A 129,711-nucleotide genomic window follows, 5' to 3' on the forward strand; every position below is an offset into this window, starting at 1 on the left:
GCCAGATAAAGGACTATGAGGATGCACATAACACCTAGACTCTTGTGGTCAACTATTGTACCATGTGGCTTGTCTTCCAAGTCATCAAGCTCGACCAGCATGATTTATTCGAACTTACGGTGAACATTGTCACCAAGTTTATAAGACAGACAACATGAATTCTTTCATTTAACTAAAAAAGTATTTAGTATATGTAGATACAATCAAAATCATTCTCTCTAGTGATTAAGTAGTCAATACTGCTGCAGAAATTACTTTACCTATGTAAAGATGTATCAAATGTGTTTCACTTTGCCTGCCTAAGGCAACGGATTGTTCTAATAAAAAGCTGAACAGCCAATAGCTAGGCAGGAGAGGGATAGGCAGGGCTGGCCGGTAGGAGAAGGAGGGAGGAAAAGAGAGACATGCCTGTGGCCAGAAGCCAGACAGTTGACAATCAACCAGACACAAGAAGCAGGAAAGTAGGGCATAACATAGATAAAGAGAAACAGATTAAAATCAGAGATAAAACAAAGCATTCAAAACTAATAATAAGTCTCTGTGTCGTGATTTGGGAGCCAGCTGGTGGCCCAAAAGAAAGCTTGCTATAAAATACTTATTAAGTTCACATTCTATATGGCAATATACACATGTAGATGGCTGTACAAATTTGCATCGTTAGCTACATTCTTTCCGTAGATCTCTATTTCTATGACTTGAGCTTGAATGTTTAATGAACTTGTCAAAAACTGAGCTCCAGATTTTCCCTCACATTTGCACCTCCCAGGGCCATCTCATTTCACATCACCTTTGTCCTTCGAGTGTACAGAAGAAATCTGTAAATCATCCCATCTACTGTCTTTCCTTATACCCTGTGTCTAATGCATCATAAATCCTGTTGACTCCAAATGAAATACGGAAGTATGTGTGAGATTCTAGACCCTCTCGAAAAAAAACATTTTAGGGAACAAAGGAAGAAAATTAACTTTTGGATTTTGTTAATAGTAGTGTATCTGCTGGCCCTGGTTCTCTAATGCTTATGGCTAGAAGCCAAGGAAATAGATATTCTGACTTCATTTTTATGGCTTAACTGGAGGATGTGGCTACATACATCTTCCTTATCTGAGAAGGATTTGCCTTTGTCAGCAGTTCAATCACACCTACGAAAGTTGGTAACCTGAAATTGGTTCAGCACTTTGAGAAGACTTTATTGAATAATGTATCTTTTTCCTGAGGAACTACGTTTTTGGGGTCCGAGAAAAATAGCAAAGTTCTGCTTCTCAAATAAAATTCTGTTAGAATCCTTCAAATGCCTCTTATAATGGGAAACACCCAGTTTTGTCTTGACTGGAAAACATTGATCTAAATTTTAAAAGAGGGAAAAAAAGAAAAAGAAAAAGAAGCAAGGCTGCAGGAGGCTGCAGTGGCAACGGAGCACAGAGGGCATAGCAAAGGCTGGACAAGGGGTGACAACTGTCTGGGTCGTGAAGAATTAGAGAGCGGTCTATAATGTCAGTTTTAGTCTGTTGGCAATGTAACTTTTTTTATCAAGTAAATAAATCCAGGAACAGTAGACCATTCTCTTCTTTGTTCCTACCTGGATATGTGTGCCTTTGACCTTCCCCCTAAACTAGGGAGAGTTGGAGACCCTTGAAATTCAAAGGATTGAGTAAATTAGACAATGCATGCTAAATACATTCAGAAGGCATCATGCTACATCTGCATCTCTGCATAATCATCACAACAAATGTGCATGTCACTGGGGGCTCCCATACCTGGCATCCCGGTAGCTGAAATCAGGTCGGAGAGGAGTATGAGACCACCAAGCACAAATCCAGCCCTGTAATTACGAGGGCACTAAGGTGATATTTCATCCAGCGTTCTCAGTTCATCCTCTCCCTACCTGACCTTTGAAATGGAGCCATCGGCTTTGAAAGGCCTGGCATCTAAAATTAATATTCTTCCCCGTCTGACTGAGGAAGCAACAGCTGAGCAACATGAGATCAAGGAGCCTATTAGTTTAAACAGGGGCTCGCGGTGGCATTTGAGACAAGCCACTTCCTCTGGTGGTAGACACTTGCCTTTCCAGGCGACTTCTGCCCACTGAGAGTGAAGTCTCTTACCAGAGTTCTGCAGTCGATTTGAATTCTGCAGATTTCCTGTTATCTGCCAGAAAGAATATTCTACTGGCGAGGTGATTCAAACTCCAGGATGTCCTCCTACAGATGGTAATCACGTTTGTTTATTGTTACAACCTCTCCAGTCTCCTTTTTCTCTCTATGTCTCTCTAGATAACAAGTTGTTCCAAACTTCAGGCGCAGTCAATGCTTAGTAATTCTTTATGGAATGATTATGTGTTAAACCCCGACTTGTCTTAATATGTTAATTATGTCTTTCAGTAACGCCTGCAGCTCAACATTATACCTTATCAATAGTTCACCATTAAATAGACAAGCATCTATCTTCTTATTTTAGTATTTTTTTTTTCAGAGAAGTTTACAACTAGTAATAATCGTCTATAATGTATGTGTAGAGTTCTAGTTGATGTTATCTGCATTTGAATCTTCTTGAAATCTAAGTTCTTTAGGCAATATGTAGGATTTTACAGAGCATTGAATCGAAAGCACCTTGTAACTCTAGTAGATTGTTTTACTCTATGAGTTGTAGAAAGGAAAGGTGACGTTTCATTGGCAGAATTAGAAAGGGTTGTGGAGTAGAGACAATGAAGCAAATTTCAGAGCATTTCCAGCAGGGGGCCTCGGGGACTAGACAGGGAAAGCACAAATTCACATCTTCCTTCATCATTCTTTCCCTGAGTGGCCAAGTAATGTGCGAGTATACAGATGCATTTGTGTGTCTAGAATTAAATGCTGTTTTGTAGTGTGTGCATTACCTAATTTGCATGGAGAGCATTTCCGAGAGATCGTGCAAAGCTTAGCTCGGCGCTCAGCTGTCAGTAAAGGTGCAATGAAAATGATGGGCTACGTTCTTCATATGAAATGGATTTTTTTTTTTGCACAATCAATACGAAATGCCTTACGATGTAGGCAGAAGAACTTGGGGTGTGGCTCAGAGGTAGGGATGCTTGCCTAACATGTGTGGGGTATTGAGTTTAATCCCCAGTACTGAATCATTTAAAGAGAGGGGTGCAGGCAGATAATTGCTGTGGTGGAGACACCAACCCCAAAAGGAGGCCCAGTTTCAGAGGAAGAGAAAAAAGGCCCTCTTCCTGGACCAGCCTGTCCTACGGGACTGTGAGGAGCAAGACTTGCAACACCAGTCAAAAACCCCAGTTGTCAAACTGTGTTTTAACCAGCCATTTGATATGGCAGAGGAGTTTTAAGTTTGCCCCTCATCTCCCACAGCTTGGTTAATTTTAGTCTGTGAAGAAAAAACCCTGACAATGAATAGATAGATACCTAGAAGAAACACAGGCTCACAGTATGGGAGTGTGAAACTCAAAGCAGGCCAGCATAGTAGGCTGTGCTGAGAGCCTGGAGGGGCAGGAGTTTGGACTTCCGGGGTGAAAGGAAGAGAGAAGCCCCTGAGAGGTCGAAGGAGGGGTGACCAGACATCAAGGATGCAAATGCAATCTTTCAGGTGGCAGCTACCTGTGGTCAATCTCTGCAGGGCAGGTGTCAGGTCCTCTGTCTCATCTTCCTGTGGGGGATTGAATCTTTCCTGGATTCTAGAAAGGGGTGATATGTCAGAAATACCGCTATGTTCATTTGCTACTTTTTAATATAAATGGATATAAGCTTTCCTTTACAAAAGGATTTTCCCAACAATCGTGTGTGTACAAAGGTCTGTGGTTTCTTTGAATAACCCACTTGAAGCATGCCGCATAAACATAATTGGGATAAACGTCTTACTTCCTCTCCCTGTATGTCTTGTTTAATGCAGTGAGTGCTGTACATAGTCACCTGGGAAGGTGCTTCTTACTATTTGATTTTATGGGAAAATGTAAAAATAAAACAAAATTCCTTTAAAAGTTCCAGCAACGGACAAAGTTCCACCGTGAACACCAATGTTGTTCTTGATTTGGGAAGTTGGTAGTGGACAAGTGACCTGAGCTTTCCATGTTTCCTTCCTTGATAGCCAAGAGAAAAGAGTACTGAAAAGTCATGACTGTGTGCTGCTCTACAAATCGGAGACAGGCGGAGATGAAAGGCCCACTCCTGACAGCAGCCTGCTCAGACTCACCACCAGCATGCTGAAGGTGAAGAGGCTGGAGGAGATCAGCTCCTGCCACAGCAGCAACCCCCTAGAGAAAGTGGCCTTTTTCCAGTGCATGGAGGAGGTGGAGAAGGTGAAATGTTTTCTGGAAGAGAATTCTAGTGAGCTGGATCTGCAGGCTGAAGACCATGAGGTAATCATTTCTCCCTGAACTCATGGGGAGTGCTCTTCAAGTTCAGTGTTGTCATTTATGTGTAGAACTAAGGGAGGCTTGAGGGCAGATAAATCTCCATCCCACTTCCCCGAGGATTGTGTGTAAACTCTGCTCTTGAGTTGGGTTGACAGCTCAGAAGCCTTCGAGTGTTCATTTTACCGGCAGTGACTGAAGAATTTTGAAGTGAGTTTCTGGGAACTGGAACTACAGTTCCCAGAACTGGTAGAGGGTGGGCATAGCATTCCAAAGACCCTGGGTTTGCTATCATTACCCCTCTCAATCAAATATACATGTACACATGCATGCATATTTATGAATATGCTGTGGAAACACATCTTACAGAAGGATCATTTAAAATATGTGTTTGGACTGAAAACTCAGGCAAAGTACTATAGGGGATAACTGTGCAGTTTTCAATTTTCCAAAGATGCAGTGCTCTGTGAGAGGTAGAGTTATTGATAGCAAATTCCAGAGAAGGGACAGCAGTCCTTCCTGATGGCATGATGGTGGAACTCCGTGCCCATTGCACAGAACGAGTGCTCTGAGCTGCACCAAATTCATACATGGAGTTGTCTAATCTGATAAAAAAAAGATGACAGGTGTTATTAAATATAGTGGTATATTATTTGTATTTTGGTAAATATATCTTGCCTGAAGACCAGAGGCAAAGCTAAAGTCACAAGAGGTCAGGCAATGGTGACACACACCTTTAATCTCAGGATTTGGCAGGCAGAATCAGATGGATCTCTGTGAGTTCAAGGTTACCCTGGACTACACAAGATCAATGCAGAAACAAATCCAGGTGGTGGTGGCTCACATCTTTAATCTCAGTACTAGGGAGTCACATACCTTTAATCTCAGCTCTAAAGGGAATGTAAAATTAGAAGAGAGAAAGGCTTAGCTGCTTAGTTTACAGTCACCCAGCCTTGGTAGAGGTTAAGACTTCTCTAGTGGCTTGATTGCTTTGCTTTTCTGGTTTTCGGGTTGAATCCCAATTTCTGTCTCTGGGTTTTTATCATTCATGCTACAATGAGAGTAAGTTGGTTAATATAGCCGAAGCATGGTAAGCATGTGTGGTATGTGGCTGTGTGTGGGAGTAGGGGTGTCAGCAGTGGAAGGGAGAGTAGACTCGCACTGCCACCACAATACTGAGGGGACATGAGGGGACACCTCCACCCCCATGCCCCACCACACCTTGCCAGGGACCCCCACCAAAGTAAAGGCATATCATCGACTATACTGTAGAAAAGAATTTCAAGATAGAGAGACACAATAGTTGGTAAGTTTGTTAAGTAGTGAAAATCGATAGTGTGTGTGTGTGTGTGTGTGTGTGTGTGTGTGTGCATGAGGGGTTGGGAAAAACATTAAGACGTGACATGGGTGTCTAGGTGTCCGCACAATGTCATATATGATTCTGTGGATTTCTAAGTTCAAAAGATGTGGACTAGAGGTAGCTGAATGGGTAAAGGTGCTGACCACACAAGCCTGGTAGCCTGAATCAGAATCCAGGAACCCATATGAAGGCGAACGGAAGAACTGATTCCACAGAACTGTCTTCAAACCTCCACACACATGCAGTGGCTCATGCATTATACCCCATCGCTCTCACATACATAATAAATGGGAAAAAACTTTAAAATATTGATTTACAACAGGTTTAAAGGTTAAACAAAATGTAAAAATCAAGTAAAAGTTCTAGGGGCTAGAGAGATGGCGAAGAGCACGCAGCGACTGTGAGAAGGGCCCGAGGCTGGTTCTCAGCCCCCACAAGAGAGCCGTCACAACAGTCTGTGACCCCAGCCACCAGAGACCTCGGACCTCAGTACACACAGCACTCCAGCGGACACAGCCTCTCCCTCAGACACATAATAAAAATGAGCTGGTATTCTTATTTTTTCTTATCTTAAAGAATTTCCTTTTGCAAATGAAATTGTAAGGTTGTTTCGCAATGTGTATGGCATAGATTTGGGGTGAGAGGAGCGCTAATATAGTAGACCTCATGGCCCTGAACTCCCGGACTGAAGCCATCCTCAGGCCACAGCCTCACAGATAGCTGGAACTATCTAGGTGTGTGCGACCACCCAGCTACTTAGATACAGAAGAAGAAATCGTCATAGGCAGAATATGAGCTATGAAAGGCACCCTTGGAAGGACTATGAATAACACACACGAACAGAAATTATTTTCTCCTCAGGAATTTCTGAAGGAAGCAAGAAAACATCTTTCACCGCTTTGCACAACAAAAATCAACGAACAGTTTATATGGCTTTGATTATTTCTCATGTACACTCATTCTCATAATTCTGTGAAGTCATTTTGTTGCTATTGTTGTTTGGAAATTTTTTAAGAGAGAGGGCTTTGTGTAGACCAGCAAGTGCTTGAACTTGTGTATAGCTTAGGATGATCTTGAATTTCTGATCCTCCTGACTCTACCTTCTAAGTGTTAAGGTTACAGGGTGTGCCACCGTGCCAAGATTGTGTGATAAAATATTTGGAATTAATTGCCTTGAAGTGGAGGTAATGGTGAGCTGGACTATAAACTTCCTTAGGAAGAATTACTTTTGTGATTACCAACTGTTCTAGAAAGCTAGAAACCTTTTTTTTTTTTTTTTTTTTTTTTTTTTTTTTTTTTTTTTGCTTTTTCGAGACAGGGTTTCTCTGTGGCTTTGGAGCCTGTCCTGGAACTAGCTCTGTAGACCAGGCTGGTCTCGAACTCACAGAGATCTGCCTGCCTCTGCCTCCCGAGTGCTGGGATTAAAGGCGTGCGCCACCATCGCCCGGCTGAAAGCTAGAAACCTAACTTGGAGATTATATATTTTGCGGTTTTGGGGGAAAGATCGAATCTGCAGAGACCCTAAAGGAACTAAGCAAACATTTTGTAGCAGGGCCTTTCCTGCCTCCATGCTACAGTTGACACAGTAAGATAGGAACCAGTGACAAGGAGTGCCATATGTCCCATTCGGTTTTTTATTTATAAATGGAGAAGGGTTCAGGGATCTCAGCAGCCCTGCCCTCCTCTGGCCCTGTGTAGAATGGACAGATGCAGACGTCAAAGGCTCAGAGCTCTTTCTATGGTGGTTGAAGCCCAACCTGAGGGCGCAGCATAGCCAGCAGGCCTTACAGCTGGCAGGTAGAGAAACCACCTCAGATGCTGGGCTGTGTGGACACAGCTGGGCTACCGGGGCTGTCTCCATCTTCCGCAGGGCTACAGCAGATCTTCCCTACACCCCTCTCTTCTCTCCCAGGACTATTAAAAAGACTTGTCAACCTTCTCACTGTACTCTCTCTTTTCCCCTTCCCGTTCTCTTTCCGAGAAGATTAGGGCTTTTAATGGTAGAAACATTTGCTGGCTGCGCTGAAAGGCAATTTTCACTGGATTTCAGACACTCTGGGGACACGGCTTTGCTCTGGAAGCTTGGAATATACAGTTTCCAAAAGCAACTTTATCTGCTCTCAGTCCCAAGAGCGGGAAAGCTGTATATAAATTTAACAACCTGTATTTGTTAAAATAGTTCAGTGAAACTCAGGTTCTTTTTTCCTTTCCGGTTCTTAACCAGAATTTTCTGTTTCATTTATTTTTCCCTTCACTGAGTTTATTTTAAACTACCTTTCTCTTCCTCTAGTTTTTTTTTGTGAGTGAATTATTAAATACTTCATAGTCTACTACTCTGCACTTGAAACATTTAATTATTTTATAATTGTAACTTTGTTTCTTTAATTTTTCTTCATTTTCCATTTGGTTGTGTTTTTTAATGTCCTTTTCCCGCTTGTTACAATATCTTGAATATGAAAAGGTTTATGACTTAAGGGGCAATTCATGGGCTTTCTTCTACTTTCTCCCTCTTTTCCATTCCATATTTCAAAATTAAACTTTGGAGGGTAGTATAGGCCTCTCCCCAAGCAAGGAGCTGGCAATAGATCAGAAGTGACAGTCACCTACCCTAAGAATGAGGCCACAACTCAACTTCCCATCCCCCAGACGTTTTTCTTTTTCTTCCTTTATACCACACTTAAGGAGCTCTCGCATTCTTCAGCTCAGTCTCAACCTCCACTGGGCACTGAAGCTGTGCCATCACCAACACCCTGTATTCCTCACTTCTGGGGTCATCTCCAACCTGACTCCCCACCAGCATGATTGTCCTCCCTACAAGATTTCGCACAGGTCAAGACTATGCTGTCCTCTCTGAAACGCCCAGTGTGAAGCCTAGATTATACATTTGCTCCTTATCCATGCCCTTGCCCCAGCCCTCCCTTGAGGACATGCAAAGCACTCCTTTGAAGATCATGCATGTATGAAAATCAAATAAATGGATGAATAAAATATCTTTAGCAGAAAACCACATACCAAAATACACTAGATCTAAACTTGTTCAATGTATGCATTAAGATCAAATAGAACATACAAACAGTTGATCTGAGTGATGAGTTTTATAGCCACTGTGCACATACCACAAAGTTATATATGCTAAATAGTTCTCACAACTATAATTATAATTACTTTGATATAATCAAATGCTGACTTTCAATTAAATGATTATAGTCATACTTTTGGTGCCAAGGACCCAACCTAAGGTCTCAAGGATATGCTATACCCCAAGCCATATTTCTATATTTTATACTCAAGATGATTTATGCTTATCTCCCTTGGGTTTCTCCACCTTCCTGTGTGATCTCCTTTCCTGTCATTTTTCTTGAAGGTTTGGTCTCAAGTATATAAACTGGGGGGGATTAGAGTATGGATGATCCTTTTATAAAAATGTCTTTCTGGGCCACTCCTCCAGAATTTTATTTATAGCACTTATTCCAGGCATTGGATTGCTTCTGAACCGATACTAACCATGATTTGCTTGGAAACGTCTCCTTTAGTAAGCTCCGTTTTAGAGCTGGGAATGTACTATAGTCAGTGGCATGCTTTCTTAGCATGCATGAAACCTGAGTTCGAGCAGTACCACCACACAAACTGGGCATGATGACCCACTCTGTGCCTGCAACCCTAGCATTTAGGAGGTAGAGGCAGGAGGATCAGAAGTTGACGATCATTCTGAGCTGTACAGAAAGTCTGGGGCTAGCCTGGGATGCATGAGACCTTGTCTCAAACAGAAAAGACAAAAAAAACCAAAAACAAAACAAAAGCAAAAACTCAAAATACAATACTACCATCAACAAAAACAGCTTCAATTCTTCCATAGTCCCATCTAGAGGAGAGATTAGGGTGGCTCAAATAGTCACAGGCTCTCACAGTCCCCAGGATTTTACATGCCTCTCACAGCTATTCAAAGACTGAACTAAGCAAAAATATTTCTTAGCCAGCTGGGCATAAGACTAGAAGGTTGGATAAAGCATGGGTGTCTCTATTTTGATTGAGTTGGTTGTTTTAATAGCTGCTGACATTTCCTAACAGCTGATAGGAAATTTTACCACCAGCCGTTTTCATAATGACTATTCTTAGTTCGCAAAATAGCATAGTGAAGGATGAAAGTTTTTAATTTTTGAAGTTACATTCTTCCGCTCCCCACCTCCCTTTTTGCTCCTTGTCCTGAAATGGCAAGAGAAAGCTTCCTAGCTGGCGTCAGCCCAGTTGGTATCAGTTACAACGCCGCTACTAGTCCTTGACCAGGGGACAAACACGTGTGTCAGTATAAATTATTGCCAGCGATCTCCCTCAGTCCCTGCACCTGTCTCTGGTCTGTCACAAAAAGCTGTCCTGTGTTTCCTTTTAAAGAAGCAGAGTATTAGTCGGCCGTGTAACCAGAGACGTCCAGTGTGGGACTGCACACACAAAAAAATCCCACTGCCGTTCCCAATGCCCACTCCTCAGAGCAGAGCAGAAAGCACAGGGAACTTAGAAAGTGGTCCTGCTAGACCAGGGCCGGGAAGGCACCTACAAGGCCAGGGACATTCCAGCTGCTCCCCGAGAATGGACGCCGCACGTCAAAGAAACGACTTCTGGATTGTAGGTAGCGTGTGCCTTCTGTCGTCTTCAGTCTTCTGGCGCCTGTTTCGGTCAGTGGTGACATGGGGAAGCCCCAAGCAGGCACCTGCGCTCGAGGATGCACAGGTAGTGAAATTCTCTTTACTGAGGGCAGGTTCACTTTGCAATTCTCTTTGACTATTGCCAGCTCAGAAGTGGTGCTCACCAAAGGCAATTGGTCCATGCCTTGCTGGATCTTTGCCCAGGACGACTGTCTTAGGACAGGCTGGGATAATAATAGTGACATGGAGCTCCTTCCATCGTTTCTAGCAATTGGACCAACCTTCGGGGAATCTTAAAGCCACTGTACCAGGGATTAATTTAAGCTGATGATCTTCTTGGGGTATGAAAGCTGAAAAGAATGTTGGCATCACTTCATTTTTGTCCTTTTGGTATGTTCTAGTTATAAAAGAAAAAAAAAACATGTAAGATTTGTCCCGTTCACAGGAAATCTTTTGTAGGCACAGCACTGAGAGGTGTTGAGTTCTTGGAACGTTGCCTCCCATGTTCTGGGTTGCTGCTGATACATTTTTTCATGTGACGCAGAAGCTATTCCTGTGATGGAATTCGGTGGACAAAATACAATTCTAGAAGAGAAAGTTTCCAACTAAGACTGCAGTACTTTCCAAGAGAAGGAGTTCATTCCCAGGAAAATGGCTTTCTCTATGGACTTAATTGTTTTATCCATTATCATCTGCTACGTCATTTTCAAACACTTTAAGACAGTTTAGCAAGCACAGCAGAAGACCGTGTGGGGCAGCACTCCTGTTGGAAGGCAGGCTTGCAGCAGTGTTTCTCAGCACCCTTTCCTTTATCTTCCCCCTCCCCGCCTTGATCTCCCTGTGCAATTGTATTTCCTTTCTTTAAGTTTTCTTTTTCTGAAGGGCTAGAGAGGGGGGTCAGTTGGTGAAGTACTTGCGGGGTAACCATGAGGGCATGAGTTTAACCCTAGAACCCATGTAAGAACGACAGGCCTGGTGACCCATCTTATCACCTCAATGCTGGATCTCAGTGCTCGCCGGCCAGCCAGTCTAACCAAATTAATGAGTTCCAAGTCAATGAGAAACCTTGGTTCAAAATGAGGTAGGTGGTGTTCCTGATGACAATATCTGAGCCCCCCCAACACACACACACACACACACACACACACTTGTGTGCCTACAGTGTAAGGTGTCAATCTCAGACTCAAAGTCCAGCCCTTCCCATGAAATTTATTTCTACAGATACTCTGTTTGATATATATATATATATATATATATATATATATATATATATATATATCCCATTGAGTACTTTGATGCATTATATGTATATGCATACTTTGCACATACAAAGAGTAAGATTTTCTTCATCTCTTCTCCCCAAAGAGCCAATGTTCTACTGGGGTCTATCGCTGCACTGGTAATCTGTGATTTACGCGGTGGCTTGATAATTGTGCATCCATGCATTACTTACATCTTATCCTATGAGAAGCATCAGTTCTGCCTCTTGGTGGTGTTCAGATGATACAGCTCTGTGCTTCTCTGATGCCTGAGCCTTTCCTGGGGTCCGTGCTACATGGACACTTCTTTGATTATCAAGTTCCTGTTCAAAACCACAGCCAAATCTTGGAATAATTATTACATGACTTTATCTTTGTTGAGGACAAGGTAAAATCAGTGGAATAAAAACAGCAACCGAAAAACATAAAGAAATAAACAAAACCCTGAAGGGTATATAAACATGTCTCTTGGCCAGTCCTGACATCATAGTTGTCGGTCTGTTCAGACCCAGTCACTGGTACCCAGGCATCAATCATGTCCGGCTGTTTAATGTATCTTTTATGGGAGATATCAGGAGGGCTACATTTCTTCTGTGAGAAATTCTGTGAGGGCTTTCAGCTTGTGTGTGGAAAAGAACAGCATTCACTGAAGCCCTGAGATGAGGACCCTGCTGTTTCTACCTCTACTGTCTGGCAATGAAAAGGTTAACAAGCACTTAGAAGCACCACATATATGTGTGAAAGGTTCTTGTAGTTTTTTAACTGTAAAGAAAAGCTCATTAATGTCTTATTTACAGCATAACTCTCATCTTTTTCATCACTAATGATTATTTATAACATTGGCAACTGTTTATCTTTGAAGTTTGCCCGAGCACACAGTTTAGGGGTTTTCTATCACAGAGATGCCAGAGAATCCATTTGTAATGTTAACATGTTCTCTCCAGTCAAGAGGTAAAGGTTTTCCAGTGCACTGTATAGCTCACTGCTCATGTAAGGTTCTATAGGCCTTTGAATACATGTACAGATGAGTAACCTTACCGTGGATGTTGGCTTGGTATTTGTGAATAGTCAAAATTATGATAATTATATATATATATAATTTTAGTTGTTACAATATAAAGAAAATACCTCTATTTTCTCTATATCTCTACCAAAGGTAAAACAACATAATTAAATATATAACTGTTGCTAGCTATGTCTATGTTTCTAGGTAAGAGAATGCTTAACACACATCTTAATGAGATTCCTAAACATAATTTACCAAACTGTGTTCCTATCCATTTCCCCAAATCATTATGGTTGTAAAATGTACATTTATCTGTTAGCATTACTCAGTCCTTCGTTTTTCACAGACTATCTTCATGGCTTTTACCATACAATTGACCCTCTGTATCCATGAATTGCACATCTGTGGATCCAATTAGGCATGGAGGAAACATTATGTCTGTACGGAACATCTGCAGACATTTTTCCTTGTAATTATTCCCTAAATAATAACGAATAACAGCTATAAGCAATCACACTGTGTTAAGTGTTATAAGTAAGCCAGAGATGATTTAAAGCATAGGAGAAGAGGTACACAGTCATATGTAAACTTCATCCCATTTTGTAGAAAAGGCCTTTAAAAGACTTGGGAGGGATTCAGGGAACAGATCTCCCAAGCGTACATGCCAAAGGATGCTCTTTCATTTTACTTTTATTCTTAATTAATATTTTAATGTGTCAACCCATTTAAAACATGTTTTAGCAAAAGCAAAAATGCAGCAGTGTGCTAAACACAGATCTTTCAAATGGCACAGCAACACACGCACAACGTAATTTTAAAATGATTTGTTATTGCGTGACCTCAGAGAACCTAAAAATCTCTCACAACTAAGGTTGTCCCTGGAGCACTTGCAACAGAAACTCTTTCCTGATCTTTGCCCCGAGGAATTTATTTCTCATTTTTTGTCTAACATGGTGGCAAAGTCCAAGGAAGCCAAAGTAAGCAGGTAACTACAGTCTTCTTTCTAGAGAAAGGGGGAAAGTGATAACAAGAGGTGTTTACTATAGAGCACTGATATCGGGAAAGTTTGCTCAGGGGTTTTTATGTGGCCAGAACTTTATGTCTAATGTCTCCAAATTGTCACTCCTAATTTCCCACAAGAAACCAGGGCTTGAGTTTGGATCTTTAATTTGGGAATTGACTCCTAGGAATAGTTATGGAGGCTCCCTGTGTGAGATAGAGAAAGAAGGAAGCCCCAGCGTGATGCTGGTTAAATTCACCACTATGGACAGGAGGTCTCATAGCTGCACTCCCGTTGTAGGAGCGAAGTCCGTCTGGCTATTGCTTTTGCTAAGCTTAACAGGGTTGTCTCTGTGTAAACACAATTCACCTGATGTGCTCTCAGAAATGCCAGAGAACTCTAGGGAGGTAAGAAGTTGTAGAACCTCTGAGGGGGACAGGGAGAGTCCCCATTTAGTTGCTGGAGCAAAGGCAGACCAGACTGTGAAGAAGATTGAGAACAACGAACGTATAAACATGTAAGTTTCAAGGTCTTTGAAGTGCTGCAATCAAGATAGTTTTCTTTTACCCAATTGCAGATTGAATTTTTGTTGTTGATGTTGCTGCTGTTACTAGCTTATTTTTGTTTTATCAGTTTCCAGATGTAGTGTTTTTGGTATTATTGGCTTATCTCAAGGAAAATTGCTTAATTTAAGATGGAAGCCATGAGGAGGCAAGAACTAACACCAAAACAAGACTTCACTGGGGACTGGGATTGCTTCTTGCGGAGATAGAGGCATATTAGATATATGCAGCCTACTGGTGCATGCCTTTAATCCCATCACACAGGAAATTGGCAGGAAGATCTGTGAGTTGGAGGCCTATCCAAGTTACATGGTTAGACCTTGTCTCAAAATAAAAGGTCCATACAGAAAAAAGGGTGGGCTTACCAGGTACCCTGCATGCTATTGCACAGAATCCTAGTATATCTGCATACCTTGTCAGTTTTCTCTGTCTGGTTCTCCACTTGATGTAGACATAAGGCTCATGAACACTGGGTCACCAACAATGGTGGAGGTGCTTACTATTTCTCCCCACTCCTATATAGGGTACTTGTTATGTGGAGGGAGTCAGCTTCCTGAGCCTGATCATTGGTGGGAACTGCTTTCTGGAAGCAGCCAGGTTTCAGCAGGAGTCTTCTGTGGGCATCGGGGCCTCCCCTGCTCTTTCTCAGAGGCATACACTTTGACACAAGCTAGAGTACTCAGACTAAGGAGCTTCAATGAAGAAATGCCTCCATGAGATCCAGCTGTTACGCTTTTTCTCAATTAGTGATCAATGCGGGAGGTGGTGGGTGGTGTTATCCCTGGGCTGCTGATCCTAGGTTCTATAAAAATGCAGGTTGACCTGGTGGTGGTGGTGCACGCCTTTAGTCCCAACACTTGGGAGGCAGAGGCAGGTGGATCTCTGTGAGGTCGAGGCCAGCCTGGTATACAAAAGTAGTTCCAGGACAGGCTCCAAAGTTACAGAAAAACCCTGTTTTAAAAATAAAAAAGATAAAAAACAAAACAACAACAACAACAACAACAACAGAAAAGCAGGTTGAGCAAGCCAGGGAAAGCAAACCACCTCCATGGCCTCTGCATCAGCTCCTGCCTCCAGGCTCCTGCTCTGTTTGAGTTCCTGTTTTGACTTTCTTCAGTGATGTACAGGAATGTGGAAGTGTAGGCCAAATGAATCCTTTCCTCCCCAACTTGCTTTTTGGTTATCGTGTTTTGTCGCAGCAAAAGAAACCCTAACTAAGACAGTCTTCTTACACATGGAGATGGCCTTAAGCACGGAGATACTCTCTATGTATATTGCCACCTAGTATTTAAATTTCTTTCTTTCAACGTCGTCTCCTGTTTCTCAGAGAGAAAAATCACTTGATTTATGAGTTCATTTTTATGGGATTAAGATGATATATGCTTTTTAAAATATGTCCATAAATCTTAAGTATTAGTCCACTAGGCTCATGGCCTCAGCCAGTTGGAGGTTTTGCTGCTTGCAGATTATGGTGAGGCTTTTTGGTAATATTTTTTTTGTGTGTTGTTGCAGACACCCTAAAGTACTGTACTGTGGTTGTGATTCAAAGATTGGAACTTGAGCTACAGTTCTATGGTCAAACGTGCTTACTATGCATAAGGCTTTAGATTTGATTTCAGACAGACAGATAGACAGACACACACACACACAGACACACACACACACACACACACACGGCCTTAAAGCATAGATGTTGAGGGACCTTGGAGGACAGCTTGTCCAAATCTTTGAATGAAGGACTCAAAAGTCAAGGGAGGTGAAATGGACTTGCCCAAGATTCTTGACAATGAAGGAGGACTGCGTTCTGAACATCAGGATTCTCTTCCAACCAATCTTCTGTGTAGCAGAGCCAGCATTTTTTTTTCAGAGTTCTTGTCTTTATTAGGGTGCCCTCTCCACACACTCCCCACTGCTTCCCACATTGGATCTACAGATCAATATCTGGCTCAGTTCATTGAGTCCCGCAGAACCTCCTCCAGGCTGGTAACCAGTTCTGCACCAGCGTCACTGGTTCTGCACCAGATTTCCAGGGTCCCCTGCACCACACCCAGCAGCTCTCTGAATGCCTCATCTGGGAGCTGGGCACCTGCACAGCATGGGTTGAGTTCAGAGACTCAGGCTGTACCAGGTGGGGTTAATGATCTTGTCAGTAGCCCGAGCATCAGGAAATTCTAAAAAAAGGAAACAACTAGGCTAGAGGTCAACAGTGTGTGCGCCCACATTCTGACTTGCTTAACTCCCTGTTGTGTCCCGGCATTGGTATTCCTCACGCAAACAAGCTAGGCCTGTTCCTACCGTTCCTATCTAGCTTAACGCTCATATTGATGAAGTTAGGACAACAGGTAAGCATAAAAACGAAATATTTATGCAAACTTTTCATTCAGAGATGCATATAATCAACCCACACCAGAGTCTAAGAATTCATTTAAACCATTACATATAGATGCTATATTAATTTAATTAAAAACAACTACTACCAAGCTAGAAAATTACTGTGATGTTGACTAGGCTTAGATGCCAAGAAAAGTTGTCAACTGATAACTCTAGTTTGAAGGGAAAATACATGAAACACACTGGCAAAAGCAATTTCATGTGCTCATGGTCACTGGTAGTCTCAAAAAGAGGCAGAACCTGACGGAACAAGACTATTCCTTTAGGGGTTAAGCAGGATTAGACTCCGTTTGTGCATTCTTTTCCTTTTAGTCGAGATGCTTGAATGTTTGCCATTCAGATGGCTTGGCAGGCCTGAGTTATTTAGAAGCTTAAGAACCGATGGCATTAGGTCTCATTTAGTTCTGAACCTTCTAGAACAAGCACAGTACACTATGATCCCTCCCCAGGGCTGGGGAATGCAGCCCATGGTGGCTTACGTTTTGCCTCACCCCATTTCGATTTTTATGTTCTTAGAGTCATGTTTGTTGATTCCCTGTTTAGGATCGATGCCTTTGACCTGGTTGTAGTTCTTTACTTACCTGGTTATTTTACTGACAGATATGTAAGCAGTCCTCACTGGGTGTCAGCACTTGTTCTAAGAACTTCATAAACAGGGATGGCGCTCAGGGCCTCGCTGAGCCCTCTAAAGCCCTGGGCTCAGTGTCCAGTCATGCCACAGCAAAAACTCTGTGACAGCCTCAGGAGCTAGATCCGTCCCTGACTGGTCACCATGTTCCAGGCACTGTGCTAAGAACTTGCCACACAGCGTGTGGTCACCTTCACGGTAGCCCCATGAAGCTCTTTGTCTATGGGTGAGTAAGCTAAGTCGGATGGGACTTGAAACTTGACCAAGTGACACAGCTGTACGCACACTGTGGTGTTCCTTTCCGAATGGACTCGTTTGCTCCACATTTAAAACAGTACGTAGGCTTAACTGCAGACAAATTTACTAGGGTTTCTTTAAAAAAGCAATTTGTTTCTTAGAGAAGTTTTGGGTTCATAGCAAAAGCAAGAGAAAGTTACAGAGTTATATGTACACAATGTATCTCTCATAGTGACAGAGCTTTGCATACATAGTCCATCTCCCACAGCACAGACCTTTGAGCAACTCTCCTAGCAGAACAGTGCTTTTGCTCTAATAAACAAACCTTCACTGATACTCTACACTTTATACCGAGATTGGCTTACCCCTGGGGTTGTACAGTCTGTGGGTTTGAACAAATGTAAAATTTCATGTGTATACCATTATAGCAATTCAATTAAAAGACATTATTTATAAACAAACAGAATTTTCTAAGGGCAATTTGTTTTACTCTCATATGATTAGAAGTATTTTCCCAATTTAATTATTTGCTTTTCAAATACAAATACAGGGACTAGGTGGGATTTAAATGTCTACCTTGCCAAAAAGCAAACCAAGGTCTTGTCAGCAAATGTAAGGTAACAGCGCCCTCCAGTGGAGAGAATTGGGAAAGGCTAGTGTGGGTATAAGGACCTTTCAGGCTTTTGGGATTTTCCTGGTGCTGAGGCTGGAACCCAGGGCCTTTTGCATGCTTGGCAAGTGCTTTGCTTTACCACTGTGCTACACCCCAGCCCAGGAATCGTTGCGGTTGTTCAAACCAATGCTAGCACTTTCTCAGCTCTGCTTGAGAAAGGACGCAGTATCCTGATCTGATTTGTTTCAGTATACATAGTAAGGTTAGACTGTAAACTAATACCAAGAACTCTTAAATACTCATCTGTTTTGTAAATAGCTCCTATGAATTCAGTAGTTCGCCAACCCAATATAAGTCTTGACTATCAGATGCAACTGACACTTCTCCAAAGCTCGCTTTAGGAAGGCAGGTAGTCCCCAAATACCTTACTTCTCTTTTTAGAGCATGACTTCACTTTACCATAGCTGCGCTGTGAGACAGTTTCACATTGCAATACAGATTGTCGTATGTGTGACCATGGATTTGAATTTCATTTGGCCTCTTGCTACCTCTGTGACTCTAAGCCTTTCTGTAGACCCTTTCAGAGCACTCACTACCTGAGATTAGGAATACTGACCTCACAGGCTATTGTCTAATCAGTGTACACAGTGCTTGGCACAGAGAAGACAATAAGCTCAGGAAAGGGAACAATACCCTTCACTTGTGGGTACACCGGACATAGGACCTCACACAAGCCTTCTCCACCGCTTAGGTCTGCCCCGGGCCCAGCATCCATTATCAGGAGCCACCGGGCCCCAACTGTGAGCTTCTTCTCTGATCCTGATCTCTTTCCTGCTCAGAGTCCCATATTTTCTTTCCTGGAAGACATTTCTCCATTCGTGTATTTTCACATCTCACTGTTTTCTACTGGTGGAAGTTTCCACGTTCCTGAAGCACCTAGGCTATGGTCTTTTTTTTTTTTTTTTTTAGGCTATGATCTTTAGACATCTTGATACCACACTGCCATGCTCGGCTTCTCTCATCCCCACCATTACACCCTATCAGACTTCCGTATGGGATGTGATTTATTGAAATATGTCTTACATTTTTTTTCACCCATACTGGAGTGATGGCAAAATAAGTTAGGTTTCTCCACCATTATGTAAAGATGGATACAGAATGGTCACCATAAGATACCATGAAGAGGGAAGAAGGAGTTCCAATACGAATGAATGAACTGTCTTTCTGCAGGGCCAAGAACATAGACATGAATACTGAATAAGCAAATACCGTGTGGTGGGATCCTGTTTCTGATTACATAAGAATCGAGCAGCATGGGCTTCTCAGACCTGAAGCAAGACAGAGACCATTGTGTTACTGGCTGCACACTGCTAAATATCCCTTAGGAGCAGGTACTGCACACTCAGGTCAAACCTAATACCGATTGTTTATAGAAATCATCACTTCTGAAATAATGACACTATTGTCAGCCTAACAAAAGGAGCAGAAGAGATTATTTTGCTGTCTAGAATCTTATCTTTGCAAAGGATGCAGGGCTGTACCTGACTTAGCTAGTTGGCAGATACAAAAAAAAAAAGCCCCATTATTCACATTCTGCCCTCTTTGTTCCCTGAGAACTGTCATGAGTCCTGAGTTCAGGAGGCCGGTTACTGACATGGCATTGTGTTCTAATGAAATTTGCTGGGAATGAATGGAAGACTGGAGGTCAATGGCCACAGCTCTTCATCTGGCCAAGCATGCCCAATAAAATAGCAACTCTAGTCTTGTCTTGTGTTCTGTGACGCCTGCACTGCCGGGTTCTTAAAGACTAAATGATAGGATGATAGGACCCTACCACACAGCATTCGCTTCCTGGTTTTGGTTTTATAAAGATATATTCACAGGAATGAAATCAGTTACAGCTTCCCATTCGTGCTGACTCATAGTCGAGTCCATAAAATAAGGATTTATAGATGAAACTCATTAAAGTTCGTTTTCAAGTGTCCTCCTTCAGTATTGTTTCCGTATAATTAATAGCTGGATGTGGGAGCTAATGTCTTGATCTGGCACCCTGGGGAACCACTCAATAGCTGTATGACTTTAGTCATTCGGTTCTTCTTTGTCTCAGTTCTTGTGCCATCGCGTTGGCATAATAACGCAACTTTGTCAAATTATTTAGGGGAAAGATGGCACGAGTTGATGCGCCTAGGAGCAAGTGGCTTGGTGCCGGGCACAGAGATGCAAATTCCACACTGACTTCTGTTCCCACTTCTTGGTTGATTTCCACACCTTTGACCATTTTCTCCCCTTGAGATGGCTTTTGAAATCTTCGAAGACCAGATTCAGATCTCACGGCAGTTAGTTCTAATCAACTGGGAGTCCATCACCTTTCATATGCACTGCTTAAGTACCCTGTGCCAGTATGTGGCCACTTTTGGGTGTCCTTTATGATCATTGTTGTGTTGCAGGTGAACTCTTCCATGTCTAGAAAGGTAGAGCGCTCTCTCTCTCTCTCTCTCTCTCTCTCTCTCTCTCTCTCTCTCTCTCTCTGTCTCTCTCTCTCTCTCCATGGGGATTATTCCCTGTTTATTTATTTTATATCATATCCTTCAGTGAGTTAAGTTCATTTACATCTGTGTACTGTTTGTCTATAGCTTTTAGGTATAATTTCTTATTTCAAGTTTTCGACATGAAGGTGGTTAATATACTTATTCAAATATTTACACAACGTAATGAATATGACTAGTCAGGATATTCGTATAATTTTGGGTTTGCCTATTTTTTCCTGAGCTCTTTTAAGAAGATACACTGGAGTGAATTTTAAATGTGGTCAGTGTGGCTTGATACACTCTGACAGTCTTCACTCAATATTAGCAACAGGAAAGGCATCTGTTGTTTCGGGGGCCTTCTGTCCCCTCTGAAAAAGAGGCAATCTGCTTATCCTCAGTCATAATCTGCCAGTCTCTACTCTGCAGTGGTGCTAGCGCCTTGGAAATTGTTTTCAATGACAGCAGTGAGGCATTGCCCAGGTTCTTGGGTCCCTTTTTAGGCTCAATCTAGAAAGACTGAGCCTATTTCAATTGTTTTACTCTGTTATAACTAACAGAGTATTTTATGATAATGCAAAAATAGCTGTTCACAGTACACTGGGATCTCATTCCTCAGACAAGCAGCCCATGCCTGCCAGGCAGCATTGGTGTGACCAGAGCACTTGCTCCAGATAAGAAGCTCTCAGGCCCACCCCATGTGTTCCTCCGTAGGTGAATGTTAGCGTTTGAAAAGCACCAGAATATTAATTGCCTCCTGCAGCTGAAAAATGGGGGCTTAAACTTTTGTTCCCATGAAAGCTGCTGAGATGCAATACTGGTAAAGTTGTGCTTGTCTAGGTAATAGATGCTTGCATGGTCACATTTATATATTCACATACATATATACTGAGTATATGTATGTTTATAGTGGTGAGTGTGTGTGTGCGTGTGTGTGTGTTGCACTCCCAAGCCTCTCTCAGGCTAGTCCTTGAGAACTAGGCGATATCCTTTCTTGAACATTTTAAGAGCATATTTTCCTTGATAAAATAAATATGTCTATTAATAGTTGTTTCCATTATATTTCCCAGGCAGACAAAACACAGAACTTGTCCCTCAGCCAGTCAGATAAGCTGGGGTGAGGGGACATGTGAACGGCAGCACACCCTGCCTTCCCTAGAAGGGTCACATTCATCCCCAGGGAGGTGGTCTGGACATCAAGTCCTTTCCCCATTTGAAAGGAGGCAATTGTGTGACAGGACACCAAGGGACCGTGCATCATGGAAATTCCTTGGTCTGCCCTTGTCAACAAGGCAGCAGGTGGTTTAATTGAAAGCCATGCATGTGCTGAGTAAAAGAACAGGCTGTGAGATTCTCTGCTGTCACCGAGTTACTCCTGCCAGGTGCTGGCTGGCAGGGTTTGTAAGCCTAAGTGCCCGTGGCAGGGAGCCGCTGGCTCTCACTGCATTCTGTCAGTGCTAAAGTTAGGGTCACAGTTCCCAGGGTCACATGGAAAGGTCAGAAGGGTCTGGAGCTGAAGGCTACTTTGTTAGCTCAGCAAGCCTGACTCCTAGTGCATTATGAGACTCTGTGATGTTTGTTATGTGTTAGCGAGAGAATGTGCAGACTCCCCGGCCCGACAAGAATCCTTTAGCAGAACCTGCTAGAATGGGGCTCAGGAATTTATGTCTTTAATACCCCCAAGGTTCTCCCTGGGCAGATCCTGGAACAATACCCAGATTTTATACTTTTTCCCTTTATGCTTATGACTGGTGTATGAAAAGATTATTATGTAACTTCTGGTTACTCTTTAGACTATAAAAATTATTGATTTTAAAATATTTACCTTTTTCTGCACTACTCATTAACCCTGTCTCTTTTTATTGTTAATCTACTTGGGTATCTTTGTACGTGAAGCTGAGGACAAACACACAGCTTAGATTGCCTGAGTAAATGCAATAGGTCTATGAGCTGATTGAGCTTCCTTTTTCCTTCTCTTGCTTGCTTGGCTTCTGTGGTCTTGGTTTGCAGGGCTGTGACCTGGGCAACTGCAGGGGCTGTAGTTTTCATGCATGCTTTTCTATTACCTCTGTAACCTTGCCTTTTTCTGATTTGGTGCTGGGCATGGAATTCAGGACCTCACCAAACCATGCTGCAGCCCCATGTCTCCTACCCGTGTGTGAATTACATCAACATTGGGATAAGAGGTGTACACGGGAGTAAGAATTTGGTTAACTCATTGCCCATTGAATGAGAAAGCTTTCTTTAACAGAAAACTAATTTCTTTTGAGGTTGGTATAAGGGAATTAAGAGGTAGTTGAGGAAGCAAAAGCCCTAAGTGCAATAAGTTAAAAATAATTCTGAAGAAGAATGTAGGTTGTGGTGGACTTGAAGGAAGACTAGAGAACCCCTTTGTTCTGAGCGAAAGCAGGTAGGGGCATCTTCCTGGGCAGTGCTAAAGCAGCACATCTCTCTGACATCTACCGAGGACTGGTTCAAATCCAACTAACTCCCCAGCATTAGCTTAAATTACATCTGAAAATAGATTCAGAGAGCAGACAGGGACAGAGGTCAAGGAAGGCTGGGAAGGCTTCATGTCTGGGAGGAAGAGCCAAGACTGGGTGGAGGGAAGCCCACATTTTATGCAACATGGGTCACTCCCAGGAGAACTGAGGCACCAGCCCAGTCCCTTTGGCCTTTCATGCAAGACACTCTAGACTTTCAGTTTTAGCTTTAGAAGAAGATTGCAGTCTCCTGAGATGTCGATCCGACACATTCCTGGACCCATCAGCTCTGCAGGCCTCAAGTCTCGCTTAGCTCACGTAGCCTAGCATTGAATTCCCAGTGTCATTTCAGAGTTGGCTGGTGAATTCTATGAAGATCAGGCTTTTCTGAGGCAGACCCCATGTCTGTATGTGGGGCACAGATTTCAGCTTCTGTAAGCTAAACACAAAGATGTGTTGTGTTGTACTCTGCACGAGGTGATGCAGAAGGCTTCATCAAGTCCTTCCTGTATATCCAGATATCCACAATGATCTTACAAGAGGCCAAAATAACAGGGTTTCTGTGCCTACCATGACTCGCTATGGAACCTATATATACTTCTCCAGCTTTCTGTGTAGATACTGAACCACAAGTTAATGTTTTTACTCTCATCTAGACTTCTGTGGAAGATAAACAAAAACTATATATAGAATTGTTAGCCCTGTGTCTCATATGAAGTTAGCACTCAGCAAATGCCAGCTAAACTAATTACTAATACTCTTGTTAATTTTACTCTAGAAAGTTGTTATTTTGTTGAGGTCGAAATGACTGATTTTATAAATCAGGACAAAAACAAGACAGAAAATTCGAGCATGGGTTTTAGATCCTATAACCCTCTGGATGTGTCTGGTAACCCTCCAGGTGTGTCTCCGGTACCCCTCTGGGAGAGTTCTATAACCTTCCAGATGTGTCCCATAGATACAGTCAAGCTGGCTGGGCCAGGCTGACTCTGAGACTGTTATGGAATTTTTTGTGTTCACTTACGTTTCTGTAAAGCGAAATACCCTCACATCCCTTCAGCCTGACTGCCTGCTATATAGTGGGACAACATTGTGACTATCTGTGTTTTATTGATTACCTTCCTCTTGCCACTTCATTTTCTTTACCAGTATTCTCAAAATGCAAACTTCAAAACCAACTCTCAGGTCCTTTTGGAATAAAAGATAAATGAAGCATATACTTTAGTTGGAATGTCCCCAACATACACATACACACACACACACACACACACACACACACATACACACACACATACACACACACACATACACACACACATACACACATACACATATACACACACATACACACACACACATACACACACACACATACACACACACATACACACACACACATACACACACACACACATACACACACACACACACATACACACACACACATACACACACACATACACACACACACATACACACACATACACACATACACATACACACACACATACACACACACACATACACACACACATACACACACACATACACACACACACATACACACACATACACACACACACACATACACACACACACATACACACACATACACACACACACATACACACACACACATACACACACACACATACACACACACACATACACACACACATACACACACACATACACACACATACACACACACACACACATACACACACACATACACACACACACATACACACACACATACACACACACATACACACACACACATACACACACACATACACACACACACATACACACACACATACACACACATACACACACACACATACACACACATACACACACACACACACACATACACACACACATACACACACATACACATACACACACACATACACACACACACATACACACACACATACACACACACATACACACACACACATACACACACACACACACAAGCTGATGTGCTGGCCAGGCATGGTGGCACTATGGTAGGGGGTGGATCTTTAGGAAAGGGGACATTTAGATGGCATTCAGGACATTGGGAGTATGTACTCTTAGGGGATAGAGTGGCCCCAGTTTCTTCCTATTTCTATTTTTCACTTTGATGGCCGTTTTGCTCGCCCACACATTTCTACCATGGTGTACTATCTCACCACAGACCCCAAGATAACAGGACCAATCCAATCAATCAGGACATGGAACCTTAAAAGCCGTGAGTTCAACTCAAATGTTTCTCCTTACACAAGCTGATTGTCTCATGTGTGTATAGCAATGAAGAGTTAACACAGCACAGAAAGCTGGAGTCATAGGGAAGAAAGAACGTTTGCTTCATGCGGATTTACTGTGAATGTTGGGTGGGTAAGTGAGAGGAAGTTGGACTCAGTGGTCAAACCAAGAACCAGTCTAACCAACCACACCACACGCTGGTCAGGTGATGGAGACGGTCACTAAGGGTTAAGGCAAGAACAGGCGCAGGAGAAATCTATAGCAGGGGGATTTAACCTAACCTATAGTATTAGAATGGCTTCTTGAGCAAGTGTAGTTTCAACTGGCTCTGAAGGATGGCCAGGTTAACCCAGGGTGGTTAGAGGAGGTACGCCATGAAGGCTTAGTAAAGATTGCAGAAGGTGGGTCAGAGAGTAGAGTGGCTGGGGACAGTCACAGCTCAGCCAGTGGTTGGGAGCCTTTTCAAACCTACCTTACTGGAGTCTCCAGAGAGGGGGACACCAAGGTGACACAGTTTCCATTCTTCAGGCAGGGCCTGTAGCCTGTAATATTCTCCCCATATTTTGGTTACCGTTAAAAGTTAATTCTGGCAATCCCATAGCTCATTCCTGGGACCTCTTTGAAATAAAATAATACGTGGTGCCATTTCCCTTCCTTCTGAAATTCCTATTGCTGTATTTTTAGTACATTTGGGGGGAGTAAAAAGCATCACTTACTCCTAGTTTTCCATACAACTTCTCCTGATGACTACCTCCTTTTAAAGAGGTTTTCAAAGGCTATGCAGCCTGAATTAACTTCTCTGTGAGAAAAGGTCTTTTGTGGTTTATAAATTTTAATGCAGGATACTAACTGCCAGGATATTCTTGGACCACAACCAGGGCTTTAAGCAGCCTTCTGTAGCAGCTGAAACGAGGCCAGCCTGACCCACACCTGGACATAGGGTCCTTTCATCCTTCACGTTCAAAGTCAGGAGACCTCCTGGTCTCGACCTTAGGACATCAAGACTTTCCCTTTTAAAATCCAGTTCCTGGAAATAGGTCTTTGCTGTGCTGATGGATAATTTTTCACTTCATATTTTCTTAAGGCACATAAATTCTTCTTTTTCTTCTTGCAAATAAGGGAAAATAAGGTCTGGGGTCTACGGTCTTCTCTGTATGAAGCAGCACAAACCATTGCTGTCCTGATTTTTAAATTCTTCATTAGCAACGGGATTCCTACACTGCCCTATTCATTCCCTGTTCCTCTTCAGACACTGAGGTTACTATTTTGATTAAAAGTGCTGAGTAAGAGAAAGTTGCTGAAAATTACCCTCTTAAGTGAATGCCTGAGCCTCTAACCACACAGGGACCCGCTCTGCTCTTATGACTATTTGGAGGCCCTTAATCAATGTGGCAATGAAGAAAAACTGGGGTTTTTTTTTGAGACTTGGTGTTTTGCCTTGTGCTTTCTGCATCGTTTTTTCTTCCCCAATACCAGGAAATTCTCTTGGAATAGAGAGGCACTCCAAGCCAGCCAAGTGCAGTTTTGCAAAATTTAAAAAGACGCTCCCTCTGGGACTGTAGATTGACAAGGACATCCTTCTACGTGCACAGCAGACTCACATCTTGGTCAGCTGGCCTTCTCTTCTTTGGGCTTAGCCAAGGGAGCTCAAGCTGGCTCCCAGCAAATCTGCCTCTCTGAAGAGCAGCTGTGTGCTGTGTGGGAACCATGCATGATGGGTGGGCCTCTCTCTAGACACATCCCCCTTGCTTGGCCTTAGCCAGCTGCCCATTGATTGTGGCTGAGCTGCTGCCACCAGTCAGCAGGACGGAGAGTGGGGTTTGGGTCAGGCCCTGCTTTAGGGAGAAAACCCAGCATTTAAAGAGCTGCAGCTGCTTTCCGGGTGTAGGTGTGATGATCTCTTGAGCTCAGTGGTTCTTCTGTTGGGGGAAAAAACAGGCTAAGTGACCTTTTGTGGTTATGTAAATGAAAAAGGTCACAGAAGCCATTGCTTCTGGGATATTTCTTAACAGTGTCCTTTGTGTTTGTCAAAAACTCCCCTCCCAATGATCTCAGTACGCAAATGCTAAGGAAAGCCCCTGAGAAGGAGCCTCCTAGAAAGAAATAAAATGTGACCACTACCTCCTCCAAAATGAGGGTCAGGCTTCCATACGCACATTTGAAGAACAGATGGTAGACATTAACAGGAAGTGGGGGCATCCTGGGGACCATTGCATCGCAAGTAGGAATAGCAGCCACCAGAGACTTCATTTTGATACTGCGTACTGGGAATGCAAATACAACGCAAATACCCAACCCCCAATACTGATGGGCACGGTTAATATTCGCCAATTTTTTTCCTCCAGCTTCTTGGGGCTGGACCTGGGTAGATTCAATCCAAGTAAGACTATGGTCCCAGGGAGTCTTCTCAATGGGAGTAGAGTTAACGAGGGCTTAGAAAACCAAGAGAAAGCACATGTGAAGTTGTGTGATTTCCATGTCAGGGAGAAGCCTACCAGGTGCCAAGGAATTTTTGGTTGCTGTGGCAACCAGAACAGAAGTTCATTCTGTGGGCCCCCAGCTGGTTCTTAGCCTGGGCCTCCCCTGGAGTGCTCATGCCCAGGACCGCCAGTGGAGCAAGCAGGAAGAGAGGGGGCTCAGATGGGAAAGAATGCAGAGTCCGCATGCAGATGGCCTAAAACAGGACTTTGCTGAAGGCCAGCGTGAGAAGGCAGATGGGCTTGGGCCACAGGGAACTGATTCCGGAACTTTCAACTTTACCAGGCATTATCAACGTGTTTTATTTTGTTTCTAAGCTCTTCCTTTGGATAATACATAAAGGACGAGTTAAATAAAAGATGCAAAGTTGGCTCTCTGGAGGGGAACTAACTCCTCCCATTCTGCAAAAAATAACCAGGTTTCATTGCACTGCTATGTCTGCCATGAAAAATACTCAAAAGCGAAGTGTACTGCAGAAAGGGATTTGCGCCCAACTGTTCACATTTCTTTCCTGCTAGAGAAGGAACGCAGGGCTTCTAAGTGTTAGGCAAATGTTTTACCATTGAGCTACACTCCCCAGTTCTTGGAACTGTTGTTAAAAAATAGATATCAGCTCTGCTACTTAGCACTGTATGGCCTCGGATACATCATTCAGCCTTTCGAGTGTATAATAGGGGAAGGGGTGCTTAGTACCTATGAGGTAGAGGCAGACCTTTAATAAGGCCTGTTAGGACCAGAGTAAGCCCATTAAAAATGATAACTATTAATAGTGATCATGATGAGATAAGAACTAACTGTGCCCTTTTAAAAATACCTCAAGCATTCCTGACCTAGGCAATAAAAGTCTGTGATCTTCCTGTTCAGATACAACAACTCTGAGCTAGTTGTTCTGAAAGTTTAAATCACTGATGTGAGAGCAGAATGTTTTATTTATTCCTTCAGAATTTCATGCCATATATTTTTTTAAATCATATTCATTTTCCTTCCTCATTCTTCCTGGATTTACTCCTACCTTTCCACCCACCGAACTTCAGATCCTCTCTCTCTCTCTCTCTCTCTTTCTCTCTCTAAAATATGGCATGCTTCAGAAATTTGGGTGTCATCCTTGCACGTGGGCCATGTTAATCTTTTCTGTATGGTTTCAGTTTTTGTTTATGTGCTGCTGAAGGGAGCAGAGTATCACTAGCTTCTTTTCTGGGAAAGAACTCTGTCACTGGGAATCAGCTTCCAGCTCTCCCACCTGGAGTACAGGGCCTTTGGAAGTGAGGTTCCCTGCTGTCTCCTGGTCTGCAGCTGGCATCAGCCCTTCCTGCCCACCATCTTTCTACTCTTCTCAACTTCCATTTAATTTTAGAAACTTGTGAGACTTCCCAGGGTCTCGTGCTTCTCTGGAAGGTAGGATCTTAGAGCGGTGGCTATTTCTCACACTTGAAGCCCAGTCGTAGCTTGCTTCTGTTTTGGAGGGCAACTGCCTTTGAGTTTTACTTAAGGGAGCCTGTTCTTTAAGACTCAGGAAGACCGACGAAGAGCAGAAAGCAAGTCCCAGGTGCATTTGGGGTTCCATTCTTGCTGCCAACACCTCCACTGTTTGTATGCACAGAGGCCTCTGCAAGGACCACCCTTTAGATCACACTCTGAGATGTCCACAGCGTGAGTGCATTAGCTACCACCAAATGGGTCTTTGCTGCTGTGAAGTAGTAATACCACGTGGAGGTATTTACTTGGTAATTTATTGAACCAGAGTTGTCTTCGGTTAGGTTTAGACAGAGCTGACTACTGCTACTTTGGTTTGCAGTTCCTTTGAGTCATTTCAAGTTTTCTCTGTGCATCCTCATCTTTGGTAAAAACCCAACAACTCTGGGCATGGCTTTTGTCTCCTCTGCATTTGAGTGGTTTTCTCATGGGAAGAAACGAGAGCACACCTCGGCTAAGCAAACACCTAACCCTGGGGATCCGGTTTCATGCTAACTGCTTGCCTGCCTTCTAAAAACTCTTAAAACCATATCTTGGAGAAATGGATACGGCTTTGTGTGCCTGGGTCCCTTCTCTATTCTCACCCACTCCATCTTTTCTGGTTTTTATTACATCTGTTTAACCCGAAATGTTTTACTTTTACAAACTCTGTCAGCAGAGACTCTCAGTTCTATTACTGGACTTTCCTATGCAGTGTGTTAGTTCCTAAACATATCCAATGTGTACAAGCATTTTTACAAGGGTTCTGATGATCCTGCCCATATGAGGTGTTTGGCAGCATGAGCAGCTGATGAAGCACTAAGGAAGCCAAGAGAAAGAGGTGCACCCTGGGATATCCGGATATCCTGCCTCTTGGAAGACCCCTCATATCAGTATTTTATAGATAAGAGACCAGAAATATATATATATATATATATATATATATATATATATATATATACAGACCTTCCAAATACTGAGATAATTCTATTCCAGAATAGGTGTCTGAAGTGAGAAGTTTGTGGCTAGATAACCACCTGCTAGGTCCATCATAAAAGATCAAATGCTCTATGTACACACGGAACTTCTGAACTATAGAATTATTCTAAACAGCAAATCCAGACAAACTTTGATTTCTAGTGATATGGTCTGCCAAACATAAATTCATTTAAAAAATGCTCTACCTATCAAGATTTAACTTAAAAGAGAAGCTCAACATCTTACTTGCCTACAATGTACTTTCTAACTAGAGTTTCTATACATTTGAACTTTGTGTTTCCTGGGTTTTTAGAATATGAGGCTCTCCCCATTCCATGTCCTTCATTGCCAGTGAGACATCTGATAATTTTCTCTTCATGTGGTGTGAGATTTGTATCCTGTTAAAATGTTAGACTCCGTAGGTTGCCACTATTAAACCCATGGTTACAGAACAGATTCCTCCAGATACCCAATAAATGATAAACTTTGGAGTAGGTTCAAGTGTCTTGGGCTTTCTGGCAACAGATTAAAAAAATAACAAGAAAGAATGCCAAAGGATGCATTTCTTAAAGTGTACCGGGGAGAGTATATATCATGGGAGGAGTGTACAGCAACCAGACCGCTCACTCTGTGGTCAATAAATAAAAGAAAGTGAGAGGGGTTGAGAGTCCCACAGTTTCCTTCGAGGACACACCTTCCCACTCACTGCCACCTGTCCACCTGTGTCTTCCTACTAGCCCTTCCGCTTAAAGGCTCTACTGCCTCCCAGTAGTACCACCTGGAAGCCAAGCCTTGAACATGTCACATCCCCTCCACAGCACATTTTATGTTCTAAACAATGTCCCCCGGCTTTCATTTATCCTTCATAGATCATATCTTAAACATGGGCTGACGAAAGATTTATAACTACTTTTCTATATGAGCTAGGTCTTGATTTCTCCTTAGGGAGGTCAAAACCAGAGGTGCTGTTTTATAGCTCCTGCATATTGGACCCTCTGGGATTCCTGTCCCTGACCAGATCAAGCTGCTATTGCTCCTTAGATTGGGGCTGGTTGAGCAGTTACTGGAATGTCCAGGATGTAGATTGTTCATCTGAGGTAGACACTGGACAAAGAGAAATATCACTTTAAATTACAGAAAGAGGACAACGTCATCTTTGAAGTGCTGAGTCAGCAATGTGAAGGGTGGCAGCAACTGATCACAGGTGTGGAAGCCTAATGAAGGGCATCCCTCTGAGCTCTCAGTGAGTGGAAAAAGCCCAATTCTGAGTTTCTGAGGATCTCTAACTAGCACACGAATGAAGAAGAAACACAGAAAGACAAATACAGACCCAGGACTGCCATTGAGGGTAGGCGAACCTTATGTGACTCAAGGCAAAAGGAGGTCACCTAGCGATTGTAAGAAACCTCTGCGTCTTCTATATTTCCACATATTTGATTACTGGATTTCTTGAGCAGATTTGTTTCAAATTAGAGCTGTAAAGTGGACTTTCCTCCATGTTCTGGGAAGATGGGAAATCAAAGAAATATGTTTCAAATCTTAACTTAACCACTTTAATAATTGTTGGTATTCACTTTTTAAAAATTAAGGAAAGGCCCTGGAGAGATGGCTCAGTGGTTAGGAGCATTTGTTGTTGCTCTTACAGAGGACCCAGGTTCAGTTCCCAGAACCCAAATGGTGGCTCACAAACACTTGCAACTCTAGTTCCAAGAGGACCAATATTCTCTTCTGACCTCTGTGGACACCAGGCATGCACGTGGTATGCATTTATATAGGCAGACAGGACACTCACATATATAAAGTCTAAAATAAAATGAAATTAAAGAAGTATAAAAATGAGTTGCTTCTATTTTATTGAAGAAATGCTAATTATTGAGATGATGTAGCAGTGAATGTCGTGCTAAATTTAGGAAAATCCATTTATAACTATCTTAAGTGTTTAATATTGTTATACATACATATCTTTGATAGTTATATACTTATGTGATATGAAAACTCATAAGGTTCTAAAAAGTTTTCATGAAAACAGCAATCCATACTCCTCTTCCCATTTTTCACTTTATTTACCAATTGAATGTATCAATTCTTTTGGTACTTGCTTTGCATACTTAAACAGTATGTGCGTGTTCTTTTTGATTTTTCATACTTAAGCTTTTTTTAAAAATGACTTCTTTTAAAAAGGAGATATGAATTAGATCTCTTCCACCTTCCACCTACAAAACACTCCTCCTACACACAGCTTCTATCTCCAACACAGGTACACACACACACACACACACACACACACACACATTCATGCTGTCCTTCTTGGTCCTCTTCTTCCAAGATGGTATTGTTACAATTTTTTGTTAAATAGGAGTTAATCTGGAAAATCCCACTCATGGATGATGGCAAAGTGGAACATTATCATAACTTTAATCCTTCCTAACCTGTTCCCCCTACCCTGGAGTTATTGATTGAAATTTTTTTGATTAGTAAAAACATATCATTAGCTCAAAACTGATCATGCAAATAATTTCTACACACATTCAGATGTATTACACATTCTACAAACTTTATGTTCTTGGAGAAAAGTCTCCAAATAAGTCCTAGTCAGTCTTGACTTTATCCCACAGTACCCAAAACAGTTGATACAGGTTGGTCCCAGATGGTAGGAAGTCGTCGTCTGCAATGGATAGCCTCCGTTTTAATTTTTTTTCCTAGACAGGGTTTCTCTCTCAGGACAGCCCTGGCTGTCCTGAACTCACTTTGTAGACCAGGCTGGCCTCAAACTCAGAGACCCACCTGCCTCTATCTCCTTAGTGCTGGGATTAAAGGTGTGTGCCACCACACCCAGCTGTAATTTCTTTTCAATGTCTCATTCAAGTGGACTATAACCTTCAGTTGCTTCCTAAGACATGATGGAGAATTATAAACTATTTTGAGACCTTATGTTTTAGAGTGTCTTTGTTTTGCTATTTACTTGGGTAACAGATTTATGAAGGTTCAATATAGAACACAAACTGCTTCTCCACCTTTTCTGTTCTACTTAAGATTTAGATTTCTTGGCAATGTTTAGTTCCACAACTCTACTAGTGTTCCCTCCTCTCCCGTCTTTTGATTGAGTGGTTGTTTGCTGTTATGCCCAAGTCTGCAAAGTCCCCCACCCCAAATCCACAAAGTCCCCCAAAAGCCAACAAGGAGACCGAGTTCTGTATGTGAAAGCAAAGAGCCTTTATTTTAAGCAAGTTTGCAAACTCTGTCTCTCCGCATGTCCAACGTGTTGGAATAAACGAAGAGCCCCAAGCTCAGTTAGATTTGGGTTTTTATAGTAGAAAAGGTGGGGATGAGGGGTTTCTGAAGTTCAGGACCCTTGATTGGCTGACATTTGTCTAGGGTGTCCTGGTGAGTGTGTGCTGGCAGGTGATCCTATCTACAACGGTTGGAACCAACCTTTGGATGGTCTGTTCTTGGGTGGTGCTCAGGTTATCTAGTTTATGGTCCTTCCTGCAACCAGGTATTGCTTCAGGGTAGACTCGGGCCTGTATTAAACTTATCAAGGGCTGAGTCTTACACTGGCAGGTGATAATGGTTGGAAGTAAAGAACTTCCTTTGGGTGATCTGTTCATATTTAGCTTATCATGGCTGGCTCCTACATTTGCCATTCCCAAATCTCTGGACTATTGCAGCAGAGCATAGTCTTCTCTTCCCTGGACTCCACCTCTACATCCCTTCTCTCCCTCCCTTCTTTCTCCCTGGTCCCTGATATGCATTGTGTGAACTGGCTGGAGTAGCTTCCCCATGCATGAGTGGACATAACTCAAGAGTGCTTGATAGGAAAGGCGAACAGGTGTGTTTCAAATGGGAGTTCTGATATGCCTGTAACATGGGAGTTCTCCTGATACGCCTGTAGCCATGCCAGCAGCATTGAGACCCTACTATCATTGAAAGGGAGCAAATACCTTTTAAACAGCCCACATTTCTACTGAGAGGACGTGGCATCATTGCTGGATATCCAGGACAACTTCCTACAGACACTGCTCGTTTACAGCTAGAGATAAGGAACTCGGTGAAAGTTTAGCTTTGTCTTATTTGACAAGAAGAAACTTCAATTTTAAAAGAGCCTTATAGGTGGAGGTGTGGGTGTAGGCGTGGCTCAGTGATTAGACGTGTTGTCTAATACACAAGAAACCTTGGCTTCTATCCCCAGCATCGAAACAAATCAGTTGCCAACACAGGTGAGGAAAAAAAACCTAGTAGTTATTACTGGAACCTGTGTAGGTAGAAAAAACAAGTTCCTCACACTCCAAATGCTGCCTGATGGTGTGAACCTGATGTTCCACACGCTTGACCCATGGTTTGGGAATTTTCTAACAGACTTCTCATCTGCTTGAACTTGGAATTGTTTTGGCTCATCCTTATGAAAATGGTAGCAAGAGCAACTGTGAAAGGCCGGGTATCAGTTATAACTAATGAACTACTAAGCATAGGCAGGCAGTACAAGGCTAGATGCCTCTGCGCCTTCTTGCAGCCAGTTAATGCTGATCTATTAGCACTTCCCATTCGGTATTTGGACAGAATGTCATTGTATATTTTATTGCTTTAAACTGACCATTTTCCTGGGGTGTTGTCACCCTCTCTTGAGTTCTTCAGGACTGTCAGGGAACATGGAAGCAAACTGTGTCTCTGCCTTCCAGGTCAAGGTGTTGGCATTTGGTTTCCCCACATGCTGCCCATGGCTCTTCCTCCCTCCCTTTCGTTCCACTCCCCTTCTCTCCCTCCTTTCTCCTCTATTCCAGATTTTAAAAAAAAAAAAATCAGTGTGCTTTTTGTACGTGTGAAGCTGGCAAGAAAGTTTTTCCCCATGTGTGGGTGGATGTAACTCCAGGATGGAGCCTGAGATTTAGCTGCACATCCTGCTCTTTGAAGAGTCGTTTTATGAAGAATGCTGGGAATGTTTCCTGGGAAGCCAGGCAACTCAAAAGCCAGGCCCCATTTCCATTCAGTCTACCACAGAAGGGAGAGGGTGTCAGTAGGATGAAAGAGCACCCCATTGTGATTCTGGAGACTGCCCCAGAGACCAGAGGAGACTGGCTTTTCAGCTCATCAAAAGTTAAAATGACCAGCCATCTCCCCTCTTCTTAATGTAAGACAGAGAGACATTCACAGACTCCTCTTAATAGCATCGGTGCTTCTGCTATTTGCTGTTGAAGAAAACAAAAACAAGACAAATAGCTATTTTTATCCATTATTCTTTCAAGTAAATGCAACTCTTACTAACCACAAGGGTATAAAGACAATGGTATGATCCAGTAACCAGACAGTCCGTGTATTAGCTGGGGATTTCATGCATCTTCTAGCAGAGCCCTACCTAACTATGGCAGACTAGATATGTAAAAATCAAAGCCCTGGAACACAGGATTCTAGAGGCAAGTTAGAATGTTTAGAGCCCAAATCTTTGACCCCTACCCCACCCTCATGGGTTCAAAGTAGCTGCTGAGCTCCTGTTATGGTTACCACACTGCTCTTCCTGCAGCTCAAGAAAGGAAAGGCCATAGAAGAGCAGACAGTTCTTTATGGAAGACTTTTATTCTGTTATGCTTATTTTATTGGCCACCCTGTCTGCAACAGAACCTGAAGGACATAGCTTCACAGATACCTATGAGGACAGAAGATGGCAGGGAGGGAATTTGAATAGATTAGCAGCCTTTGGCTGTTTGACAGGCTATGCTGGATGCCTCTAGGCTTATGTGCAGAGCCATCTTGGTGTGTGGGACAGAGGCCACAAGACTCCTCACGTCTGCAATGCTCCATGGCTCCAGGAGAAATCTTAAGGCACTGGATTCAAGGTACTTCTCAAAGCAGGCAGTCAAAGATAGCAGTGAGGAGCACTCAGTGTGAAGTCAGATGTGGATCGGAGTCCCAGCTGTTCATCAAGCAAGTTGCTTGACTCCTCAGTAGCTATTTCCCCAGGAGAAGGGAAATACTCATTGAGTGTTCCTTATCTGAAAAGCCTGGCATTAGACGTGTTTTGCATTTGGAAATACCTGCATTTAATAGTGACATATCTTGGAGATGGGGCTGAGGTCTAATGAGATACATGTATGTTATAGATACACCTTGTACACATACACTGACTGTCATCTTCCACAGTGGTTTTAATATGTCATATGAGGTTGCATGTGGTGTTTTGACTTGTAGTATTCTATGACATTCCAGGAATTTCAAGTTTTGGATAACTTTGGATTTCAGATGTAGGCTTATAGTAATAAGGTCTGCCTAATGTTTTGTTTGTTTTTTTTAAATGGGAGTGTCTCAAATGTATCCATCCAATAAGACTGCCAAGTTGAGTAGCCCAAGCTTGCATTCTAACTTTCAATTTATGTGTGAGGGACATAGGACCTGCAAGATCCATACCTCTGAATCCCACTTAGTAGCTACTTGGGGTGGTTCAGGGTCACAGCCTCTCTGTCAGCCACAAGAAACCACAGCAGGTGTCAATTAGATTTCAGCAGTGAGAGGCAATCTGTGCCCCGGAGGTCTGCTTGGGGATTGGCCTTATAGTTGAGGGGTTTCACTTTTTATACTAGCTCATTTACAGATGTTTGATCAGGTGTGAATTTCTACCAAGAAGACGGTACAGAAGAAATTTAACATGTGAGCCTGAAATGCCTTACGAAGGGTCAGACTTTATGGGAATTACCGCTGGACTTTTAAAATATTGAACAAAGTTGTTTTTCATTTCCTTGTGCCGCTCTTGGAAGGAAGGTTCAGAAGTTCACAGTGGCCACACTGGCTCCTGTCACAGAGCTGCCTTTGTTCCCGTCTCTCCTCCTTCCTCACCTTGCAATCGCCCAATGGTTTTGACCATCTATCTGACGCCTCTTTCAGTTCCCATTCTCAGAAGTTAAGGACCCTGAAGAAGAGATTCCCTGCTCTTCTGGAGTGACACCAGTCTCTTTCCATTGTTCACGTCAGAGGTTATTAGAGTTTATCATGTGCTGACTCAGGTCTGAGTGCTTCCCATTAAGCAACTGTGAAACCACCAGGCATAGAAAGTTGAGGCAAAACGGGGGGTAGGGGTGCTTAATAGCCGAAGATTGTGTGCTAAGAAATTATCAGGCTAGGATTTGAACCTAGGTTCTTACCCAATTATAGAGCACACATGGCAACCATTTTAATAAATGTGTCAGTTTCCCCCACAAAAGGTTCCACTCTGTAGCCCAGGCTGACCTTGAGCTCATAGTAATCCTGCTACCTCAGCCCTTCAAATGCTGGAATTACAGGTGTGACCTACCACATACACCTGTTTTTAGCGTCTTTCAGGACACAGCTCAGGCTTTCAGTGAATTTGTATGGTTTCTCTCACTGACCTCAGCCATTTCTTGATACCCACTGACCTCAGCTATCTCTAATACCCACTGACATCAGCATCCCCGAACTCTTTATCTTCACAGATGAAGAGTATACCCATTAAACACCTGTTACCTTCCTTGTTGTGTTCTTGCTATATTTTCCACCTTATGAATATGTCTATCCCAAGTTCTCCTGTAAGTGCAATCATATACTATTTATTCTTTCTTGGTTGACGGATTTCACTGAGAATAATGTTCTTCCAGTTTGTCTGTGTAGAAGCATGTTAGAATGTCCTTCCTCCTCCTCCTCCTATTCCTCCTGCTCCTCCTGCTCCTCCTCCTGTTCTTCTTCTTCTTCTTCCTCCTCCTCTTCCTCTCCTTCTTCTTTATTTGGTTTTTTTTTTTTTTGAGGCCGGGTTTCCCTATAGCTTTGGAGCCTGTCCTGGAACTAGCTCTTATAGACCAGGCTGGTCTGGAACTCATATCTGCCTGCCTCTGCCTCCCGAGCGCTGGGATTAAAGGCGTGTACCACCACCACCTGTCCTGTGCTTCCTTCTTAATGCTGCTAAATATTACATTATAAGCACCCATCACATGGAGTTTACTAGTTCTTCTGTCACTAGATTGGGTTCCACCTTTTGGCTGTTGTGAGTAGTATTGCCGTGGACACCAGTGTGCACCTAGCCCTAGGTGATGACGAGTTTTATGTCAACTTCACTTGAGCTAGAGTCATTTTAGAAGAGAGAACCTCAGTTGAGAAATGCACCCACCAGACTGGTGTCTGGGAAAGTGTGTGGTATATATTGTGATTGATAATTGATGTGGGAGGCGACAACTGGCTGTGGGCAATGCCACCGTGCCACCCCTGGGTTGGTGCTATAAGAAGTCAGGCAGAGAAAGCCATAAGGAAGAAACCAGCAAGCAGAATTCCTCATGGCTCCTTCAGTCCCTGCCTCCAGGTTCCTGCCCTGACTTCCTTTGATGAAGGACTGTGATGCACAAGTGTAAGCAGAATAAGCCTTTTCCTTCCCAGTTTGCTTCCGGTCATGGTGTTTTATCACCACAATAGAAACTCTGAGACACCCTGCTTTCCTTCTTGTGTGTAAAGACCTGGAAGTGCGATTGCTAGATCACAGAGAGGTGTCATGTTTCCTCTTTTGAGGGACTTCCACACGCCTTATCATAGCATGGTACCTAATTTTACATTTCTGTCAATACCACACAAAACTTTCAGTTTTTCTACTTCCTTACCAATGCCCCATTTTTGACAATAGCCATTGTTGTAGAGTGCACCTCATTATGGTTGGGTATATATTATTTTTCACACAAGGAAAAAGTTGTTCTTCACCCTGACTTTGAATGGGAGTGACCACAACTTATTATTTGAAGAGGAAAAATTAAAAAGCCAGATCCCTCCACCAAAGGCAACCCAGGACACATTTGACAGCCTATGCTTAGGCTAAAAGAGAGACGTGACCTTTAACAGGAACTGGCTGCGCCACCAGCCTTTGCTGTTCCTTACTGACCTCCCGGGAGAGTCTGGGCTGTGAAACCCTGTCCTGACTCCGTGGGTGGGGAATGTGCTGCCTCACACATTACTAGGGGCAGCTTTCTGTGGCCGTTATGTAAAAAGGAAAGTGTCTTTCCTCGTGTAAGGGTCAAGCATAGACGCCACTCCAATTTCTGCAGAGGTGACAAAGACTCAAGGCTGAGATCCACACATGGAGAACCTTCTGTTTTAGCAGTAGACAGAGCATCAGTGCACTGCTGTTTGTGAAGACCTTGAACATGCTAGTCAGGGGGAAGACTAAATTGAAATAAAACACTTCCTTATTTCTCTTTTTCTAAACTTTCACTTATTCCACTGTGCATTGGTCTCACAGTTTTATGTTATATATGTGATGGACAGAGGTAGATGTTGTTTGTGCCTTCCTCCAGGACACATGGTTGGTCAGAAGACACGGGATCACAGCCTGTGTGTTATTCAGCCTTCGAATACTGTCACGAAGTACTTGAGATATTAGTGTATTAGGAGGAAAAGTTTATTTTGGTGACTTAAGAAGTTTCAGTCCATGGTTGCTTGACTCCATTGCTTTTAGGCCTATGGCAAGGCAGACCATCATGGTGGGAAGGAAGTGGTAAAGACGTTTGTTCATCTAATGGTGACCAGAAAGGAAAAAGAGAAAGGATGCCGAGGTCCTATTATCTGTTTCAAGGGCACAGTCACAATGATCTAACTTCCTCCCCCTAGGCTCTACCTGGTAAAGGTTTTCCCATCTCCCAGCAGCATCCGCTGATGCCCAAACTTCTTATACACAGATCTTTGGATAATGTTTTTTCAGACCACAGTTTTTGGCATCCAGCTCTAAGTCAGTAATTCGTTTTGACAGAGATGATCCCATAGATTGAACACTGTGATGGCTTCGGGTAGCTTCCCTTCTTCAGGACTTTTCTGGGCTTGAAGCAAGTTACTCTGTTGAGTGGTTCAGAGAGTGTTCACCTTTACCTTAGTATTTTGAAGTCCAGTGCAGTGCAGTTTGGTGAGGACAGGCATATCTCAAGGGGTTTTCTTAGCTACCAAATCCCCCTGCAAATTATTAATGTTTAAATTGGTCAGGTCTCTTCTGTTTATCTTAAATTTATTATTTTGATATGTGTGTGTATGTGTGTGTGAATTTGTATGTGCTAATGTGTGTAAACATGTATGAAGATGACAGAGATCAATCCTGAGTACTGTTTCTCAGAAGCCATCCCTCATGCTTTCTGAGACAGTATCTCTCATTGACTGGGGCCTGCTGATGAAGCTAGGCTGGCTGACCAGTAGGCCCCAAGGACCTTCTTCTTTCTCTGCTTCTCCAGCACTGAGATTTCAATTGTACACCACTATACTCAACTTTCTAAAAGAATTTTAATTATTTATTTTAATGAAGGGGAAATTTCATGTCAAGAGTGTAGAGGTCAGAGAACAGCTTGTAGGAGTTTGTTTGTAGTGGTATTTTATTTGTATTTTGATAAATAAATCTTGCCTGAAACCTAGAAAAGCAAAGCAGCAGAGCCACTAGAGAAACTTTACCTCTACCAAGGCTGGGCAACCTCAGACTAAGCAGAGAGCCTCTCCCCTCTCATTTCATATTCCCTCTAGTGCTGGGATTAAAGATGAGGCACCACTATCTCAATTTGTTTCTGCATTGATCTCATATAGCCCAGGGTGGCCTTGAACTCACAGAGATCCATCTGTCTCCCAAATCCTGAGATTAAAGGTATATGTCACCATTGCCTGACCTCTAGTGACTTCAGCTTTGCCTCTGGTCTTCAGGCTAGATTTATTTGTCAAAATACAAATAATATATCACTACATTTGTTCTCTCCTTTTCTGTGAGGATTTCAGACATCAAACTCAGGTTGTCAGGCTCTGCAGTGAACATTTTTACCTGCTGAGCAAGTTTTTCACCAGCACTCCCACCCTGTCTCTCAATGCTAGGTCCAAAAGATGTAACTCAGGGTCTCATTGTCTAACAAGCTTTTTATCAAATGAGCTCTCTTTAAGATCCCTGTCTTAAGTTTAGAAACCATTGCACACATCTGTGATGATATACAAATCACTTTCTTGAACCACGATGGCATAGACTAATGAATTCGCCATTACTGTTGTCGTCAGAGAACATACTGACCACGCACTGATTGTATGACTGACAATGTCCTTTGAATTACTATTGTCTTTCAGCTTGGATTGGAGTGGTCTGAGGTTGGCACACAGGCCTGGGCGGGATTTTCCATAGACAATCTAGCTTCTAGAATCTGCTAACTAGCTGTTTATCACAGAGGATACACAGATGTCTGTGCATGCAGTTTGTGAAGCTGTTGAAAGACTACAGGGAACTGACTTAGATTTCCAGCTACTCTCCATAGAGTTCACCCATCAACTTGGGTGGCCTCTGCTGAACATGAGCCCCAAAGCATGATGAAGCTGCTGTTATGGGGCACCAAAGAGCAGGGCTTGAAGGTGTTGGCTTACTAGAACACGGGTGGAGACATGATGATGGTTTCTTTAAATAAATCAGCTAACAATAGTCTCTTTCTTCTACATTTAAAAGATAAGATAAAGCTTCTTCACGTGACCCACTCTAGTTTGTCTTCTGATATATATCTGCTTGCACAAAGCATAACTTGTGTTTCATGTTACAGATCTTAGCCTAAGTGCTACAGTGCCATACTAGACACCATGACTGGAAGAAAGAGTTTTAGTTATTCTGGAAACATCCATCGTTGTATGTTGCTGTTGGAATGAAATTCTCAGAACTTACTTTAAAGGTTGTTTATGTGCAGCTATTCCACAGGGCTAGCTCTCTACAGTAAAGCTCAGGTCAGCTACCCAGACAACTGTTCTTCTGTGTCAAAGTAACGTACAGGTACTTTGGAAAATTAAAATACTCTTGTCCCCCATTTCATTTCATCCTTACTGAGCCAAAAGCAAGAGAATTGAATAAGACATTGTACTAGGAAATGACAGCAGGGAATGGAAGCAACTGGTCATTAAGTTTGGGGTTAATGACACATCCAAAACATTAATACAAAGAAAGGAAGATGGGAAAGGGGAGAGTTTTAAGGTCTTGGACATAATAAAATATTGTTTATGATAAGATAGTATTTTTTAATTATTACTTTTATTGTATGTATGCTTGGCCTGCATATATGTCTATGCACCAAATGTGGGCCTGGTGCCCTTGGAAGAGGGCATCAGATCTCCTGAAACTTGAGTACAGATATTTGCGAACTGCCGTGTGGTTGCTGGGAATCAAACCTGGCCCTTTGCAGGAACAGCAAGTGCTCTTAACCATTGAACCAGCACTCCAGACCCTTATGATACACTAACATCAGTCTGCTTCCTTAACCCTTGCCAACCTTTTCAACACCAGGTTTAAAGAGTGTTAGAGCAAGACTTCTAATCTAAGGAGCCACAGAACATGAGAGCTCCCGACAGCAGAGTCGCAAGCGCCTGCTAGACTGGTGTCTCACTTCAAACTGAAAGTGTGCCCAGTGCCTGAAAAGTTGTAGACGAGGAAAGTGTGGTGTAGATAAAGTGTAGCTGAGTAAATGTGTGCTTGAAAAGTTTGTCAATTTTAAAGACTCTACTTTTAATGTATCCAGCCAATGAGACTTCATCTTGGTTATCAGAAATGGGAGTACCTTAGGGCAGATTTAGCTAAATATTTTAGTGAAATTATCTCCTGCTTTACATTTATTTGTTTATTCATTTATTGTGTATATGTGTTGGGGGCAGGAGGGATTGTGCTACCATATGCCTGTGGAAGTCAAATGATATCTTACAGGAGTTGGTTCTCATCTTCAATCATTTAGGTCTCTAGGAATAAACCCAGGTTATCAGGCTTATTGACAAAAGCCTTTACTAGCTGAGCCAACTTGCCAGCACTTATTTCTTCTTGAAATTATATATATACATATATATTCATATATGTATATATTCATATATGGAAGATTTTATTTTGGCTTTGCACTATAGTTGCCAGAGAATGAGGACAGTACTTTGTTCCTTAGTTGGCCAATGCTAGTGTCTCTCAACATACACTGTTATTATTTGGTGAATCAGTTCCTCATTACCCAAATTCAGAGAGGCCTCTAGGGCTACAAAAGTCACTGTCTACTGAAGACAAGACAAGGTTGCGAATTAAAAGTGATGGCATTTATCCAGGCAACCCTAGGACAATTGTTCTCAACCTTGACTCGACATTGAAAACACATCACTTGCTGAAGACAAATGGACAATACCTAAAGTGGGTGTTGGGAGCAGTTTTACCAGATTGTTAGCTGTGTGCTCTGCTTGTTTCTTGCATGCCTGATGCCATTTTTGTTGTCTCTGTTCCCACCAGCGCTGATGTCACAGATATATGTTACTATGTTGAGCGTTGACATGGATACTGGAAATCTGATCTCAGATCCTAATGTTTGCATATCAGGCATTTTACAAGCTGACATTTCTGCAGTCCTGATCTTGGAATCTTAGGTGAAACTTCTTCACAGATCAGTTTCTGTCTAGCTCCAAACTCCATAGTTCCCCAAATAAGTCACAGATGAAAGAGGATTGATTTCAGCTCATAGTTTTAGGTTTTTTAATCTATGGTCAGGAAGCTCCATTGCTAACTGTACGTGTAGAGGGAGAATGTGCAATATATCATAGGAAGAGGCCTGTGTTAGAATGAAATTCATCTTATGCAGTCTGGAAACAGAGAGATAGAGGAAAAGGCTGACGTCCACAGTCCCTTGAGGATGTACTCCCCCCAGTGTTAAGATTTAGTAATTATTGTTGTTTGTTTGTTTGTTTTTTCTAGACAGGGTTTCTCTGTAGCTTTGGTGCCCATCCCGGAACTAGCTCTTGTAGACCAGGCTGGCCTCGAACTCCCAGAGATCCGCCTGCCTCTGCCTCCCGAGTGCTGGGATTAAAGGTGTGAGCCACCACCGCCCTGCTTATTGCTGTTTTATAGGAATAAAGATGCATTTTGAAGTGATCAGTGTAGAGTTGAAGGCTGCATGAGCTTACCAAAAGGAGTGAGAATAAGTGTGCTCCATGTTCATAGATGCCAAGAAGACTAGCAGACAACTCTCAGGGTGTTATGATGGCCAGTATAGAGAAGTGTCACAAAAGACAGTGATGGGCATCTCAAGCAAGAGACAAGCCACAACAGTCATGGTGAACAAGTTCAAGCCTCTCCTAAGAGAACGGATACAACCTCAACTTCAATAGCTGCACAGCTTGTAAATGGAGGCTAAACTTTCTAGATTTTATTTTAAAAGGTTTCATGTCCGAGTTGCTCATTCAAAAAAAGAAACCCTGTGATTTCCAAGGATTCAAGCCATGCAGGGTAATGTATATGTCCCATATACACAAAATAAGGACATAGAATCAGAATAGCTGGGGGATGTTGCTTATATGGTTTAAAGAAGGTTCTCATTTCACAATTTAGATTTCCTTTCTGCAATCTGCCAAACTATCTCAGGCAGTGATTGTGATGCATAAAAGACCTTAGTAATTGGAAGAGAGCACACGTATGCAGTCCCGTGTTGTCTTATGCAGGACATGTGCTGCTTTAGGTGGCTGTGTTTGCATGCTTCTGTAGGGCAGTGTTCACAGGGAAGGGAAGTTCACCGAGCAGTTGGGAAGGCACAGCTGCCTGTAGTAAACCCAGATGGAGCAGGGCTTTATACGAGATTTCTAACTGGAAGCAGACTTCACTTCTGCTCTTGGAATACCCGTAATTGAACTTTCCATCTGTGATTGTGGCGTGCTGCAGAGGCCGGCTGTCACCTCGTTGTAAGCTTTTATTTACTGCCGTGAAGGGGAAGAAGGAGCAAATCTGCATCCATTTGCTGCCTCTGAGCACATACCCTGCCCGGTACATCCTTTCGGCTCTGGAGAACTCCGTGTGGAGACTTCCACTGCCAAGGAGGGAAGGTAGCCCTCAGAGTTTTCAAGCGTTGCCCAGGCTAAGGCTGAGTCCAAGAATTTTCTTAGACACCACAGGAGTCGCTAAATTAGATCTCAAGTACACCCCTCCGCCCGTGTGTAAACACTAGGATTTACAACAAACAGAACGTTGAGTTCGTGGACTCCATTCACCCTTAGAGCCTCAGGTAGAGACACCTGGGGAACTGTGTTGGCTGAGTCCAGCAGAATTCTGGTTGAGTCCCGGATGCAGTGAAAGCCTGATCTTAGGAGAGACATTCCTGACTGGGAGCCCCACCACTGGGAAGCCATCTTCACAATGGAGGGCAGGTTCCAGGAGTCAGGATACTTGGCAAAGGCCCTGAGAAGTGGTTTCTTGCCTCAGAAGCTTCACGGGGTGGCCATTGATGGCATCAGGCTTTCCTCTAGTTTCCCTGCCATTCTGTAGTTTGTATAAAGCTGAGGGACAGTAGAAATACTACCTACTTAACTGACATCAAAAATATTGCAACGACCACCCCCCTAGGTAGATCTTATTATGTTGTCTAGGCTAGGCTAGTCCTGAACTGCTAGGCAGAAGTAGCCCTGCCTCATCCTCATATACAGCTGGGACAATAGGCTTAGTGCTCCCTTGCCAGGATGTGAAGGACTTGAACAGTAACATAATAAAGAAAGACATTTATTTCACACCCGATTTAGTGTTAGGCATTGACGTTTTATCAAATATGTCAAAGGAAATAGCTTCTGCCTGCTCTTGCCTTCTGGAAAAATTAGATCCCATAATTGTTACCAAGTGAACAGTGGCAGGGATGGTGCCTAACTCAAACCTCTTTTCCTTTCTCATCAGAAGTATTCACGAAGCGTCCCGCTGTGCTAATGTGTTAAAGAAGTTACATGCGGAATAAGTTACAGCCAGTGCAGAAATGTGGAGAACAGATCTTAACCGTGCACATTAAACAAAAGAACATTTGTAGTGCACGTTCTGATTCTCATTAGGAATAAGGCATTTGTTGAGAAGGTGATCAAATAGTATATTACTTTACAAAACCACACTAGAAATAGAGTTCCAGATGTTAGTGGTGACACAAACATTTGCAGTCCTATAAAGGTCCAATATGACTCTAGTCTTTAATAGAGGTACAGATGGGCAACTTTCCCTACATGAAAGTACTTTTGAGCACTAGAGGATTCTGGGAGCTGGATATCAGGGTCTGCTGCTGAAAGAGAATAGTAACGTGCATCCTATTGCATGGTCTCAAGGAACATTTTATACAGGTATTCAATATGCTCAGCCACTGCCTGGGGTTCGCCTCCTAGCTTAGTAATGAATGAAGCAGTCTGTTAGTGCTTGTCTGTCACCTGCTGGACAGGAAGTTAGATGTTAGAGATCCTGAGATGCCCAGGCAGGGTCAAACATGTAACCAAATACTTCCAACATGGTCTGATGTTACCCATGTGTGAGATTCAGGGCCAACCAAGGTAGAGAACCAGGATGTAAGACAAGCATTTCTGAGAAAGAATCCATAAAGGAACACTTTGCCAAGTCAGGTCTTGAACAATGTATAGGAATTCTGCGTGCTTTTTTCAAAGTATGGTTTCTGCACCGTTTGCATCACAATCACTGGCAAACTTATGAGAGATGTCCTTGGGCTCTAAGCCAGATGAAGAATATCAGAAGGAAGGGGAGTTTTAAATTTTAGGACCATTGCCCCAAGCTCTAAGATTGTAAAATGCATTGGTGGTACCCTCTGTTTCACTTACCATCCTTTACGCTTTGGATGTTCACCCTTCCACTTTCCCCTTGCCAGTCAGCTTACAGAAATAGCACAGAGGTAGTATGAATTACCTGCTTTTCATTGAAAAATCACATGGCCAGCAGCCTACTTTTATGACCAGGTTATTTCAACTTCTATTTCTCTGTCCTGGTCAGAACTCGCCTGTCAGAACACATCACATTACAGCACAGTTCTGGAGCCCTGGTCATAACTGACACTGACCCTCTGGCTATTGGTAATATGATGGTCCTCACAGGAAGAGAGTCTTAGGAAATCCCCTATCTAGCAATTATGGTAGAGGTATTTCTATGCTTAGAACCAGTAAAATACCAGGGCACCAGCTGAATATTTCTCTGATGTCCACAACAAAAGTCAATGAGATGAAAAGATGAAGCATGCAGTAAGCTATTTATGCTCATCAAGAACTGAGGATTTAAACATACTCAGGACAGCTAGGCATGGTGGTGTGTAATTTCAGCACTTGGGAAGCAGAGTTAGGATAATCCTGAGTTTAAGGTCAAACTGGGTTATACAAGAAGACTTTGTCTCAAAACTAAAACAAATGTAACAACTGAAAAATAAATAAAAAGCTTACAAATAAAAATAGAGAAGTATAGAATAAAGAGGTATATGTTTTATATAATTTGAAATTTTTATTGATTTTGATAAAGTCAATTGACATAATAATAATGTATTTTCATGAGACACAAATTGATATTTGATCTTTGCATCTATACCATAGGAAGATTCAATTAAATCTAATTAGCATATCCATTAGTGTTTCACCAACTTACCTTTTCGTGTGTGTGTGTGTGTGTGTGTGTGTGTGTGTGTGTGTAGGGGATATTACAAACCTATTCTTTTCAGTTTTGAAATATGCAATACAAAGTTAATTCTTGTCACCATCCAATGAAATGGTTCATCAACACCAACTTGTCTGGCAGAATTGAAATAAACCTTTGATCGTTGTCTCCCCATAGGCATTGGGTGAATAAAATTACTTTTTATTCCTTTATGTTAATAGACACCCCTTAAAAGAGAAACCAAGTTAAAGCACTTGTCTTCTTCATAGCTGTATTCTTTGCACTGGGTGTGCCAAGCAGGATACACAGACTTGATTTCTACATACAACAGTTCCTGCACTTGTAATTTCAACCCACTGAATATTTTGAAAAACCAGTCAGCTTTGAACATGTACAGACATCAGTATTTTCTGAGTGGTGGAGTCTAGCAACCATTCACATAGTATTACACTGCACGAAGTAAGCATCATTAGGAAGCTATGGAGAATTGGAAGCCTATGTAACATGTGCCATTTCCATGTAAGTGCTACAGCATGTTATTGGAAGCATGTGGAATATGTACCAGTTCTATGTAAGTGCTACAGCATGTTATTGGAAGCATGTGGAATATGTACCAGTTCTATGTAAGTGCTACAGCATGTTATTGGAAGCATGTGGAATATGTACCAGTTCTATGTAAGTGCTACAGCATGTTATTGGAAGCATGTGGAATATGTACCAGTTCTATGTAAGTGCTACAGCATGTTATTGGAAGCATGTGGAATATGTACCAGCTCTATGTAAGTGCTACAGCATGTTATTGGAAGCATGTGGAATATGTACCAGTTCTATGTAAGTGCTACAGCATGTTATTGGAAGCATGTGGAATATGTACCAGCTCTATGTAAGTGCTACAGCATGTTATTGGAAGCATGTGGAATATGTACCAGTTCTATGTAAGTGCTACAGCATGTTATTGGAAACATGTGGAATATGTACCAGCTCTATATAAGTGCTATACTCTTCTAGGCAAGAAGCTTGAGCATCTGTGGGTTTTAATGTCAGCAGAGATCCTGGGGTCAGTCTCCTTCAGATTCCCTGCTGCTGTATTTCTAGTTCTTTGGAACTTACTCTTACATGGTCTGGCCATTCTGGAGACCCCAGAAATTAGTAGAAAGTTCTAGGCATGATACATCCATCATGCATTGTCTTTCCCCAGCTCCTTCTGGAAGTCCTGGTCGTTGTCAGTGTCTGGACACTCTGAGAACCGTATTGAATTTATTCCCAGTGTTGGGTTCTCAAAAGTGACTCCCTTTGAGGCCAGTAAACAGGAAGACCAGCTCAGTGTCGTCCCTGTCCCTTCCCCAGTCTTTGTTCACATAGGTAAGAGATTAGCTGGTGAGGGAGCTAATGGATGCAGCCTTAAATATATCTATGAAGTGATCACAAATATTTGTGCAATTTTCAAACCAGTCCATTGTGTGGATTTTCTGGTTCTATATTTTCAAATTTTAGTATGCATAGAAATTGTCTGATTACTGGTTTAAATGCAGATTCTAGATAGAGAGGGAGGGGCTGAGATTCTGCCTTCCTTCCTTCCTTCCTTCCTTCCTTCCTTCCTTCCTTCCTTCCTTCCCTCCCTCCCTCCTTCCTTCCTTCCTGGGGCAGGAGACAGGAGAGGAAGGAATAAAAATAAGTCTAAAATAAAATGCATACCAAGGAACACTAAGTGAAATGAATACTCTTAAAACTGTCCACAGTAGAAGAAATCAAAAGGTTTATTGGGTGATGAAAAAACACCGTAAACTTCATGTATAGATCTTCCAAGATTTAATCATGTGTAGTATAAGAAGAATTTTACATGTAAGAATCAATTTAACCAGATGACTGTACAGGAACAATGATTCCATGTGAATTTGGTTTATCATTTGCTGACTCGTGTTCACAAGTCTTTAGAAGTGACACTGCTGTTTATAGCACGCTCAAGTATTATCCTACCACAGAATCCTGAGGATTCCACGGCTTATGGCTTTCAGATTTGCTTCTATATAAAGATCTACAATTCTATGCCTTGTCAAATGCTGTTCCTCCTCCACATCTTGTCTTTCCCTGGCTTTAAAACGTTGTGACCAAGAAGCAAGCAGAGGAACTTCAGGCAAAGGACCAGAGGTGTGGTTAGGGGTATTGACTTTTTTATTTTACAGTTCTCCTTGGGTACTCCATAGGTCACTTTCGCAAGGGGATTTGGGATTCTCTACACCTAATATTGTGCACCTAGTCAAGGTTGAGAAAGAGGCAGAACTGGTGTGGGATTGTTTTGTGACTTACGTCATGAGTGGTTTGTAGGTACTCTGCCCTGAATGAGACCAAAGAGGCATGCAGCTTTTGTGGGATCGAGGAATCAGCACTTGGCAAGTGAAAATGGAAAACAAGGACCAGACTGGCCCAAATCAGCACAGGTGGCGGCTTGCAAGGGTTGCAGTATGCTGCAGTCGCACAGCTGTGAGCAGGGCTAGGAGGACCTCATGGTCCAGGACCCACCTACTTTACTACGGCTTTTATCCACAGCATCAGGAGCTGGGGACCTGACATTTAGAGTCAAGAATATTTGGAGAAAAAAAAGGCAGATGTGGAGGTGGGGTGGGTCAACAGGTTTGGAAAAGCCATCCTCTGAGGAAAAGAGCAAAGTTAAAGGGTTCAGCATTCAATCTGGGGGAGGGGGAAGTAGAGAGAAATGTGAGGGGCTGAGAAATGGCTCAGTGGTTAAGAGCAGTGACTGCTCTTCCAGAGGACCTGGGTTTGACTTCCAGGACACACATGAGACTTAAAACATAACTCCATTTCCAAAGGATCCAATACTCTCTTCTGGCTTTCTCAGGTTCTAGGCACACATGTAGTACACACACACACACACACACACACACAGGCAAAACACTCATGCAATTAAGTAAAAATACGTAAAATTTTAAAAAGGAGTATAAATCTTTTACAAGGTATCTTAGCCTAGCTCAGGTCAGTCATCTGGTGTAAGATGAAGCAAAGCCAAGATAATGCATAACAGGATTCACGGTAGGACTAAACATTAGGAAATATGTATAATTTGCTATTTTAATTGTTTTTTTCCCCACTAAAATGGACAGAGATAGGCTGTATAACAGCATGGAAGGGAGCATTCACAGCTGTGACCCATAGCCTGCACTCTAATAATGGTGGATAGACCCTGGGGGTCCACACTCTGTCTTCTTTGGCCAGCATGTGTGAGGTCCTAGGTTCAACACTCAATTAAAAAAGGAAAGAACAAATTAAAGGAAGGAAAGAAGAAAGGAGGGAAGGAAGGGAAGAAGGAAGGGAGGAAGGAAGGAAGGAAGGAAGGAAGGAAGGAAGGAAGGAAGGAAGGGAAGAAGGAAGGAAGGAAGGAAGGAAGGAAGGGAAGAAGGAAGGAAGGAAGGAAGGAAGGAAGGAAGGAAGGAAGGAAGGAAGGAAGGAAGGAAGGAAAAGGCCTTTGTCATGTGGGGATAGCCAAAGAGGATGATTGGAACAACATTGTTCTTTACTGGCTTTTTTTGTTGGAGAGGGCTGAGAAACACAACAGTTTGCTTTTAAAAATTAGAAGAAGCCAGCAGTTCACCTTCTACGTTCATGTATTTCCGTTTGACAGATGGTCTAGTTAGACTTCCCTGAACTCTCAGCTTTCACATCAGACCCTGAAGTCCGGTTTTCATGGGTCTGAATGAAGCACTGTTCCCAGGGTTGTGAACATATCCGAAGGCTTTCATTTGCTGGGCTGGGTTGTTTACTCAGGTGACTGATTCTGCTTGACGTCACCCACAGCTCAGGGAGGAGTTGCTCCTGCTCCCACCATTCCGAGGTCAAGGCCAACCCTTTCCTTCCTGGATTCTGTCGGTGGGACCCTGCCCTACCTTACCCCACGCCAGTGCCCACAGCCCACAGTACAGGCTGTGCTGTGTGAGAATTACTCCTGTCTGACCAGTGACACGGGGTGTTTTCTCTGTGCTTAGAGCACAGGGAATTCGAGAGCATCTGCAGTTGAAGAGAAATAGATCTATTTGCAAACGATCTCTAAAATTGATCCTTCATCAGGCTGGTGAGATGGCACAGCAGATAAAGGTACTTGCTTACCAAGACTTACCAGTCTGGTGATCTGTACTCAGTTTTCAGCACCCACATGGTGGAAGGAAAGAATCAGCTCCACACTCTGCTGTTCCACACGCACACTAAACAAACAAATAGACATAAGATGTTATAAATAATCTTTTACGCTCAAATAGGGAGATGTAAATACTTTTACTGTTTCTTCTAAAAATCTTTCTCTTTGTATCCTGTCAGGAATTTTTATTCTCATCTCTCCCATTAAGAACCTAGTTAAAATTTAACAAACTCATTTTAAATTATTATAATTTTGTTTTTATACTATTAGACATTAGGTTAAAGCGACCAGAAAGTCACTTTGGCATTGCCATAGCAACGAGATACAAAGCCACTATTCAGTGTGCAGTTTTGGTTATGTTCCCTGTGTGATGTTATGAATTTACTGTTCTGAAGCAGCCATAAGCCCCAAATGCAGGGATGTGATTATAGTGTAACATTTTGTTCTAATGTGAAGCAAAGGATTGCGACTTTGTAACAGGGATGCATCAGAGATGGTCCTCAGGGAAACCTTGCTTCCCTGCAATGAAGTCGAATGGCAGAACACTCCCACAGTGGCAGAATCACAGAATCATTTCTTCTGGCACTTTTTTCCTTAAGTGCACATTGCTTTCCTGAGGGCTTTTTTTTTTTTTTTGAGCCCTAAATTCTTCTGTTCTCGAGCTAGAGAACCAAAAATAGAGGGAAGGCGCCACATACCAGTTGGAGGACAGAAGTGTCAGTCGGTGGCCAATGACACAAACACTGACTACAGTATTGTTGAAGTCAAGGGAGGTGTCACTTTTACTGTCACTGTTAAGGTTAAATCCATTTCTTAATTGATTTTTGAAGGATAGTTTTTATTGAATGGGTACGAAGGAGGGAGAAGGCAAAATTGTACTTATGGATTAATTTCCCATTCTGTCATCTCACTGCTTCCAGGAGAGTTGGAATCCCAGGAGAGTTGGGATGTGGCCCTGAAGTGGGTTTGAAATACAGGACAGAAAGGAACTCATGCCCCGGCAGTGGGTGCTCACCAAAATGCATGGTTGGATCCTTTGGCAAGTCAAACTCTAGAGGAGACAAGAGTATGAAGTATATGATGAGCAATGAAAACAGGCATCCAAGCAATGAATCTTGACCTCATGTAGAGAGTAGACTGTAGAAAGAGAAACACACTTGGTAAGAAATGAGCCGAGAGTTCTCAATATGTACTTGTCCTTGAACCAGCTAATTAGAATGGTTTTTCCCTCCAAAAATGAAAATTAAGAAAAATCAGAACAGTGCTGAAATAGTGTTGCCTGGTGTCCTAGCTTGCTTTCTGTTACTGTAGCAAACAACACAACCAAAATGTGAGTTGGGGAAGAAAGGGTTTTTGTTTGTTTGTTTTTGCCTTACTCTTCCTGATTGCACTGGCTCCTCAAGGGAAGCCAGGGCAGGAACTGTGAAAGAACACTGCATAATGTCTTGCTCTCAATGGCTCGCTCTGCCTCCTTTCTTATACAACCCAGGACCATCTGCCTAGGGGTGGTATTGCCCACAGTAGGCTGGACACTCCCACATCAATCATTAATCAAGAAAATGCCCTCAGCACATTTGTGGGAGGCAGTTCCTCAGTAGAGGTTCCTTCTTCCAGGTGATTAGTTTGAGTCAGCTGAAAAACTCTAACCAGCAGGCCTAGAAAACTAGGTCTCTGAGAACTATTTGACTTTACATGGTTAACAGCAAAAGGTTAGCCCACTCTAAAATACTATCAATTATATACATTGATGATGTGTGTGCATATTTATTTTTAGAAATGACATTTATTATAGTTACAGATAAATTATGCTTGCTCAATTTTGTTAATATATATTTTTAAATATATAAAATACAAATTTATAAAGAATTGTTATAAAAGGAACAGGTAGGCACTGGCAAATATATGCATATTTTTAAATGAATGACTAGACAGTTCTGAATGAAATGAATTCTTTTGTTCATCTCAGTCAGAACTGTGAATGCGGCAGAGGAGTATAAAATCCTGATTCATCCCTTTGCAGGATGATGGGAATGGTTTGAAGAATTCCTTCTTTAGCAGCTTTGAACCTGACTTCTGTATTCACAGGAAACAAATGTCATTTTTAGACGACAGGTAAAATGCATCCATAGACCAGTGTCCTGTTTTAGGAACTCCTCCAGAGGACCTAAAAGACAAAGTGAAAAGGCTTCTGAATAAAGGCCCACAAGGTTGCTAGGCAGGGAGAGGAAAGGAGAAACACTACTTCTGTGTATCAGAGACACTTCAGCTCCTCTAGGTGTCAGTATTGCACAGGGAAAAGAAACTATAAGTAGCCTGTGGTGAGGAATGGAGGCCTTGCATTATTTAAGCGGTGAAACAGGAGTGGCATAATTTCAGGAAGGAAGAGCAGCCCTGCGTAGTGACTGGCTCCTGTATCTTTAGCACTGACAGTTTCTGCGCTCGGCCAGGCCAGACTCTGCCTGAAGAGTGTGGGCATCTCACGCTCACACTTGCCACCGGATACTCGTGGCCTGACTGGTTCCACAGAGTTTTATAGCTAAACCTTTACATATGTTGATGGGTTGAAATAAATGTACACACACCAGGTCTCATCATTCTCAGGTCACTTTCAGTCTACTGTATTGTCTATGCCACACAGGACAAATCCCAAAGCCTGGTGCCTACCAACACACCAGACTTTCTCATTTCAGAAGAGAAATTACCAAGAGACATATAAAATGCCATCAACACAATTTGCTCAACTGTCTTATTTGACTAGCTTGATATAGACTTCTCAGAATTAAAATGAAATGATCTCCTTCTCCCCTCTTCATTGTTAATTCCAGTCTTTTAGCTAACGGACCCATATCTCCCTTGCCGTGTTAATGTTTTTATTGTATGCTCCCTGCTCTTGCTCTTTTTATTTTATGGTGCCTACTCTGCAGTAGATCCCAGTCAGAGTTACTCTCCAGGTTGGCTAAAATCCTTTTCTACACCAGGAAAACAGTACAGATTATGCTCCTGCTTAGAGAGCAAACCAAATAGAGAAATGAATTAGAATCCCGACTTCATTATAAAAATGAGGTTGGTAGTCAGCCCCTCTCTTTACAAGGGAGTTGACCATGCAAAGTGCACTGAAGAGTTTCTAGTAGACTTGGCTGTGCTCAGTACATGTTAGCCATCATTGTCTTTCTCGCATCTCCATCATCATGACCACACTATCATCATCATCTTCTTCATTGTTATCACCATCATCATTATCACCATGTGATGTCTCTAGTCTAAGCACCATGACCATCATAAATCCAACACCTAGAAGAAACAAACTGGCAATAAGAGTTCAGTAAAGTGTTATAAGGGACACTGGTATTGACATAAGTGCCAAGTTCTGGGCCCACAGACAGAAGTAGCAACTGTGTAGCATGAATAATAAAAACCCATAGATAGAAGTTAGGGTTCAACCCAAAAACCAAACAAAGCAGCCAAGCAACTAGAGAAATCTTACCTCTATCAAGGCTGGGTAACCACAAAACTAAGCAGTTTAAGCCTCTCATTTTTTTTTTCTTTTAAACACTGCTTGGCCCATTTCTATCTAGCCTCTTCTAGGCTAATTCTCACATATTAATTTAGCCCATTTCTAATCATCTGTGTAGCATCATTCTTACCAGGAAAGATTCAGCATGTCTGACCTGGCAGCTTGCTTCATTGCTTGCGTCTGCCTGGGAGGGGGAGCATGGTGTCTCTGAGCTCACTTCCTCTTCCTCCCAGCATTCTGTTCTGTTTACTCCTCCCACCTATGTTTTAACCTATGAGGCCAAGCAGTTTCTTTATTACTTAACCAATGAAATCAACAGATTGATATATGACACTCCCACATCACTTCCCCCTTTTCTGTTTAAACAAAAAAGAAAGGCTTTAACTTTAACATAGCAAAATTACATATAACAAAACAGTTATCAAGTAAAAATAAGCCTCTCATTTTATATTCCCTCTAGTTCTGGGATTAAAGGTGTGAGCCACCACCACCTGGATTTGTTTCTGCTTTAATCTTGTGTAGTCCAGGGTGGCCTCGAACTCACAAAGATCCATCTGCCTCTGTCTCCCAAATTCTTGGATTAAAGATGTGTGCCACTACTGCCTGACCTCTAGTGGCTTAGCTTTGCCTCTGGTCTTCAGGCAAGATTTATTTATCAAAATATGAATAATATACCACTACACAACTGGACTTGCATAAGGAAATTAAAGGGCATTTTTTTAAATTACCATCTCTGTACTTGTGTGAAAAAGTGAGAGGCTTTCTATAGCTTCCATCTCCATCCTTGGCTTTCTCCAGATGTACTAAATGTGCCTCTGTGTGGTGAGGCGTCCACCTGGGAAAAGGAAGAATTCTGAATTATAAGTGTATTTGCAATGTATCTTCATCCCTACAGTCTGCACTATGGGTTATTTCATATTTACAAATCCCCTTGGGCAAACTGTGTTTTGCTCCAAAGAGTGGAGGGACTCATTTTCTGTGACTTCCTATGAGTCTATAGATTTACAATGTATAACTCACAATTTGTGTGGATTAGATTAATCTTCACCTTTTGCAGTGTGTGGAAGGGTTTGTTATGCTAGTCTGGGGAAGCTAGGACTGAGAGAAAGGCATCTTCTATGGAAAGAAAAAGCCAGTTGTTAAGAAGCTCATTGCCTTCGTCTCCAGGTAGTTTAGGAAACTCATTCACACGTGTTCTCAATTTGAGTTCAATTGATAGGTGAGCCAAATCCGAACAGCTGAAATGGAGATCAAGGGCAGCTTACACATCACCATAGCCTTTAATGAGATCATGAAGATGGGCTACCTTCTACACAGGACAGAATTTGTTTGAAAATAGGGAGCTCGTTTTCTTTGATACTGCTTTGTATAAAGAGTTTCATTGATTCAGACTGTTTTTCACTTTACATGACTACCAATTTTTGTGTATTTCCCTATGTTTGAATTGTATAATATAGTAGTGTCAACTTGGAACAATGTTTCCCCTTACTTCTGAGAAAATTTAGTAATTGTTGGAGACATTTTGCTTTAATATTATTTTTAATTAGTAACATTTTTTAATTAGTAACATTCCAGATAGACAAGAATGGGGTTGAGATTTTTATTTTGCATAGCAGGGTAAATATAGTCAGTAGTAATGTCTTATGCACTGTAAAACTAATTAAGAAATTAAAATTTGAATGTCTGGAGTCATTGTTGTGGTCGTCACAGCTGGAAGACAGGGTCCTCCTGGGAGAGGCCAGGTGTGTGACACGAGACATCCTATCATTCAGTGATGCACTTTACATGAAGAACTGCACAGCCTGCATCACTAGTGCCGAGGCTAAGCAGTGTGTGCACTGTAGGGAATCGTAATGGCTTGATTTTACACCCACAGGCGGAGGAAAATGTGTGGTCCAACCCTACATTGAATGAAAGGACAATTGTTGCCGGTGGAAAGTCATCAGCCCTCACAGGTAACAGGCATCCTTAGGAGACTCAGTGGTTATGGAGAGAGTTCTGCTGTTACTCTTACTCGGAGGAAATCACACATTCCTAAATCCTATGGGGAGGAATGCTGTTTTTATTAACTTTTTTTTTTATCTGATTGGCTTTGGATTTACCAGTGACAAATAAGAAAAATGCTTGACACACAATTTTCAGTCAGCGGGGCGTATTTCATTCTGCTTTGTTTTTGAAAACTTAAATCTGCTGTTGAAAAGAAGCCAGACTAGAGATGCCATTAAGTGAAACCAAAATTAAAATGATCCTGTGAATTTTTCATTAACGTGTTTTATGTTCTGTGGCTTCTTAGAGAAACCTGACCAGAAAAACCTAGTCTCCTCCGAGAAGGAAAAGGTTACCAAACTCAACAAGAAAAATGCTGAGAAGAACAACTCCTCTGAGGTTCAGAGGAGCTATGTCATATGTCATCAGGAAAGACAAGACAAGGTAGATTTTGTTCCAAGGGATCCCCTGGAACTAAGAGAGAATGCAGATGGAAAAGATGGTCCTTGCATAGAAAGTCTGGAGAGACAAGAAAGCAACACCTTGGGGGATAACCAAGACACTGAGGATAAAAATGGATGTCCGTTTCTCAAAGGAGGGAAACGTGGGCTTCCTTCTAAGGAAGAGAGCAGAGGAACAGAAGCCGAGAACGCAGTTTCAACAGCGGCAAGTGAAACGGTGCTGGACGAACGTTCACCTGGAAATCAGCACGTGGACGGGATGAATGGTGACCCATCCAATGAAAGGTACTGTCACAGTATCACACATCCACAGCTGGGCTCTCTCATAGGCCTTTGTGCTGTGGTATTTGATGCCATTTTGAAGGAAAAATGAAGGTGGTTTTAAAGGCAATGTTTAGGATGAGCTCCTCTCTTATATTGATTTTTCATGGCTATATTTTCCTATTATTCTGTTATTCCTCTTTCTTTGTACCATTATTTTTAGTTATTTCCACTCTTTCTCCCTCCCTCCCTATTTCCACTCTCTCTCTGCCCCTCCCTCCTGCTCTTAATTCCTTCTTCCCCCTTCCTCCTTTCCTTGCTTCCCTCCACTGGGAATGGAACTCAGGACCTTTTTCATGCTAAGCCTGTGCTTCCTCCCTGAGCCCCATTTGATCATTTCTAAGTCTTACACTAACACTAAGATCACAAATTTTGATATCATCAGTAATCAATACTCTATAAAGAACAAGTAAAAAGTTTTGCTGCTTAGCAGTAAAAAGTATATCCTTTCTAAGGCTAAGAATTAAATAATGATTATGTTAAGTTGTAAATTAAAAACCTAAATCTGAAAGAGTTGACCTAACCCATTATAGAAACATTATAGAAACAATCCATTGGTTGTTTCTTCCCTAGCATTGTAAGAAGTAGATAATTGATTAAGCTTCTTCCTTAAAATTAAGAAGCGTCTTATACAAATTCAGGAATTTTTGTATCCAATTAAAATTAGCTGCTCTGAGTATTGTATTTGTTTAAGGCATAATTGTTACTTAGCTTTAATATAATCTTGAATAAATATAATTTCTATATATTAAACACTGGTCATTATTGAAGTCCATCATGACGGGATTTGCTCAGGAAGACCAGCAGCTGCCAGAACATGCCAATTAAGCCACCAATAATGGTTCTTCTGTGGCTGTCAATCTTTAGAGAGATCACAGCTCCTTTTCTATAATTTCTCTCTTCTGTTGTTAGGTTTCATAAATGACCACTTTTGGACTCACAGTGAGGTCCCTGGAAGACTCTCTGTGTCTGGTAATCTATTTAGATTTGACGTCCTCAACTGCTGAACTGGTCACCTCTGTCTGTGTGGCAAGGCACATCGTCTTCCCCAAATACCATCCTAATTAAGTTTCGGTTCTAAGAGTTTTGACAATCTGGGAATTTTTTTTTCCTTGAAACATTGAGAGCTGCAAATGAGTTTTATTTTCCAGGTGCATCAGTAATATAAAGGCCATTTCTACACCAGGAATCCTGGGAAATTCGGCATCAGGATCCACTTTCCAGAACGCTGAACAGACAGAGTCTGCTGGCAGCAGTAAGCGCAGAGTGGCAGAGGAGTGTTTCCTAAGCGAGGACAACAAAAAGAGCAGAATAGACGACGTGAGGGCGGGGGAAGAGCCCACGGTCAGGACAGAGGAAGCCGGACAAACCTGGAGCCCGGATGACAGACCCCAGGAGGGAATGAGCGTCCATCCAAGAGAGCAAGCCCCAGCGGTCCCACTAGGTAGGAAATGCTTTTTGTTCTGGACTTTTAAAGTTTCCTAACTGTCCACAGCAAGCATTCCAACTGAATTTCCCTTATCGTAACAGTTCTAAAGAAACATATGCTCTGTGATTATGTATTAGTGTGGTTAACTTGAACACTCTTTGTGCAGGCAAAAGAAACAGTCCTGTCTGCTGTCTGTTTGTCCGTATCTATCTGTCTGTCTGTCTGTCTGTCTGTCTGTCTGTCTGTCTGTCTATGGTGTGTGTGAATGCATATTTATATATATGTGATGCCTATAAACATGTGTGTTCAGGGTGTGCACCTGTACATTTACGGAGGCCAGAGGAGGACACCAAGTGTCCTGCTCTATCATTTCCATCATATTCCTTTGAGACTGGAGCTAGGCTGGTGACCATCAACTTAGGGTTACAGGCACAATGGCAGGCTTTTTACATGCCGCTTCGGGATCCTAACACATGTCTTTAGGCTTTGAGACATGTACACAAAGCACATTTACCCATAGAGCTGTCTTCCCAGCCTGAACAGAATCTGAAGCAGTGAATGACTCCTGAGGAATTCTCTCCTGATTTTATTTCGGAGTATATTCATGGCATGAGAAGTGAATGTTTACATCAAATTAGATTCCAAGAGAGTTGTGCTATCTGAATATAAAAATGTTAAATTAATCAGACAAAATTAATATTACTATTTGATAGTATACCTAGAACAAGCCAAGTGATTAGGAAATATATATTGGATAAATACCAAGTTTAAAGAATACAGCTGTTTAGGAACAGGGTAGTGGTGATTCACATCTTTAATCCCAACACTCAGGAGGCAGAGGCAGGCAGATTTGAGTTTGAGCCAGCCTGGTCTACAGAGTAAGTTCCAGGGTAGCCAAAGTTACACTGTCTCAAAAAACCAATAAATGAATAAATATACAGAATAAAGAATGTAATTGCCCCCCCCTTTGTACCCTTGCTGTATGTGTGCAGTAGCTGTTTTTAATAAGGAAATGGAGAAGAGCAAAGTCATGGACAGCAACAGTCATGGGAATAGGAAGACCATCAGAAATGTTACTAAGTAGCTATGCATGCTAGTCTTCATGCTGATGTGGACGATCACTTAAATACATCAGATGGAAGGTGGAAAGTGGGAAAAGCGGGATAGATAGCTGTAGTATATAGCTTATGTGGTTTCATTGGGGGTTTTATTTCCATTCAGCAAGGAAAAATTCATCTCTGTGCTTTAAATGCCTCTGAAATAAAGCCCAAAACATTTTAAAAAGTAACGTACAATATCAAATAGTTCAATGACACAAGGAAATAATTCATCTTTCTCCATTTCTCCTTCTCTGCTTTAATTAAAATATGAATTATACAGGAGCATTTTCCAAAAAGATGAATCCATTAATTTCTCATGATCAAATGAAAAATGGTTTCAGGCTTGAAAGCATTAAAAAAAAAAAAGTCATGCTGGAGATCAAACCAATGATCTCGTCCATGCTAGGAAAGGGCTTTTCTGCTGAGCTTCAGCTCCAGTCCCAGAAGTGTTTGTCTGTCCTGGGATTGCAGATTTGTTTACCGCCCTGCATTTTCTAAAAAATCACTCCAAAGAGTTTGTGAATGACTTTATTTCCCAAAGATACTTTATAAGATACTCATGAGTTACAGACCACTCATATGTGAAATGGAAATGTGTCTTCCAGGGTCATTAGGGATAAGACAGGTGGCTGATTTCATTTTAGTTTTACACGAGCCGATTTTCACTAGGAGACATGCTGCTCGCTGCTTAAAGGCCAGACTCCTTGACGGACAGCCCTTTCCTTCTCCCCTTACAGATGATGTCCCCGCTCCTGCAGCCCCATTTGATCACCGGATCGTAATGGCCAAACACGCTGCTGTAGACAATCTGTACGCCGTGAACAAGTCTGAGATCTTAGGAGGGTGAGTGAGGCCCAGTTTGAACAATGCCTCAGTAAAAGCAGACAGTCTCCACAAGGCAGAGCCCAAGATGGCGGAAATGTTGCTAGTCTAGACTTGAGAACTGCAAACACTAAAAGCAAACAGTTTAAGAGATTTTAACCATTTTTGAAAATTGTCACTTGTCCTGGACAGTTGACGTGGTAGCTATACTTCCTATTTAGCAACTGTTTTAGTTGCCCTGTCATGATGTCTGAGAGTAGGAAAAAACCCAACATGAGTCACCAGAAGAAGGTCCAGGAACTGTCCAAATCCAGGTTTAGCCCTTAAGAGAAGAAATAGGAATGTATCCAACCTATGTATTTCCGGTGGCCTGGAGTTCATCTTTCTCTCAATCTAGCCGGTTTTCCTTTTCTGTGGTTATAGCTTCCATGCTATTACCATGTTAGTTGATTGCTTTCCTCACAGAAGAACTCAACTGAGTGTCATTGAAGTGCACACTGTCTCTTAAAGAAGGAACAGTAGAGGTCATCGGGGTCAGGGTTACACTGGGGGACCTTTTTCCCTCCTACTTCGTCCACAGTCTCCCAAAGACTTCCTGTAACTTAAAGCCTACACAAAAAAATTTACTACCATCGCACGTTTTTGTAAAATAGAAGGAAAGCAGCAAATTGCACCCTATACACAATTAGCACATGGAGGGTATGCATGATATCTCAGTGTGGTTTCCTCGGGATGTTAAGGGGTGACCAGCTAATTCTGTAAGGTTGTGTCTTCTCCTTACCATTCCACAGTCCTTTGCCCTCTGTCATATAGAAACACCTGAACTTTGAAACAATTCCAAGGGTTTGTGCTGCTTTGGGTTTGTCAGTGGCTCCTTTTAAAGTTCTCATCTGCCTCTTTGGGCACAGTAGGATTTGAGGTCCGTCGTTGGTTGCTGTGGGCTCACCTCAACATTGGTGGCCATGCTGTAATGGAAAAAAAAATAGGTTAGCAGAGCAAATGAGGTGTGCACCACGTCCATGCTGCCTGCTAGTGGTAAGAGTTTATTACACAGTAGCTTATCTTTTACTTGGAAGAGATATTGAAACAGGTCAATACCACAGGATTCTTGGCAATTTTAACCACTGTCCTTAATTCAAAATTCAAGTGAAATTTTGTATACTGACCAAATTTCTCTGCCCCAAACAGGAATAAGGATCAGCATACTGCTGAGGCAAATTAACTTCTAAGATTTAGGTCAAGATGACAGACACAAATATAATTCAAGACATAAGATTTTTCAGGGCTTGCCCATTCCCTTTATGTAGCAGAGATTGGTGACAGGCAACGCTTCTGACGTGGAAGACTAACTAAAGACAAGCGCAACTTCCTGGTGGGGGGTATAGGTGACCCCTAGATCTCACCTTGGCCAGTGCTGCTCCAGATACCGAGACATATTTGCAAGTGTGCTCACTCAAGAGACAAATGACTGGGAAGGCATACTGTCCACCTGGTAGGGACCGATATGGGGCCCTGTAGACTACACTGCCTCACTGAACCATCTGTTGTTTGGCAGGGGGCGCTTTGGCCAGGTTCACAAGTGTGAAGAGAAAGCAACGGGCCTGAAGCTGGCTGCTAAAATCATTAAGATCAGAAGTGCAAAGGAGAAGGTAAAGGCGCCAGGAGGTGTGTCTCCTCTCCCTCTGGGCCAGTCTCCACCACACTAATCCACTCTTTCCTTCTCCTCAGGAGGATGTGAAGAATGAGATTAGCATCATGAACCAGCTGGACCACGTGAACCTCATTCAGCTCTATGATGCCTTTGAGTCCAAGCAGGACATCATCCTCATCATGGAGTAGTAGGTGTCCTCTCCCCTCCACCTGCTGCCACACACCTTCTGCCCAGCGCTCATGACTCAGACGGAGTCATGGGCAGTGCACTGTTGGATCTGAGATGCAGGAGACACGAGATCTTGCCAGAGTCAGAAGGGAAACTGTTTCCAAGTGCAGTCTCCCAGTGTGACTCACTGATCAGATGCAACAGGACAAAATAGATGCAGCCTGTATCTAGGCTCTGTTGTCCCAAACCAAGGTTGGGTGTCTTGTGCTATACTGATCACAAGTGACCATGAGTTGCTAAAACCTAACAGAATGAAGCTGGGGAGAGGGGGTGGTTAAGCATTCAAGAACACAAAGTACACGCCAAGCCCCTGATACTAAACAGCTCCATTTCAGAATCCCCTCTGCAAAGACTTGATCGGCTCAGGTGATAGAGTGTCTGCCGAGCATGTGTGATGCCCTGCTTTATATCCAAAGGCCTACAAAGTGCTACACCAGCACACCCACCACCAAATTCAAGTAGTTTTAATACTGAACAGACACTGAAAGTTGGTTTGTTTTGTTTGCCATGGTATATAAGGCTTTTGGAAAACAACTGTATCCAGTATCAGCCACATAGAAATACTTTGCTATTACTCTTAATCAAAGAACTCAAAAAGTGAAGACCTTGACTCACTTCCTGTTAACACTGGAATCCCATCTCAGTGTGTCCTTGAGTTCTCTTCATCCCCAGTATCTGTTATGTGGCATACATGAATTCAGCTATAGTGCAGCCACCGATGACAGGGACTTTGAGATTTTAGCTGTGTGACATTGAAGGTATAGACATAAGGTATACTGAAGGTATCCACATAAGTATCATGTAACCCATACAGTAAAGAAGGCAAGGAAATAACTGCGCACACACATACAGGCACTTGGGCAGTGACTTCGCACAAGATACACATGCGGTGTTCATGGAGTCAGGACTCAAAGTTCCACCTCTTCCCTCTGCAGTGTGGAGGGTGGGGAGCTGTTTGATCGCATCATTGATGAAAACTGCAACTTGACAGAGCTGGACACCATCCTGTTCATGAAGCAGATCTGTGAGGGGATAAGGTACATGCACCAGATGTACATCCTCCACTTGGATCTCAAGGTACGGCATATTTCTCATCCTGTGAAATGTAAGGCCTCCTTAGCTCTTCCCCCATTATGTACCAGCCTTGGGAAGGTGTGTTGTCTCTGGTCATGTTTTTAGGAATTAACAAAAATCCGAATTTTTTTCCTTTCTCTTTTTGTTTGTGTGTTTTTTGAGCAGTGTCTTGCTTCTTCACCCAGCCTAGGCATGAACTTCTGAGTTCAAGCTATCCTGTCAAATCCAGCCTCCCTAGCTGGTGGAACAAACTCACATCACACCACCTAGCAAAATCAGGATTTTTATCTTATGTATAACTGTCACCACTTTTGGGGGCTAATGTTCGCATGCCCATCTTTATAGTCCCTTGTTGAGATTATTATAAATTAACTTTATTAAATCAACACAGATCATTTCCCTAAAAGTGTAGAATTAAAACAAGTGTCACAATATTTCTGCCATCTTCTTACTATCAGGGCTTACGGTGGGAGTATTTTAGTCTTCAGTTCCCAAGTTGTAGCTACTGTTTCAGATTTGAAAATCCCCAGTAGCCTCCTGAATTCTTCTAGGAAACTCTGGTTTGGGATTTACTGTCCTATGGGTTTGCTAAAACACCGAGTAGAGGCTGTGGAGAACAGAATGCAGGGCAGCTAGAGGGTGGGGCTGCACTGCCAAAGAGACGCAAGGGCAGTTGTTGACAAATCAGAAACCAAGAGGGAAGCCAGTCCATTTCCTTCCTCCTCTTTATCTCTCTCTCTCATTATGAAGTCTCCAGAACTGGATTGCACATCACTTTAGATAAAACCAGCAAAAGGCTGAGCCCTAACAAGCCTGGTCCAGTCTACGTTAGAGTTAGTATCACAGAGTGCATCTTCTTGTGTGGTTTGATGATTTTCTCATTTCTCTGTTTTCACAGCATGACAGTGAGATAAATTGTGTATTCTATGTAACATACCATATATTGTAAGTCTCCAGGGAAGGTACAGCTGAATAAATCTGGCCTCCTTAAATAGGTTTCCGTGGGCCTCTCTTCCTACAACTTGGCTTCCCTCACGGTCTTGATTTATGCGCCTTGCCTTTCCCACTCACAGTTGTGCAGGAGGAGGAAGGAGGGGAAGTGGTACATAAAACGACAAAGTCAGAGGTTAAAAATCATTAGCAAAGTCCTTGGCCACAAGCTGAGTATGATAATGTGCGCGTCCAAGGAGTACTTTTGTTCACTGTGGATATTCCACAAACAACCCTAAAGGGATTTGATTGGCAACTGGAGCCAGGAGCTGACCTATCGTAAGTCAAATGACTCCATCTGCGGCTTTGGAACATTGATTGAAGACTTACAATGGGCAGTTTTAGTTATGGCTTATATAGAAAGATAACAACAAAGGTGACGACGGGGTGAGTCACGAAGGAGCAGGTTTCCTTAGAGAGTTCCTTGGAAGGAAAAGGCTGAGGGTATTGAGCGTGTATCACTTCAGGGAGTCAAGGGATGACTTACAATGACTCTCCTTTATAATTTTATTTCCTGAAAATTTTATCTGAGATGATGGATGTTGTAAGTTTTAGTATCGTAGAAATTATTATTTTTTGAAGTGCCCTCATTCATATTCTGCAAAAGAATATTCAGGATACCGTGGTATTCTTTGATAATAGGACAGCTTTTACTTGTTCAAGCCATAATTTAAGCATGACTCCAAACTACCCTAGTGAGCACCCACCTCTGTGTAAAATGGCTTTTACTCTCAGACATCTGTTTTAGAGACATTTTAGGGAAGAGCTTCCAAAGATATTACACACAGTGAACTGGGCGGTTAGACGTTGATATGGAGACACTACATCATTTCATAAGGTGTGTCTGGGTTTCTGCCTCACTTGGACCTCCTTTCCCCCAGACAGGATGTGGAAGGGGGTGTGGCCCACGTAAAGGATAAAGATGGAATCCTGGGTACCTGGCAATTTTGCTATGCCCAGCTCTTAGCGGAGTTGAAATGAGAATTTAAGAGTTCTTGGCTTTTCCTTGAAAATAGTATTTTTTTTTAATGGACGACCTTGGCTTTAAATGAGATTACTTATTTTTCCCAGACTTAAGGTTTTCTATCCCAATAAATATAGCTACATCAGCAGGACATTCCAGGGACACCGGGTAGTAGTGCTGTAGCTTGATTTCGTCCCCTCCTCCAAGCCTGTCAGATTAGCAGGGCCAAGTTTTACTAGCATCTAACTCCAAGGGAACACTTAGTCAAGGACTTTAAGCACTGAGACCGAGCTCAGCAAAACCTTGGAATTTTCGAGATGAAGAATGAGCAGGAGACAAAAGCCTTCCTTTAGCATGCGACTTTCCCATAGACAAAGCACAAGGGAAAAATCTAGAGGTCAAAAATGTTCGCATTATATTGCATATTCAGCGTGGTTCTTTAAGTGAATCAGGCCATTTCTCTTGGAACTCGTAAATCTTGGGGAAAATATTCCTCCAAGAAGGAAATATACTTAATACTTTAACAGGAGAAGGGCTCTGTCAGTTCTGAACTGGCCTCCACCAGCCCACTTGGAAAATGCTGGAACAGCCTCTCCTCTCTTTCTCTCCTCTAGAAGGCCCCTGCCTGAACTCATGCATTATGGCAATCTGTAAAACCATGAAGAGGGACAGGCAGGGTAATGCAAGGTTGGCAGGCTACCCACAACCTCAGCCACCACATAATTAAAGGAGAAAATACCCACACAGACAAACCAGCCCCCGAGTAAAAGGCTTGATATGTTTTTCCTGAGCATCTTGTATTTTTAGTTGTGGTTCAAGGACAATTTGAGTGAAAGATGGTTGTTTTCATTGCTAATGTGTCTCTTTCTCCTGGCAGCCTGAGAACATCCTGTGTGTGAATCGGGATGCTAAGCAAATAAAAATTATTGATTTTGGATTGGCCAGAAGGTATGTCTGTTTGGATGTAAGTTCAGGGATAGAGGTAGGGGGTGGGAGGCAAATTCATTCTTTGCAAAGACTATCTGCTATGGCCCGGATCTCATGCCTTAGTTTAGAATTAACTTAATAAAAATTAGTTTTACCCTAACCCTGTTAGATTTGAGATCTAAGCACTGAGAAGTTTCTGTAAGGCATATAATAAAAATGAGAAGTGAAAACCTAGTCCATTAAAGCTTGTTAACTTATAATGCATTAATTTGGAATCTATGTTTATCCTGATTTTGTATTTGTTTCATTTATAAAGGGGGAATTTACTTTAAAAATGTTAGTAGTTTAAACAAGACATAGCGGGTTCTGATGTCTTAGGGAAGCAAATGATTTACATGGGCGTATGAATAGCTCGGCATACTAATGCACAGACAATGGAAGCCGTGGATTGCTCCAGCATTCCGCAGTTTGGAAGGGTTTGTGCTGGCCATGTGCGTGGGAAGAACCGTATCAGGTCCTGTCACAACCTTGTTCAAATGTTCCAGTTATCTAGAATGGCTTTCTTACAACTGTTTCAGAATATTAAGGTTGTATAGGATTTGTTTTTACTTTTGAACCCCTGGAATGTTAATCAGCTTTTGACACTAGCATGGCTGTTCGATTTCTGGCAAAAGTGTATTTATTTTTTTTGTCTGCTGCATAATTGAAGTTAGTTTTGCCTTAGAGATGGTGCCTATTTTCGATGTTCAGTAGTTTTGATTGTCGATTGACCTGTCCAACCCTCCCACCTTGTTTCCTCAATTTCAGATACAAACCCAGAGAGAAACTGAAGGTGAACTTTGGAACCCCAGAATTCCTTGCCCCTGAAGTTGTGAACTATGACTTCGTTTCCTTTCCTACGGATATGTGGAGTGTGGGTGTTATCACGTACATGCTGTAAGCAGCTCTCCCGTTGTTCATACACTCATCCTTAGCCTGTGAACATTCGAGGAGATTCCACTGGGATGAAAAAGCCTTGACTTCTAGAATAACAATAATAATGTTCTTCTAGACTAACCCAGTGCCATTTCCCATTGCTTAGGTTATGATAGTCTTCTAAATGGAAGGAGTCAATCCTTTCCCTACTATATCTTAAAAAAGGATATGCATGTCTTCACCACAGGTCACTTTGAGTCCCAGGATAGCAGCTAAGAGTCCTAAACATAGTTTTTGTTTTGTTTTGTCTTGTTTTAGATCTTAGATATTGATCTCTTTGGATCAGTGGGCACTGATCTGCTTGGATCGCACCTCAGCAATGACCTCTGGGGTTTGCTCTCTGAGTATGTGGCAGTACCTTGTCTTGCCAGCTGTAAAATACTTGAAAGGAAAATTTATTTTATTATTTGAGCTTTATTCAGGTACAGCTACAACCTTCAGTGCTGCAATTGCTTAATTGGGAGTTGAGATGGGAGACACGGGCATGTTCCTGGCTGCAATGATGTATTATATACTTATGGTTTATCAATATTTTCCTGTTTTCATTTTTAAATGGCCAAACTAAAAAGTATTTTGTCTATAAAACATACCAAACTGTTTAAACCATCCTGACCCTCAATTCTGTGTCTTGTAGACTCAGTGGCTTGTCCCCGTTTTTGGGAGATAATGATGCAGAGACGTTGACCAACATCCTGGCATGCAGGTGGGATTTAGAGGATGAAGAATTTCAGGACATCTCAGAGGAGGCCAAGGAGTTCATCTCTAAGCTCCTCATTAAGGAGAAGAGGTAAACCAAGTTAATCTCGGGTTATAGGAGGACTAGGGATGACTAGGTGCAGCGTGCACCTTGGAGTTAGTAGATCCCATCCCCTCCGTAATATCCGTGACGCCTGTGCAGGCTCTGAATGCAATGAGGTTTGAATCCTTGACCCAATCTGCTAGTGCCTACGACTATTTCAGTCATGAGGTTGGATGGGACTGAAAAACTTGTTTGTTTGTTTGTTTTTTTGTGTGACTTTTGTAATGAAGTTCCAGCAGTCTGGTTGACCTCAGGTGACCTGCCCTCAATCCCTTTTACATCGATTAACATTTATGGGCCAGGCAGTGTCATCTGTTTTTTGAACATCATTTCTTTTCATCAAAGCTCTTAATTCCCAGAGGGAGAAGTTTCTATTATGACCACTTTATGATGCGACTGCATATTGTTAGCCTATTGCTAACAACATTGCTAGGAAGAGACCGAAATGACACTAGACAGAAGTTGGTCTTCCTCCAAGCTTACACTCTAGACTCTCAGATAGCCTTATATTTTCCTCTCATGCTAAAAACACATTAATTTAAATTTTAGTGGATGAACATGCATGATATTAAAATATAGGGGCTTGATTTTAGATTCATGGAGTAAGAAGGGCACTGTGAGCAGCCTCTTTAGATGGCTTTATATCCGAACTGTGTGATGGTATGTCACATTTAAGATCTTCAGAGCCGATAACAGCCGCTTTATTGTCCCACTAATAAACAAGACTGTGAAGGAATAGGAAAGAAGATGTTATGGGGAGCAGAAGAAATACCGTAGGTAACGGGTAATGGTGGTAGGTGGGGGAGTCTTTCACTTTCACCGACCATCTATCCCTAGGAAACAGGTCACAACTTGCCTGGAGCTCAGTTTGTGCACAAGGCTGGCCTCAAACCCATGAAGATCTATCTGTCTGTATCTATCTCTCAGGTGCTGAGATCTAAAGGTGATACACCACCATGTCTGGCAAGATAGGTCTTTTTAGAAAGAAATGATACAAACCAGTTCCTAAGACAATGGGGCCAGATCCGAGTCTCTAAAGCAGTTGTTCTCAACCTTCCTCATGCTGTGACCCTTTAATACAGTTGCAGTGACCCTCAATCATAAAATTATTTTCATTGCTACTTCATAACTGTAATGTTGCTACTGTTACAAATTGTAATGTGAATAATTTTGGAGATATGATTTGTTGAAGGGGTTGCATTTGAGAGCTGCTGCTTTGAAGGGTGAGGAGACCGGGCCAAATAACAGCATCAGTCTGAGAGGAAGGACAATCTATGGAGTTAATTTGTTTGTACTTGACTTCTAGGCACAACAGCCAATATTGTTATTATTTTACATTTATGGATCCTCGACAATGTAGAGATGGAAAAATGACAACATTTTCAAACTTTGGAGGATGAACAACTCTGTGTTTACTTTGAACTGTGTGCATGTGTTGCATGTGTTTTTAACTCCTGGATACTCCTGTGATAAACTCACCAAACTCCTTCATTCGAAAGTTAGCAGACATAGTCAAAAGACTTCCCATGCATACTGCTTCTCTATTCATTGAGAATTGCTGGAGCATTTTATTCCTATAATTAAGAAATGTGCATTTATTTCTCTGTTGAGAGTTCAACTTATGAAGCTCAGATGTCATATCACAGAATAATTATTTATATTTGAAGAAACATTCAATAATTCATAAGAATTTGATTATTGTCCTGTTTGTGTTACCAATGTTGTTACCGTGGTTAGAGCTGATAGTCCCCCCGGACATTTCTATCACGCAATTCCAGAAGGCAGGCTTGAACGTGAGTTAGCCACTCTATCAAAAGCTGTGAAACTGCAGACGGCCAAAGAGAAACTGCGGATGCAGGCGTCATTTAGTGGGCTCCTCTAACATGCTTCTGAATTTCCTTCCAGCTGGAGAATAAGTGCCAGCGAAGCTCTCAAGCATCCTTGGCTGTCCGACCACAGACTCCACTCCAGACTGGCCCAGGTGACCATGCTTCCTGTTTTCTCTTGGCTTTCCATTTGCCTATCTCATCGGTTTCTGTAGTCAGCTCAGCCTTAAGTGAGATTTCCCATGTGTTTGCTCACAATTTCAAATCTGTGCTAGAAATAAGTTGCTTAGGGTGTTTTAATTGAGATAATAATATCATCTTTTATATATGTTTCTTAGACTGCTTCTAGCACTAGGGAATCATTGTATCTGTTGTAAAGTGTGTTGACCACAAACTCTCCTACCTACACTGATACATGGCCTGGGATATAAAAACAGTTTGGAGGAGATATGCTAATGTATATTTAGGAAAATTCTTTCCCTAAAACAAAAGTCACAATTCTAAATTCTCTGTTTACCTTGTGCACTTTTTTCTCCTCTGGGCACCAACTCATCTAATGCTCAACCTGGTATAAGCCTATCCGTCTTCTATTTCCTTCTTCTCAAAGTTCTGTACCTTGTGTATTTTAATTGCAAGAGGAATCTCTCCAGCTATCTTCATCCCACATTGCCCTGGCCCGGGAGACCTGCTCCTGGAATTGCTACAGTAAACTCCTAACTGCTTCTCCGCTATTTGCTTTTTCCTGCCAAATAACAATGAATTTTTGAGATAACACAAAGGCAGACGCACCACATCAAGTAGCCTTATGTAGTAATAGGGGCGGCAGGGCTGCGTCCCCAACACCCCAGCCGCCTGCCCGGCTAGCTTTACCCGAAATAATTACACGGACACTGTATTCTTTTAAACACTGCTTGGCTCATTTTTACCTAGCATCTTCTAGGCTAACTCTCGCACCTGGACTAGCCCATTTCTTATCATCTGTATAGCACCGGTCTTACCGGGAAGATTCTAGCCTAAGTCCATCCTGGGACGGAGCTTCATAGCGTGCGTCTTCCCTGGAGCAGGTAGCATGGCGTCTCTCCTGCGTCTGCTCCGGAGAGGAGAGCTGTCGAGTCTGACCTCACTTCCTCTTCCTCCCAGCGTTTTGTTCTGTTTACTCCTCCCACCTATCTTCTAACCAATGAGAGCCAAGCAGTTTCTTTTAATTTAACCAATGACCTTCCTCCATCAGCCTTACTTAACATTTAGGCTTAACTGGGATAGGTGAGCATGGAGATGATAAGCAGCCTACCTCCCGGCCCCTAGCTTGTAAGGATGTCTCTAATGGGTACACTGGCTGGGTGGCTGATTCCCGGCCTGGGACTGTAATCCTCTCCACACTCCCATTTGCTCCTGCTCTTCTCTTCACCGTCCGCACTCCTGGGGTTTGGAAAAGGACTCCTCTCTGACCAGCAAACCTTGGAATGACTGCTTCAGATTCTCACTTTTTCCACAGCCAGTTTTTATTGAAATTAAATCTACATCTAAATTCAGCATCAGTACTGAGTTTTATTTGTGTCTGAATATACCTTTCCTTGATAATTGGTACTGATGGCAAATAAAAATAGACTTATTACCTAGCCAGTACCTCACCCAGACTGCATAAACTGCTTATTAGGGTGACCAACCTATTCTGAGCCCATTTTCCACCAATGTATTTTTAACCAGGAGTCTAAATACACTTTGACATGTCAGGACAATATAGAAGCGACAGCAAGGAATTAATGACATTATACAGGCTAGAAAGTGTTTAAAAATATTTTAAATCATGTGACCACAACTACAAAAAAATCACCTTTTTGTTATCCCACCCAACTGGTGACACCTGAAGCAAATAGATATCACAAGAAAATAGTTTTTAAACTCGCTGTGCATACAGCTAGTTATTATTAAAGTCATACATGGAGCTGACTCTAACTGCATTACAAGGGTTAACACATGGAACCCTCATGCTGACCTCATTAACCTGGCATTATTTATTACTATTGCCACTGTGTAGATGAGAACACTGTGGTGGGGTCAGGAAGTGCTGGAGCATGGACAAAGCTTTACCACGCTCCTGATGGATGGGAAGAGACTTGGAGCTTGTTTCCAGACCCACTACAGTACTATATGTGTTTGGTGTTCCTGGGTGCCTAAATGCAATCAGTACTTTTTTATTTTTCAATAAAATACAGGTTGATCATCCCTTATCCACAATGCTTGGGACCTTAAGTATGTCGGATGTTAGATCTCTTCAGAGTTTGAAATATTTGCATGTGTACGATGAGATACCTTAAGCATGGGACCCAGTCTTGGTATGGAATCTCCTTGTTTCATGTACACCCCATGTGTACCATCTTCAGAAGGTTGTGTGCAGTGTGTTTAGTGCACCTGCATTTGGACTATTAGCACATGAAGTCAGCTGTGCACTTTTCTACTTTAGAATCATGTCATTGGAACTCAAACGGTTTTAGATTTTGAAGCCTTTCAAATGTCAGATATTTGGATTAGGGATATTAAACCTGTTGAGACTTAAATTTTTGTATATTTGCTTTGGAAACAATCTGGTTCCTGTATGTTCTCTAAAATAAGAATTTACATTGTGTCTAAATGTTAATTCTCACTGAAAACTGCCAGTTGGCCTAACATTTATTTCAAAGTACTTTGCATTTTCTTATTTATCTCTTTTGATTGTTTTATGCTTGAAAGCTATTAATTAGCTTCTGATCGGTTGAACTGCCCATTTTCTTTTAAGAAGCATGTTTTTCCTCTCCTAGAAGTTAAGGCCTGGAAGTTCTCCGTCTTCTGTGTAGGCTTAAAGTGCCACACAGTGATTCTATTCTGTCTTCCGTCCCCAACCACACACAACACATCCGCATCAGAAGCAGCCCCCCCCCCACACTAGCAGAACTCAGTAGGTACTCTTCTGAAATTCCTCAGTGCTCTGCAGCCAGAGGAAAGAAATGTGAGCAAGGATGGTGTGGCTTCTCTCCTGGAACAAAACTTCCTTCTCCCCTTCTTCCTTTTCTCAGATCTACTCACTGTGTGCCTGTTCTTCCCCCAGTGAACAAAAACAGACCACAGGCCAACACCCACTGCTGTTCATACTAGCAAAGGATTTCCTTATTCCCAACATCTCTAATAGTCATCTTTCCATCCACGATAACAAAACATACAACATGATGAAGTTCTTGGTGCTAAGTTTTCTTATTTTACATCACAATTATAATCTCATTAGTATTGCTCCTGTGGAGATGTAGTCCAATAGGTTCACTTTGTGGCCAGGAAAAGACACAAAGAGCAGGCTAGGGTCCTATCACTTCCGTCAAAGTCATGACCCCAGTGACCTTTAAGATATATTAACACTCCCAAGTAGCACCACGGGCTGGAGACTAAGCTTTTATTTAGCACATGAGCCTGGGGGAAGGGCAGTTAAAATCCAAGCTATGTCATGAGCATCCCCAATCACAAAGTCTTCATACTCCTCCCGCTGTTCACACCAAAGCAACACACCAGCAGACACAGCTATTCTAATACACCCTAAACTCCAGTCTTGTCTCTGTCACTATTTGTCACATAGAATCCTGTTAACTAAGGCTGATGCCCAATGCCACCTCCTTTACAATGGCTGGAGAACCCGATCCGAGACCTTGGCTGTCTTCTTAAACCTTCCCACGCCCCTTAACATCCCTTCCTCTACTCCACTGATCTTACACAGAAGCAGCCGTCCCTTTAGTTGTTCTAGCCCCAATGTCATGAGTACTAGCTCTTTTGCTTTGCCAAAGTGGGCTTTGAACAAACATACATTTGTAAATTAAATACAATGAGGGAGTGAGTAGATTGACCCTGGCTTCAGTGGAAGAAAGAGAACCGATCACAGGATGTCATTGTAGAGTGAGGAACAGGTGTGTCTATCAGAAAGTTGCTGACAATTTTAGCCTCTTGGATGTCTCTGGAAGATCACCACGAAGCCAATAGCAAATTATCAGTTCCTCACATGCTCTGCTATTGTAAGTCAGAAACTGATAAAAAGCTGTTCTAATCCTTCCTCCAACGTTTCTGTTTCCCTAGAAGAACTCTAACTCTGGTGCACAGAACCTCACGACCAAATAACTTGAGGAGTGAGCCTATTCTGAAGGTTGGTCTCAAGTTTCCCCCACCTCCTATTATGGGAACAAATAAAATTACATTTGTTTGGGGATAATTGGGATTGTACCCCAGGAAAACTAGATTCCAGTCATCGTGAAAATGTACTCCTCTGGTCTTGGGACTGTTTGCTGAGTGGTGTCTGTGTATTGCTTATGTGAATGGCGTAGGAGAGAGAAGCTGGGCGTTTCTTGCACAGATATTGAGAGACACAGGCAGTGTTTGGGTTGGTGGGTAGGGGAAGGCTCCAATCAGATTACTGTGTTTTCTTCTTTCCAGCTTTACCAGGTCCTGGGAGAGGAAGTGGATTGTAGGTATTGTGTGGATTGTAGGTAGTCCACTGCCCCAGCTTGCTGAGTAGCCCTACTGAGATAAATACAGGCAGAGACCTGAGACGTCTTTGCACAGTGGGCTCCAGAACTTGTACAGAAATTGTCTCAGGTTATCCTTATAATTGTGATACCTGGGAGAATGAAGTAGTACACCCAAGACTATTCAGACTTTACCTAAAAAACAGTGGGGTGAGATACTCTGCTATTCTAGAAGCTAAAGTCTACATTCCCCCACACAGCAGCTACCTCTGACCAGGGTTGTGCTTTCTGACCTCAAGAAACACAAAGTCAGGTCTGGCTTCTTTGCCCCATGCTTAGTTTTGTTGGATTATTAAGGGACAGTTTGGGGGCATGCCTTCTTTTATATCAATAATAAAGAGTAGGCATATTCTAGAGAAGACAGAACAGCAGGGCAACAACCAAGAGATACTTAGAAATTGCAATATATAACCTTTAAGAAGGGCTACCTCCCTAAACTTACAAAGTCCACAGTCATTCTTGCAGCGAAAATTTAACAACTGCACAAGGCTTACATTTTTGCGATGGGCAACTGGTCTTTCTCCCCACCCCATCCCCAGCCCCCTTTTCATCTTGTGGTGCCTGGGATGAATCCAGAGCCTTATGCATGCTAAGCAAGCGCTCTAACCTTGAGCTGTAAACTCCAGCTCTAACTGGTTTTAATCTTTCATTCTGATCTATATTTTTCTGGGCCAGGGTTTCTGCTTGTCTGTCTGCCAGGATATAGTCTTTTAAGTGGCCTTGAGTCTTTTAGAGAATAAGATGGAGAGGGACTAAGTCAGTATATCACAGTCAAAGGCTCAAGCTAGGGTTTAGAAAGCACGTAGCCTTTGTCGGGGTCGTTTAAAAGTCTGTCATTTATTTAGAAACCTATGAACAGTCAAGGAGAAGATTTGGACTTTGTGTTTACAAGATCATCCTTGTTTGTCAAGGGCAATAAAGTGAGAGGAGTTGGAGGAAGGTATTGCTTTAAGACCCACAAGAGCCCCAGGCCTAAGTGAAGCACTCAGTCATAGCCTGCCCTTGGAGCTGTGAACACCCAGGGCCCCAAAGCAAGCAGGCAATGCCAATCCCCACCTCTCCTCTCCCCCACCCTTTCCTTCAGAAGCAGCTTTGTCCCCAGCCACCACAAACCCCTAGGGTTTGCCACAAACCACCTTCCCACAGAGAGCACTGGAGTCACTTTGGAGGCCTGGTGGGAATGAGTGCACTGGGTGACAGGAGGTTGCATTCCAAGGAGGGCCTGTCGCCAGGGTCTGTGGGGAAAGAATGAAGAGGAAATGGTGGTGGGAGGAGGTAACGTCCTTCCATGCCAAAGCTGTCACTTTGAACCCAGTGTGATGGAAGACAGTGCAGCCCCATGTAGGAACAGAAACGGAAGCACTGAGCTGGTCACACCATACAGCTGGGCACACTCTGCTGGAATTACTGAGCTCAGACAGGTTTGTTTCCTGATGGTCTAGGGCTGCCTGCCTGCCTTCCTTCCCTGGGCTCCCCTAGCCCCTTTGGCCTTAGAGGCTCCTTGCAGGTCAGGAAGAATGTTTTCAGATCTACATAATCTGCCTGCTTCCTTAGTTGCTCCCTTTCTCCTTAGTCTCAATTGTAGGGATGGAACCCAGCCTCATGCTTAATGCTCATGGAGCCTACTATGGTGCCACGATTTAAATTAAAAATTAAATTTCAAGTATTAACTCAGGATGGCAAACTCCAGACCTGCCTGGCCTACGAATGAGTTCAAGATCAGACCAGATAACTTACTAAAGGCTGTCTCAGATTTTAAAATTACAAAAGAGAGCTGGGGCTACAGCTTGTTGGTATAGTGCTCACCCAGTGTGTGCAAAGCCTAGGTTCAGTTCTCTTCAACACACAAAAAGGAAACGGAATGTGGTGTGTGTGTATGTGTGTGTATGCAGTCATGTGTGTGTGTGCACTCATGTGTGTGTATGTATGCAAGTATCAACACTGAGCAAAACCACTTGAGAAGATGAGTGAGGCTTGTGGTAAGATCTTATAAGTGAAACTAAGTTTGAGATGAATATTTTAAGAGATCTGGTGGTTAAAGATTATTCTTATGGAAAAGAAAGAGATGTAAGTTCTAATAAAACACAAAAGTAGCCTGGTGGCTCTCTGTCAATCATTCCCAACCTGAGTCTTCTCCCACCTATAAGGCATAAAAATTCTAAGATGTTGCTTAGAAATGAGTCTGAGCAGCAACCATGTGCAAACCTCTATCAGAGGTGGGAATGTGATCTGCTCTTATCTTTGTGTGGCTTTTATCTTTGGATCCATTCAACTGTAGGTAGAAAATATTTGGAGAAAGACATTGTAGGGAAAAAGTGGGAACTTGTCACTGTTTCCTAAACAATGGGACACAATTGTTCACCAAACCCTCCATCACTAGCGTTATTAGTCACCTAGACATGATTTTGGACATACAAGAAGCTGTATGTGGGTTTTGCCAAATTTTATGCTACTTCATATAAGGGATTTTGCAATCTGTGGATCCTGGCATTTGTGGGAGGGTCGGTGGAACCACCCTCCAACCGATACTGGGTGACCATATGGCCCTTCCTAACCCAAATTCTCACTTTGACGCTGAAATCAGGTTGACCGAGGACTGATGACAACAGCATAGGAGTGGCTGTGCTTCAGAGGAAACAAAGAGGGCCTTGTCCTTCAGTACTGCAAATAGTGCTAAAATACTCACAGGGGCTTTTTAAAAAAACCAAGCAGCCCTGGTGAGCAGTGGAATCTGTCAGGCGTTTTCTTTCTGTCTCACACACATACACACATACATTATGAAAAATCATCTGTGGTTTTCCTAAGGGGCACAACCAGCTAATTACAATTTTAAAGTCCTGCTGAATTAACAAGATTGGTATTTTGTTTGCTTTGCAGGAAAACTGCTGCGGTTGCTGCTGCTTTGAGAAGGCTTCTGGAAAAATCAGCAGTTCTGGTGCCTTGACCCCTGTGATGACTGGCAGCCATAGCACGGGCAGCCTTGAACTTGAACTTGGAGAGGCTTTGCTATGCTCAGTGGGTGACCCAGGTGTCTCCCTAGGGGCTCAGGCAGATGCCCACACCCCACTTAGTGCGCAGAGGGGAAGATGTTGCTCTGCCTCCTTGACTTTTTGTGTTTCGATGTTTGTTTGTAGTTTTGGATGCTAGTGCGGCAGCAGGTACGCTATGCTGTTTCTCGGGCTACCAGAGCAGAGCCTAAAATGCGTATCTGTAGGATACATTTGGAGAGAGAAAATGGCTTCCGGTTGTTGCACTGTGCTTCTCAAGGGGGCAGTATCACCAGAAAACATCTAAGGTTTGGGCACTTTGGTTTGCATTTCTTTGTGATCTGAAATGGGATGAATTCAATGGAGAATTTACTTGCTGGAACATAAGGCCTCTTAAGGCAAGAGACTTCACACAGGGCACCTTCTGTGTATTTTGAACTCTCTCCCAAGTGCAACAGTTTCTACCCAGTGGCTGGTTCCATATTCAGATTCATACTATACTTTTCCACAGAGTGCCCTTTGCTCTGGTCTAACGGGCAAGTTCATTCCCATTAAACATGGTGGTTTGGGGACATGATGCAAAGGGTCTATTTGTGGTTAGTCCTTAAAATGATGACCTTCAAAAGACAGTCACAAGAACTTCCTTCAAGCCCTAGATGTCACCAGTAGGAGATGGATCTGTGCACCCTGGGGAAGGACAATGCTCAGATTGCAGTGTTGGTGGCTAGAAAGTGGCTCTCCAGCTTCTGGGTAAACTGAATTTAGAAGACCAATAATCATAGTTATGCAAATTCACAGCTTTGAAATTCTCACAAGAGTCAACAGTTGTAGGGTGATAAATAAGGAAAACTGATTTCTGGTTGCAAACTGTTGTTGTTGCTCTTTATTTTGAAACAGGGTCTCATTGTGTAGCCTTGGCTCATTTGCAACTTGCTATGTGGACCAGGCTGGCTTCAAACTCATAGACACCTACTTGTACCTGCTGCAGAGTTGTGGGATACAAACATCTTATTTCCTAGCACATGGGCTATTTTCTGTCAGATGTTTAATAAGGAACATGAGCACTACTGTAGGTGACATTTAAGGGACAGAAAGCTTTGGGGCTACAGAAAGCAAAATGGGCAACATTTCTGTACGAAGACAGAACTTTACAAAGCTATCTGAAAATCCACTGCAAAGTTAGACAAATAGCTGTTGTGTTTAGCTCAGCAAAATAATGCCCCCATTTTTAGTTATAAAGCGATGTCACAATCACTATTGGCAAGAATATCCTAGTGGCCCTGTCATTGAGGGCCAACTTAAAGCCCATGGCTAATCATCAAACCCTTGCAGTCATAAGCATGCACACCAATAACTAATGCTTCCTCGTAGTAATTTCTTTCCCAACTCTGAAGGGGAAGAAGGTGTCAATTAGTGAAGTCCAGTACCCATTTTGTTGTTGTGGCAGTTGTAAAAATTTCCTTCTTTCGGCCAGTGTTCTCATGCTGTGACACAGGTCTTTCTTCCTTTGACCCATGCATTCATGGTTTCTCATATCCCCATTAAACATAAAATCAATCAATCTTTCTTTCTTTCTTTTTCCTTCCCTTCCTTCCTTCCTTCCCTTCTCCCTTCCTTCCCTCCTCCTCCTCCTCCTCCTCCTCCTCCTCCTCCTCCTCCTCCTCTTCCTCCTCCTCCTCCTCCTCCTCCTCCTCCTCCTCCTCCTCCTCCTCCTCCTCCTCCTCCTCCTCCTCCTCCTCTTCTTCTTCTTCTTCTTCTTCTTCTTCTTCTTCTTCTTCTTCTTCTTCTTCTTCTTCTTCTTCTTCTTCTTCTTTTTCCTCTTCCTCCTCCTCCTCTTTCTCTTCTTCTTCAAAAAGAACACACACCCCCACCACCCCCACCACACAAACACAGGAGCAGGGACAAATAAATAGAGTTCTGACTTCAATATTCTATTACTGTGCTATGCTTAGCTGATACTATTCACTGAGTATGGAAAAGAACACAAGCCAGTGCATGTATTAATGTTCCTTGACCACAGCAGGTTGGCATTCACTTAAATGCTAAATGGGGCGCAAGGGTCTAGTTGGAAACCCTGCATGGAAGGGCATTTTCAGCTGTAAGCATGGACTCTCCCTCAGCTCGGGGCATAGATCTTCTGAGAGACATCAGCTTTTGTTCTAACACATGTTGGCAGACACTTGGGCCTGCCACACGCGGAAGGGACAGCTTAGGTCACCTACAGGCATGATTTGTTGGCCACCTGAATCTACATGATGACCCCACAATTAGTGGGTATGATTTCTTTAGTTTTTGTTTTCCAAGGCTTAGAAAGGAGGCTGCTGGGAGTGGCTCTTCCAACTTGCAGTTAAGCTTGCGCATTTCGGTAAGAAGGTGGGTAGCCCCATGCCAGGGGCAGCATTTTATAGCCCAGACTGAGTTACAGAGGTGCAGGAGCTGACCAGTCTGTCTTCGCCTGTCCCCTCCATCCACACCCACACGGCTGCTTCAGCATAACTTGCTAGATGTCAGCCGTGGTGGGAAAGGGGCTTCGCAAAGCCAGGGAATCAAGCCAGACACCAGTGTGGACTTGGAAGTGGAGCCTGTCTGTTCTGGGGCTCTTGTCATCAACTTTTCCAAGGGGTCATAGGATTTTAAGGGACTGCCTGCACTCCACCCTCTTCACGAACAGGAGGGCTCTGCTCACCTCCCTTTGATGTCTGCAGAAGTTGTTTTCTTGAGCATCACAAGGCAGCAATGGGCACTTCCTGCTGCTCAGAGAGAAATAGCCTGCAAATGTCCATGTTCAGATTTCGGGAGACACTAACCCTTACCCAGATATTTAAGAACAAGAAAGAAGGGGCATATGTTTTCATTCGCTTCACAAAAATACTTTGGAAGAAATTTCTCTGACATAGCTTAGGGCAAAGCTTTATAGGTTAAATTAGGTAACATGTATGTATTAAGACCCATTAGCTTACTTTTGCTGTCTTTTTGTCCAACTGATATTAATTTATTTTGTTTCTTTGAGAATGTAAATAGGCATGTCTAGTTTGATGTTTTGAAGAACATGTGTGTGCTTATGGAAATTAACATAGTCAATTTTCTTCTTGTTTTGGAACAGAAATATGGATTTTATACTAAGGAAATGAAAACTACACTCTTAATTCATTCCTTCTCCTCCCCCTGCATCCCTACTGCTCCCCTTTACTCCCTTGCCTGGGCAGTGGGGTGCCAATGTACATACATGTGCTTGTTTAGCTTGGGCTGTGGGCCAGCTCATTTGGAAAATTTATTTATGAAAGTATAAGCAAGAGGGGGCGGCGGGGGCCTGTGGGCTGCAGTGGTTAGGCTCGGCTCTGCCATCCCTGTGGGCCTCACTGGCTGGAGCTCATTGCCCAGTGTCTCCAGAACTCAGACACTGTGCTTGCTTTTTAAATTTTTTCTTCGCTTGTTTCTTTTTCTTGAGTTAGAACGAAGTCTGTCTCCTTCATTATGATATTCCTCTAAGAGCCAGCCAGGCTATCTGCAGGCCTGACTCCTCCCTCCTTCTTTCCTTCCCTCCCTCCCATCCTTCTGCCCTTCCTTCTTCCTTCTTTCTTTCATGATAGAAATGGACCCCAGGACCTTGTGCATGCTACACACATGCTGTACCACTAAACTGCACTTCAACTCCCCCGTGACTTTTTGAGATGAAAATTTATTTTCCAAATGGCAGAGTGCCTTTGGTGCCACAGGAAAGTAGATAGTGACACATTCGATGTTGGCTTTCGGGTTCAGAGTGTGTCCTTGTGCGGCTTCTCTCCAATCAGAAGTCCCCCACATGTCATCTCACCCCATTTTGGTGAGGTTTTTATAAGTGATCTTTCTATATGGATAGTCTCACCTTCCATGAAGACATATAAAGAATGTGACCACCCATTCAAAAGAGCAGCAGACACCTAACCCTGAGTGGAGAAGCTGGACATATGTGCATTTTGCTGTCGCCTTAGCTCGCAGATGTCCGTGTGTCCTGAAGAGGTTCATTCATGCAGATCAGAACTGGAGTGGATAGTGTGATGACTTCGTATGTCATGTATATTTTTTAATTCTGAATGTAGTATGAGCATTTGGCTGTATTTCTTTGCCTTATGACGGTGTATTGTTAGTCATGTATATGTATTATTTTGAAGAACAACATGGATCTTATTTATCTTTGTTAACGCTCTAAATTATTCAATAAAGAAGCTTTGGTAAATGCAACACAAATCCCTTCCTTTTTGATGGTGACAACATCCTCAGTGAATGGCTGAACAAAGGGGCAATGGAACTAGAAAGCCTGAGAGCCACTCTTAATAGCATAGTCTTTCAAGTTCTTTATTACTTAGTCTGAGATGGCACAGGCCTGTGGTCCCAGCTACGTATGAGGCTGAGGAAGATGATCGATCACATGAACCTAGGAGATGACGAGTAAGACCATGATATCCTATTATATTAAAGTCTCATTCCTAATGTAAACGTGCAAATATATGGGAAGCATTTGTCACCAGCCCACATATTGGTTAGATCTTACTTATTTCACCAATTAAAAATAATTGCAATGCCTATTATGCTAATTAAAAAGCTTCTGTTATTGAACAAATAAATATAGGAAACGAAGACAGGAATTCTAATTTTAAACGTTCCCTCCCAGCCTCTGGGGTACAGTCTTGATTAAGTCAATATATTCTGGATCTTACCTCACTTCCATAAGAGTGTTTTATAGGAAATCACAGACAAATTCACCCTGCTTGGCCACAAAATCTCACATAATCCTTTCTAGAAAAAAAAATTTTATTTTCGCTTCTTCCCTTAGTTTCTCGTTGAGTTGCCTGAGGGATACACAAGTCCCCAGGAGTGGACTCCTCCTCCCTGTGTTCCCCTGATGGCAGTCTCTGCTCCAAAATGCACAGTTCCCAAAGTGCCCCCCCACCACCCCAGCACAGCATATCATCCCAGAACCCTTGCTGGGGACTGGGCAGTTAAACTAGAGCGTTTGTCCTCTTAGGTCCTATGAGGAATGTTCCAGCAAAGACAGGAAGCAGCAAAGACAGCTCCCAAGGACACTGGGGCTACTCCACACTCCTGGCAGAATAGCTCTTCTGAGCCTCACTCCCTTTTAAAGGAAATCTTACAATTTCTGTGGTGAGTGGAAAGCTACCTTTGTAAGTCTCCATCTGCCTACCTCCACTGCATCAGTTTCTCATCTTTCCACCCCAATTTTGGGGAGCACTTGATGGAGCACCCTGTAGAGATCTCAGGTTGCATTGTTGGTCTCCTGGGCTTCTCTCTTTTTCTCCTTGAATCCTCCACATTGAGGATCATTTTATTTTATTTTATTTTTTTGCAGTGTTGGGGATCCAGTCCAATGTCTTGAATGTGCTAAGCATATGTTCTACCCTGATCCAAACCTCCATCCCTTGTTTATATTTTTAAGTCTAATCAGGTCATGTTAAAAGTTAGAAGCGTTACATGTATTAGTGTCATTTTAAGATCTTCATGTGTCCATGCGATAGCTCTCCCATCCCATCTGTAGCACGTCCTTCACTCCCTCAACCTTAAGCTGTACTACAGCTTCTAGGCCTCTGAGGGGCCACACTAAGGCAACTTTTCATGGTTGGCCTTCAAGGGTGGAATGTTTTAGACATTATGTAGATTTATCTGCCTTTAGAACACAGAGCACTGAAGGGTTAGGTCAATGGTGGTGGTGTTTTTCTTTATTATAACCATGGCTAGAAAAGCCATGACTGGGACTGAAAGATCCATTTCTCAGTGTTTCAGTGCAGAACTGACAAACCAATGCCAACCATGGCAGAAGCCTTCGTCTCTTGCCATGCAGACTTTCCCACAGGTCTGATTCTGTGACCACATGCCTCTCAGAGCAATAAGCTAAGGGGGAGAGAGTTATAAAAGGATCCTAGCAGCAACACTCCAGAATTCCCACAATGCTTTTTGTGTGGAAGGAGACACAATAAGAAATGAAAATCATAGGAAGCATTGTGAGGCTGGTCATCATTGTCCACTGTAAATGGTGGTTTGTCTGTCCTTCCCTGTCCTGCAATTGTTTCTAAATAACCACTCAGAGGCTTAATACTAACTACAGACTGACCTATAGTTCAGGCTTATTATTAATTAGCTTTTACATTTAAATTAACCCATTTTTATTCGTCTATGTATTGCCACATGGCTGTGGCTTTTACTGGTCTGCTGGTATATTATTTTTCTTTTGTTCTGCCCTTTCTTATTCAAGTCCTCAGTTTGATTGTTCCACCTAACCCTATCCTGCCTGGCTACTGGTCAAACAATTTTTATTATTAACCAATGGGAACAATATATGTTCACATTATGCAGAAGCATCCCATAGCAGTCCACCCTTTAGATCTCCAATGAGACGTGATTCTATCACTCAATACAGTCTCTCACTTCAGAGCCTTCTCAAAGTCAAGTTCCTCATGGTATCAGCTCAAAGTCAAGAATATCATCTGCCATCTAGTCTCACTGATGATACATCTTCTTGAGGGGAGTTCTTTAGATTTAATTCTCAGAGTACTGTTCCTCTGAGTTCAAAGACAAGAAAACTAAAGAGGGGAGCTATTCTTCCCCTCCACAGACCCCTGATAGACAGTGATGGACAGGTTAAGGCAGTAAGAGGAGGAGAGGAATCAGAGCAGCTGTGCAGTTGAGCATATATATTGGGAGGCTCTTGTTTTGGATTCCAGTTTACTCCAGTCCCAGGCCTGAGTCCATAGAACTTGACTCCACCTTCCTGGCTTTGGCTTCATTCTCCAAGTCATTCTCACCTGCTTCTAGGAAGGTGAGTATGTGTGTGCAATCATGCATGTCTCTCAGCCTAGTTCTGTTCTGCAGAAATTTGAGAATGCAGAGGCCATGTTGTTCTTGAGTTCTATCCCACTACTTCAGTCTAAGCTGATGATACTTCCGATGATAAGAATTTCCTAAAAGTCTATAATTTCCTAAGAATCTTGAGACTGACTCTATTAGATAAAGACTGTACTTGCAAGTCCTTTCAGATAGGCCCCTCTTTATTTTGATTTTTGGTAAACCTCTTTGCTTGTACATGTTTCTTATATTACTGCATTGGTATTTACATATCTGCTATTACTTCTTTGCTTGGTTCATTTTTAAAATCATCCATATTCTTTCTATTGAAGTATTTGCAATGTTCAAGTGGGACTTGGATGTGGTAGCATTTATTATCGTTTAGAAAACTGTTGCTCAGATTAGGAGACCAGGGTGCCTGGTGTAAGCTGTATTCCCTGAGTAGGATATTAATTGGGAGCTCATCCACAGCTGCTTGATGTTACCACCATGTAATTTAGTCAATTGACAGCAATGGACCATTTGACTTCAGTAACCATTGCAGTGTAAACAACCAAGGGTGTTTGGGGTATATTTTGGTCTTAGTTAATATCATTAGGACTGATAAGGATTAGTTATTTGATTGGCTTTTAAAAAAGAAAAGTACTTCCATGGCAGATAATGTAGCTAGGAGGGGAAGGGTGACATACTGTTAGGATCTACAGATTTTAGAAAATGTTAAAGCCATGGAAGGTTGTAACTAAGATGTAAAAGGAGGGGGCAGAGCAGGAGAAGAGAGCAAGAGAAAAATGGAAATCGGGATAAAAGGGGAGAAGATGTGTGTCTGAAGTGTAGTAAAAACACCTTATGGTAAAGCAGGCAGAGATGCAAACAACAGTCCTAAAGCCTACATGAGCAATGTTCAAAAAGAAGCAAAATCACAAGACATATATGCAAGAATAGAATCAAACAGTAGAAAAAGTTAGAAATATAGAACACTTATAGAAGGAATTGCTGGCACAGCTGCACTGAATCAGAAGGGGAAGTTCTTTGATCGCTCCGCTTCTAGTAGCTTCTTCAGGGTGCAGTGGGAACCACTGTTCTCTGCCACTTGATGTTCTCAGGGCTCCAGTGTTTGCAGGGAGGGAGGTTCCAGTTCCTTTTCTGGCAGTTCAGTGTTCCTAGTCCTGCGGATCTGGTGTCGATGAAAAGCAACACTCCACCTGTAGCTTCTTCCTCTCTTTCCTGGGAAGCTTTACTCTGCATGCCAGAGAGGGCAGATGTGGAGAGGACACCCGCCTGGGCTCCAGTCTCAGCATTACGACTCGCTTCCGGGCAGAGAGACCCCTCAGGCTTAATAAATTGGTTCACAGATCCTGTCTCTTGTATAAAACTCTAAGATTGACCTTACCGTCTTCTCGTTCACTGAGTTTCAGTGATGAGGATTCTAGTCTGCTATCTTGCCCTGAAGTCCTCTGTGTCAGTATTTTAAATATCAAGGAGGTCCCTCTTCCTAGGTGTTAGCATCATTTGATATTTGCAGTTAGAATTTCTGAAATTTTCTCTCTTGTGTTGTTTATTGTAAGAGGCAAGAAGAAACCGGGAGTACTGTCTGTGCTCCCTGGAAATCGCAGCTAGTCCAGAAGTCCCCCATTATTGCAGAGACAGTTTGTTCCTGAACTTCAACCAGCACGCAGCAGATCGTCTGTCTCTAGTTTCGAAGGGAATTTCCTTCATTGTCCTTAACATGCTCACGGCCTTCTCAAACATTGTTAGGATTTCATGAAATACTCTTTTAGGTTCTCCCAGCTCTGAATATCCTCCTCAAAGTCTTTCCAGCTTTGTCACATGGCTCTAGTACCAAGGCCTCTTTGGGGTTTGTCATGATGTACTCAGCTTCCACAGTACTCACCTGAGCACAGTACTGACTACCGGGCTCATCGCTCCACTGAGCACAATTCCATGGGTGCGGTACTCTGCCTCCTGCTGTCAACACTAGCACAGTAGGCTTCAGTGTAATTCTAAAGTTTATGCATCTTCTCTTTCTTCAAATAATTATTTATGAACTTTAAAAAAGAAAACAAAGCTAGTCTTGTCTACTTGATGAACATCTAAATCACCGCTTTCCCACTCTTGGCACAGTCCTACTATCACCATGACAACTTCTCTGTGCAGTGGGTACCATTTTGTTTTTTAACTGGTTTCATTTTTTTTTTTCTTCTACCTCTCCTCAACACTTGCGATCTTTGCATACAGGAATCGAGGTCTTACTTTTGGCATACTGATTCTTTCCTCCAGTTTTAAGCAGAGATAATTCCTGAGCACATATGTCCTTATTTGGGTGGATTTTGATGAAGAACAGTTCAACACTACTGTAAGACTTGCTGAACAAAGTTTCAAAAATATTTAAAATCACATTTTTTTGTGCTTTAGAATCCTACTTTGTTTCATCCAGTGACTGATGGCAAAAATAGAAACCATTATATAGTTAACTTTTCTGAAGTAAGAATTATGGTCTGTATCCATAATTTTAAATATTTTCTTTATACATATGCTTAAATATATCAATTTGAGAGAAAATAACCCAACAAGGATATTCATAATTCTTGCTAATTAATGTCTGAACTTTTCCCCTTCAATTATTTCCCACACCTGTTCACTGTAAATTTCCTCACCCATTTTAATATTATATTAGAGTTGCTCAGAACTTGGATGCACACCTGAAGTTTTTCTGAGTTTTAATTATTTTCAAATTAATTTTACTATTCTGGATAATTTCAAAATTACCCATATGTTTAATAAAATTGAACTTTATATTTCAAAATTAATATTTCTCGAAGTTTTCAAAAGATAGCATATGGTCTGCTTTTATGAATGTGTTCCAAAAACTTGTTTAAGACGCCTTTCACTCAGAGCCGCCTTATTTGTCCCGAATCTTATCATCCAGTAATTAACTCAGCAGCCAGTCTCTCGTGCAATAGCTCATAGATTTCCATGGTGAAATGCATATTCATATTCACGCCAACCCTACCTCTGCCAAGTTTACACCAGCGGGTTCCAGCATGGGTCGCTGCTTTCTTGTGCTGGTTTTCAGTTTCCTTCTGCCTCACTCACTGGTCTCTGGCTACAGTGAATGCTGTTTTGCAGACTTGACTAACATCCACTTGGATCTCAGAGCATTGCCTGCTGCTTGGTTGAAGCCCTTGACACCACTGAGACTTTGGTCATGTCATGAGGAGGAGCAGAATAGATAATAACCAGATTCCTCCCTCCCCAGGCTTTGCTCCTGTTGGTCCAATTAAGAGGGCACCGGGGTCATATTGGCAGACCGAGGTTTCCACCCACTCACAGTAAACAGTGTTTATTCTGTATGTAGTAATTTGTAAGACATAATAACCAGCTATTTTCCTCTGTTACTGGTACTTATTCAGTATGATAGTATAGTCAGCTAGGAGGATATAAGTTAAACAGGTGCATGTGGCGTATAACCTGCTTCACTTGAAAAGTAATCACTTCAGTTGACATATTCACCTACACACAAGTACACACATTCCCCGAGTTTGACTAGATTGTCCATTGTAACAGCCCATGGTAGGAAAATGACGTTAGCATAAAATGGGACTTCACTTGACCCATATAAACCTGACCTAAAGAACCAAACTCCTAAGCCAGTTCTCCACCATTCTAACTTCCTTTTACTGTGAAGCAGATTGAATAATTACATTGGATACCATGGGCCGTATGAAGTAGTTGGGGAGTTACTGAAGACGACACACTCAGTTTGAAACGTGCCTCAAGCGTATACATTTGAGGGACTGTGGTCCTCCAATACCATCCTCTGTATCCAAGGTACTTTCAGAACTGTTTTCTTTGCCTAGATTATGTTCGAAATGGCTCCAGGAATTTCCCTCCATCTCACATTGTCAGGGGATGTGAAATCAGGTGGGCCTTGCATGCTTTAAAGCCAAGTGTGGGCCACGTCCTGCTGGGAGTCTTCATAAAATTTGATGACTTTCAGCCACTCCTTAGGTGCTATTTTTGCTCCTCTCTCTCATCCATCTGAAGATCCCACGGGACAAGTTGATGCCATCCTTTTTCTCCTCTCTGTCGTCCATCTGAAGATCCCATTGGGCAGGTTTATACCCTGCTATCCCATGTTTAAGTGAAGCCTCAATGTATCCACTCAGAGTAGCAGGCTGGCCCAATGAGAAACGAGTCAAGGAACATGTTTACTTGTGTGGAAAGTCTTCTGGTATCCAAAATTCATAGTTGTCACAACTACCTGAGCTTATACCTTGTGCCTGGCACTGCACCGAGATCATTTCCTCATTCAGTCTTCACAGTGATTATATTACAGACACTGTTAGGTTTCTGCTATAAACCTGTGAATTGTGACCCCTTTGACAAAGTTTTATCTCCAAAAATATTTACATTGCAATTCATGACAGTAGCAAAATTACAGTTATGAAGTAGCAACAAAAATAATTTTATGGCTGGGAGTCGCCAAACCATGAGGAACTGTATTAAAGGGTTGCAGCACTAGGAAGGTTGAGAATTGCTAAAAACTGCTTTTGTTTTTTTTAGTTAGTGGAGCTAAGTCTTTTATAGCTAGGAAACATGAAAGTCATTTGGTAGGAAGTGGTCAAATTGAAGTTCACCTTCCGGACTTTCCAAACTACGTTCCACCACACAGTCGCCAGAGCCTATCCACAGGCATATGATAAACCTTAGCATGTGGGTGCTGACCTGGAGAGGAGAGACTCAGGAAAGCATCCATCTGATCGAGTTTGAACAACTTTCTAGGGGCTCCTGAGACCATGGTCCTCTGACATGTGATGCAGCAGCCAGCCACCGTGGCCATCAAAGCAGCCAGCACCAGTGTGGTTCTTCCTGATGTGCTACCTGGTAGCAGGCTTCTGTTCCCTGCAGAAGCATATGCACCCGTCCCACACAGTGTGTCACCCCTGGAAGGTGAGGTTCACAGGCATTCATGTATGAAACATCACAGACCAGCAATTCAGGATAAGAATAGATATTGCTCTCTCTCTCTCTCTCTCTCTCTCTCTCTCTCTCTCTCTCTCTCTCTCACACACACACACACACACACACATACACACATACACAAGGTTTCCTGCATTCTGTAGGCTTGCCATTGTTATAAGGCCATGATTCTAACTAGAAAGACAAGGATATATATTTGGAAGAGTAAATCAACACCTTTCTCAGGTCCGGCCCATATTTACTTGGTGGTTACTGGTTGGGAACACTTTTGTGAGCTTACTGTGGAAGATGCTTTGTGTCCATTTGTCTGGTGTAAAGTCTATCTGTCCCATTACTTCTATTCTTTGACTCCTAGTCCCAGTTTCTGTTTGTCAGTCAGTCTGGAGCTATGTAGATTAGTGCAGGCTTTTTGTTGAATATCAGGTCCTCCTGAGAGCAGGCTGGCCTGGCACTTAGCCACAGTGCTCGGTCAAGTTCTGAGAGCTTTGAGACAGATAAACACCACCACTGAGAAAGGGTTTTGTCATGAAGAGCCTGTTTGTTATCTCCCGCTTCTCACCAATTGACCCTCCAGAACCTGCCTGGGGTTTTGAGTCTCGTCTGCTGGGAGAAGTTGGCAAGAGTGTGCTCTCAGCTGGAAGCTTCTTAAAGAATGAGACCTTGACTCCCAACTCCAGCTGGAGTGACCTCCCCTGAACAGGCAGGGCACATTCAACTGATATTTTGAAACATGGCAGAAATAGGATGGGCCCTGCCAAAAATTGAGAGAACATGGACTCCCCCTCTGGCCTTTTGGCAAGTGTCTGGTCACCTTGGAAGCTCTGGTTGCACTCCAGTGTCTTATGAACAACTCCAGGATAAGACCGGAGTGTCAGACTGTTCCAAATGCAGCTCGCCTTCCATGGAGCTTTCACTATAGGCACAAGGCACAGGGACAGGAAGTGTGCTCTGGAGGAGCTGGCCCAGGTTAAAGTTATGCCTCAGGACGGTCTACACATGCTCGTTTGGGACATGGCTTGGTCTAAGCCTCAGGCTAAGAGGCACATGGCTATGATCTGTAGATGCACACTGGATCAGCGTCATAAAGCTCAAGGGCCATTGGCAGCCCGCAGAAGTCTTCATGCTCACCATACTTCCTCCCAGCAGCACTCACGGGGCTTGAAAAGCAAATCAGAACAAACCGTCCTGCCCTGCAGTTTCTCTAGGGCTGATTTCTTAGTCAGAAAGCTTGCTGCTGATGGCTTTCTTCCCCTGGGCCCTGATGCCGAGGAGTGACCCACCCTCCCACCCACCTGGTTTCTGTGTGACTGAAGTGAGATCTAAACATGCGTGGGTGGTTGCCCTAGCTATCTCCCTTCAGTCCCAGGATCTTTCAGAAATCCCAGGCGGCACCTTCGCTCATGTGCACACAGACCGGCAGAAGAGACCCTCTACCTATGGGAGTTAGAAGCCAGTGGGAAATGCCAAGTGTTACCATAGTTTGGATCTGGAATGACTCCCAAAGACCTGTGTTAGAGGCTGGACTCCCAATTCAGTGTCATTGTGAGGGGTTGGAAGCTTAAAGAATGGGTCTAGTGGGATCATTGAAAGTGTGCCCTTGAAGGGACTACTGAGCCCAACCCCTTCTCTTTTTCATTTTTCTTCCCGTCTTCCATGAGGTGAGAACCATTGTTCTGCCATGGGCTCCCTCTGAGATATGCCAATTCCCCACAGCCCAAGAGCAACCGGGTCAACTGGCCAAAGACTGGCATCCCAAAACTGTGAGCCACTGTTTTCTTCACAAGGTCGTTATTTCAGGCATCCATCCCACGATTGGGCAGCGTTTCTGATGCATGTTCTTCACCACTCCTCAGCAGATTACTTGTGGGCCAGCCCAGCTGCCCACTGCAGCCCAGCCACAGTCCCTGCTGACTTTTCTTACCATTGTCTCGGGTCCTCGCCTTGCTTTCTGGAATTGCTTTCCCAGCAAATCACCTGCATCGGATGCACATTCCAGACTCTACTCTTAAAAGAGCCCAAACTCAAACCGACACGGATTTGATGCCCTTGATGCCCGGCTACCATACAAACTGCCAGCTCGCCCTCTACCCTGCACACAGAAGAAAAGATACACGGTTCTTTGGACATCAATTAACCCAGTTATTTAGTTTTACTGTGATCGTAAGTTGAATGCTGCGTCTCCATTGTTCCCTGACATGGAAGTCCTAGGATCTCAGACCTCCTCGGGAATGTCTGTATGCAGGATTCATTCTCTCTTATGCAAGGTTGCAGTCAACCAAACTGATGGCTAGGGCTCCCTGAGAAAAGTGTTTATAAACTTGTCATCGGGCTGTGTCCCGAAGAGTGACTTCCCTGCTGCAGTTTGGTTCTGGCTCACTGTTACTCCTCTAACCTGGGAAACTTTCTCTAAAGGCCCCACTGAGCCCCACTGGTAACCGCCATCACGTGCCACAGGAGTGAGTGACACTGGCCACAAGTAACTGAGGAGCAACAAGCGTTGGCTGCCCCAGGACGAATGCCACAGTGATAGTATTAAAAAGAGGTTGGATGGGGAGGAATGATTTGTTCTAGCTTTACCGAGTCATTATCTTCAAGTACAGCTATTTGAAGCACACACAACCTACACTGGTCACATGCCATGGGGACAGTGTGATGAGGATATGGGATGTTTCCGTGACTCTAGAATTTCCCAGCATCCCTTTGAAGGCGGTCCTCCCTCCTGATCACCAGTCACCAGCCCCTGGAAACCACTGACTACCTTGAGCCACTAGTTTTGCCTTTCCTATATTTTCCACAAAGGCATCAAGCAAGGTGTGTTCATTTACCTGTCTTCCTTCACTTCGTCAGCATGGTGCTAGGCTCTCCACGCCCCGTGCCTTCCCATTGCACAGCAGCGCTCAGTGCTCAGGCTGCTCAGACTGCTCAGACTGCTCGTTTATCAGTCAATGAGTCAACTGACCCACTTCCAGTTGAATCTGTCTGATAGGGCCAGGAACAGTGGCATTTGAGTCTGTGTGAAGCTGTGATTCATTTCTTCTAAGAAATCACCTACGTGTGGACTACTATGTTAGCATGAATATTAAAAACTCAGAGACAAATATTGGGGTTTAACCTGAAGATCAGAGGGGCAAAGCAGCCAAGCCACTAGAGAGCGCTTCCCTCTAAGAAATCTTCAGACTGAAAGAGAGCGAGTTCCTGTCTCATCCCGCCTTATATTCCTCTCTAGTGCTGGGATTAAAGGTGTACGCCACCACTGCCTGGCCTGTACAGCTGACTAGTGTGGCTGCTTTGCACTGACCTTATACAGGCAAGCTTTATTTATTAGAATGCAAATGAAATATTACCACACTACTGGGTCGTATTTCAGTGTATTTGCCCTATTACCATGAGGTTTTCCAAAGTGTTAGAACCATTTCACTTTCCTGTCAGTAGACTGTAGAAGTTCCCATCACCCCTCTCGTGACAAGAGGCTGTCTTCGTGTGCTTTACAGTTATTTTTCTCTGATGAACATTGAACAACTTTTCAGGTGATTATTGTTCCACTTAAACGACTGCTAAGCAATATCCTAAAATACTTTTAAGGGATGCATCTACCCCTAGGGTGGATCTAATTATCCCTAACTCGTAGATAAAGATCTGAGCTCCTTTGGAGTGGTTAAATGACTGAACCGCATTGCGTTTTGCAGAACCAGGATTAAGACAGTACATTGTCCCCTCGTCCCTAAAGGGTATCTCAGATAGGGAATACCAGTGACCCCAGACAGGCTAGTGGCAGAGTCTGACTTGTCTATTTTGTCATCATTTGACGTTAACTGTCTGACATTGCCCCTCTAATCAGCTATGTCCTTGGCGTTGCTACCAGCTGTAACAGATGGTGTTGTCGCATGCTTTGCTGGGAAGCATTCCCCTCCACCGATGTGGTCCACTTGGGGTTTGTAGGAAGGAAGCCTCTCATTTGTGGCCTGAACCTGGGAGCACATGCAAAGGGCCCCATGTAGCTATGCTTTCTGTCTCCAATCTGTTGATGCCACAGATGCTTTCTGCCCAATTGAGACATTCTTTAACTAAAGGACCAGTGGGTGTAAATGTCTGCTCGAACTGTTAGCAGAGATGGAAGAGGGGACCTTAGGGGAACCAGAATCCTGTGGGACATAGTGAGAAGGTAGGAAGGCACATGAGAGGCAAATGAGGTGATATGAAATCAAATACAGACGCTATTGGGCTTCCCAGGAAACAGTTCTCAGGAGGCAGAGGGCAGTGCAATCCCTTGTTGGGGAACTAGAGTAGAGAAGGGAAGATCTGTGGACTGGCTAGTCTTTCAAATAGCAAAGGGAAACCTCACCTTCTGGGACCTTAATGGAGACGGAGACTCAGAAACAACGGTCTGATAGAAGAGAGAGGCTGCTACCCTAGTTGTGTGTGTATGACTATGGGTGCACACGTATGAATGAGAACATCCATGTGTGTACATACGCAGGGTATACCTGCATATGTACATGCATGTGTATATACTCACGTCATGAGCATGTAGAACACGCTGTGTGCAAAGGCACCGTGTGTGTGTGTGTGTGTGTGTGTGTTGAGATGTGAGTGTATGGTGGATATAGAAATGATGTTTGGGGCTCATGTGTTGAGTGTAAGGAGGCGATATCAGTGGGAAGATTCCCACAAAGGCATCTCTCTTGTTCTTATTGGTCCTTTACTCTTTGGGACAAGTTAACTGTCTTCAAGCCCGGAGTGTTTTGAATGAGGACAGCAAAAGGGCAGGCTAAGGCACCATGTCTGAGAAATAAGCCTTTGTGTGATGAAGGGTGCACAGGGCTCCCCTCTGTTTGGGACTTCACACCTAGATTAATGGGTTTTGTGCTTCTCTGTAGGACTCCCATCTCACTCAGAGACCAGCACCCACTGCCACAGCCACACACATTGGCTCTTCCTCCTCCTTTTGAAAGGTTTTCATTTTTAAAATGGTTCGTTGGCCTTTTATTTTTATATGTATATGGCTATGTGAGCTTATGTGCTCCATAAGCTTGCAGGATCCCATGGGGTATAGGAGGGCATTGGATCTCCTGGAATTGGAGTTAGACAGTTGTAAGTTGTTATGTGGGTTCTGGGATTTGAACCTCAGTCCTCTGGAAGAACAGCCAGTGGTCTTAAGCCCCAAGTCATCTCTCCAGTCTCTCCATCATCTTTGAAGTACCTGTTGCTGTACAAAATGGTCAGAGTCTGAGGTGCCCAGATTGCCATCAGCTCAATATGATCCTGACACCTTGTATGCTATTTGGACATGCACTGAGACATCACATTGGCTGGACCCAGTGGTTCAGACTTGAAATCACAGCTACATGGGAGACTGATGAGGTAGGAGGATGACAGGTTCAAGGTCTGCCTGAGCTTTATATGAATTCAGGAAACTGAATGAGATCCTGTCTAGCAACAACAAAAATACAAAAAGGGTCTGGGGATATAAGCTCAGAGGGAGGGCAGAAGTTTTGAGACAAACTGAGTACTGGAAAAAAGGAAAGAACTAGAAAGACCGCATCATATCCAACACTGTATTAGTGTAGCTATGTGCCAGTTAAACATAAAATTAACTAAAACTAAGATGAGCTTTTGCTCACAGTATGCCTGATTAGAGCGGCCCCGAGTCCTGGGTGCCACTACCTGTAGAGCAGCCCTCTCCACAACCCACGGCACGACCCACGGCTGGGCCAGCCAGTTTTAGCACAGCACCCTCGCTGCGTGGAACTGAGCCATGTAGGGTGCAACCTGGTATGCAGTTTTGAGAATCTGTCTGGGCCATTTTCCCATGTAGCCAAGGCTGAAGACAATTGGTAGAGGCAGAAGTTCCTGGCCCACAGAATCTGGGGAAATGCCACCAACCATAAGACAACAAGGCGGGCTTCTGCCAGGAACTCTCACTCTTCCTCAGGTGTTTGGATAGCTTCATTGTCCCAAGTAAAATGGTAAGCATGGCTGGGCCTCCCCGGTCCCCCAGCCTGTGAAACGCTCACACACATCTTTGATACTTACAACCCTTTGGGTAAGTGGAGAGTGGACGTGAAGGTTTTCATTAGGGAATGGGAAGGAAAATGAATATTAGGATGTGAAGAAGAAGTAGTCACTTCAGACCTGTTTTAAACATTCCAGCGCCCAACCAGGCAGGGATGGCACGTTTCCATGGGAAAGTCTGCCGGTCTTCCAGCCGCAGCAGTAGTCTGGGGTTTGCGTTCTCTGGTACATACAATAAAAGCACTTGAGATGCAAGGAGAATCCGGGGATACAGTGCTGGTTTGGTCATTTAGTGGTGTCGTAGTCACCCCCTCGCACACACACAGTGCCTGGGAGAGCCCATGAGAGCCCATCACCAGCCGTAAACAGGCTATATTTAGACGACTTCCCCTCCTGTCTCCTTCCCAGACCTGGCCAGGGCTATGGTGGCTTCCCACTCAGTCATTTTTGTCCTTTGGGTCTTGTTCCCTCATAATCCAGGGTTTCTCACTTTTCCCAGGCTCCGTGGAAACCACTGTGTGGTTGGACATCAGCATAGCGTCCCACCCAATCAGTACGGTACCCAGACAATGGGCAGTTCTGGCCACAAGGAGGCTGAATTTATGATGTTGGGGCTGTGTGGTCCAGCCTGGCTGCAGCTCACCCTCCAGATGCCACCCAGACACTAGGTCACAAGGACTCTGAGGTTCCCCAAAGTCTGAGTGTCCTGCTTCCAACTCCCAGCCTACTTTTAGGTGGTGGTGTCTGGGGTGCCGCAGTAGACAGGAACAGGGGCAATGAGGACTTCAGGAGGAGGCTGAGACTCATACCGAGCTGGCTTTCAGTAGGTCGTGGCTAACTATACTCACCTGCTTTCTGTTCTGAGGCACCACAATGAGAATTTGCCTTTTTTGTAAAGCTCCCAGGTGTGTGTGACTGTCTCATCAGTCAGGAGCAGGCAGCTAAACCACATCAAGACAGCTGTGATCAGAAAACCAGAAAATCCCATTCGGTCAAGGGCAGGAGTCAGCTATGAGAAACAGTATGACAATTCTACTTTGGGGAAATAGATACAGAATCAAATGTAGGGCCTTGAACAGAAGTCTGCGTTGATTTCCATGACAGCGTTATTTGCGGTAGCTCAAAGGAGAAAACAATCAATGTCCACCGACAGGCAGATTTCCACAACAGTGTTATTTACGGGTAGCTCAAAGGGAGAAAGCAACCAATGCCCCCTGACGGGCGGATGGAGGAGCAAATGCGAGGCATCTGTGAAGCGGGCACCACTCAGCCTCCAATAGGAAAGAAACTGTGACACGTGCTATTTACATGGGGTTGATCACTTCATGCTACACAGAAGCACACCAGTTGAGAAAGGCAAGCACCATGATTCCACTTCAGTGGGGAAACTTAGGGTGTTAAATTCATGAGGACCAAACAGAGAATGCTGGATGCCGAGGGCTGGGAGTTAGTGTTTAGCAGCTGCGGTTTTGGTCTGAGAAGATAAAAGAACCCAGGGGCTAGATGGTGGTGTTGGCTGCACACGTGCGGATGTTCTTTTGGGCAGTGACTGCCTCTATAAGTGGTTAGATGGGCAACTTTATATTTGATACATTTTTCCTACATTACAAAAAGATGATGTCTTAAAACCAGTGGATGCTAGCTTCCATGGTAGCGGAACCACCCTTCCCCCGCCATTTCACCTTGCCAGGCCAACAGAGGGGAAGGGCTGAGGTTTCTGAGCCTGGTGCGGCATGCACACACATTCCCCATTTTGTTCATTTAGGTGTTCCTTTCCTGGATTGTGTCATTTATTGCTTCATCCCAAAACATCTCTGTCTGGAGAGATCTCAGAGGTTGAGAGCACTTGCTGCTCTTTCAGAGGACCCTTGTTCAGCCCCCAGTAGCCACACTGTAGCTCAACTGTTTGTAACTCCAGCTCCAGGGGATCTGATAATTTCTTCTGGCCCCCCTAAGTGACAGGCACACACGTGGTATACAGCCATGCATGTAGACAAAACCCATGTACACACAAAACACAAATAAATAAGTCTTAAAAAAATTAATCAGCAACGAAACATCACTTGTTTTCAAGACTAACACTTCTATTTATCTGGCAATTATATCCCCCCCCCACACACACACAAAAAATGCACAGCTCTAATGAAGCTTTTCTTTCTTTGTTTTGTTTTGAGCCAGGCTTCCTGCAGCCCACCCAGACTGGCTCAAACTCTCCGTGTAGCAGTGACCTTGAACTCTGGGTCCTCAGGATTCCCTCTCAGGTTGCTGGTGTGACTGGCCTTTGCCGCTGCCCCAGCTTTGGAGTTCTGTCACGTCTATACAGTGTTTTTTTACTTCATATGAGTTGGCCTTCACAAAGCATTTCCTTCGGATGGAACTGCAAGGGCTCTTTAAAGAACCCACCTTTTTTCCCACACAAGAGTGTGGCAGGATGGCAATCAGAAACCTTTTAGTTCCCGAAAGAACAGAGAGCTAAGTATCCAAGATTGTACTGCTTGGAGTGAAAAACGACAAAAGGAATTTGCTGTTCTGGACTCTAGTCCTCCACCCAATTCCCAAGCATGCTGCAGGTTTCTTCCCACCCTAGGCTGGAGGAGTTTATGCTGAGCCATTGGAACTTTAAAGGGACAGCCTGGGAAAGAGGCTTCACCACACGGACACATTCGGCTACCAATGACTGTTCTTACTGGACCTGAGGGAAGTACTGAAGCCAGGGTTTTGGTTCATGGAGAACCTAGATTATAAGTTTATAGAGTACACAATGTGAAAACTAAACATAAAGACGTACAATAATGGAATGTGGTATTTTTGCCCAATGCAAAAAAAAAAAACAAACGGTTACACTCTAAAACAGTGTAATCTTTACGTGGGTTTTTCTCCTTTATGTCTTCGTGACCTCAGAGCTTCATGGGAGAATTCTTCACATTATTTAATTATGATTTCTTTGGGATTAGGGGGGAAATTTAGTAGAGATCCCGAGGTGCAGCCGGCACGCTATGGGCATCTTCCTCAAATGAACCACCAGAGGGCAGTGTTGTCATTCACTAGCACTCTGCCCCAGCCCCCATGGGGGCTTGCAAACTCTTTCCAGCTTCTAGCGCTTACAGTATTTTGTGTTATTATTTTTTGATTTGTAAAGCACTGTTCCTCAGCAGATACATCCTCCTTTCCCTGTGCCCACTTTCAGATTGCAGAAGCAATCAGGAATAAAAAGTACAAGCCCCTCAAAGCACAAGGGTAGTGGACAGATAGGAGTGTTTAAGTGGAGCAAAGTGTTCAAGTATGCAAAACAAACAGGTATATAGGATAATAAAAGTGAACAACCTGATCAAAACTGCACAGTGGTAAGAGTCCAGAGATAACAGGAGACGGTGGAGTTGGCAGGTTGCTGTGCCCAGCCAGGAAGATCAGGGCCCCTCGAAAGCTGTTTGCCCCAAGCCTCCTAGCTCCACAACCAGGAGCAACAATTCATTTTCAGCAGTTCTCACAACCCTCTACCAAAGTGGGTGTTTGTTAGCATCATTGTTTTCCAGATGAAAAAAACAAAACTGTAGGTCAGATGTTCAAGGCTACACAGCTAAACAAGACAAACGCAGGAGCCGGGACGCACACTCCCACTGTCTCCAAAACACCACTTTCTGGCAAGTGTTTTGGTGACTTCCTGAGCAAGACTGGGTGACTAAGCACCCAAGGGTGAGCCACATGAAGGATGTCCACCTTTCTCTTGTGACAGTTCTTGCCCGCTGGGAGAAGGAGGGAGGTCTTGTGTCTAATGCTGGCCTTGTCTGTACTTCTTGCTGTCTCAGCCCACGGGGGACAGGAGACCTGGTTGGCACTGGTCTAAAGTGGTCCGAGTCCCATCATGCTCTTGTTCTTCCTTCTCTGACAAGATGCAGGGGGAGGTGAGAGAAGTCACAGCCCCGAGGGGCAAGGAGAAGACCTCATCTGAGAACACAGCCACAGACCAGTCAGAACAGGCCTCAGAAGATGACATAGGCCATTGTCAGGCAGGACTAGCAGGTGGCATCTAAACTGGGCTAGCAAAAGGGGCAAATTCATGCTGTGGGAGAGGAAACCCTCCATGTGAGCCATGTAAAATAGCTTCTTTTATTATTTAAATAAAACCAGTGTTTTGCAGTGGGTTGAGAAATCTCTATTACGAAATCCTAAGACTTGGTGGGAAAAGTCACCAGGAAAGGTTGATGGCACAGTAAGACTTGACTGGGTCCCTGTGGTGGGATGATACAAAGGACAGCTGAGGAAATTGGGTGTCAGTGTACCCCTCCACTCCACTGGGGGCTCCCAAGTCCTCTCGGGAATTTAATCTAAAGACAGGAAAGCTCGCCGAGGGGATTTGTCACCAGCTCACCTGTCAGCTTTCGAAAAATTGGATCCCAAAGAATGGAAGGTGGGGGCGTGGCCGGGAAAATAAAGAACAAAGGAAGGCACCGTGGGTAGAGAGCTCAGCCTTGTGTGTGGCTGAGCTGGCGTTTCCATGGTGGGCCCAGGTTTCGGTTGTGTAACCACCAAACCACCAGCCAACTGTCTTCCCTCAACAATGAGGGCTCGCTAGCCTATTTTTGTCCAACACATTTGTGGACTCCATTCAAAAGCTCTCCGGTGCCAAGTTAGAACGAAGACAGGTTTGAGTCACAGCCACCTGGCTCTGCCCTTGGTGGGTGGCATGGGCAGGGCAAGCAAGGTAGCCTGGCGTGGCATGTGGGGGTATGTGCCTGTGACTTGGGCTGGCTTCCATACTAAAAGCTGGATGTGTGGGAAGAACATTCTCTGTCAGTGCCCCTAGGCCCGCTGCCGCCCTTGCAACCCATGTTAGAGCGTTAGGAGGTGGCACCAAACTCGTCAGCTTCGATTCTCCTTGGGTTGTCTACCCCGAGAGAAGCACTTCTGAGCCTCTCTGAACACTTGGAGGGCTTAAAACAATTTGTTTAAAGCCTTCACCACTTTCCTTTCTGAGTCTGCTTCTAGATGTCTGGCATAAAAATTACTGACTTTCTGTTTCAGATAACCCAAGGAGATAAAAGCTATTATATCCATTCTGCAGATGTAGAAACTGAGGTCCTTGGTAGCTGAATGGTTCATGCAGGTCATGGTTATGGGGGTTAGGTTTGGAATCTGAAGTTAAATTTCTGATTCAGAACCCTTTGTTCCTTCCCTCTTTCCTATGCTTTCTTCTCATTAAAAACACTTCGTCGGTTTGGTAAAATAAAGTGAAAATTCAATCCAAATGCCACCCTCTGTGGATAATCAGGAATGAAGAATGAGTTCATACATGCGGGTAATCCCAGGAAAGCTGAGGCAGAAGACTGTGAGCTCAAAGACAGTGTTGGCCTCAAAATCAACAAAGAGATGATAGATAGATATAGATAGATAGATAGATAGATAGATAGATAGATAGATAGATAGATTAGATAGATAGATGAGAAAGAAAAACATAAGAGAAGAAAAGAAAGATTAGGGCAAGGCTTCATCACTTATAGCTAACAAGGGCACACTGCCCTGCTGAAATGTCCCTTCCTCTTTCTGAAGTGTCAGTCAACAAACAAACCCGCAGGCATCTGAGGGCAGAGTCAGTGGCTTTACAATACTTGGCATCCAGAGCCTCAGTGAAAGTGACTTTGTTTTTATTATTGAACAAAAATGTGTTGTGCTATGTTTCTGAGTCAGAGGAGAGACATAAACTTGTACTTGGCTCCGGAGTATTTGTGAGGTCCCTTGGAGGAGGCTAGGATTGGATGTTAATACACATTGACTAACGTCTTCATAATCAAGGAGAACCGACAGAGCCCTGATAATAGAAGAAGAATTTGGGTTGCAAGATCTGAAAATTCTGATGTCCAGGGAGGTCAGTAGATTAAGATAAGGTTGTTGCTTCCAGGCTTTGCATGTGTCAGGAAAGAGGGTTTGCTGCAGAGCAAACACACCCCAGCATCTCAGTTACACAACAACAGGGTCCTGGCTGTGTGTGATGATACACAGCTACACTTCCTGCAGCTGGGAAGGTGAGGGAGATAGAAGAAGGATTAGGAGTTCAGCTTCAACTGGGTAGCAAGTTCAAGGCCAGTCTAGGCTGCACCAGACTCTGTCTCCAAAAGCCAAAATAAATAAATAAAAACGTAAAAGAATACTTCTTGCTCAATAAAGGCAAGGTCAGGCTGCTCTCTGGGACAGCTCTATCTACCCGTAGCCTTGACATTTAGAACGCACAGCTCCCAAGCTCACCAAGGCTGTAGAGACTCGGGTGGTACCTTTTGCAATCACAGTCTAAGGGTAAGATTGAGTCTGTGAATTGCCCTAGAAGGACAGGGGTCAGCGGGGGTTGCTGAGCTGACCAGGCTTCAGCATGTACTTTAAGGGGGGTCTTCATTTTCTCGTGAGTATATTGGTATGACTTGTGGGTAACGGTTCTGGAATTTTAGAATCAGAACTGAATTCAGTGCTGGAAAAGCTCATGAGTGAACTTGGGGTGCAGCTGAGACAGACTGATGTCACAGAGAGATCCCTACATCTTCTTTCCTCAAACAATGCCGCACTCACAGGTTAAGGTGGATGCATGTTTTGGGTGGAGAAAGGCATTATTCAACCCAACACAAACACCATTTGGGCAGGATAAATGTTACCGTCATATAGCATTGCATATACAGCCCAGGCCCTTTACACAGCAGAACTAAGCTTTTCGGATAAAACTGGAACCTTCTTTGGGTCCCTTTTTAGCCCCACTTAGTTATATGTTTTCTAGTGATCACAACCCCTGCTTAGTTAGATATGCATCTTTCCAGTTTACATTTTTTTTGTATTTTCTTCTCAACTTATTCTTTCCATAAATGAAGATTAGGAATGTTTTGCCTTTTTAAAAAATTGCACGATTTGCATCTTGTTAAAGTATCATTTAAGACTATTTTGCATAGTCAGCATTTCATTGGCAAGAACTGTTCAAATGGAAAGTCACAAAATTAATTTATTCATTCTGACGAATATTCTGTATTATATCATATCAGTATGCTAAGTGTTATTTATCAAATCTGTTGATGTTAGCATTTTAGATTGTCTGCATTTGTTTTCTTTACAGACTCTATTAGGGCTCTTCAGAGAAACAGAAACAATGGGCTATAGAGAGAGCTTAAGCTATTTGTGTCTTCTCTGTCAAACACGGACAGAAATAGAGGGAAGAAGAAAGAACCAAAGAGGAGGGGGAGGGAAGAAAAGAGGAAGGAGAGGAACTGAGGGAGGAAAAATAAGAGACAAATGAGACCTATTGTCACACGCTGCAGTTTTGATCTCAATCTCCCATGGACCCTATGCTGAAGGCTTGGTACTGACCCATAGTGCCCCCAAGGGGTGGTGGAGCCCTTAAAAGTCAACCTAGGTTATTGGGAGTGCGCCCTTGAAGGGGATAGCAGGATCTGCTACCTCCCGCTCTGTCTTTTGATTCTTTAGCCACCACCACCCTGGTGTTCTGTCTCCCTTAGTTCCAAAAGCAGCAGGAGCAGCATCAATAGGCCTTACCCTGCAGCTTCTTTCAAAGCTGTGAGCCAAAGCAGGACGTTCCTTCAAAGATCTACAACTATCTCATTGTGCATGGAGCTCTCGGCTGCACTGTTAGGGTGGAAGAAGCTGCTGACACCTTTAGAGCAGACACAACATACCCCCAAGTGTTCCAGCCAGCTCACCATCGCAGCCACACTTATTACAGGCTCACTCATATTTTGTAGGCTCAAGCTCAAATAAACAGGAGCGCTCTGGTCCCCCAATCCATTTTCAGGAAGTCTTGCCACCCATGGACTTTTCACTCAGAGATCGATGCCTCACTTTCTTCCCAGTGCCCGTCTGTGCTTCCATTTCTCCTTCCCAAGGCTCTCTGCAGTCCCAGCACTGGAGTTTCTCAGCCTTGATATTCTTGGCAACTGGGGACAGGGAAGCTTTGTGGAAGGGTTCACTGCAGGATGATTGGAGTGCCCGTGGCTCTACCCACTGGATGCAGGGGTACTCAGCCCTTTTTTTTTGTGACAACCAAAAATGTCTACAGACATTGTCAAATATATCTAGGCTGGCCAAGTCACCCACAGTGAGAACCAGAGACAATGGAAGCTCCGAAATACAGTAATGGTGGCAGACATTCCCAGGAAATCTACCTCTGTCTGGAGCATGGGGGGGGGGGGGGAGGGTTCCCACCGCCTGGTGTCTTCTCCAGCAGTGCCGGCATTCCGGTTGATCTAAAGCTTAGGTTCTGACCAGAGTTCTCTGCCTGATACGTAGAGGGAAACAATAACTTCATGAGGAAGACAAATCAAGGGTAAATACAGAAAGAATCTGTCTTTTATTTTGATGGCAGGAAATGTTAGTAACCTAACGGGGAGTTTTGCTTGAATTCTCTGTCTCCTTAATTGAATTTTCTCCTTTGCTTTCACAGTGGGGACTAAGCCAGCAGATGTTATTATTGCACTCTGCCTTTTGATGTTAAGGGAAGTTTAAGGCAACCAAGATAAATAGGAATAGGAGTCACCCTGTATTTATAGGTCAGGTGTCTGTCAGTCACTGCAGTGTAAGGCAAAGATTGCAGCAAAGATGTTTTCCAGTTACCAAGAGCCACACCATGGGGCGCATTCTCCGAGAATCAGTGACTGCTCACAGAGGGCTTTAGTCAGACGTGGCGCTCAGCTATTGGCTGTCTGGGTAGCAATTCAGGAAATAGTGGATGCCACGCAAGTAGAGGAAGATTACCGCTTACACCCTGCTGAGAGAGGTGAGCAACAGCAACAAAACAAGAGCAGGAAGACAACATATCTTACAAGACTTAGAAACTGAGGTTCCTTAGCACACGGGATGAGGAGCCATAGGCTCTCCACTCCTCCCTTGAAAACTATTACAGTAGAACAGAGCACTGGACACATGTAACGAGGGTTCCGAGTTCTCAAGACAGAGTTCATTTACACTAAAGTTAATTCGCTCTTATAGCAAGGCAGTGTTAAGGCACCTTAACTACAGTTGACTCAAGAACAGTGTACTGGTTGGACAACAGTGCAAATACACTTCATGAGGCTAGGGAGATGGCTCTATGGGGAATGTGTTTGCTACATAAGCATGAAGACTGGAGTTTGGATTCCCAGGAGCCATGTGAAAGGGCAGGTTTAGTGGTATGCAATTATAATTCCAGTCTTGGAAGGATCACAGGGTCACAGGGGACTGCTGGGCAGTCAGTCTGACCAAGTCATTACGCTTCAGTTCAGTGAGAGACTGGTTTTCAAAAAGCAAGGTGGAGGGAGCTAGAGAGAGACATACAACATTGACCCCTAGTCTTTCAACACATATATGCACAGGTATTCACACATTCAAACACACACACACTCACACACACTCTTCATTCCACTGGTCTCCCTACACATATGTACACAGGTATACACTCACTCACACACACACACACACACACACACACACACATACACACACACACACACTTCATGCTACTGGTCTGTAGAATTAAAACTGAGCAGGAATTTTCTTTTTTCATTACTAGGAATCGACTCCAGGGCCCTGAGTGATAGGCAAGAACTCTACCACTGAGCTCCATTTTCCAGCTTGTTTTAATTTTTATTTTGAGGCAGAGTTTCACTAAGTTGCCTTAAACTTCCTGTGTATCTGAGTACCATAGCCTGACTCCTGAGTTTCTTTCTTACTTCTTTGCAATTTATGATTTTATAATTCTTTAAAAACATTTTAATTAATCCTTTGACAATTTCATAAATATATTTTACTCATAGTCACCCCATTACCATCTCCTCCCAGATCCACACCAACCCAATTTTGTGTTCTTTTATTTTTTTTTTAAGCACATGGAGTCCAATTTGGGCTGCCCAAATCTCTTGGGTGCGATATCCACCCTGGAGCTTGGTTGACCCACGAGGAGTCACTCCCTTAAAGAAAACTGACTCACCTTCTCTCAACAGATACCAACTGCTGATAGCTCCTGAGATAGGGGTGTGACTTCGGGTTAACCTCTCCTCCATGCTGAGATTTTGCCTGACTTGAACTTGTGTAGGCTTTGAACACGCTGTCAAAACTGCTCTGAGTTCACGTGGGCAACTGCAGATGGGGTCCAGAAAACACTGTCTTGTAGTCAACTGCTGCCCCCGTCTCTTTCAGTTTTCCCACCCCCTCATGGGTGATGATCTCTGAGCCTTTGGGAAAGGGGTTTGATACAGATGTTCCACTTAGGGCTGAGCACTCTGCAGTCTCTTATTTTCTATCTGCTAGTTAAGTAGATATCTCTATATTAAGTGCCACCTAACCTACTATAGGAAGAAGCTTTCCTAACAAAGGCTGTGAGATATACTACTCTATGGATTTAGCAATAAGGCATTAGCAGTCAGTTTATGTAACCATTTAGCAGAATAACAGTGGTTAATTCTCCCTTATTACTGGCTAGCCATAGGTTCTCGACCCCAGTGACAGTGCCAGGTATGAGCTCCATCTTGTGAAGCCAGCCTTCAACCCAATCAGAGAGTGTTCAGTTGCTCTAACAACATTTGTGCCACTGTTGCCCCGGTGGGTATATCTTGCCAGGCCAATCACTATTGTAGTTCACAATGTTTGTAGCTGGGTCAGACTGATGATCCCTTTTCTCCTCTGATAATGTTGACAGTACTTTCCAGAACTATGACAGCTAGCCAGTAGAAACGAAACTTCTATGGCCTGGAATTACTTTATCTCCCTGCTTTAGCCTCCCAAAGGTCCGGGATTTATAATTCTGCCCAGCTGTTTTCAATTTATCATCGTTTTAAAACTTTAGTTTCTAAGACAGTTGAGGGTTTCATAATGTATTTCAGGGAGAAAATATAACCCAAATGGTTAAAGTGAAAATCAATGTAGGGTGTAGGTCAATGGTAGAGCATAAGATTGAGTTTAACCCCCAGCACCAAAAACAAATAAATAATCTATGCCCTCATGTAAATGGATGAAACTAGAAAAAAAAGCATCCTGACTGAGGTATCTCAGACCCAGAAAGACAAATATGGTATGCAGTCACTTATATGGATATTAGCTGTTAAGTCAATGATAACCAAGCTACAATCCATAGAACCACAGAAGATAGGTATAGAGTAAGGGACTAGAAGGTACAGATAGATCTTATTTAGAAAGGGAGATAGAATATATAGCTATGGATAGATGGAGGGGGCCTGGTATGGGAAGATCAAGGGTAGGGGGTGAGAGCGGAAATATGGGGAGAGACAGCTAAAATTAAGGGCTATCTGAAGCATGGAAACCTAATACAATAGAAGTTTCCTAAACTATACACATATATGAAGGGAATCTAGATGAAACTGTCAAATAGAGAGATTTCCAAATGCCCATTTCTTGCCATCAAATGAAGCAGCCAGTACCAGAAATGGACTACATCTTGTTGGTCAAAGGAGTTCCATGAGAATTCCCAAACAATACAAGCTGTTGCCAAGGCTATAGGTTGTCCTCCACAAATGGACAGCTAAGCCCTATGGCTGAAAACACCTGTACAACTCATTGAATATGAAGAAGTTGAGCTGGAGCCTTCACCCATACATTTTAGTGTCTTTGGTATAGGAAGGTACTCTGCATGTTACCAAAAGAAAAACATAAACACCAACCTAGCCACAACCCTTTTAATGACAATGGTGTCCTGCTTGCAGGATATACAGGGCAATGGTGTCATAAAGCTTGTGGGAGTAAGCAAACGATATTTGATTTGATGTAAGGCCCACTCCACAAGATGGAACCCACACCCAACACTGCTTGAGACTTGATAGACTTAGGGTAAAGCCAAATACTACTTTTCTGAAAACACAAAAAGGTAGCCATTTTATTAAAAAGTGATTCCTAATGACACTCTGGTATACTCACAGATCTGTGCCTTGCTCAGCTATCATCAGAGAAGCTTCCTCCTGCAGCAGATGGCAACAAATACAGAGACCCATACTGGACAATGTGCACAGTGAGAGACCTTGGGACACTCCATCCTAAATGGGACGTCTCCATCAACTCCCTTCCCCCAGGGTGCAGGGAACCCTGCAGAAGAGGCACGAAGTGTGTAAGAGCCAGAGGGGATGGAGGACACCAAGAAAAAAAGGCCTTCTAAATCAACAGAACAAAGCTCATATGAACTCAGAGACTGAGGCAGCATGCGCAGGTCTGCACGGGTCTGCGCCAGGACTTCTGGGTATATATATTTTGGCTCCCAGTTTAGTGTTTTTATGGGACTCCCGAGTGTACAAACAATCTGATTCTTGTGTCTTCTCTTGTGTTCTTTTCCTTTTCTTTGTTTGTCTTGTTCAACCCCAATGTGTGGCTCTTGTTTTATCTTATTGTATTTTATTATTATCCTCAGAAGCCTGTTTTTTTTCTAATGAGAGACAGAAAGGGAGTGGATCTGGATGGGAGGGTAGGTGGGGTGGAACTGGGAGGAGTAGAGAGAAGGGAAACTGTAATTAGAATATATGATGTCAGAAAAAAACTATTTTCAATAAAAAGCAAAAAAAATTAAAACACCATGACTAAGGTAAAAATAAGTAAAAAAAAAAAGGGCAGCTGAAAGGGTTAAAAAGTTTTGCCTTGATGGCTCGCTCATTAAGTATTTATTTAAAAAAAAAAACCCAGTAAGTGAAATGCCACTGGAATTTATTCAAAAATAGTAAATAATTATATTCTAATGAAAAGAATGAGATGTCGTGATTTTGGGTGGCTGGGTTTTATTTTTAACTCTGACAATGAAATATGACTACAAATCCAGTGGTTTGATAATGGAACTTTCCCATACTCCAGGGCTGGCTCCTCTGATGAGTGTTGGCTAAGGGTTTCCACATGAGCAGTGAGAGCTGATGGATGAATGCACCCACTGTCTCAGCTGATAACAATGAACAGATTCCTGGTGGCACGAACTGGGCAGAGCATCCACCGCGAGTCTCTGGATCAGAGGCATGGCCGGGGAGACTCACTAGCAGTCGGAATGGCCAGGCTCACATAAACCCACACTACCGTCACGTTCCCAAGACCACACTGTCGTGTGCAGGTCTGTCTATCTCACTGTCACGTCAAGGGAGAAAGTTGCTTGTGCCCTGGGTGAGCCCTGACAGTGTACGTCCCTCAACAGTTCTGTGGTCTCCAGTGAAAGCTGGAAGAAAGCCGCAGAAGGGGCAGAGATCATTGCTCAAGACATACACTGTGTTTAGAAATGGACTTGATTTGTACTGGCGGCCTGAGTGCTAACTTTTTATATTATTGTTGTTCATTTTGTTTTTGTTTTTTTTAAGACAGAAAGGCTTGTATTAGAATTCTTACTTTTTCCCCCCTTAAATATTCAAGACCCTAATGTTCTTTTAATGATTTTAAAATGCGTTTGAGATGATTGAAGACAAGTAGATTCAGTCAAAAGCTTTCATTTCCATCACACACAAATCCCAAAGCACATTTCTCAGCGAGGACAAGGGAGCTGTGAGAATAAGCAGATGTCCCCCACTCAGTGGACACACGGTCTTTGGGGCAGAGTTTGAACATATCAACTGTCAGACCACTGGGGAGCTCTGGGCAGCCAACTGGGGTGCCATTCTCTGAAGAAAGGAAGTTTCTTCTAAATTGTTTCCATAGGAGAGAACTAACCACACCAATCTTTGCTTTGGATTTTCTAGGCTATTTCTCAAAGTCTGTAAGTGGCTTTTAAAACCAGTTCCAAATATTTTTGTCAAGTTGAAATGGCTTGGACTCTCACGTCCAAGGGCAGAGACACATTTGAATGAATAGGGTATGAGGTAGTTTTCTGAGACTTGTTTGGATTTCAGGAAGCGAGCAAGATAAGCTGAATGGCCCTTTCCTGCTCTGACTCTAAAGAGAAAGAGAAAAAAAAAAGTCTTGTCCGTGCCCAATGATGCTTGAGACAAACCACTGACATTTCCTAAGTTCAAAAGAACAGAAAATCTAAGGAAAAGGGAAAATTGCAACTAGAGGCTTGGGATGCAGCAGAGACATAGCAAAAGGGCCACACAGACTGTGACAAATGGGGACAGACACGCAGCTCCTGAGGGTCTGTGTTTGGTGCTGTTTGTTTTTGTGTGGAGCCTGTGCATAAGCGGAAACGGAGGACACCTGCCGGTCTGCCCTGCTTCCCTTCCCTTCCCTTGTCGTTCAGTCAGGAAGCGAAGCCATTTGGTGATACTGATATGCCGTTCCATGGATGGTTTCAGGAACGTTCTCAGCGGTAAAATAGAGGGTGTAGAACAGCATGTGTGTTTGCTTTCATATACTTATTTAAAACAAGCAAAGAGGCAGTCTGCTGTCACCTCCACTGTAGAGACCAACATGAATAGGGGGCTTTCTAGACAAATCTCTTTGGATGCCCTAGCTCCAGTCCAAGCTGTTGGGCAAGAAGAGGGGGCTGCACTCTGATCTCTCAGGAGTTAGGCTTTGCATACAAAAACTCAGGAATCCCAAGTTCCAGCAAGTACCCACCCCTTAACCTCCAGAGGAACACTGTGGCCTGCAGCAATATCTGGGGTAGGATCATGCTGTCAGGAAACCTGGTTTGAAGTTTGGGTATAGGAGCGGGGAGTGGGGTTCCCGATGACTACCACAAACAGCATTTCCATGTGCTTCAAAGGAGATACAGTTTCAGTTTCACGCCTCATGACCTTGGGCACACGCAGGACATAGCCACGGAACACCATGGGGTATGAAATGGCATTGTTTCTCACTGTCCTTGAAGGAGGGGCTAACTAGAGTTGGACTCCAAGAGTTTTCTAATAACCATTTATAGAAAAAAAATCAAACCCCAGCTTTTCCTTTTCATTGTATCGCACACATGCTGCAAAATCCATAATGGAAAACATGCCAAAGCTGAAAATATTGCTCAGTTGTAGAGTACTTAATGTTTATGAGGCCATGGGTAGGAACGACCAACCAGTCAACCAACCCAAAGTGTCCCGTTTCTAACAAGGAAATGACCAAACACTGATGCTTGTGCTGTGGGACTGGACTTGATTCACGAAGCACATAGGGTCTGGGAAGCCCACCTGGTCTGTTCTGGGAAATCCACCATTTCTGGGTCAGCCAGTGAAGGGCATTGACTAGGGCAAGCGCCCCGTTATACATACAGCTCTCTCTCTAGCTGCGACTGTTGACTATACAGGGAACTCAGATCACTGAACCTAGTTTTCTCATCAGTAAACTCAAATCCAATCTCCACAGCAGACATGAAACCAATGTAGAGAGTCCAGGGAAATGTCAGAGCACTGAGTTTCCTTCCAACCAGACATTCCATATACAATCTTTTCCTCCCTTTTCTGCAGAGAGGTGGCTCTGCAGAATGGCTGGCAAGTGCAGTTACACTGCCCTCTCTTGCTATAGGTTCATAGACAATTGGGGGTGACACGATTGTCAGCCATTACCTTGCTAAGACCCCTACAGAGCAGTCCCTGCTCTATTAGCTGAGCAGTTTCCAGGCGATAATGAAGATCAACACAGTTCTCTTTTAACCTGGCCCATCCAGGATGGGCATGGGAGGACCAACACCGTAGTTGAACAAACACAGGAGTGTTTGCCTCTTACCAGTGTTCATGGGTCGATGCTCTGTCTATTTGGGGACATTTCATTCTCTCCCCCAAAGAATGGAATCATGCTTTCTTATCTCTTACGATCCAAGAGCTTGTGGTGGCAACTGAACACACTGCTGGGCCACATCCAAATGCCTGCTACTTTGGTGCCTACAAGTGACTTTCAAGTTCCTCTGTCCTTTCTCTGGTCCTGCCCCATCTCTACTCCTTAGCTTTCTATCTATCTCCCCACAGCAACTTCTGTGAGACCTGAAACATTTCTCCCTTCAAATCCCAAGAGAGCAACCTGATTACTGTCTGATGTTAGCAAAGCCTGCAGAGAACATCTTCCACACAAGAGAGATTTGAGCGACATTTGCTGAGGTCTCTCCTTGCATCGGTTTCTAACGTCTCTGTCTTCCCATGGACCGGTTACTTTGAGATGTGAGACCCCCGGCTGCCCACCTAGCACCCAGAGGAGAGGCTCTCTGGCTGCCTTCCAAGAGGGGTCACCTATCTGAGTCCTTCCTTGTTATGGGAGGGAGTAAGCACCTGCCAGTGCCTGCAGCCACTTGATCCCAGCCTCACAGCACCCTGTGGGTGGGGAGAAGGCCAGAAAGAAGAGCCAGCTGGTGAAGGCGCCAGGCCTTGCCTTTTTCCCTAGTCACTAAGCAGTTCTCTCCTCCCTGCAGGCGCTTTACCGCTGAGATTCAGGGCGAAGGTATTTGAAGTCATGCCAGTAAAAGCTCTGGAAACAGGGATGGGAGCTTGTGCTGGAAGCCAGGACAGAGCCCCATGCTGATTCCCTATTCCTCTTATTTATTTGCATGATCTGAACTAATTTCTCAGCTGTAATCGACACCACCCACCACCTAGGAACTTCCCAGAAGTGTCCAGCAGGGGAGGGGTGGGAATGAGAAAGAATGTACCCCCACTCTTAGGCAGTGTCCATGGAGCCTAAAGACTATTCCCAGACTGTCACAGCTGATTTAAAGTAAGGAAATTATGTTGGCAACAAATAATCAATGGAGGATGCCCAGTTTTATAAGAGGACAGAGACATGACTTTATCAGAGAGTGAGTGGCCACACACAGTGACTCACATTCTGGTCGTCTTCCTTTGGATTTGTTTGCATTCATTCTGATCCTTAAAAGTTATTGGAGCTGGAGGTGTCGCTTGATGGTAGGCTACTTGCCCTGCTGGAGCAATGCTCTGTGCTCCATTTCCAATTCTGAAAACAAAACAAAACAAAGAAGTCTGCATGAGAAAATTTAAATGCATGTTGCTAAGTGAAAAAAGCCAGTCTGACATGACCATACCATGTAATTCCAACAAAATGCCACCCTGGGAAGGACAAAATGAAGGAAATAGTAAAAAAAAAAAAAAAAAAAAAAAAAAAAAAAAAAAAAAGTAAAAAGAGGGAGAGAGGGAGAGAGAGAAGCTTAAGCAATTCCTCAGTGAAATTCCTCAGTGTGATACTATTGTGATCGACATATGCCACTATGCACTTGCTCAAATCTGAGCACCTATAACACCCAGAATGAACTCTTAGGGAAACTTTGGTGAGCTTGGTGATGATGATAAATCTATGTAGACTCATCAGTTTTAACAGATGCACCCTAGGGTGGGTGCTGATGAGGTGATGACTGTAAGCGTGGGGGATAGGAACGTATGATAAATCTTCATACCTTCTGTGCAATAATGCTTTGATCCAAAGATTGCTCTAAAAATAAAGTCTGACTACAATGAAATAGAACTATTGTCTGTATTGGGTATGGTGCTGTATCACTGTAATTCCGGCACCCTTGATGCCAAAGAGGTGGGCCCATGCTAGCTTGGGGCTAGCCTGAGCTATGGAACAAGTTCAGCATAAACTCCATGGAGAACCCCTCTCTAAAAACAATCAGATCAACAAATAAATGCTGATTATCGAGGGAGGTAGTGCTTCGTGGACACGGAGCTGGAGATGTTGGGAGTGTTGTCCACACAGCACTGCAGACATACTTTCTACCACTGCACTGCACACTTGGCCTATTTTATAGTGTGCGTTTCCCTGTAACTAACGATTATCATTTATTTTGGCGACTGACTTTTGGATGTTCCTTTCAACTCTATGAATGCCTCGCCAGCCTCTCTGCCCTGGCCCTCCTCTCCCGTCTCAGAAGAGAAGCTGCTGGGTGCTATGGTGGAGAGTTACTGACATCTCTGAGAGTCGCTATCTGTATGGCATGCAGACACCAAATTGTTTGGCTATTAAAGACTTGATCACCAAAAGCTTGTTAAGTAAATGTTGTTTTACCTTTAAACATGCAAAGGATTCTCTTTTTTTTTTTAGACTTAGAGAAATAAAATTATTCTTACATGTCTCATTACTTTTCATCATATGCACATCAAAGGTAGAGAGAATCAGAATAAGTGAGAGACAGGGAGAAAGACAAACACAACACAACAGCCCGTGCGCTCCATGGGGCACCGGTTCCAGGATCCTAAAAGGACACCAAAGTCCACACATGCCCAAGTCCCATATGTGAAATAAATAAATGTTTGCATAGAACGCACCCAAAGCTTCCTCTGTGCTTTAAATCATGTCTTGCTGACTTAAAATACGTAATACCAGAACATCAATCTTGTTATACTGGATTATTTAAGGACTAATGAAGATAACTTTTCACATGTTCAGTAAAAGCTAAATATTTATTTTCAAATATTTTGCATCACTGGTTGGTCTAAGTGGAGGATTTAGAACCAGAAGGTTAGGAGGGCTAACAGTACCATGACAACAGGGCTAATGGGCACTTTCTGCGGAGTGATGGATGGCTCAGCCTTCCTAGCTCAAAGCAACATTCGTGCAGGACTGGGTTTCTGCAGCTCCCAGGGTCCACAGCATGGCAGGGCTGGGCTTTTGTTCTCAGTGAAAGCTAATGTCAAGGGCTGAGCAGAGTCTTCCTTTCTATCTCCTTTACAGCAGGGACAGAACCCGGTGCCTGTCATTGTGGAACTGAAGCCCCCTTTTCCTGACTAGATGTTGTGTTGCTCCTCCGTGACTCGCGTTAGTTCCTTTGTGGCACCGTGGTGAGTTCCTGATACCTTCCAAGAGAGAAAGCTTACCTGGGCTCAGGTTCGGTCCATCATGTTGGGAAGGCATGTTCATGGCTGTGGGAGCACACAGCAGAGGCCCCACACATCAAGCTAGGCTAGGAAGCAGGGAGTGGCCGTGACTAGGGGCTGGATACTATCTTCAGAGGATCACTCCTATGACTTACTAGTACCTTCCAGGCCCCTCCTCCTAAAGGTTTCCCAGTCTGCTCAAATAGCATGACCAGCTGGGAACAAGCATCCAAAACTTCAACCTCTGGAAAATATTGCAGATTCAAACCATGGCTTCTCTCTCTCCCTTACTCCCTTTCCCCCTCCCCCTGTGTGTGTGTGTGTGTGTGATGTGATGTGAATGAATTTGTGTGTTTGTATTGTGTAATTGCACAATGTGATTTGCGTGCACACACAAGTGTGGGGACCCGAGGCTGATGCCACATCCTTTCCATATCACTCTCTGCCTTAAGTGATGAGGCAGGGTCTCTCTCTGAACCTGGAACCCACCCTACTTTGGCTGCCCAGCTGGGTTTGACCACTATCCCATCCAGCTTTTTACGTGTGCTCTGGGCACTTGAACTCTAGTCCTCATGTCTTTCTGACAACTGCTTAGCCCTCTAAGACATCTCCCTCCATCTTCTAAGGATGAGTTGGGTTTTCCTCTGCTTCTTTAGTCTTTGAGCCCTTCCAGCTAGGGTCTCTCACCTAGATTCAGAAGATGCAGGTAATCCAGTCAGCTCCACAGGAAACTTTTCTGTTTTAAGGTGGTTTGGGGCCAGAGCGGCATCTGTAAAAACCCTTCAAGTGTTACTTCGTGTTGGAGCTGAGGGAAGGGAGGCGGATGTAGAGCATGGCCAGACGCGTGCCTGCCCTAGTGGCCTTTGGAATGCGCGAGGCTATTGGGTCAGCAGCTTTGGGGGTTCTTCCAGTCTATGCTTGCTCTTCCTACATGGATGGCAGGCTTGACCTCCATGCTTTGCTACTGCAGACAGCCCTGAAGCTACCCCTCCAGGGCCTAGACAGAGAGCTGTGGAGGCCTGTCTCTCTTCCCAGGCAGTGTGAACTTGGGCCAAGACCACCAGCGCAGGTGGTAATTGTGACAATTTTCTTTGAGATCAGATTACAGGCTGACCCCATCCCCTCCTGTCACACTCAACCCCCACCCCTCCTCAGATGGAAATGATTTGTGGACCTTAAGTAAGTGCGCTCCAGAGGCAGAGCCCTTCCTATTTGGCTCAGTGCAACCCCCGTCCCCCATTCTCCAGACGTGTAGCACACTTTGGCGATGCTGGTGATGATTGCTCTGAGATAATAGTTCAGAGGTGTGCATCTTTCTAATGGACGGTACAAAGAGAAAGGGAAGTGTGTCAATTACCAGAATTGTGATTTGGGTGAGAGGCATTAACTAAAGTTTGCTTTTGTTCTCTGAGGAGAAAGACTATGCTAATTGTAAAAACATGGCAGATTATTCTGCCTGAAATGCTGTAAAGGGTTAAAAATCATTTCTAGGTGATCTATGTACTAAGTATCAAGGTTTTACGTACTGGATGAAACACTTTCTGCTTGCTCCTCATCACTCCCACACCAAGAGGGTTGTTTTTTTTTCCCCCCGCTTGACTCCAAAGTAGCTTTTGTAAATGAAAATTCACAAAAATCAGTGTACTCTCCAGAAATGGGGCCCATGGTGGGATCCATGTCCTTCCTCTTCTCCCCACTTCAGCAGTGAGCATCTGCACCAAGTCTGTTGTTTGGGGTGGGGTACAAATCTTACCATTAGAGATCTGCAAAGCCCTTGTAAAACTGCCATTTGAGAGACTGGCATAGCATAAAGTGGGCAAGGCATGGGCTCCTGCCCTGTTGCCCTGGGAATCCAGGACCTCTGGAAATGAACCCTTGTGTCAAAGCCACTGTATCATGCCACATACTTGCTAGAATCCCTCTAAGCATCATCCATATAGCCTGTCTGAGCAATTCACCAGTCCTCTGGGTATGTAGTGTCGCTATGGTTATAGTTAGAGTTTTTGAAGTGTTCCTTTAGACTTCTTATGAAGTATCTTGGGAAATCTTCCTTCTTTAGACATAAGAATAACAGTTCTCTCTCTCTTCTTTCTCTCTCTCTCTCTCTCTCTCTCTCTCTCTCTCCCTCCCTCCTCCTCCTCCTCCTCCTCCTCTTCCTCCTCCTCCTCCTCCTTCTCTCTCTCTCTCTCTCTCTCTCTCTCTCTCCCTCCCTCCCTCCCTCCCTCCCTCCCTCCCTCCCTCTCTCTCTCTCTCTCTCTCTCTCTCTCTCTCTCTCTCTCTCTCTCTTTCTCTCTCTTTAGTTCTAAGGACTCAACTCAAGGCTTTCCATGTGCTAGGCAAATCTTTACTTCATGCCTGCGTTTTTGCTCTTTTTAGTCATTTTGACAGTTTTCCCTGCCAATAGGCTGCAGACCCCACTGCCCTTTACCCCACAAAGAGCAATCTATTTGCTCCTCTGTAGAATCTGAGATCCTATAATATGCTACCTTTAGAGCAATTTTAAGACTGACAGAAGGGTTGACCGAGAAGTCCTAGGAGTTCTCACACACCAGTTTTCTCCACTATTACACTTCCGTTAGTGTATTCTGTTTGTTACAGTTGAGAAGTCCTATGGTTTGAATTTTAAGGGCTCCCCAAAGGCCCATGTGTTAGAGGCTTGGTCCCCAGCTTGGCAGTACTGGCTGCTATGGAACCATAAAGGGATGAAGTCTACTGGGAGCTTTTAAGTAATGGAAGTTTGAGGCCTTAAATGGATTCCGGTGCCCTGGTCTCTTCCTTCTCTCTTTTCTTCTCAGCTGCTGTGAGGGAAGCAGGCCGCTCTGCTGTATATTCCCAACCATGGTATTCTGCCCTGGCAAAGTCACAGAGACAATGAGATGTGGCCTAGAACCTTGAAAACTATGAGCCCCCAACAAGCCCTTTCTGGTATTAGTTGGCACAGCAATGCAAAGTCGACCAATGCAAGGATCAGGTCTTGACGCATCATTGCTACCTGAGCTCTGGAGTTCGTGCTTTGGTCCATTCTCTATGTTGTAACTGCTTAGGGTTTGTTGCCTAAACAAACAAATTTAACAAAACTTGTTAACTGTGTGGTGTTTTGTAGGTTTCCTGCCCTGGAAATCTATCCTGTTCACAGACTCATCCCTCCCTCTCTTGTAACCCTTGGCATCACTGACAATTTTACCGCTTTTATACTTTTGTATTTTCCAGAATGTTTCACAGTTGGGGTAACTTCCTATGCAGCGTTTTCAGATTTGCACCTTTCACCTAAAAACATACAGCAAATGCTTGACATAAGAAAACTGTCATTGTCCTTGGCGTCTCATCAGCCCTCATTGTTCGCCATGTTCTGAGAGTCCAGTTTTATCCCATGCTTTTTTGGTAACAGTCCAGCTGGCCCTGGTGAGCTCCCAGTAGATCAGCTCCACTGTCTCAGTGGGAGCCTAGCCAGTCTGGATGTTCACCTTCCTAGATATGGACGGAGGGGGGAGGACCTAGGACTTACCACAGGGCAGGGAACCCTGACTGCTCTTTGGACTGGAGAGGGAGGGGGAGAGGAATGGGGGGAGGGGGGAAGAATGGGAGGAGGGGGAGGGAAATGGGAGGCTGGGAGGAGGTGGAAATTTGTTTTTTTTCTTTTCTTTATTCTCCTTTTATAAATAAAAAAATTAAAAAAAATAAAAAAAAAGAAAACTGTCGTCTGTCACCTATGTAACTGTATTAGTCTCCATTCTGCTGCTGTGATAAAATGCATGATGAAAGCAACTGAAGGAAGGATCTGTTCTTGCTCACAGGTCCCCAACAGCCACCGTCCATCATGATGGGGAAGATATGGCAGCAGGGATGTTAGGCAGGATGAGCTGTCAGGATGCTGTCTGCGACTCACATTTCATCTGTACACAAGAAGCAGAGAAAGAATCAGAAGTGGGGACAGGGCATCTAATCTCAAAACCTGCCTCCAATAATGTACTTTCTCCACCAAAGCTCCGAAAGGTTCCATAACTGTCCTAAATGGCCTCACCAGGTAGGGACCAAGTATTCAAACATACGAGCCTATCGGGGATGTTTTCTATTCAAGGCACAACAGCGACCAAGTGGATTCTACACGTGTGTTTTCATTAATGGAGACAAACACCACCATTTGTAAAAAAAGGGTGATTTTCTTCATGCTTCAGTAATTTGGGTTATACGTGTATCACAAGCACGCTGCATTTGTCTACGACTGGTCAAACCAGCGACTTTCTCAGAACGAGGAAACGTCAGCTTGATGACCATCCCGAGAGCACTTTCACCAGCTGTCAGCATTTTGGATCTTTCTGTATGGCAGGCAGAGCATTTAACAACTCACAGGTGCGCTCCCCTTCTCCCACAGAGGGGAAGAACTGGAGGCTTACCATTGTCACCTATCAGCAGGTGGCAGTGTTGGGCTTGGGACCCAAGTGAGTCTTTGATCAGTCTCTAGATGGGCCAGTCTTCAGCTCACTCTGGGATTACAGCAAACTCCGCTATGGGTATCATGCATAGACTCCCTACACCTCGACGGATCGTTTTCTCCCAGCCTCTATGTCTGGCATACTTTTTCTGCGTGAAGTATACAGTGATATTAAATAACCAGAAAGATCAAAGCATAGAAAGTCCCCAGGCTCACCTCCTCTGGATTTCAACTCCAGCTAAGATGCCTGAGGGTGACAGTGCCCTTGGTTACCTTTAGACTCCCCAAATGCCCACATTCTCCAGGGCCACACAGATCACAATACTCTTAAAATGTCAAGTGTCCTCAAACTGAACTTTGTCCTGTACAAGTGCTACTTGTTTAATGGAGCCCCTCTTCCCCAACCCATGGCTTCTGCTCCAAGCTAAAGCGAGAGACCTTTATGCAGTCATTCTTCATCAGATATGCCTCAAACTCAACCTTATATCAGAGAGGGAATGGTGAACATTAGTAATCAAATAACTGTAATCAAAGACTCCAAGTGCTATAGTGGAAGTCACCATGGTACAACAAGGAAACACAGCAGGAATTAATAAATTCTGTCTGTGCGTCATGGCAGGATGCACCTGGATGATGCTTGGACTGATATTTAACAAGTGTTATTGAGATGCATCAATGAGGAGTGGTGGAGAATGGCTGGTTCTTCATATCACTGGGTCTGCACAAATGAGGAAGAGAAAATATTGCCCAGCCAGACATTGCCTCTCTGATGATCATGTACAAACCTTTCCTGGCCATAATTCCCTACACACTGCAGCAGAATAAATTACATAGTGTTCACAATGTATTAGTTATTACAAGTCATGCAGAGATGATTTTAAAGATATGGGAATATATGATGGGTTATATAAAACACAATTGCATTTATGTAGGGGATAGGCATATCTTGATATTCTGAGTCCTGAAGCAATTCTGATCCTCTGAGGATCCAAAGGAAAGGCTGTTTGTGTGATGTGTGTATTGGGGCAGGGGGTAATGGCACATTTGTGCGTATGACACTGTTGGCACGCCTGAAGCCTATGATTTGAAAGGGGAATGGGGGTGAGGGATTGGAGACTAAGGCGTGGGACAAGGATGGAGAGGGTGTAGCTATGAGGCATGTAAGACATGAACTTGAGAAAGCACAGAATTTGTAGAAAACATTAACTTCCATCTGGGATGTTTTCTGCATCTTAAAAATACCCCTTCTCAATTCCTCTCATTGTCCTGATGCCATCATCAAATTCTTCAGTGATGTGATGTTTAGACCAACACATTTTCTTGTTGTTGTTTTGACCGCATTCTCTAAAAAGTGTTATTTTCCCTAGTAGGTGCAGGAAGTTCAGTTTTGAAAGAAAAAAAAAATAGCTTTAAAAACAAAGCATTTCCTCTGCTGAATTCAGAGCCCAGGAAAGTCTGACTTGAGTCATCGGTCCCAGGCACATCCTGGCTCTGCCACTAACTACAGTACAGCCCCAGGCCGTCACCTGAGCCTTCGGGAACCCAGATATTCCCATCGGAAAACTGCAAGGTGGGACAGATCGCCATGCAGATCTCTTTCAGATTCTTCACGGAAGGGCGGCTTTACCACACTGGCTGAGCGCCTTTACCACACACAAACCTAAACACTAACGACCGTTGAGGACAGACTGCTGTTTGGACTGTGGGTAGGGTCTCTGTTGTGTACCAATCTTCTACCTAACTCAGCTGGAGTCCATTAGTGTAGAGCTAACTCCCAGAGGCCAGGCATCATAGCTACCAAAGAGAAACCACTGGTTGTGGTTAAATCCCAGTGGCTTCCAATGGCAAGTCTGGTGGAGGGCAGGCAGCACAAAGGTGATGTGATCCCATTTTTATCTTAAGTAAAAATGCTCAATTTGGTGTGCCTGTCAAAATAGGGCCTCAACAGATACACAGATACATGAAGTGTACTCAAGTAGCCTTGGTACCTCTAGATTTTCTGCTGTTTAAAAACAGCAGAGGGGTTGTCTCAGACTTAGAAGCTGACAAGTGCTCTCTCTCCCTCCCTCCCTCCCCCCTCTCTCTTTCTCTCTCTGGAACATATTCATTTTTCTCAGTTCCTTTAGTTTCTAATGTCAGCAATAAGCCTTCTATGAAATAGTTTCTTATACTTACCCCGAAATCTCGAGAGTCTGGTGTCCAAGTTCATTTGCCACCCAGACTGAATGGAGCCAAGCTTCAGCCACAGGGAAGAGCTTTCCATAGTTCTGAGGAACACAGATACTCAGAGATGGCATGGATGGAATAGGGATGCTTCGCCTATTAAAACATTGTGTGTGTGTGTGTGTGTGTGTGTGTGTAGTCACACTTGTTTGCTCACACATGTGTCGGAGTCAAGGGATGTTTTGGAGTCAATTGTCTCCTTCCACCACATGGACTCTGGGGACGGAACTCAGGTCATCAGGCTTGGCAGAAGCGTTCTCAGTCTGCTAAACCACCTGACTACCTACTCCTTACCCCTGTTCTATAAAGGCAAAACCAAGGGATCCACATAGATTTTGCCTATTCTCAAGCAGAATATTTATCTTGTCAGAAAAGGAAAACTTGATATTTCTGTGGATGTTGAATACTATTGGCCCCCATAGCCTTATGTATTTCAATACCTGGTTCCCAGCTGGTAGATTATTTAGGAAGGGTTAGGAGGTGTGGTCTTGATGCAGGAAGTGTGTCACAGGGGGTGAGTTCAGCCCACTCCAGACTCAGTCTCTATCTCCCTATACCATGTGCTTATGGATCAGATGTAAACTCTCAGAAACTGCTCCAGTGCCTGCCTACATCTGTGTCCCCCGCCATGATAGCCATGCGCTCACCTTCTGCAACTGTAAAGAAGCCCTCAATTAGATGATTTCTTTTATAAGCTCTCTCAGTCATGGTGTCTCTTCACAGCAGTAGAAACGTCACAAAGACAATTTCTGCATTAAAGTATCCTATAAAAGAACCTCAAAGTGTCTTTTCAGATGAAGAATTTTAGTACCTTTCCAAAATATTTCTGAAACACTGTCTCCAGAGATAACGTATGTGAACCCCATTAATACAAAGTAGAGGGATGGACATGGAGCTCAGTGGTGGATCATTTCTTAACACACACGGTTCTGAGCTCTAGCTTCATCACTAAAAACAAAACAAAGCACAATGAAAGCATCAGCCAGAACACCCTCAAACCTTTTGGCCTGAGAAAAGTTTTACATATTCCCAGACATAGATAAAATAGGTGTATAAACAGAACTTTAACTAATAGCAAAACATAAAAATATTAAAACAATTCTTTGGTGCTGTCAAGACAATTCAATGCCTAAAAGAATTTGTCAAATGGGCCTAATGACTTGAGTTCAACTCCAAGAACTCACTCTACAACGTTGGCCTCTTACCTCCACATGCCTGTCATGGCATGTGTACCTTTAATACCACTACTATATGACCACCACTACTACTAATACATTTTTTATAGTTTGGGACACACACACACATATAAAACTTTGTATATTTTTTAAAGATAAAGTCAATTTGTACACTAATGAGGTAGAGTTTTGTTTATGGACACATAAACAATTAAATTTTGGTTTATACGTGATACTACAGGATACAGGACATCTTCAACCTTTTAAGTTGATCAATATTTTGATCTTATGACTCAAGGCTGAGAAAACCTTTTGCATAAATGCATAGTATGAAATGGCAGAAGCAAATTTAGCACCATTTTAAAAATTGTTGAAAATTTGGTCTTAATCCCATGCCAAACTCAATTTTTTTATATGGAAAGTTTGCAATTCAAACAGGAGCTTTCAAAACAATCCTAACAGAATAATACTATTATAAAAGATAATAAACAACCAAGAAAGCAAACCCTTGCCAACTAAATGTAGATCCCACCCACGCCATCTCTGCCACAGCCCAGTGTTATCTTCCACAGCATTGTGGGAAGCTCTTTACATGGGAGAGTTCTCCTTCCTACACGTGTGGTGTGAAGGAGCTTGTATATCTGAGCCTCAACACTGCAGAGTATAAGAAACAATATTTCAGGGGCTGGGGTGAGATCTCAGTGTGGTTAGTGCTTGCCAAAAGACATGAAGACCTGAATTCAAACCCTAACACCAACATGAACAAGGCTGAACACAGTGCTGCACACCTGTGATCCTAGGGCTGGGGAGGGGAACCACATTGATGGGGTTCACTGGCCAACTTCCCTAGCTTAATCAGTGAGTTTCAGGTACTAACAGGAACCCTGACTCAAAAACTCCAAGTGGATAGTTTCTGAAGAACAATATCCAAAGTTGACTTCCAGTCTACATGCTTATACCCAGTCACATCTACACATATATACACACACTCACATATGCACATTCACACACGTGAATGTATATGAACATGTACACATATCAGCACCTAGGTACATACAAATGCAAAAGAAATAATATTCTTATAGTAACACAACACAATAGTGAGTCTTTTTCTGGAACTTTAAAAAAATTATTTTATGTGCATTTGTGTTTTGCCATGGATGTTGGGTCCCCTGGAACATGAGTTACAGACAGTTTCGAGCTGCCATGTGGGTGCTGGGAATTGAATCCAGGTCCTCTAGAATAGCAGTCAGTGCTCTTAGCCACTGGGTCATCTCTCCAGTCCCCACAGGTTTGAGGTTTTCACATCTTGAAACATTGCAAAATGACCCAATCCAAGGTCACATTAATTTGATACTTCCAAGCTGAAGAATGGTGTTGGAACCTATTCAGTATCTGTTCTACCTAATTAAAACACCGTGTTTCTATAAGAGTAGAACTCTGCATGTGTAGTAAGAGCATCACAATTCATAATCTACAGAAGTCTTGAAGCTGAGCCAAAGTATTGCAAAAAGCTTTACTGGCAATGTTGGTGTGCTGGCTTGAGCAGTGCCGCATGCGCACGCTGCGTGTCAGGATCAAGCTGCAGAGAAGCGCATGATGCAGCACATGCAAATGGCACAGAAATAGTTTGGATTCGTTATGCTTTTGATTTTTGAATTAACTTTTGGTCCTGGGTTCAGCAACATTTTACTGTTGCTAAGCTTTTGTCCCCCAAATCCAGTTATGTGACCCCCACAGGGGATTGTGACCCACAGTTTAAGAAGCATGGAACTACACTCACATTAGATGCCATTGGGGGTTGGAACAGTTTGAACCTACAGGCTCAGGCTTTGAATATTTGGTTCCTTAAGGTATTGTTTTGAAGGCTGTGGAGCCTTTAGGAGATGGCCCTGGTGGGCATAAGCTCACTATGGATAGGTCCTTCCTGGTTAGCCAAGCTTCTGGTTCTGCCCTGGACTCTCTGCCTCTTGTTCATGCCATTCCTTCCCTGATACAGTGGATGGAAATGAAAGTGCCGAATCACAGACCAGAGTAAACTCTCCCCTCCTCAGGTTGCTGTTGTTGCGCATTTTGTCGCAGAGATGGGAAACACAAAGGAGAAACAGTGGTGTCTGGCTTTTTCTGAACTTTCATTCTTTTGAGTCTATGTTACTGTATTTTTTTAATAGAAAAACCTTAAGTGTCTTGATAAAATGTTCATTTCCTCAAATCTTAAATCAATAGTTATGACATTGTTAAACATCATAGCCCTCCCTGTGGCCTCTAGGGCCATTTCATCTTTTGTTTCTAACCTTTCGTAGTTGGAAAGGGGATCACAGATATATCTTATTAAATCAGAAACTGTCTGGTTTACCGTGTGATGAAGGCAGCATAAAAGACCCGGAGATGTCCATGTATTTCTCAGTCCCTGAGGACTTTGAAGCTGTAAAGTTAGGATACTAGGGCTGTGGTGCTGAACCTGGGTTCTGCATTCCAGGATCCTCACGGGGGTCTCAGGAGAGAGGAACAGAACAGGACATGATATAGGGAGTAGAGGAGGAATTAGGAGACGCAAGAACTCAGGCTGCTGATTTTGGCTTTGCATTTTGATGAAGTAAATCATAAGCAAAAGACACTTGTATATTTAGGAAATGTTGAAAGGGTGAAGTGAACTATTTCCAAAACAACACAATTCTACACACACCTTTGTTGTGGCCCAATGACACTTGCTGGCGACTACTGACCTCCAAAATGGTACCACAGAAGTCTTGCACTCTGTAAGTCATCGTGCTAGTGAGAGTTTGTTACAATAATAAGAAAACCTACACGCCACTGCTCTCTCACTGCAGGTCCAGCACTAATCATAAAGTATGGCTTCCTGTCAGTATCTGAGGCATGGAGTCCAGGACCCTTTACAGGTACCCAAATCCATGGATCCTTGATTCTCTTCTGAAACCGTGTTTGCACATGACCTACACACATCTTCCTGTATATTATTTCTGTGCCATTTGGTTTATAGGAAAAGGGATATATATATATCGTTCCTTTGCATGGGAGCCTAACATTCCTTTTTAAGCAAACTGTGACTTATGCTTCTCCACATGAATCATCTCTAGCATCTACCTCTACTGTCTGTCTGTGCTGGGTGTCATCCTTTGTATGGGCTACATCTCTAGCCATCCATCTTGCCATATGCTCTTCCTCAATTTTTATTTTTCTTATTGATGTTGCTGTTGTTACTATATGTGCATTGGTTGTGTGTGTGTGTGTGTGTGTGTGTGTGTGTGTGTGTGTGTGTGTATGTGTACTGGAAAGCCACACATGTCGTAGAACTTTTGTAGAGTTAGACAACAACTTTGTAAAGTCAGTAGGTCAGTTCTCTCCTTCCATCTTGTTTTTGATTCTTGGAATCAAACTCAGATCACGAGGCTTGGGTAGCAGATGCCTTTATCAGTTGAGCCATCTTGTTGGCCCCTCCTTCATTTTATGTATTATTTGTCTATTCCATCTTCAAAAATATGACAAAGATAAACCTATATTTGACTTGGCTCTATCTCCCTAAATTTTCTCATATTCTAGTTCCATGTTAGTTCAAGCAAAACTTTTCTAAGATAGTTCATTCCTGTGCTATCTCAAGGAAATTGTTTTTAATGTTGCTGCATACATATCAGCTAGGTGTCAGCATTTTGGTCTATTCATTTCCCAGTAGCCTTATTCATTTCATTTCCCATGATTTAGTCACCTATAGCTGATATTATATGGAAAATTTCAGAAATAAGCAATTCAAATGTCTGAATTTTTATGTGACCTGTTGGTCACTTAGTGGCCAGCTCAGTTATCAGATCTTCTACCATGTTGTAGAGCTATGTTAAAGTAACCATTATTTTATTTATGAGTATCCTTAAAGTGTAAGAGGGACGGAGTCTAGCAGCCTGCATACAACAAAGAGTAGGTATGATGTGGGGGTTTTTTTGAGTAAAAAAGTGATAATTTACTATAGGTTTCTGCAAAAAGGAGCAAACATTGCTCATAGAGCTTGCTACAGTCTGCAGCTTAGGCATCACTGAGGACCTCGAACCAAGCCCCCAAGAGTAATCTGGATGCCACACTTTCTTTCCCCTTTAGTCACTCAGGAGTCTGGTTACCACTTGCCCTCCCCCCCCCATCTGACCATTAGATTCACTGAGGTTGGGGGTGGTAATGCCTCTTATTGCCCCAGATTTCCCATGCCACGCCATGTCCATCATATTTGTCAAACGGTAGATTGACAACTCCCAAGGAAAGAGGCATCCTATGCTCATTCACCATGATACACTGCAACCAGAACCCATCACAGTGAAGGCTCATGACACAGTGCCTGAATCAATGAAAGACTAGAAACCATGGTTGTCATGCCAGCGTATAAGAAAGAGAGAGTAATCAGGGTACATAACTGGGTTCTAAGTTAATACACGCAAGATGCCAAAGCAATCCTATTTCATCAAAACACAGCTAAATCAACAAAGCATCACTGGGTTATAACCCAAAGGATTAAATATCTTTGGACCCATACTGATAATAAACAAATGATTGAACAAATAAATGGTAAAGAATACAAACCTTTAGTACAGAAAATTCCAAATAATGTGTATATGTCCTCTGCCCTAAAGAAGGGAGATCCTGACTCCCCACAATAAATTTGGGCTTAGATAGCACACACACTTACTCCTAAAGTTACAGAAACTGGGGTGGGCATGGGAAGAGCAATTATTTTCCTCAAGGAAGATACATTTGCAGAATAAATTATTAGGAAAATACTGTGGGATCAAGGGGGTATATATACCTATAATTTTAGTAGATATTTATAAATTGCCGATAAAAGTTGAACTCAACACATTTCCCATCAGATTTTAGAAATGACTGTCTGTTTTACTCCCTTGTAAGAATAAGTTGGAGCTGGAAAATGAAATTTAAGAATAGTTTTACTTATGTTTTAATTATTGTGACTGAAGTTGATCATACCATGTGCTTCCTTAATTTTCTTGTCTGTACAGTTTGGATCTGTAGTGTCCTCAAGACCCACCTGTTAAAGGCTTGACCCCCAGCTCATGGTGAGGTGGTAGGACTTTTAGAGCTCAATGGAAGGAAGCCAGGTCACTGAGGGTGTATGAATGAAGAAATCCTGGCACTCCAACCCTTTCTATTTCCTCCTCCTCTTCTTCGGCACCATGGGGTGAGCATCATGCTCTATCATGTGCTCCTGCCCCGATGACCCACCTCCCCAAAGACCCAAAGGCATTATTAAAGTCAAGTGGGAGAACGGCCTGGTACCACTGTAGTCATGAGCTTAAGACAAACCTTTCTTCTTTTCAAGCTGATTGATCTCAGGTGTTTGTCGGTGATGAAAAACTGCTTAACACGTGCCATTCTCCTAGTAATTTGCTGAGAATTTGTCTTTTTCTTGCTGACTTGGAGACCTATTGGGAATTAGGCAAATCACCCCTTCAGCTCTGTATGAATTGCAAGTACTGTTCCCATTTGACTTAAGGAGGTGGCTATAACCTGGGTTTGAAATGACCCGTAACTGACCCTATTTTGAATCTCCTTGAGGATTCTGCTCTGTAGATTAGAAGTTGGTGGTTTATACTCTCATCCTCTGGGATGACGTATTTATTGATATATAAAAATAAATGTGAAGCTCAGCGATAACACACAAGGCTCTGGGACCGCTGGGACTGGTCCACAAGATCAAATCTATGCTGCTACTGGTGTGTGTGTGCGCGCGCATGCGTGTGTGTGCCTGCATGTGTGTGTGCATGTGTGTGTGTGCATGTGTGTGTGTGTGGTTATTTGATTCTTTCTTTGGGTAGCAAATGAGTAGGATTCCTCCTAATTTGGAATAATCTCTAAGTAACACTTGTAACATTTTCCACCAGTCGTTCAAATAAAATGATACTCAACACTTTCTCTGCATAAACCAACCTTTATCACCCTGGCAAAATCTAACATTTGCTAATTAAAGAATACTGACATGCAAAAAATTGATTCATAACTCATGAATATAAGTTTAATATATTTTGGTCCAAAGAAGAAAACAAAGACATTAGAATTCATTAAAGCTTTACTGGAAATATATAGGGATGACCACTGACTTGGAATCATTCAACTTACATTTTCTGATTTTATGGTAGTGCCAAGGTAATAAACAGCGCTGTGAATTTTGAATCTGAGCCTTTACAAACCAGGTTAATGATGAGCAATCCAATCCTCCCTTCCAGTGAACCATAACACCCAGTCAGTCCCACAATCCCTAGCGGAAGCCAGTAATACACTCCCTGTTGCATCACTAGGCCAGGATGCTCAGTGAGCTAGGGAGAGTTTCAGTTTAGGATATTTCAGTGGAAGACAAGTTCCTTGCTGTCTAACCCCCACCACAAGTCAAGGGGCATCTGTTGCCCTACTGGCTGCCAGTTCCTAGGCCATCGATAGCTATGCTGCACTGAGTTGTACTGTAAGTCAGTTTCAGGCAGAGCCCCCATCCCAGAATACGGCAAGCACATCTCTTGATAGCAGGGGTCACGGACGCTGGAAGAGGGAAGTCAGGGATGGACTCTATGCCACATCCTACCACACCTGCCGTATTTACACTTTCCGCTTGCATCTAGGAGCCTTGGAGAAGCCCATGTGACCTTAACCACAGAGGCTTAGTGGAGCAGCATTCTGCTCCCTGAGGGGAGAGGTTGTAAGGCTAACATTTTGAATGATTTTCTGTTGTTAAAAATGTGTGGTTTATCACAACCCTAAAACACGCCAATGGCCGGGATTATCCCATTTCTCCTTTCCTGTGTGCCTTCAATTAGCTGAATGAAAAGCAAAGCCTCGGCTTTGGAACATGAACGAGCTGCAGCGAAGTGACGCACACTCCAGCGAGATGAAAGAGTGGAACCCAGAAGCCTAATTAAAAGCAACTGAGAGACTAGTATTCGATCCAGAGTTTACTCACCTGAAAAAATAAACGGAGAGCCCTGGCGAGGCTGGACTGGGGGATTGTGGGAGAAAGGCTGAGAGGTTCATGAGGTCAGAGGAAGGCCTGGCT

At 43.3% G+C, this 129,711-nt stretch overlaps 1 protein-coding gene and 1 non-coding gene across 4 annotated transcripts; one reads left to right on the top strand and one right to left on the bottom strand.

Annotated features, from left to right (window-relative positions):
• Positions 1 to 1,980: 1,980 nt before the first annotated feature.
• Positions 1,981 to 81,935, top strand: Mylk4 (myosin light chain kinase family member 4). Of its 3 annotated transcripts, none has more exons than XM_075969958.1 (15): positions 1,981 to 2,207; positions 4,078 to 4,348; positions 57,120 to 57,198; positions 57,537 to 57,975; positions 59,163 to 59,455; positions 61,278 to 61,383; positions 62,918 to 63,011; positions 63,091 to 63,200; positions 64,177 to 64,318; positions 67,147 to 67,217; positions 68,004 to 68,132; positions 68,806 to 68,958; positions 70,876 to 70,951; positions 74,892 to 74,955; positions 78,212 to 81,935. In XM_075969958.1, exons 1-14 carry the CDS (start codon positions 2,191 to 2,193, stop codon positions 74,928 to 74,930), a joined length of 2,019 nt encoding a protein of 672 aa, XP_075826073.1. In that variant the 5' UTR covers positions 1,981 to 2,190; the 3' UTR covers positions 74,931 to 74,955; positions 78,212 to 81,935. The 3 variants fall into 3 exon arrangements, with proteins under 3 accessions (XP_075826073.1, XP_075826072.1, XP_075826074.1); XM_075969957.1 differs by having other exon boundaries at positions 1,982 to 2,207; positions 74,889 to 74,955; XM_075969959.1 differs by lacking the exons at positions 1,981 to 2,207; positions 4,078 to 4,348 and adding an exon at positions 10,130 to 10,427 and having other exon boundaries at positions 74,889 to 74,955.
• LOC142849161 (U6 spliceosomal RNA) lies at positions 28,850 to 28,956 on the bottom strand. Its single transcript, XR_012910554.1, has one exon. It is a non-coding gene; the product is annotated as a U6 spliceosomal RNA (small nuclear RNA).
• Positions 81,936 to 129,711: the final 47,776 nt, after the last annotated feature.

This window comes from Microtus pennsylvanicus, chromosome 4 (genome assembly GCF_037038515.1).
Source record: "Microtus pennsylvanicus isolate mMicPen1 chromosome 4, mMicPen1.hap1, whole genome shotgun sequence".
Classification (NCBI taxonomy): Eukaryota; Metazoa; Chordata; class Mammalia; order Rodentia; family Cricetidae; genus Microtus; species Microtus pennsylvanicus.

What these genes read in the sequence shown, in the direction of transcription:
- Mylk4 (XM_075969957.1), top strand. An exon ending in AAGTCTGAGATCTTAGGAGG is followed by an intron (nt 61,384 to 62,917) that starts GTGAGTGAGGCC and finishes GTTGTTTGGCAG; the next exon opens with GGGGCGCTTTGGCCAGGTTC. An exon ending in CTCCTCATTAAGGAGAAGAG is followed by an intron (nt 68,959 to 70,875) that starts GTAAACCAAGTT and finishes ATTTCCTTCCAG; the next exon opens with CTGGAGAATAAGTGCCAGCG.